The sequence below is a fragment of the Metarhizium album genome, assembly GCF_000804445.1.
Source record: "Metarhizium album ARSEF 1941 chromosome Unknown scaffold_10, whole genome shotgun sequence".
Taxonomy (NCBI): Eukaryota; Fungi; Ascomycota; class Sordariomycetes; order Hypocreales; family Clavicipitaceae; genus Metarhizium; species Metarhizium album.
Genome location: NW_024467584.1, coordinates 611,216 through 715,471, shown reverse-complemented (window position 1 = coordinate 715,471; position 104,256 = coordinate 611,216). Strand labels below are relative to the sequence as shown.

Sequence of the window (104,256 nt, the reverse complement as noted above, 5' to 3'; positions counted from 1 at the left end):
ATGAACATAAACCCTCGGTCATGAGCGTTCTCCTCGAGTCTTCAAAGCGTTGACCTTTCTCCCTACGTCGCCGCAAATGATTGGAGTGAGAGGAGGAAATGACGGATAGGATTTACTTGTACTGCAGGGTAGGCGGGACGGCGCTGGTTGTATTTCCCTGCCGAAGAAACCAAACAGGAGCTGTCATGAACTACGTGATATATAAATCTTGTCCCATTCGGCTGTGTGAGAAAATAAAAAACAAGTCAATGTCTTCATTTGCGTGTTTTGGCCATTTCAACCTCGTGTGCATTACGCTACGGCCAGACTGGCGTGGATCGTGACATTGTCAACTCGAAAGTTCAAACTCATGTGCTGACACTATTGACTGTAGAAGTACACCTTGAAGGAGGAAAACAGCACATCATTTCTCTTGACGACTGTTCACGACTCATGGGCTAAATCGTAGTGGCTGGCGAACGATCAACACCACTCACCAGCTTAAAGGGTGCTGTTAGAGCCCTCGCGGCCTTGCTCGGTCCTCATTCGACCCTCTCTGCGGCCATCGCCCAAGGTTGAATGTCAGGAGTAGTATCCGGAGTTCTGCAAGAGGCTGGTTCGAGCTGTGATCTTTCCACTTTGACTTGGAGATGGCAATCTGGATGCGCGGCCAGCTCATCAGTCGAATCTCTCTGGCACTCTAGAGCAGATGTAACAGTTTTTTTTAGCAACACCGAGTGGAAATTAGGCAACCTTGGCATCTTCGCCCACGGGCGTGCATTCCTCATCATTTTTCCCAATTCTCATCGCTTCGATCGACAACGGTGTCATTGACTTGGTCGCCCGAGAGTGTTGGCTCTTTCCTCGAGCCGGTGATATCGCCAAGGTCGATCGGGATGCAGATAACATGACTGGCGTAGCTTTTGGGGGAATTCTGAACAGTTTTAGGGGAATAGTCAGAGAGTGTTGCCTCTGTGATGTCCTCTTTGCAAAATACAACTAGTTGTAGCCATGGTCGAAATGCTTCGATTTCGTAGGCGCAGGGATTATTTTGGACTGTGATGAATGGATTCGTGGTTCAGTGTCCGTAGCTTTCGCTAATACCCACTGCCTGATAATGTTGTGTTGCAACGTTGTCTCAAGTGGACGAAAAGTTTCACGAAGCAGCAAAAACAACGGTGGAGTACATTCTTTTTCTACTTCCCGTCCTACGAGGTAGATGCTGTTCGAGCTTTGACTTGCTCATGGCTCGGCCACAGCCCTGGGCGACGAGCTGACACTTCTATCATTGTGCTAGGTGTGGAGTGCAGTCTGCAAGCTCGAATAGTCCGTCCTTACGGGTTCTCGTCTAATATGTGGTGGACGGTCACCGACCGAGGCTCAGCCCGACAGCTGACGTCGTTTTGCGGCTCTAGTGTTGTCAATGAACGGTCTGAAGCATACACATCGTACGCTATAACTACAAAACACTGGATCCAAAGAAAGTATGTCAATGGCAGACGTGCTACAGCAACCCATGCCACGGACTATCCTCCAAAATAGATTTGCAGGTCCAAAGTTGGGGGCGAATTATATATTGGTTGGCTCCTCCTGAGCCCTGGCCGTGTTTACATCGACTCTTTCCAATAAGACTGCACGCACTGGCACTCGCCCTGTACGTCTTCAGTGCTGCCAATAGAAAAACTTGCTCTCGGCTCACCGCTCTTTCTCCCTATGGTACCATCATGTTGCGGCCAGATGACATTGTACGACAGATTGTGGGAACAAGTTTCTGCGTCTCCACGTCTCTGTGGTCTGATGAGAAAAATAACAGACTTGACAAGCGCTGCCTTTACTGTATATCCCTGGAAATTGGAATGATGAACTTTGACTTACGATTCGTCAATGTGACGGAGCATCTGAATGGCTTGTGGAAGCTCCCGCTTTCGTCCCGTTTACTTTGATGCACATTCAGTCACATGCAGCCAGGTCGATATGTGATATCGGGAGACACATACTCGTCGACATCTGAGCAATATCATATGCATAGGGGGCTATTTCCCTGCATATATCGAAGCACCCGCCGCTGGAGGTCCTGCTGTCAGCAGACAGCTTCATCTGTGAGATGAACAGTCAGCCGAATGGGACAAGAGGTATAGATATATGCATAGTCGGATCATTTCTGCTCCTCCCCACAAAAGGGGGTGCTTTTCTAGATGCGTCTCTTCCGGGCTTGTGGCTAGAAAATCATTCGGATCCGAGTCTGACAATCTTCCAGAGTCAAGGACTTACTTCGTGACAGAGTATGTAATGAGAGGGTTGCGATTCCGCCCCTCGGTCTGTGGCCCGCTTTATTATGGCTTTCCTCTGGCGAGTAAGAGTCCTCAGATCGGTGGTGATGCCACGTCAGATGTCACGACTATACACAAAAAGGGAACCCGTGGCATATGCACTCCATATGGGGATTGAAGCTGTTTAATGGTCCGAAGTAAGCCTAGAAAGTGAGTGCAAAATGGAAATCAGAGCGCTGACATGGGAGGCGGCTGTGGAAGCGGCCAAAGATGACAGGCCGTGTTGGGGACACCCGAGAGGTGCGGCGAGCGCTCGAATTAAAGGTCAATTCTGCATTGGCATCGTCTGTTCGGCCAGGCCACAGGGTGGTATTTATTGCACCACACGTCTGCAAGCGGGCATTTGCGCGGGGCAGAGAGGATTCACTGCAGCAGAAAAGTAAAGCCGGAATAAATGGAAGGCGAACCAACTCTCGTTCTTGCGTCATTGTTGAAGCCAGCGAACACATGGCTGGCCAAGGGTTTATCATCTTCAGCTCATCAGCGCAACGTCAAAGGCCCGGGGGTGCAGCTGCAGGTGCGGTACAGAGGAGTTGGAATGCCTGGGGGGACGGGGGGGGGGGGCAGGCACTTGAACCACGTGGCTAGGAAGGATATATTATATAAAGTCTCACCTTCTGGGTAGGACGAATTACGTTGCCGTTCAGGACACTCCGTATTGTCAGGGTTGAACGATTATAAGACTTTGGACAATGGCTGAACGGCGCAGCCAACTGAAGGATAGAACAGTTCCACAACTCAGTTGCGCCTTGTGCCGAGATCGCAAGCTCAAGTGCGACAAACTCGACCCTTGCACCAATTGCACATCATCTGGGGTTGTCTGCGTCCCAGTCTATCGTCCACGATTGCCTCGCGGTCGACACGCTCGTCGGGCGGGAAACAATACGTCCTCAGTTGCTGCAACACGTCCGCCTACCGCATCTCGACGTCGCCATACACCGACAAGCGAGCCCGAATCGAAAGAATTGTTTGGTTCGACTGTTCCCTGCAGAGGCACTGATCGCGGCGACGGTGGCGTCCTTGGTTTCCGAGTAGACGGACGGGAAAGCTTGGCTCGACGCGGAGATTGTTGCTACGCCAACATCGACTTGAAGAATGATGGACTAAGAGATCTCGTAAGTTTAGGCCACCGTGCATCGCCATTGCATCAGATCATACATGCCAATCCTCGTTCCCGCCTCGTGTTGGGGTCCAACTCCAACTCTTCATTGCGGGTCGAATGACACCCTGCTCGTCTTGCCATGGGGGAACCTGTCTCAAAATTGCAGGCTCACACACTCCAACGCAAGCAAATGGACTGAACAAAGCAGGCCGGCCATGGACCGTTGGCGGGAGTAAGCATTAAGTCTAGGTAGTTACTAACATTCGTGACGATCCAGGAACTTTCCGATCGCATTCGGAGGCTCGAGAGTCTTGTTAAAAAAATCAGCTCAGCCTCTGGCAACCAGGCAGGAGCGATCCAGGACTGCCGAGACTTCCACGAGCGCGCATGTGGCAGGCACAGGGCTTGGACGGAGTCATCCACGGCAAGTTCGCACCCTCGACCACACATTTGATGGATTCTCATGAGAAATGCGATAAGCTAACAGCTGCTGTGACACACAGCCTTTTCGATCGATCGAGGGCTCCGACGATGCCCAGCTTGCCACTGCAAGTCTCCCAAGTCCCAGTTCATGGAAACCGGAGCCTTCCGTCGGTAGTGATCATGACGACGGATTTTGTGCACAAGGAACCAGTGACGTCTGGGCCAATTTGATCCACGGGGTATGTCTTGGGATAAAGCGACATGATATTCGGCTCAAGATCAGAAGGGCTAATATACCCCTTCATTACTCAATATAGGAACGAGGGACAGAACATGCCGATCAAGATATCGAAACGGACGGGTCAGGACAGGACGAGCCCGTCAATGGGGCTGCCTTTTGCTTGAACTTGTTGGGACTAAATGAAACGTGCATCTCCAGCTCAATGCCCTTCTCCCGCGATAAAGAAGCAATCGGAAAGTTGTGTCGTGTCTATCTCCAAAACGTGGACCCCATCATTAAGGTGCTTCACAGACCATCTCTGAGTCGATGGTTGTTGGAAGGAGATAGGTACCTTGGCTACCCGGAAGAACATATTTCTGTCATGGCATTGGAAGCTGCTGTGTGCTATGCAGCCGCCATCTCTTCGACAGATATTCAATGCAAGGCCCTCTTCGGCATGAGCAAAGCTAGCATGGTATTGACACATCGCAAGATTTGTGAGAATGCAATTGAGCGGGCCGGCTTATTAACGACGCGAGACAGAATTGTTCTTCAGGCATTTGTCCTATATCTTGTAAGTTTTGTGAGAAGGCCAAGCTCGTAACGTTTTCAAATTTTACTGGGCCGCTGACGAAACGCCGGCTTTTACAGATAGGCCGAAGATCAGAAGAGAAGGGCACAGCTGTGTGGACTCTGGTGGCACTAGCCGTAAGGCTCACGATGGCAATGGGCCTAAATCGAGAACCCGACGGATTGGCCCAATCTGCTGAAACTTTTTTCGATCAGCAAATGAGGCTTCGGTTGTGGCTGACCATCTGCCTCCTCGACCTACAGGCTTCTTTTGCGCAATCCACGAAACCCTTGATCAGTTACATGGATGCTGAAGCTGCCGTGTGCAAAGTTCGACACATAAATGATGACGACTTTGAGTCTTCTACCATTAACGAAGTGCCTGACCGAGAAGAACTTACCGACACAACCTTTGCTCTTGTAACATACCGGGCACAGGTCGCGGGGCGCTTGCTGAATTTCGCGGGATCAGAGCCTGGTGTTGGCAGCACCGCAAGTCGCTCCCCTCCCTCCTCTGACGCTTTCCCAAGTCGGGAACAACGAAGGCACTGTGTCAGTCAGTTTCAGCAACAGTCTCTGGCGCTTGTTCATTTTTGTGATCCAGAAAGCTCCCCGTACGCTTGGTTCACCTGGCATAGCACACAGTGTCTTGTGTCTGCGATGAGACTTTCAGAGCTGCTGCCCTTCCAGTATACCTCAAGCTCCCGGAGCCTACCATCTCAGCTATCGCCACGGCCACGAGGTGACGCAGATTTGCTTCGAAGGGCTCTCCAAAACCTTGAAAAAACGCAGCTCATTTACACGGACCCCCGCGGTGAGGGCTTCCGCTGGTATATCACAATTCCATGGCTGACACTTTCCACCGCTATAAGTGAATGCGCATCATGTACGGACACGACGTTGGTGCGTCGGGCCTGGCCTGTGATAGAGGCATCGTACATGCAATACGAATCGCACTTTGTAGAGAGCAGCATTGAAGCATCCCGTCCGTCGCTAGCTTTTTTGTTCAACCAGATTCGAGAGAAGCTGTCACCGATATCGCAACAAGGAAATCTTTCTCGCTGCAGTCCATGCGAGAGTACGGTCAGAGATGCAGCTTTAACGTCACTTGACCAACTCGTGGCTGGAAAAATCAACCAAGGCTCTTCAGCAACTCCAGTCGGCTCAGCATTGAGTGCGGAAGAGGCGTTACAGAACGGCTCTTCTTTCGGCTCTGACGCCTCATATACCATATCAGCACAACTCTTCCCGCAGCATGATTGGCACCCTGACTCGGTCTCCTTGGAATACGCGTCTGCAGCGGATGACTGCACAGCGACCCCCAACCTGTACCACACAATTTCTTCAGAGATTTTCGAGGCTTCTTGGCTAACTGGCGATGTGATGGGCGTGTGCTCGAACATGAACGAGGAGGATAATGCCTTGATTACTAACAATGAAGCGAAAAATAAAGAACCCCTCCAAATATAGAATAATGGGAGACTCAAGGGGTCGGGTGTGCTGTAAAGGCGGAGATTGATTGGTTGTGAAAAGGGCCATGCCAGTAATCCGCGGGTTACTCTGTCTTGTTAGCGAAGCCAGGCCGTCTGTGCTGGGCACATGCAGAGCACGCATTTGGGACTTATACGTCGGCTACGAGGGACAACAACACCATGAACAAGAAATAATTTCACTTTGATGTATGAGAAGTCAGTTTTGTGATGCTTCTGCCATTCCTTATTGGCGTCACTTCAAGCCGCACACCCGATCGTCTGCAACCGGCACTGCGCTCTCATTGGAAGTAGATTGCAGTCTGTTGCACGACAAAACGGAGACGTTGCTTTACACGAATCCCGGACATTTCGGAGACGTTATTGCTGTTGTGGTAGCTTCTGATCTCAGCCAACGGGAAAGTGGCTTTTGACGGGCCCGAAGCGCGGCTTCGACCGGAAACTCACGTCCGGACCGGGCTCGAAAAGACGTCCGGGCTCGAAAAAACGTCAGGGCTTACTGGACCGTCAGCCACCGCAGGAGGCTTGCAGAAAAGGGATTGACGTGGCAGTCAGTACATGGGAAGCGAGACAATGCCGTGGCCAGAAACTGAGAAAAGGGGGAAGTATCTGGTGATTTTGCATAGGTACTTACACGACTTTGCAGATTGCTCGACGTGTTCGGGACATGAGCAGTCTCGTTACGAATAACTGACATGAATCATTACGGCATGCGAAACATACAATATGCTTGACTTTGACATTTCCCACCAACAATGGGGTCACGTAAAAGCTATGCTCACATGCGAAGTTCATCGTTGCCGCTACTGTTACAAAAACCACGCGAAAATGCCCCAGTCCTTCATGTCATAGAGTATAGACAAGAGGGTTCAAGCCGATGCTTCTGAAACGAGGACCTGCCGAGTACAAAAAAAAAACGGTGTCCGCCGGCACACCAAGGCGAACCGCTTCTGTCCCTGCGTTTTGGACGCCCCAAGACCTACAACAGCAGTCCGTGTGTCTGAATTAGCTGCGCGGCTTTTGACTCAACTTCCATACTCCGACAGCCGGCCAAGGTCTTGATTTGCCCGTCGGCGAATGTCGGACGAGCGGTCCAAGTATTCGATCCCGTGTGCTAGATTTGGCAACTTGACAGATTATCTTGGCGATGAGACTAGCATGGTCCAGGTCATGTCATCTCCGATCTATCCATATTCCCGGCAAATAGTGCAGCAAAGCTCCACCGGGGAACATGGTGGTGTCATCCCAGATGGAACATGTAGTGAGAAGGTGAGAAGGTGTTGTGCCACCTTTTCTCACCATGGTCTTGCAGATCAAAGTCAGCAATGCATTTCGAGGTGAGATGACGCCAATCTTTGATGCGTATGCGGAGACCTGTTGGCAGAAGAAGGCAGTGAAACCGATTTTATGCCAAGCTGACAGCTTGCTTGAGCGGATCGTGGTCACATCGCGGCCGACAGCAACCCCAAGGATTCCTGCAGGCCCAAGGATGTATATATCCCGAGAGAGATGGCGATCTGCAGCCGCAACGTTGTGATTCTCTCACAACCTCTGCATCAATTTTGGTACCAGGATTGTGGATTGACTGCAGCTGAAAGCTGAAGAACGGAAACTGCTGGGCCAAGTCTTGCTTCATTTCCCGCCGATCACCTGAAGGCTCGAAAGTTCCTCGGCTCCTCAGGGATGCGCAGCTCAGCTAGTCGTAGCTCGGCATGGAAGAGTGGCATATTTTGGAGTGTGAACGTTGCGAGATTGAGCTCAATTATGTAGCTTCTAATGAGTCCAAGCTGTAGCGTCTCCTCCAAGAACCAAAGGCCGGAGTGCCCACGCTGACGGCATCTGATACATTCGCTCCAAATACATTCAGCCCAGGTCAATGTGAAACTACCTACACGTCTATTGGGAGAGGGAAAATCACGCTTCATCTTCAGACTATGCACACACTACCCACCCGTCTCCATGCTCACTCGGCATTGTCAGACTTGGGCTTCGCAGCGCGAAACAGGAACACGGCCCCAACGACCCGGACCTCGACCTGGTGAAAGTTTCGTCTCAGGGCATGCTCAAAGTCGTACGGATTGTCGTCCGCGTTCTGGAAAATACCCGCCTCGACAACCTTTCGCCGCATGTGAGCCGCAAACCGGCCGTCCTTCCGCACCCCCCTTGCCACCACGGTGGCTCCGTGGATGACGCCGTCGGAAGTCATGTTGTTCCTGATGTGCGAAAAGATGCCGCACTTGTCCTCCACCGTGGCAGGGATGCAGTGCAGAAGATAGTACATGGAGACGGAGTCGAACTTGTCATCCACGGGGAGGGGCTTCAAAATATCAGCCACGATGCCACGCGCGTCCGACCGCCCGCATCGCTTCAGGCCAAACTCCAGAGCCGTCTTTTCGATATCCACAAGGGTGACCCTTGTTGTCGCCGGGAGGCGGCCCTTGCGGAGGTAGTAGCCCGTTCCGATGCCAATGTCAAGATGGTTCTTGCCGACGTTGGCGCGGAACTGAGGCAGCGGGTATTGCGAAGTAGGACATCCCCAGGCGTAGGTGCTGACGATGCCGAGGACCCAGTAGTCGTAGACGAGGAGCCGTCTCGTCTTGTACAGCTCTGCCGTCTTCTCGTTTGCCGAGGAGGCCGACAACGAGGCTGGCATTTCCTCGTCCTTTGAGGCACAAGTGCGAAATACGGTGTTTGCTACACCAAAGGGCTGTGAAGCTTCGAAGCGCCGAGAGGTGGGGTGGGAAAGTAGTTGAAACGACGAGATAAAGTATGAGGTTTTGGCTCGTCGCCGCCGTGCGCGCTGCTGCTTGTTCGACGTCCGGGGCCTTATGACGGCGACCAACTGGACTGCATTGGAGTCTCGGAGTTTGCGCGCAACGGGAAAAAGGGAGTGCTCGGCGTCTATCTGTACGCCTCCGTTCCTTGCTCTACAATGGCGATTTCGTGAACTCTTTGCCGCAAAACCCGGGGACAAACCCCGAGCCCGCACAGCCGACCAAGCACTCCCACGGGACTTGAACGGCACCGGTGGAGGGAGCTCATCGTGCGAGTTTGTTAGAGACCAGCACCTCGGACTTCTGTCGAGCGGCCAAGAACATCGCAGGGTCTTCAGCCCGACCGAGTTGATTTGATACCGGCGGGAGCAGCCAACACCCTCCGGCGTGGTTGTCCCGTGCAATTTTGGCACCGCAACAGGAACAGCACAAGAGCAGCCTCCAGCATGGCGACACGAATTCCATTCGACGAGTCCGTTTGGCAGGAATATCTTGCGGGACAGGAATCTCAGCTGCCGCCGCTCCGTGACGTCCAACATGTGACGGATCGGGTGGTGCGTATCATGGGCGGAAATCCGGGCATGATGCAACTACAGGGGACAAACACGTACCTCGTAGGGACCGGGAGGTCGCGAATTCTCATTGACACCGGCGAGGTATGTCGGACTCGGAATGACTCCAAAACTCGCGCCTGATGGCGACTGACCTGTCGGGAGGGACTGCCGTGCTGGATCGAACGCGTCGTCCGGGTCCTTCAAGACGCGCGGCTGGACCTCGCCTTCATCCTCCTCACTCACTGGCACGGAGACCACACTGGCGGTGTCCCAGACCTCGTGGCCTACGACGCCAACTTGGCCGACAGAATCTACAAGCATCAGCCCGATCGCGGCCAGCATCCCATCGCGGACGGGCAGATGTTCTCGGTCGACGGCGCCACCATCCGCGCCGTCTTCACGCCCGGCCATGCCATCGACCACATGTGTTTTGTGCTGGAGGAGGAAAACGCCCTCTTCACGGGGGACAATGTCCTCGGGCACGGATTCTCCGTGGTGATGGATCTGGCCGTCTACATGAGAAGCCTGGACCGCATGGCCGCGCAGAACTGCGCATCTGGCTATCCTGCTCATGGCGCCGACATCGTCGACTTGCCGGCGAGGATACACCAGTACGTCCACCACAACGAGTTCCGCATTCAGCAGGTCGTCTCGGCTCTGTCTTGGCATTGCGCAAAAGGTGCCAAGGGGGGGATGACGCTGCAGGAAATCGTACAGTCAATCTATGGCAATGTGCCGAAGGAGATTGTGGACAATGCCCTGGTCCCCTTCTTGTCGCAGGTTCTGTGGAAGTTGGCCGAAGACCGGAAAGTTGGTTTCTGTCCTGGTGAGCCCAAGAAGAGGAGGTGGTTTGGGCTGGCGGCGGCTCATTGAGTGGCCCTTCTTACGGCATTGCATTTTGGTGCTTTTGACTGAATCGCTCCCTGATAAAAGTCTGGTGTTGTAATGAGATCATCTTGAAAGGCGGTCGACTTCTGACTGAGAGCGTGAAACGAGTCAGCGTCGCTCTGGCTTTGGGTGGACGACGGAAACAAGAATGCTCTGTACTTGAAATGAACGAAGAGGACGAAGACTGTAGAGGCTATATTTTTCTTGTCCGACATCTACAGTGTATATTGCCCCAAGGGGACCGTTAAGCCGCTACGTCCGCAGCTTTGGCTGCTTGTGCCGTCTTCTTTCTCCGCTTCTCCGCAATATCTTGCCATTCAGCCATAGGCCTGTGCAACACGTAAAACCGAGTTCTAGATCTCTTGACTGCCTCTTGGACGCGTTTGCAAGCCCCATCGTAGTAAGCAGACACGGCCTGTTCCAGGCATGGATTATTCACGATAGCGGAGGCAAGCTCGACACTATCCAAGAGGGCGTGGTTGCCCCCTTCGCCACCGAAAATCGGCATCGCATGCCACGAGTCCCCAGCAAAGACAATGCCCTGCTTGGCGCCTTTCCTGGCATCTTCGGTAGACATGTAGACGCATCGGCTAACCCAGTGAAATACTGAATGTTGCTTCATAGTCTCCGGGTTGACGTACCTGGCCCACGGTTCCGCAAGTTTGAGCGACGAGAGTTCTTCCACCAGCGACTGAGGGATATCGGTGGACATGTCGTGGGACTTGGCATCCTTGTCAAATAGAACATCCTTGGGGCCACGAGCTGGCCTCGAGTACGACCAGTCTAGATAGACCTTGGACTTTGTCATGTTGCAAATCGTGATGGGGGTATTGAAGCCGTCACCAACACCTGCTAAAATGTTTGAACCATTGGCCAAAGGATTGATGTACTGATCAAACTCCTGGCGCGGCATATGGAATTCGCCGTGGTAGACGACAACAGGAATGACTTCGGGAGCAATATGAGGAAGAATCTGACATCTAGCTGCGCCGGCGTATAAGAAACGTTGCCAACTTGTCCAGGGGCGAAGAAACCACTCTAGATTACTTACCTGCAGAATGCACTCCGTCAGCAGCAATGATCAAGGAACCGGTATACTGGGCTCCATTTTCAAACACAGCCGTCATGTTTCCGGGTGTGCCGCATACGTTCTTGAGCTTGTGCCCGTATCGCACATCCAGCTCATCGTCGCCGCAGTCGGCAATCCATGCCCGCAAGGCATTGCGATTCGCTCGCATTACCACTGGCCTGTTTTTCTCAGGTGGTGCGACAAGCACCTGGCCAGTTGAGTTATCACGCATACACAAATCGACCCATCCGGTACCGCCGACGTGTCGATCCGGGGCGACGGCTTTGGCCATGCTCTTGAGGGATACTCCGCCGAGACCTTCGAGAAGGGCCATGTAACCCCAGTCGTGCAAGCTAATGGCGAAGCCTTGACTGCGCTCTGGAGGTGAAGACTCAAAGATGATATTCGGAACGCCGTGGTTTGTCAAAATTCGTCCGGTAGCAAGGCCCGATAGACCTGCTCCTATTATCAGGATGGGAGTGACCGGTTTGTTTGCCGCCATTTTGCGCCGATGAATTGACAGTCCGTAGCTCGACAGCCTCAATGGGAACCAGATACGCTAAGTGTTTCTCCAGATCGATGCCGACAGCGCCTTGGATATTTCACATATTTAGGCCATGTGATGAACCACCACATTGAGCACGCAGTTGGCATCACACAAAATAGCTGACCAGGCCTCCACCAATACTAGCTGTCATGGTGTCCATATTCACATCGACGGTTTTTATGGCTTGTCGATCCGATTGGTCCGTCGCATACTACCAAGGAATCTCATCGTTCTTCGCAAGGCTGCAGGATTGCTCAGTGCTGGTTCTTAAAAGCCGAGTGGTGGTGGTTCGACGAAAGTAACATTCGTTGCGCAATGGTCCAATTTTCCCCAACACTGGCGTCAGCGCCAGCGCTGAGAACCATCAATTGCATTCAAACATAGAAATAGTATAATGAGAAGCGAATATGCCTGACAGCAATGACAATATTTTGCTGCCAATATCGTCACAGCCCGCTCTGTAGTTTGCGCGAAATGACTTGGTGTTTTCAGACGGGAAATAATGGAAAGTCGGTCGACGACGCGTGGGCTCATGCAACGTTCTGTTGGTCAAGGAAGGAGCACAGTGCACACCGGGTGGCAGGTACTCACTGCTGACTCATCCTTCCTCAGATCGGTGGTGCAGAAATAATCTTGGGCGCGCACGAATCTCTTGCTTTGCAAGTACTCCGTAAGCCAGTGACAATTCCATCTCGCGTCTAGCCTGGCATCGGCATCATGTCTTTTGAAAGACAGTCGGCCTTGAATCGCAGGGTCCATACTGTGGTCGAAGACCCGAGCTTGTCGCCTTTGTCGTAAGAGGAACGCTCTTCGACAATGCCACAACCACTTGCCATAGCCCCTGCTCCGGGAAAGTCTCCGTCTATGGAAGTCGGCATCGCCTCAACTCCGGATTCTGAGGCAATGCATTTCAACTGCCAGTCGTGTGTTCGCAAAAAGGTCAAATGCAACAGGGCCTTGCCCGTTTGCTCTAGGTGTCACAAGGGCAAACTCGAGTGTACATATCTTGCTCCACCGCCAAGGAAAAGAAGAAGAAAGCACGATGAGGATCCGAGTCAACGCCTGGCTAGATATGAGAGCATTTTGCGAGCTCATGGCCTCCTACAGGCAGCGTCGGTGTCATCTTCTCCCAGCGAAGATGTGCCAGCTCAGCGTAGCAACCATGGAGTAACTGAAGTTTTGTCCAACAAACAAGGTCCAGCCGAGGTCGGCAAGCTGGTTTCGGCGGATGGTAGGTCTCGCTACATTGATAGTGTTCTTCTTCTTCCGGCTGGAGATGGAGATTTGTGTGAACTATCAGATTCGGACTCGGAGGCTGATCAGGATCACGCCAAAACTCCGACAAGAGACCAAAGTGCATCCGGTAGTCTAGGCTTCTTAGCAGGGGAAGCTATTCCGTTGGCTATGTTTGGACATCATCAAAGTCTAGCAGCTATCCATCCAACTCGCGATGAGGCCTTGACCCTCTGGAACGTCTATGTTCAAAATGTCGAGTCTCTGTGCAAAATTCTTCACACTCCTACTGTTGGACAGATGGTCGATGCGATCTCTCGGAAGCCTGATTCAGTCTCAAAAGGGGATGAATGCCTAATTTTCGGCATTTACTACCTTGCCGTGTTCTCCTTGCCGGATGCCGACTGTTTGCAGACATTCCATGCGCCGAAACACGATCTTATCACAAAGTACCGCGGTGCTGTGCTTCAAGCACTAGTCAATGCGTCATGGTTGAAGACCACTTCGTTGCGTGTGCTACAGGCCTATGTCATGTTCCTTGTGGCGGCACGCAGTCAGGTCGACCCGCACACATTCTGGAGCCTGACAGGAATCGCTATCCGACTCGCGCAGCGTATGGGACTACATCGTGACGGGGAAAATCTTGGTCTTCCGCCTTTTGAGGTCCAAATACGCCGTCGACTATTTTGGCAGCTACTCCCTCTTGACACCTATGCTGGCCAGGTTTCGGGGACGGGCATTTCGATAGCTCCAGACAGCTGGGATACCAAGCAGCCATTAAACATCAACGATGACCAAATTTACCCTGGAATGTCTGAGAGACCAGAAGAAAAGAATGGGGCCACAGAAATGATTTTCAGCCTCGCAAGGATAGAACTGTCCAGCTTTTACGCCAAAACGGGTGTCAAGTTGAAGGGCGCGGCGGTATCTTTCAGAAACTCGGAGGATTTCGAAAAGTTGATCAATGACGTCGAGGGCTCAATAGAGATAAAGTACCTTCGGTACTGTGATATCTTGAACCCTCTACACCTTTTAACGCTCGGGGTCGTACGGTCAGCTGCGAATATTGTCCGTTTGCGCAACCGAATGACACCAGTAATGGATAAGACCGTGACGGACCTTGAGAGAACCGAGCTTTGCGCTCTTTCGGAAAGAATTCTTGAGACGGATAGTACTATTTACCGAAACCCGTCCTTGAAGAAGTTCCAGTGGCAAGTGAAGAATTTTTTCCTCTGGGATGCACTTCTCTGTATTCTACTCAGCATCACGAAATCTGGCTTTTACAAAGGAGCGGAGTTGGACAAAATGTGGAATTTGGTCGGGGAGGTCTTCGCAAACCATGGGGATCTGCTGGAGAGAAAGAGAGTCTTGCATTCCATGATCTGTGAGGTCACATTAAAGGCTTGGCAAGCGAACCCTCCCAGGCAGCATGGACCTGAACCTTCCTTCATATCGTCTCTCCAAAGCCAGCCTAAACGCAAGCTCAGGACGCAGCAAGACGCGGCCGGTGAAACCGCCAGTGAAGTAGATAGTAGTCATGATGCGATAGAGGATGCTTCTACGCTCGATGGGCTCTTCGGCAACATTGACGGTACGAATCTGATGATGGAAAGCAGTTTGAAGTCGAACTCGTCAGATTGGTTGTTCTGGGATCAATTCTATCGCGATACAAATCTTTGTTGAGTGACCAAGGCTTCGGCGTCGTGTCGCCGGTGCTAGGCGCCGTCACCTGAGGCTCGACGGTATATGCGGAACGTGTTTACTAGTCGGGTGCCTTGAGTCATAGGAAAATTGCAAAAAGTCGACTCCTACATACTGGAGTATGAGGCGGAAAGCTAGTAAATCAACGCATGCGGCCATTTCACTGATATCAGGATGAGAATCACAATCACAATACGAGACATTTTGTCAGCTCCATATTGTCGGGCTTAGGGCGGCAGTACCACGTCGGGTTTTGCACTCGAGAGTTGTTGCTAAGCCGGAAACTGTTTCAGTCACGATTCAACATCGGATTTAGAGGTGAAGGTTGTGGCGAAATGGAAAAGCCGGACATGCTATGTCTGAGCCGTGGAACTGGCCTATCTCATGTCGTTGTCCTCGGAGTTTTACGACATTCCTGATTGCAAGCCTTTGTATTTTGTCCGTCAAAACATGAGCCAATTTGTTTAGTTTTGGGACAGAAAAGACTCCAAACTGATCCTTTCACAAAAGGGCCCCTGGTTGATTGAACCGTTGCCACCAGACAGAAAGGCGCTGACCAAGCATCATGGAGAAGTACGAACCAAGGACTGGACCTCTTCCGGGATTCGATGCAATTCGCATCAAAGTGAACCGTTTCATCGGGAAATTCCAAGCGTACATCCAGTTTTGTGTGGCAAGTTTCCCAAAAGAAAAGAAGCTAGTATATTCTACAGCATCCACCGAGGATGAAGTCAGAAGCGTCTCCAGCGAACAAGAAGATGAGCTTCTCTGGTGCCCTCCGTCACCAAGGACTAGTCAGATGTGGGACTTCCTGACGAGAATAAACACCAAATATGGGCAACGCTTCACCACGTACAAGGAACTACATGCCTGGAGCACAGAACAGACCTCCGACTTCTGGCGCGAAGCGTGGGACTACTGCGGTATTCGACACTCGCGACCCTACAAGCAAGTGGTAGATGATGCGTCACGAATGTGGCCAAGGCCAACATGGTTCAAAGATGCGCGTCTGAACTTTGCTGAGAACCTACTATTCCCCCCGCAGCCTGTCTCGGAAGATGACATTGCTGTAATCAGCGTCACGGAAACGCAACGAGATAGCCTTACGTGGAAGGAGCTACGAAAGCGAGTGCACCAGTGCCACGCAGCCATGAAGGCAATGAACATAAAGCCAGGAGACAGAGTCGCTGGCTACGTTGCGAACCACAGCAGCGCATTAGTAGCCATGTTGGCTACGACGTCTCTTGGAGCGATTTGGACGGCTGTCAGCCCGGACACCGGAGTCACGGCAACGTTGGATCGGCTTCTTCAGATAGAGCCTTGCTTACTATTTGCCGACAACGCAGTGGCTTACAATGGAAAGGCATACCCGGTTCTGCCCAAGTTGCGCGACATCGTTCGCTCCCTGCCGACCTTGGCGGCTGCCGTCATCCTGCAAACCTGGCACCAACAGGAGGAGCCTGGTTGCGCTGAGCTCGACGCCAGAGTTCTCAGCTTTGATGCATTCATATCTAATGGAGATGTGTCTCGCAGCATGGAGTTTGCCCAAATGCCGGCAGAACATGCCGTCTTTGTCCTCTACAGCTCCGGCACCACGGGGGCGCCAAAGTGCATCGTCCACGGCGCCATCGGCACCCTTCTTCAACACAAGAAGGAGCACGTTATCCAGAGCGACATCAGGCCGGGGGACCGTCTCTTGTACATCACAACATGCATGTGGATGATGTGGCATTGGTGCGTGTCGGGCCTCGCATCCGGTGCCACAGTCGTCCTATACAACGGGTCTCCCTTTTATTACGTGAACGGAGATGATGCAGTCAGAGACGAGCTGGCCATGCCCAAGATGATTGATGAATTGCACATCAACCAATTTGGTGCGAGTGCCAGGTTCTTCTCCATGTTGCAGCAGAACCGGCTCATGCCCAAAGACCAGGGCATGAAGCTCAGTACGTTGAAGGCGATTTACTCGACCGGGTCGCCGCTCGCGCCGTCCACGTTCAGATACATTTACGAAGCGTTTGGACGTGTGAATCTGGCGTCAATATCCGGCGGCACAGATATCATATCTGATTTCGGCACGCCGTCACCGCTCTCTCCCGTGTACGCAGGAGAGATCCAGGCCATTGCTCTCGGGATGGCAGTTCAATCATGGGGTCCAGGGGGCCACAATCTAACTGGTTCCGGGGAGCCGGGCGAACTCGTCTGCGTGAAGCCATTTCCGTCCCAGCCGGTAAGCCAACCACCATACCACACACTCTGATCCGAAGCTGACGTGGCTCAAGGTCCAATTCTGGGGACCAGACGGAGAGTCGAAATACAAGGCTTCGTATTTTGACCGATTCCCAGGAGTATGGGCTCACGGCGACTACGTTCGCATAAACCCTCGAACGGGCGGGCTCGTCATGCTCGGCCGATCTGACGGAGTGCTCAACCCCAGCGGTGTACGATTCGGAAGCGCGGAGATATACAACTTGATCCTGAAGAAATTCCCAGAGACTGTGGAGGATTCGCTGTGCATTGGACGCCGCAGGGAAGGAGACATGGACGAGACAGTCATTCTCTTCTTGAAGATGCGACGGCGTGACTCGTTTGGTCCAGAACTTGAGGCAGCAGTGAAGGGGGCCATTCGGGGGGAACTTTCGCCCCGGCATGTCCCGGCCATTGTGGCCGAGTGCCCAGACATTCCCGTCACGGCGAACGGGAAAAAGGTCGAAGTCCTGGTCAAGAGGATCATGAGCGGACCAGGGGCGGCGCTCGGTCGACGCTCCGGGACCGTGAATGAGGATTGTCTACTCTGGTACAAGGAGTGGGCAGAGAAACATTGATGTCAGCATTCGAAGCCCATATACTATTAAGAGAGCAAATGACCAACACGTCACGTAGTCGTGAACGCAGGCAAGAGGCCCTTTTGAGTCCCAATAACGCGGTCCAATGTGTACAAACTATAGCCGGCCCAGGTTTGGCCACGCGAGCGACGTGCCAAGTTGCAGTCTGAGCACGTTGCGGAAGGATACCCGGTAGCCCGAATCTTTGCAAGGCTTTAGATACATGGCTTGCGTCCAAAGCAGAGCTTGTTAAAACATGTAGAAGCATGGCTTCAATAGTTGTTCATTCGTTAACCCGAGCCCTCAAGTCGGGGGATACTCCCAGTATAAGTTACTACTCACTGCCCATAACCCAAATTCGAGATGGGCCTCCAACAAGCCCCAAAATCGCCCTCAATTTTCGCCAGGTTTCAAGTCTGGGTCCGGGACAATGGGAGGCCAAAAGCACGCACCAAGAGCGAGTTCAGCCAAGGGCATCGCGTGCAGGCGCAGATGCTGCGGTACATCCATGCATGCTTTGTGTTCAGAGGGCAAAAATGCGCCCCGGAATGCGTACAGAATGACGGCAGCCGTGGGATACGCTCTTTGGAACCAGAGCTCTCGAGGCAAGTCAGTGTGCTCGCGTCCCCGGGATGGAATCTCTCCGAGCCCGCTGAAGCGCCGATTACACATGTCACGCACAAGCAGTCGATCATCTCCTGGCCAGTCGTGCCACTGGAACAATCTATACACAATCCGTCACTCTATACACGTTGGCGAGCACCAGCGACTTGCAGTCTCTACTTGACATCGCCCCGGGCGCCGTTTCGCTTCAGCCACGCATCAACACGTTGGAAGCCGCACCGGCAAACCTCAGCAGTTTTGATCAATCCATTCCCTGACCTCGCCGATGGTGGGACATTCCAGAAACAGGGAGCTCTTGACGTCGATCCCGAGTTCATTACGAAACTTCTCCGAGAGGACCAGGGACATGAGGGAGTCGACGCCGAGCTGGGCAAAGGTAGCGTCCGGCGTCAGCTCGCTCATGTCGAGGTTGGTCTCGCGAGCAATGATTTGAATGCACTGGCCCACCACACCTGCGTCCAAATCTGCCGCGTCTGGGGGCGTGAGAATCTCGGGGCTGGCGTCGCTGGTGCTGGACGAGGACGGAATCGACTCCTCGGCCCGCGCAGCTGCCTCGGGAGCCGCGGGAGCTGGCTTGCGCGCAGGTCCAGCAGCTTTAGGGGGTGCAATTGCCGCATCTTTCTTGGGACGGGGGGCGGCGGGAGGCGTCTTCTCGGCAGCGTCGCCGCTCCCGGCCTTGTTCGAAGCAGGGGGGGAGAAGAAGCGGTCCATCAGGAGCCGGGGCACACGGCGGAAGCGGATCTGGCTCAGGACGCCGACGATGATGTCGTCCTGCAAGATGTACACGTCGCCGGCGTGCATGTTTCCGGCCTTGGCCGGGAGCGGGAACATGCGGACGTAGCTCTTGTATCTCCCACCTGCCTGCAGGGGCTTGAGGAGGCGCAGACTGTCACTGCCGGGCGTGACGTAGAAGTAGTCTTCGGTGTCTGACGCATCGCTGCCGTTCATGATGAGGCCGGCGAGGTGGCAGACGCTGTCGATCCAGTGAGGAGGTGTGTGCCAGGTGCCGTGACGATCGTTGACGAGGGTCACGTCGGCCACGGCCTCGTATTCGTGGAGGATCATGCTGTCGATGCCGCGGTACTGCTCCGAGTAGTCTACCACGTTCTTGAACAGGGTGTACGCCATACGCTTGGAGATGCGGTTGGCCTTGTTGTCGTTGGCGAGTTGCTGGAGAGCCTCGATCCGCCCGAGAACCAGGTGTGTGGAACGATTCCACTCGGCCGTCCAGCTTGCCGCGTCCTCGAACCGCACTCCGGCGGTTGCGAAGTGCTCGGCCTCGCGCTCTGCCGTGTCCGGGTTGACGTTGAACCAGGCAAGCGACATGTACTGCTTGTCCAGGTCCAGATCGGCTTCGAGGGCGAGGGGCTGCCAGGCGCCTTTGACTTTGCTGGCGACCTGGGCGTGGAGGACCTCGAGATTGCAGACGTTCATGTGTACGTCCTTGACTTGTGGCTGCAGCTTCTTGTACAGATATTCGCCGACAGCCAAGGCCATGTCTGTCCAGATGGATGACGTCGCAACTCCGCACCTGTTCATGGTGTGACCGTACACGGCTTCGCGGAATTCCGGATGCTGCATGTCCGAAAGTGTGTGTAGACGTGCTCCGGCATCCCCGATGACCTCATTCGTGATCTGGTGAATGGTCGAGGTCCGAAGCCCGGACGAAGCAGATGCCGGGCCGACACGACTGTTTCCCGGCCGGGCTCCATGCTTGAGATGGGCCTTGTCTAGAGTCCATGTGCCGTAGTACGGGATCCAGTAGTTTGTCTCATTCCAAGAGTACTTGGGAAGGTTGAGCAAAGCGTAGGCCTTCTCGTTGGCTCTATAGTACTCGCTCCAGTGAGGCGTGATGCCGGCGAGATGAAGGGTAACCAAAGTCTTGGCGACGGTGGCCATGCTGCCCTCGTTGCGTCGGCAAGACGATCCGGTCCTTGCCTGTGGGATGAGCTTCTTGACGAAGCCGACACAGACAGGGTGAGGACCGACGTCGATCCAGATCGTGTTCTCGTCGACGACGCCAAGGTCCCGAGCCGCCTCGGTTGCTGCCGCAAACTTGACGCAATTACGAGTCTGACGTCTCAGGTAACCGGCGGCGATTGTCTTCCCGTCAAAGACAACAGCCCCGAGCATGGTGGAGAGAACGGGAATGCTGGGGGCCTTGAAGGGAACCGTCCGGGCCAGAGCTTCCAGCTCGTCGACTACAGCGTCCATCTGAGACGTGTGGTAAGCAAAGGGGATCTCCAGAGACACGCACTTGAATGCATTTGCCTCGAGAGCCTTGCGGATGGCGTCGATGTCAGCCCTCAAAGCCCCGAGCACCGTGTCCGTGTGTGTGTTCTGGCACGAAACCTCGTACCGGATAGCTTCAGTCTCGGCATCGCTCTTCAACACCCTGTCAATCTCGTCAGGGGCTCCCAGGACCGAGAGCATGGCGTGGCTGTGGGCGCTGCAGCGCTTCTCGGTAATCTGTGCGCGGCGGCCGACGAGATAGAGGGCATCGGCGGCAGACAGAACGCCGGCGACGGCGAGAGCAGCATATTCACCAAGGCTGTGGCCGATCACGGCACTTGGCTTCACTCCCATGTATGCCCAGAACCGGGCGAGAGAAATCTCCAGGACAACAATGCTGAGCTGGCTGATGACGGGGGACAAGACCTCATCGTCGTCGCTACCGGCAATGGCAGGGGTAACGGACGGGAAACCAAGCCGCTGGACGAGCTGGTCGAGCTGCCGGACCTGGTCGCGGAAATACGGCATCTCGTCAAGCAGGTCTTGCCGGATGCCCTTGTAGGAAGCACCTTGGCCGGTGAATGTGAGCACGACCGAGGGGGGACTTGGCGGGATGGGCTTGGCTTCGGATGCGGCCTTGTTTTCCACGGCAGCACCAAGGAATTTCCGAAGCCCAGAGATGCTCGAAACCGTGGTGGCAACGCGCAAGCTGTGGTGCATGCGTCTCGCGCAAGTGGTGTAGGACAAATCAGCCACATCGACGCCCGGGTTCTTCTCCAGAAAGGCCAGGAGAGCCTGGACGTTGGCCTGCAGCGACTTCTTGCTTCTGGCCGAGACGACAATTGGGTGCAGAGCACGCCCGTCTGCGCTCTCGGGGCTGGCGCGAGGTCTGTGTCTCTCCGGGGCATCTTCGAGGAGCAGCGTGGTGTTGCCGCCGTGGGCGCCAAACGAGTTTACCATGGCAATACGCTTCTTTCCTTGCGGCCGAGGCCAGGCCGTCATTTTCATGGCCAGACCGGCGTTTCTTCGATCAAGGTCCTTTGGTATCGTGGGATTGATGTGTGTTTTGATGCCAACGTGGGGAGGAACGGCACTCTTCTGGAAGCTCAGGAGAACCTTGATGAGTGAGGAAATGCCGGCAGCTGCTTCTCCGTGGCCGATATTACTCTTGACTGCTCCGAGGAGGAGCTTCTGATCTGCACGCCGGCGAGGCTTGGTCGGGGCAAAGACGTCCAGAACGGACTCCGACTCAATCGCGTCGCCGGCCTGAGTTCCGGTGCCGTGCATCTCAACAAAGCTGACGTCGAGCGGATTCACCCCAGCTCTCTGAAGAGCGCGACGATAGTTGTCCTTTTGGTGTCCGGCATGTGGGTGTGTTATCGAGATGGCATCTGCGCAGTGATTAGTCGCGGCAGACAGCACGACGGCGAGGATGTTGTCATTGTCAGCCTCGGCATCCTCCAAACGTTTGATGACGATGGATCCGATGCCCTCGGCTCTGCAGTATCCGTCGGCGTCCTTGTCCCAAACTTTGCACTGTCCCGTCTTGGACAAGAAGTGGGCGTTGCCCAGACCTGCATAGTTGTCCGGGTCGGTGATGATGTTTACGCCCCCAGCAATAGCGGTGTCCGTCTCGCCGGCCCAGAGAGACATGCAGGCCTGGTGAACTGCAGCCATGGAGCTGGAGCAAGCTGTGTCGACGCAGAAGGATGGCCCGGCAAACTTGAAGAAGTAGTTTATACGTCCCGTCGTGAAGCCTCGGACACCTCCCGGGACGGCATACGTGCCAATGTTCTGCGAAGCATTGAGCTCTCGCCAGTCATCGCTCGCTTGGCCGTAGAAGGTTCCGACACGCTCGCGACGAGTCGAGGCGGTACGGCCAGGAACTAGGCCAGCCATCTCCATGGCTTCGTATGCCGTTGTGAGGGCAAGGCGCTGCATGGGATCTGTCTGTTCAGCCTTGATGCCGCTTGTTAGTACCGCAGCCGGGCTGGAACATGGTCAACGCAACGCATGAATAACACACCTCTCTTGGAGACATGGTGAAAAACCCCGCATCGAAGAAGCCAGGGCGGTCGATAAAGTTGCCGAAGGGTGTGGTCGCGGCGTTCTCAGTGTTGCCAGAAGGATCGTAATGGGTCTCAAGATCAAACCGATCCGCAGGAACCGTGGTGTGGACGTCACGGCCTTGCTCGAGCAATTCCCAAAACAGTTCCGGGTCATTACCTCCGCCGGGCATACGGCACGCCATGCCGACGACGGCAAGTTTGGCGTTTCCGACACTGCTTGCCCGTCGAGTTCCAAAGTCTTGATGAACCCAGTTGACCATGTCGCTCTTCGAGATTCGAATGCCGGGGAGCGTCTTTTCGAGAGTCTCCAGGATGCCCTTGAAGACAATGGAGGTGCGGAACGTGTCGATTCGCAACGCTCGAGGACCAGAACCGGAGTCGACATGGTGGACTATACCCCCAGTCACCTCGTCGAGATGGATGGTTCCAGTAATCAACTCGGCGGCAATCTCTGGCAGCAGCTGACCAGCCGTGGTGGCCAGAAACGGTTTACCAGTCTTGGAGGAAATAAGGGGAAGCTGTAGCTTCCGTGACAAGGCAACAAGAGAGTTCTCGCTGTCGACGACGGCGTCGATGTCATCCTTCCCGTACAGGTGCTCGGCGTGGCAAAGGCCATCGTAGACGGGCAGAGGCAGAGACTTGGAGTATCGGAAGCTGCTTGAATGCTGGAAAGCAGCCTTGATGCGAGACGGCGGCCCGCTCAGACTGACCGACACCTTGTCGGCGGCGCTGATGAAGACTTTTGAGATTTCGGGATTGCCGAGCTCTCCGTTGATCCTTGACAGCTCTTCGTTTGCGGATTCTTCAGACATGCCCGTGATGACGTGGGCCCAACTCTCGAGGATCCCGTCTGGCTGCGGTGCTTCCAGCTTGCTGCTGAACTCGCCAACGTAGACGCCTAGCCGAAAGGAAACTCGCAAGCACTCTGCGGCGTTCTTGACCACCTCTGCGAGAGACGCAGAGAGGGCCACGGCCGCGCCGGAGAAGAGACCGACGCTGAGGCCGGCCAGGGAAGTCCGGTCCTTGTGCAGATCCAGCTCTGCGTCCGTCGCTTCGTAGTGCCTGCTTTGCGTCAGTTTCGGGCTTGGAGTTCGCCGAGAGGGGAAGGGGACGGTACCCAATGAACAAGCCGATCTGGAGCACAATCAGCAGAGCACTCTCCATCGCGGCTCCAAGTCCGAGTTCTCGAAGGTATCCATTTTCCGCAAGGGTAACGATGTTGTCAAAGTGAGGGACTTGGCTTCTTGTGTTGTGGGGGAGTTTTGCAACTTCCTCCTGGAGGACAAGAGTGGCCTCGTCAAGAAATGCAGAGAGCGAGCGGAATCTACGGTCTTTACTGTGCTGGAGTAGTTTGCGGAACAAGTCGTTCAGGTCATCGCTGGGGAACTCGTTCCCAAAGTAAACAAGCCTTGCTTGGGAGACGTCCGCCATGCTGCTATCGATAGGACCAAAGCTGTCGACGGTGATGATGGTTCGGCATGTGTCGTCCAGCAGAACTTGCCTTTGGTTGACTCGCACTCCGGTTCCTCTGCAACGCAACGCAAGGGGAGGCTATCAAGGGTGGTGTGCCGGTGTAGAGTTTGTGGAAAAGGGGCGACGAACGGGCTGCGCATGCCTGTCCAGATGATGGACAGGATTGGTTCAAATAATATATATACCATCGAGTTCTGAGTTCCGCCGTTGCTCCGAAGTCACACGTGGCGATTATGGCGACACGGTTTTTGGGATAGCATCAGAAGCGGACGTGCCCTTCGCCCGCAAACAAATCTCCCCTGCCGGACGGATTCAGGAGGTTGGCCAATGGGAAAACTACCACAGGTTACACGGCGATAGGGTATAGCATGGGCGACATCGTGTAAGTCGTATTTCTGCATGGCTGGAGTTGCAAAACCCGACACAAGACTTTCCATCCCCAGACAAAAGCCGACGAGACTGGAGTTGGGCGGCACACGAGCTGGTGCCCCTGGCAAGCAAGCATTCCATGTGGCACAAACTCCGCGGCAATCTTTCACAGCAAGGCCGCAGGTCAACAAGCGTTCCCATGCAAGTCCCGCCTCCGGACAAGAGGAATGCATTGTGCTGCCGGGGCTAAAGCCGACGACCAAAGTACACGGAGCTGATCAACTTCATCGTGCCACTTTGAGATGAAATCAAAAGTCGCCAACATGATATAAAAGCCGGATTGGATCATTCGGCGAGCTGTTCAATGCCCAAAGCAGGTGGTAAACCGGAGGCTCCCTGTCGAGGGGTATAAATGAATGACGATCCTTCACCAGCGTTCCCTTGGCAATTGACCGGCTTCGTCTCATCCGCCGTTTCTGACTCCTGTTTCAAATACCATAGACTTGGCTTCCCTGAAATGGACGCATCGACCGAGCCAATGCCATCCCTCGAGGCACGTCTCAGTGTCATCGACTGGAGCCGACTCCAGGGCAACGACGCCGGCGAGAGGAACAAACTCGTCGCGGCATGCGAGGATCAAGGCTTCTTCTACCTCGATCTGAGCTGCGACGAGGCCTTTTTGAAAGATTGGCAAGGTGTCCTCGACTTCATGGCAGAGTACTTTCATCAGGACGTAGGCGACAAGATGAAGGACGATCGTAAGAGCGACACGCACGGGTAAGTTGCCAAACTGCAAGACGCGGTCAACAAGAAGACACAGCTAAACCTTGTGGGAATAGATACGAGCCGGTCGCAACCTCAACCGGCGCAGACGGAAATCAGCTCGACTACTACGAGTCCCTCAAGGTATGACCCGGCAAGTCTCAAGCTCAACCGGATAACCTTGCCAACTAGCCGGCATCCAGGCCTCCAGGGATGAGTTGCTGCGACGAGATGGCCGTCTCGCGCCGTCCATCAAAGAAAACCACGAGCTCTTGCTGCGCTTCACCAGCGCCGCGCAGCATGTGTGCATGAGCATCCTCGGCCACCTCGACATTGGTCTCGACGGCGACACGTCCTCCAAGCTGGTCGACTTCCACCGACAGGGACGGGAATCTCTCACGACGCTCTCCATGTTTCGCTACCCCAAGCAGGACACCTTCGCCCTCGGCGTCGGCCACAACAAGCACACCGACATTGGCACCTTGACTTTCCTCCTCTGCCGGCAGTGGGGACTCCAAGTGCTGTCCAAGGAGCCCGCCGGATGGCGGTTCGTCGCTCCCATGCCGCGCCATGCCATCATCAACGTCGGTGATACTCTGCGCTTCCTCTCCGGCAACCGGCTGCGCTCGGCCGTCCACAAAGTCACTCCCACCCGGGGGCTTCAGCACGAAGACCGTTACAGCATTGCCTACTTCTTGAGAGCGGAGAACGACATCCACTTTACCGACAGTGTCGGGCGCCGAATCTCGGCAAAGCAATGGCATGATGAGAAGTTTGACGTGTTCAGGGAGACGCACGAGAAGCAGGCGCAGATGCCCATCTTGACAGGCGGCATGGAGCGGATGGAAAGCATTGTAGTTTAGGTAACGGTCGTGTAAAGGGGGACTTGCTTGCAGGCTCATTGTTTTTTCATCTCTTGTTTCCCCTTCCGAATTCGAGAGTTTCGGCTGTAGTTTTTGGCTCCGTCACCCGTCAAATACACTGACCAGATTACACGCCAACGACGTAGAATCACATTTGTTGAGGAAATCTCGCATGTACAGCAGGGGGGTCGAGCAAAGCCATAGAAATGGTCACATGTCTGTTTCGCTTCACCATCTATCTATCTACACGCAAAGTCCAGGCTTGGCGAATACACACACGACCACAGACAAGACAATGCCGTCCCCCAATGTCTCATCGACTACTCGGTCCAGACAAGACAGCTCCTAAAAAGGTCCTCCAGCCGGCGGATCGCCTCCTCTCCAATTTGGTAGTGGACGACCAGGCGCCGCCCCATGAGCTTGAGCCCGAAGGCCTCGCCCTTGTCGACAAATTCCTGCTCGCTCATCCCTGCAGCGTCGACGTCCAGCCAGACCATGTTCGTCTCGACCGGGTAAAGCAGCCTGCCGCCATGTCCCTCCCACACGCGGGCAATCTGTCTCGCGCGCGCGTGCGCCCCTTCCAGCTTGCGCCCCAGAAAGGTATCCTCGACGGCGACTCGGGCTGCGGAACACACAACTCCCGCCTGGCGCATGCCTCCGCCGATGGACTTGCGCAGCCACCGGGCCCTCTCGCGGAACGCCTGGCTCCCGACGACGATGGACCCGATGGGAGCTCCGAGGCCCTTGGAGAAGCAGAGGCTGATGCTGTCGAAACACGCGCAGTACTCCTCCAAGGACCCTGCTCCGGCTGCCACGGCCTCCCACAGGCGAGCGCCGTCGAGATGCATCAGGACGCCGTGCTCGCGGGCCCAGCTGCTGATTCTCCGACACTCCGAAAGGGGCATGACGACGCCGCCCAGGGGACACTCGAGCGATATCAGCCTCGTCGGGCAGTCCGTCACCAGCGCTCCCCTGTTGAGCTTCCTTGCCAGGTCCTCGAGCGTCAGGTAGCGCCCGTTGGCCGGCTCGACCGTCTGCACCATGGCGCCGCAGAGGCTGGCGACGCCGCCGGCCTCGTGCGTGACCATGTGGCTCCTGTGGTCGCACATGACGCTGTGCGGCGGGCCCTGGAGATGCGTCCTGACGCTGAGGAGGTTGCCCATGGTTCCGCTGACGACAAAGAGACCTGCCTCCTTGCCCGTCAGTTCCGCGACCCAGGACTCGAGCCCCAGCGTCGTGGGATCTTGTCGAAAGTCGTCGTCCAGGAGGGTAGCGGCGGCAATGGCATCGAGCATCCGCGCCGTCGGCGTGGTCATGATGTCGCCTGCGAAATCGTTAACCTTCAACCGCGTACGAGTCGTCTCGTCATGGACCGCGCCATGGTGGGCTTCACAACACACTGCGAAAGTCGAATGCAGCAGGCCCTGGCTGCTCCCAGTTATTCTCCCTTTTCCGGCTGTCCGTCGACGCTGCGTCGCACAGAGTCCCGCAGGTTCTGCCTTTGCCACCCTCTTCGGCCGATGCAGTCGTTGCCGCCATGTTCGTCTGGTCCTGCCCTTCTTCTCGTCTGGTTCAAGATTTGGCGGTGGAAAGTGGTCTGCTGCGGACAAACACACTGCAGATAGTTATATCTGTCAGGTGGCTGGCAAGCTTTTGCTGTTGCTGTCTTCTCCGTCTCTCCGCTCGTCAAACCCCGAAGGCGGTCTTTTGTCTGGTCGGCCCATTTACTCGGACGTCGGGTTTTGATGCTTGATCCAAAAGCCACATGGGAGTGAGACGGGGCGACTTTTGCGAAAGATACTGTTTCAAAAAAGTCTGGGGATCTTCAACAGCCCCAGTTTTCATCTTGGCAACTGTCGCGATCAGCATCGGAACACAAGGCTTTTCGGTCCACGCCCCGGACTCTGGAGTATCACCAACACTGCAAGTCCTCCAGCGGCCCTCAGCGCAAGTATTCGGAAGCAACCGAAGCGGCTTGGCGGCTGGAGCGACAACCTACGTGCCCAGCATCGTGAAACTTGCTGCTGATCGGTGAGGGCACATGGTGGTTGGGTGTTTGCGTATGCACCTTGGGGGCGGCTGAGCTGGGCAGAGGAAGGGAGATGTAAAGTTCACGGTCACGTCGGCAACTCTTGTGAGAGTACTTGGCGCAGCAAGCATTTACGCCACGTACCAAAAGGGCTTCCATTTATCGGCACCAAGTGCAGAAGTAATAGTCGGGCTGTAGAGGATAGGCTGTCGAGACCTTGTGGAATGTTACGCGCCACGGAGTCGAAAGACTTGGAACCAAGACGCCAGTCGGGCGATAGCCAGCATCTTGTACGCCTTAGGCGCCCGCAGCCGCTCGAACTAGTTTGCCCAAGGCCCATGCCGTGCACAGCTTTCGCAGGTGGCGAAGGCGTCGAGTTGGCGCCGAATGCCGGATGCACATCTGCATCTGCCCTTCTCGCCCCCGAGCCTCGCAAAGGCTTCAACGGAACATTCTACCGTCTATAGTCCCTCTGTAAAACTACGTAGACAGTGGCACCTCATGAGTGGCGCCCGGTTCGTGGCAGCGCGGTGCGTACACTACAATCACGCATCGCACGTCTCAGTCCGCCTCCCTTGAAGCCATACACCACGACATCGTCGTGGCACATTTCCACGTATCGGCACCAAAGACCTCTTCTACGAGCTGACAGCACGTCGAGTGACTGTGCGAGTCCGCTTGGCCGTCGTGCAACGGCTCTCTCATGACACCATGTCCGCCCAGGTCGCGGACAACAACTGTCCCGGAGGTTGTTCGTGCAGCAGACTCCGGGTAGAGATCGAAATCAAGCGGCACTACACGTACAAAGTGTACACGCCGGGAAGTCTCATCTGTGGCCATGTGGCGATTCACACACCGTCCGACCTTGTCTTGCACGACATCGACATTGCCTTCATCGGCAGCGCCGCAACCCGAAACTTCGTCCAGCCCGATCCCGTGTGCGCAACCAAGCCGTTTATGAAGCTGAGCATGCCGATAGACAGCGCCTCCTTTCCAGCAGGCCATGTCTTCAAAGCCGGCAGCGTCTACACGGTCCCGTTCCATTTCGTCGTCCCGGCTCAGCTGCTCGCGAGTTCCTGTCGACACCGTTGCAGCAACGCCGCCGTCCGGGAACGCCATTTGCGACTCCCTCCCTCGATGGGATTCTCCCCAGGCAACGACCAGAGCCCCGACGAGGCGAGTATCGTCTACAGCATCATAGCCACCGGCACGAGGTATCTCTCGGAGCCGCCTGTTCCCGTGCGACTGTTCGAAGCGTACAGGACAATCAGGATTCTCCCCACAAGCCCCGAGGACGCACCACTCGACATCGCGGCCGACAACGGTCGGTACGTCCTCTCCAAGACTCAATGTCTCTGGAGGACATTCTTCGCCGGGCGCGAAGGCACGTTGACGGCGTCGGCCTCACAACCCAAGGCCGTGATGCTGTCCGCGGACGAAACAGCGGCGTCACGGTCCCTGGTGCGGCTCACGTTGACCTTCACCCCGGCCTCGTCGGACAATGCTACGCCTCCACGTGTGAAGGCGGTGTCGGCAAAGATGATAACCACTACGTTTTTCGACGTCTCGCCCCTCGGCCGGCTTCCCAGTATCGAAACTTGGGCGAGGAGCGAAGACGCGCCATTCCAGCATTCGACGAGCTACAAGCTGTTTGACGAGCAGGTCGAGGGGCTGCTCGTCTGGACCGAAGATGCCGACGAGACGGCCGAGACGCCCGAGCCCGAGCTGCAGCGACGACGTGCTTCATATCCCGTCGACTCTGGCCGCGCGCCCAACAGACGCGAGACGCTGACTCGCCGCCGCACCAGCGAGCACCAAGGCTCCAGGCCCGCGGCGTGCTTCACATCAGCCATAGACATCCGCTTCAGCATCCCGGGCGATAGGAGCATCTCCTTCCTGCCGTCCTTTGACTCGTGCCTCATCTCACGCGCGTACTGCTTGCGGCTGGCAGTCTCGCTTGGAGCTGCGCACTCGAGCCTCGTCCTGAAACTGCCTCTCCAGATTGGTGTTCAAGGCGCCGTCCCCGAGACATTGCGCGCCGGGGCGGCTGATGACGAGTCGGAAAGGAATAGGACCCGGCACATGGCTGCCGCGCGTTACAACGTATTGCCCGAGTATAGCGTGGTCTTGTAACCTGATGCTACTTGCCACGTCACCATGATGCGGGATCCAGCGTCTCGATCCTTGTCAGGCATGTAGATCACAGCAAACTCCAACCGGAGCATTCGCGAAACCATGGGTGACCAGGCCTAGCATTTGGTCTGTGCAACTCGAAATACCTCCGAATGGCACCTTTCGCTCGACGCCAACTGCAGCAGTCCACACCAACAACCAGTGTCCGGCTGGTTCTCGGTAAGAAGCCGCCTTCGGCACTCGCTCATCTTCGCGCAGAGAGGTCCAGGCTCGGGGCTTTCTCGCCATCTTGATCGCCCTCGAGTGGCGCGGCAGGCGCCACGTTGCCAACATTGGCCACCGGCAGCCGGCGGTGGCATCCGCTCAACAGGCCCGCGCGTCGAGTTTAGTGTATGCCCAGGATTCCAGTGTCACGGCATACCAGATCCCCTGTGCCAGCAGACAGTGCTCACATCGACTACTTGACTGAGAGCTTGCGTCGGGCCGCAACGTTGGCAGACGGCACATAAAGCGCCGACTTCCCCCTCGACGTAAAGAGAAGCGGAGGATCGTCCGACCAGCAACATGCGGCACTTGCTCTGCGCGTCCGCCGCCGCGGGCCGCCGACCGACGGTGGGTTTCGGGACTCAAAATGCGGCGATGTGGAGACGCGCCCCGGTCATCCGGCCGGCCTCCTCCGCGGCTCCTGCCTCCGCACGCGGCCGCAATGCCCGCGCCGGCATGCCCGTCGCCCTGGCACTCGCGTGTGCTGGTGGCTTGGCATACTCGACTCTCCGTCGAGACAACAGCCTGGGCCTTTCTGGCGCAAGCAACGCACCTGCGGGACGACTCGTACGTGACTCCGGTTGGGGAAGAGGCAAAGAGGGCACCGAGCCTGTCTCTCTGCCGTAATCACACGTTACATATTGACATGGAAAAGCAGTCCATTCCAGGCGAAAACGCTTTCCCGACCGTAGGATACTTCAAGTCCCTCGACGAGGAGCCCACAAACGTCGACCATCTCCCAGTCGAGCTGGCCCGACTGGCCACGGCGCCCAACGTCCCGCCCCCCATCACGCGGAAGCATCCCGTGCTTCTTCAGGTGCCCTTGCGGAGCGTGACGCGCCTGTCCCAAGTGACGAGTCAGTACAAGTACGAGGAATGGACCTTCAACGGCACCACGCCGGGACCCTTTATCCGCGCCCGAGTCGGCGACGTGGTGGAACTGTCCCTCACCAACCGCGACGTGACGGGCAACCCGCACAACGTCGACAGCCACGCCTTTGCCGGCCCGGGCGGCGGATCCGCGCTCACCACGGCCGAGGAGAACGAAACGAAAACCGGTAGGTTCAAGCTCCTCTGCCCGGGACTGTACGTGTACCACTGCGCCGCGGCTCCCGTCCCCGTCCACGTGGCCAACGGCATGTACGGCCTCATGTACGTCCAGCCAGAGGAGCAGGACCTGCCCCCCGTCGACAGGGAGTACTACGTCATGCAAAGCGAGATCTACCACGAGGCCCCGGAGCTCGACGACGACGGACGGCCCCTGGGCGTCGTGCAGTTCTCGTACCCCCGAGGCCTGCGCGAGGAGCCCAACGCAGTCGTCTTCAACGGCAAGGAGTCGGCTCTCACCAGAGACGCGCCACTCAAGGCCAAGGTCGGCGAGACGGTGCGCATCTTCTTCGGCAACGCTGGGCCGAACCTCACGAGTGCCTTCCACGTCATCGGCAGCCACTTCCTGAACTGCTACCGTGACGGCGACGTGGTGAGCCCGCCCGCGCGTTTCGTCGGCACGACCAGTGTGCCGCCTGGCGGCACGACCATCGTGGACATGAAGATGGTCGTTCCCGGCAGCTACACCATTGTTGACCATGCCATTTTCCGCGTAGACAAGGGTGCCGTTGGCTTCATCAATGTTTCGGGGCCGCAGAGGCCAGATGTCTATGTGGGAAACCTGCCTCCCCAGCCTTGTGTAGGCTGCAAGCTGCATGCTTGATGGGGGGGGAGACTGTTCTGCCATAGACCTCAGGTCAGACTTGCCGTAGCCAACTCTCCAATTCTGTCACGCGCCACCCGGAGTCAACAATCCAAATACGGCTGAATAGCACAAGAACGAACAAGGTATATAAAAGTATGGTTGTGGTTGATATTGATGCCATACAAACATCGCTACTTACTTGGCAGCTGGCAAGAGACAAACCGGACTTTGAACAGCCCTTCCTGGAATGACTTATGCAAGCTTCAATGGCAAATCTGTCTATTCTTTAAACACTAGTCACTTTGACTCGCGCGTAATAATTCGAGCGCAGCCTTGGCCGACATGCGTTCTGAGGGCAAGAATTTCATCAGACCAGCGATGATCCTTCGCAAGACTGCCAGTCTGCGGTCTGACACATTCCTCAGAAACAGCACATCTAATTTCGAAGTTGCTGCCATGCGCCTGGTAACATAATCTCCCTCCCTTGTGAAACCGTAGCTGGACAGCATCTGGGCCCATGCCGCGTGCTACGCTTCGGGCAGGTCCTCCATAAAGCCTATCATCTGCCGAATGAGCAAGATAGGGGAGAATACGTCCTTGAATGGAACATCACGGAACAACATCATGTATATCTTCATAGCCTTTCATTAGAAGAGATACAAAACAACATCACTAGGGCGACAGGAACTTACAACAATGCCCGCAGACCAGAGATCAATTCGATGGTCACAAATACTTGGGAAGTAAAACTCGGGGGGGAAGTTTTCGGGCGGCAGGGGAAATGTGCTAGGTCTCCCTGAAGCCACCGCTACCGAGCTGTTGACCAAGCGGATGCACTCAATCTCTTCTAGGTGCCAGCCGAAGCTTGGTGATTGCACTATTTGATACGGCAGATCCTGATTCAAATTCTCATCATTTGGTCCGCAAAGGTTGAAGAAGACCATGGGACCTATGACAGGTCTGAGATGGCGCATTTCTCGACGACACTGGGCTGGCAAGGTGAAGACAATGTTGGTGCAGTGAATGTCTAGGATTCGAAGATGTTAGTTGGGAAGCTCCAATTCAACTTCAGAAAAAGCAAGAAAAATACCTCCATAGCCGTAACCCGCCTCATGGATTCTTGAAATTGCGTTCAGTAGCTCGTCGGTCACCATTAATATAACGTCTGTGTTCATTCGGGAGTCTAGGGCGCCACTGTGCTCGAAAATAATAGACTCGAGGGTGGGACCGTACATCTCCATGACAAAACACAAATGTACACCTCGGTGACTCGGTTCCTCAAACACATCGATCATGCGGAGAACATGATAAGTAGTGTTGTGGAGAGAACTGTAGAGGTCTCGCATTGCTTGAACATGGCCCAGATTCCTCGATCTCGCAGCAGTCCAGACTTTCAGAGAGACAAATATATGGTCGTGTATGCTATGTCAAGGTTCAGCCAGCCGGTTCCACAGAGCTTGCCTTGGGGGGTCCATGACAATGCTTACTCGTCGGGGAAGAAATCTTGGGCAATCCATGTGGTGGACCACGAGTCCCAGCCAAGTTTGTTGATGACCTGGTATCGCCCATTTTTCATTGTCTGGTGCAAACGCATGGGATAGTAACCATCGCGACAATAAAATTGAAAGCCTTCGTGAGGCCGCCGTTGGCGATGAAAGCCCTCAGTCTCCCGTGGGCAAGCCATTTGCCAACGACAGGCCTGGAATGACCTGTCCCCATGCACCTGATGTTGAAGTGACCAAGAATGATCTTCCACGGCAGAACGGGAGGTTTGAATGCCAAGTCAGCAGGTAGGTTAAAATTGCCCTCCAAAAATATCGACGAGAGGCCCAGGACGCGCGTATGTACCAAGGGGCCGTGGTTAAGAGATGTATAGAAACTACCAGTAGTCAGTCGACTCATGCCGGAAGAGAGAGGTTCAGTGTCGCCGTCGATGCAACGGATCCAAGCAGCAGGGAGTCGTGACTTGTCCAGTCCAGGTGGGCGAGGCGTCTGCCAGAGGTGGCCTTGCCAAGTCTGAAGACCAGATTCGGGGCCAGTCAACCGGAAAGGAAGTCGCACTTGATCCCGTAATGTCCCTTCTGTCCTTCCTGCCTTCCTCTTGTCTTCAATTCTATTCATACGGCACTTGGCAGCAGCTGGCACGGACTGTCAATGAGTAGTTGGGCCAATAAGCGACGAAAGACGCGCTTGGAAGTTGAAGTTGCCTTCTCGCGTCAAGTAGGAGGGACTGCCCTTCGTCTTCTTCTCAAACTTCTCGACTCCACGGGTGCTGTCTAGACTCTATCGCCACCAGCGCCGAGACATTTTAGCAAAACGTACAACACACGCCAACCGTCGATTCCATCGTTGGACTTTGCGCGCAATCGGGTCTTCGACTGCGCTACGCATAAAAAGCAGTTCCGGGACCTGCTCGTGTTCGAACCAGACCGAAACGGCGAAACGGCGAAACGGCACGCATCAGAACACGACAGGCGCGCGTGAAATGGTTAGAAATTCAACGATTCCCCTGCCGGGTTGGATCTGGAGACGGCATCTGGAGGCGCTACTACTCGGATTCTACTCCGTACCCGCAGCATGCCGCATCATCCGAAGCTTGGCGTCGGGATGCGGCGCCAACCAGAGCAAAGGCGGCCGCAATTTTCGGCAATGCTCTTAGCCAGCAGGTATTTGTTGCGACGAGGCGTTGGGCAAACGAGAGATTCTGTGGGCTGGGCGGCAATCGGCCCTGAAAAGGCTGCTCCCGAGTCCCAATGCAAGCCAAGATGTGGGAATCCAGTCTCGCGCGCCACACTTGTCAGCTCATGAGATTTGACAATTTAACCGATATGCAGTCAGCACCTGGGCTGCATAAGAGGAGGCTTGCATCAACTGGGCACTCCCGCACGAGCAACAATGTCCTTGAGTGCGGCATGCACGGCTGAAAAACCATTGATCCAGGAGAGGAAATTCTCTTCCTCCTCCTCCTCCTCCTCCTCCTCCTCCTCCTCCTCCTCTTCCCGCTTCTTCAAGAATCCTTCATGTCTAGTACTACTCGGTAAGTCACCAACCGCCTCACCAAAGACTCTTGACCTGTCTGTACATGGCTTCCGCTTATCCGTGCACCGTCCTCTCAGCCTAAAAATGTTTCGGAAAGCTCAAACTTCTGTACCCAAGACGGACGAACAGTCGCACGAATACGCCTTGGACTGGCCCCCATCACAGCGCTGGAACCCAGACTATAACGTCCCACGCAACTCTCTTGAAGATGCCCACAGCCTTTCGCAGTCTCCGGCGTGGCCGTCAACTCAGCCCGAGGGCTCGGGGGTTCTTGGCAATCAATCGGTGGATAAGGAAGCTGCACCAAAGAGAGAGGGTGTGCCGCAAGCCAAGGGCAGTCATGATGCCACGGACTCAAAATCCCAGCTGCCTGACTTGTCGCACTGGCTTGAGACACTTTCCGAAATTTATATGAATAACCTAGAGAACCGCGCCCGATGGGATCCGCGCTGGTTGAGCATAACCCGACGTGAACGGCACCGAGGCCTTGCATCCAGCTCAGTTACCATCTTGGACTACCTGAACAACGAACCAAGACCCCTAAAAACGACTGCCGCAGACATAGCTCAATTGTGTGTCGCTTTGCAGGAAAGGCCGAAAGGTTGTTACTTGCGAGTATTAATGGTGAGCGACTTGAGTCGGTTTCTCATGGGTGCCTTGGGACAGCTGTATACTGTTGACCCGGAATTTTGGTTTGACCACCTCACGAACTCTGGCTACGCAGCAAGCGATAGTCAGCTCAAGGTTTCGAGCGCAGTGTGGATGAATTGGGCGGAACGAGAAACTCGCTTTCGCCATCGTTCGCTTCCGGGCATTGGCCAACAAACTCAGTGGAATACCCCAGGTAGGACTAAAAGTCGGAACTGGGGACATATTAGATGGGCGAGATTAGGCTTAATGCATTATTTGGGAAAGAAGGGTTTCAATGAGGACGAGATCGAGTGCCGGCTTGGCGATGGCAGATGGCTTGTCGAACGGGATGTGTTCTTGGACAAGTACGGATTTCTCATGACGCCACACAGACTACTCAGGCACGCTCAGATATCTAAAAGATCACCTCAGACAAAATTACGCGACTTGTACTCAAGGTCCAAAGGCTCCAACATCTATCGCGCGTACAGTACGTTCGACGGCCTGCCCAAGAATGTAACGGCATGGAAAAACCGGGATTTGAGAGTCGTGGCCCCGGAAGGTGCCAGCTACTGGACTGGAACAGACGATCTGGCCCGGCGGATAGGTAAAAGCCACGAGTCTCAGAACTGACGGGGATGTGTTAATAATCTCGTGCAGATATCATTGTCTTGGACCCCCCACGGCGAATGCAGGACGGCATAACGAACGAGGCAATTCCTTCTCTCACCTTTATGCCGAGAGCTATGGAGTTGGAATCGTATACCGACGATGATCTTTGGCGCATGGCCGACGTAGAGGAGACTTTTCTTGATCCTCCACCGCCCCTTGCCTCTAGACAAGAAATGAAAAGGAAACGGAAGGAGGCATCAATCCAGAAAACAAAGAGGGCCAAGGAGTCACGACACAATGAAGGCGCTGATGAAGAATTAGGCATCAGCGCAGCGTCTGGTTCCGAATCTGGTTCCGAATCTGGTTCCGAATCTGGGCTCACCAGTGACGACGAGTATGACCAAGATTACATGAATGAGTTGCGAGCTGAGTACCAGAACCCGAAGCCTCATTCCAGAGATCGCGACTTTGCCAGAAAATACGCACTGTCAACGTCCAAACTAGTGGATCGTCTTCTCACGGCGACGCCGACACAAGCGCTGTTGCGTGATCCGTCGTCCATTCCGGCTCTACTCTACCGACTTGTTCTCGATGACTTTTGGCAGCTTCTAGCGGAGATGCGTTTGCAGCTGGATCATTTGGATAATGATCTAACAGCAACTCTATACGAGCAACTCGTTGAATCAATTGGCAACTCGACGCGGCAAAATCTTACATGGATGCGGTCGACACTGCAAGAATTACGTGACTGGGCTAACCACTTGCAAAAGTCCAGGCTCGCTGTCAAACTCCCCGTCGACATTCAGCAAGAAGTCTCGGAATTGAATGTGGATGTTCAAGATTTGCAGCGTCGAAGCGAGCAGACAATGAACTTACTGGTGTCGTCAATGACACTTGCCCAATCGTCTACTGTCATCGAGCAGACATCTGGCATCAACAAACTCACAGAGCTGGCTTTCTTCTTCATTCCGGTATCTTTCATTACGTCCGTCTTTTCTATGCAAGTCTCGGAGCTCACATCGGCGCCGCCGCGGATCTGGATTTGGGGCCTCTCACTATCAGTCGTCGCCTTGACTACTTACTTGGTCCGAATATCACTGCGATCACCGTCCATCCGCATCGTGCTGTTGCATTTCCGGGCAACAATAATTAATCGTTTTTCCGCACCCGGTGCGGGCACGGCTTCCAGGCGTCTGAACACGGTCGGGAACCGTGCAATTGCCAAGTTCATATTCTTCTTCACGGCTGCCATGACCATGTATTCGATGGTGGTCATTCCCGTCTTGTTCCTTCTCTTCCTTTTATTGGGGGGCCTCTGGCTGGGCATCATGGGCGTCGCCTTGTACTTTGTAGTCACCCGGTGGCCCGAAGCTACGGTTCTAATCCCTTGTTTCATCTCGATTCTGATCTCTCTTGCCGGAATGGCTGCCTGCTGGCACTGGCGCCAAAAGATTTCGGACGGATGTCTGACGGCAATAAATTGGAGTGCTGGGTGGATTAAATCGATGTTCCCAGCACAGTGGACATTGGATGCCGTGGATGATGAGGACTTGGCAAAGGAAGGTATCAACGTATACGCGCGGCAGGCACTCGTGTTAGCAACCTAGGACCAACTGCAAAGGCTTGTCGGATCGTGATTTCAACACGGCAAGGCAGATTTGAGACCAATAAGGAGGGAGGACGGGACACGGCAGCCAAGTCGTGTTGTCGTCTTTGAGATTATTATTTGGGCCTGAATACCAAGCAGTGCTTGGCCACATCTACTCCCTTTTATTCTTGTTCTTGAATCGAAAATTAAACCACCAGATATCTAGAAGGCCTTTCTCGGCCTTTTGATGCCTGTACTTGTCTATGCAGAGTCGTGCCCCATGTCAATCTAGGGATTACGACGAGCGCTTGAAGGAAACAAATGACTTGGCAGTCAGCCCCGGTCCGTTGGATGACTACTACTGCCTGAAAAGACGAGCCAAACGCAGCCGGCTCTCAAAGCACACCAGACCCCCAGGCGTCGTAGAAGGATGCCAAACTCAGCCCGCAGCAAACTTGGACATGGCCCTCAGCTTGGGCCCCCAAACCCAAAACACCACGGGGGCGACCCAGCCGATGCCGATGCTGACAAAGGCTAGAAGACTGGTGCCCCAGCCGTAGCCCAGCTCCTCGTACATGTAGGAGGCGAAGAGGGGGAACGCAAAGCCGGCAAGGCTCCTCAGGACGGCGCAGGCGGCCATGGCGCTCGCCGCGTAGACCTGGTAGCAGTCGACGATGTACATCTGCATGCCCTGCAGGCAGCAGATGACGCCGGCGCCGCACAGCAGGGCGCCGAGGTCGGGCACGATCCAGTGCGCGCGCCCGATGCTCCACGCGTACCAGAACAGGCCGACGGTGAGGAGGACGGACCCGACGGCGAGGCTGGGCAGGCGGAACTCGGGGCGGCCGACGCCGCCGTTGCGGCGCTTGAGCCGGCCGTAGACGCGGTCGACCATGCCGAGCTGCAGCAGGACGCCGGCGATGCACCCGACCGCGATGGAGAGGTAGTTGAGCCCGGCGACGCCGCGGGGCTGGCCGTAGACGCCGGTCCAGACGTCGGGGAACGTGGCGAACATGAGGTACAGCGTGCCGAAGAGGTAGGCCATGTAGACGGCGATGCAGGCGACGATGGGCTGCGTGGCGAACATGCGCACGGGGGTCCCGCCGCCGGCGCAGGAGCGTCGCCGGGTGCGACTCCCGCAGCCACACGAGCCCGACGGCCTGGACCACCGCCGCCGCCGCGCTCGTCGAGTAGAAGACCCATCGCCACGTCGAGTACTGCGCGATGAAGGCGCCGGCGATGGGCCCGACCACCGGCCCCAGCATCGGGGCCATGGTGTACGTGCTCATGGCCTTGCCGCGCTCCTCGGGACTCCACATGTCGCTGCGGCGCGTTCGCCTCCTTGTCAGCCGGGGCCTCGGCGGACGGCTCGGGGGTTGCTTACCTCACGGCGCCGCCGCCCACGGCTAGCGGCGCGCTGCCGCCTATGCCGGCCAGGAAGCGGAAGACGAAGAGCTCGGCCTTGGTGTTCGCGAAGCCGCAGGCCAGGTTCCACACCAGGTACCACAGGTTCGTCGCGTGCAGGATGGCCACTCGCCCGTAGAGCTCGCTCGCGGGGCCGAAGACGATGGGCCCCACGGCGTAGGCGAGGATGAAGATGGACATGGAGAGGTAGACCTCGACGCTGCCCTTCATGTCCAGGCTGCGGCCGAGGTCTTCCAGCGCCGGCGCAATCATGGCGCTCGAGATGGGCGAGACGAAGACGAAGAGGGACACGGTCAGCGTCGTCTTCCACTTGGTAGGCCGGGGCCAGTTGCGCGGGTGCTCGGGGTCTGAGGGCGCCCACGCCACGAGGTTTGCGTCGCCGTCCTTGGGAGAGTCGGTGTCTGTGGTTGCCGCCGACGGCTGCGCGGATTCGATGTCATTGTTTTCGGCCCGCTGCTTGTCCTCCATGGTGGTGCTTGGTCGTGTTGACGGCGCGGGAGAGCTGGCACGGATGTATGGCTGGGCTTCCAGGACATCTTTTGCTCCCAAGGTTGGCCTTGAGCGTGTAAATATATATATATATACTGCTCTTGGGATCAAGTCGGACACGGCTGGGCCATGGGCAACTGCGCGGCGTGGCCAATCAGGGAGCTCTGTGCTTGTTCGGGCCCGAAACACGCGGCGACGGCCGGCGGCTTGGCCAATGGCGTGTAAGATTTGTTCGGCCCCGCGTGTCCGGCGCCCGTCCCGATGGTGGTGCGAGTCAGAAGAGCCGCGGAACCTAATTCCAGAGCGGATCGTGATCGTGTCGGGCGGTTCATGGAAGCCACTGTTCCTCGGCTCCTAGCGAGCCTGTGTCTCCGGTTTCCTCGAGCGACCGAGGCCTCGGCCGCGCTTTTGGATCAACAAGCCCGATTGACTAACCCTAACCCTATCACACATCACCAGGCAGACACATCCATAGCCGCTGCAAGGTTGCACCAAGTCAAGAGCAGGACGTCGTTATATGCACGGGTCTGGGTCTATGTCAAAATCATCAGCTACTACTGGTCTATTTCTCCGTTTTCTTGTTGGCGGCCCTCGCCGCCGCCTTCTCCGCCTCACTCACAATCTCGCCCGCCCGCTTCGCCTTGTCCTCCAAGACCTTGTTCAAATCCTCAACCGTGTCCTTCAGCAGCTGCTCGCCCTCCTCCCTGTGCTTCTCTGCCACTTCCCATACCTTCCTCAACTTGCTCACCACGTCGCCGCCCCGCGGAACCACGTCGAACAGGCCCTCCAGCCCGGCGCTCGACGCCGCCTTCTTCGCCTTGCTCCCGGCCTTGCCAACAACCTCGTCCACATACTCGCGCAGCTCGTCCACACGGCCCGACTTCTCGGCCGAACGCAGCCTCTCAAGCAACTTGGACAGTCCGCCCTTCTTCAACGCCTCCGCATTCTCCTCCAGCAGCGTCCTCACGTTGGGGTTCTTGTCCAGATACGGCGCGACCGTCTCCAAGCCCTTCTTCCACGCCTCGTCCCCCAGACCCTTGACCTGCTGCGTCTTCTGCTGCAGCAACTCCCTCACCTTGGCAAGGCTCTCCTCCGATACGCCGCCGGCCAGAATGCCGCCGGCCTGCCTCCACGCCCGGTCGACCTGCTTCTTGGCCTCGGGGCCGTAGCTCTCCGCCATACCCTTGAGCTCGTCTATGCTCCCGCCGAACCTGTCCCTGAGTCGGGGATGGTTGTCGAGCACATCCTCCAGCGCATCCCTCGACAGCGCCGCGATGCGCTGCGACATCTCGGCCAGGACGTTGGCGGCCTGCGACGCCGTGTCCAGGCTGAGGCCCGCCCTCGACACCTCCCCCAGCTTCTTGTAGGTGTCTCGCACGATGGCGTCGACCTCGTCCCCGTGGGCGTCGCGCACCGCCTCCCAGTCCTTGAAGGCCGCGTCGACGTAGCCCCTGCCGCCGGGCACCCACGCCGCGTACGAGTAGGCAAACTGCCTGATGGAGTCGGCTGCCCGATCGGCGCTGGGCGAGCTGTCCTGGAGTGCCTTGGCCGCCGCTTCGTACTTTTTCCTCGCCTCAATCGCGGCCTTGTTGATCTTGGCGGCGGTTCGGCCCGCCGGCGTCAGGGTGTAGGCGCCGTATGCGAGCGACGCGCCGACCACGCCGCCCAGAACGCCCGTCGCAAAGCCGGACCTCGAGGACCATGATAGGAAGCTGCCGCTGTCGCTGCTGGAAGCGGTCGATTGGTGACGAAGCTGGCGGGCCGTGTGGGGGATGCGTGCCCGTCTTGTGGCGAGACGGGGAAGTTGTCTTGACAGCATGTTGGGCTGGGGGCTGGAAATCCTGACGTGGCTTCTATGTTCGATTTTTGTTTTTTTTTTTCGGTCGGTACGATAAAGGGCTATTTTTGTGTATGAATACGAGAATCGGGGACTCGGTTGTGTTGCAAGATGTCAACTGGTAGCTGGACTTTTGGCACACGCGGATGTAAAGCAAGCTTGGAGCTGGCTGGATGTGGAGCAGCTTGGCGTAATCGATGACGTCAGCGGCTCGACGGTCGTTGGCATGCCAACGGCCGGCAGGGGTATTTACTGTTGAACTTCATGTCGCCGTCAACGATCGACGTCGACCGCTTTACATAGCCATGGCCGCAAGCCTTTCGCGTCCCCCTGCTTCCGTCTCTGAATCAGATCCTAGCGTGCGCCAGAGTATGCATTTCCGCTACGTCGGCCTCGCTCGTGCCTTTTCAAATTGTTTCGTTCGCGCAGGTCCGTGTTCAAGGAAAAAGTCCAGCTTCCAGCAGAAAATGCAGTTTCTAAAACGAGCATCGCAATCCCCGTCTACATTTCCAAACTCTCCAACATTAGCCAGCACTCGCAGTCTCGTGATCAATCATGGCTGTGTTTCAAATACCCGCTTTATAGCTAATGTTTTTGAAAACCTGCAGAGCGCCTTGTACGTGAAAGCCAATCTGTCCACATAGTACCAAGTCGTCGTCGCCGATATCGAGCCTGTTGCATCACGTCACACCTGGATTGCGGAGTCTGGTGAGCATGGACAATTAAGTGATCCGGCCAATGGATGCCAGTTTGTACGCGCATTTGCCGGCATCGCGGGGCGACGGCTCTGGTGTTTGAGTCGGCCCTCAGAGGGCACTAGATCGCTCCGGTCCAAGACTGCGACACAGAGTCGTCCATATCCTCGTTGAAAACCGAACCGCCCATTTCCATGATTCCGTACATGTCCCAGGACAAAAAGCTTTGCAAGTCGTCCAGGTCAAGCGCATCGCACATGGGCTGCGTTGGGCCAAGTTTGCGGAGTGGATGAAGCGGAACAGGCCTTTCATGCTGCAAACTGGATCGAACCGACTGTTCCTGGCTGAGCCCCACGAGTTGATGAGCCGCAGCACTAGTTCCGTCCCAGGACGCCGCTCCCCCGGCATGAGGATTCTGCGTGCTCCAGCCGGCGGTTCGCGTAGCCGCATCCCCCTCCATGCCACCGAGGTCGCTGGTCCCGGAGCGGGCGAGCGAGTGAAGGGACAGGGGAGGCAGTTCGTAGGTCCCCGTCTTGTCCGGCTTTCCGCCTGCGTTATCTGGTCTATGCCACCCAGCCTATCAGTCCTTCTTCTGTGAATACTAACACTTGATGACTTACAAAGCTGGGTGATGCGTTTCAAGGTGGTCACCCGCTTCGAGGCTACTCAGGAGGTCGTCACTAGCGACTGTTTGCTGCATCTTGGATAGCCAACGTTCAATTGTTGCAGACTACAAATCAGGTTATTGGAGAGTCCAGCATAGACGGGATGGGCGCCTCGACAGCTTACCAATGACAGGGCGATTGGAAACAATGTAGACATCATGCCCAAAATCCTATTGTTGCTCTCCACCGCCTTCACTGCGTCTCTCAGCTTGACCTCCGCGTCGGGTCTGGTAGGGTCCAGCAGGCGAGCAACATAGTACAGCATGACACGGCTGCTGTCGTAGACAAAGAATGGCAGCAAACTATCCGAGAGAAGCCGTGAACCGTGCTCCGCAGCTTCAGCTAGTATGTCCGCGATTTGCTGGGCATGATAGTAAGCGTTGGCTTGGGCTGTCTGGAGGAACTCTTGATGTTCCGGGGGAAACGAAAAGGGCTTCGGAAGCTTGAAGAGGTCGGGCATGGTGAGCTTGTAGAGTTCCAGATAATTATGGTGATAGGTGCAGTGAATAAGCACAAGTGAACCAAGTTGGTTTGAGTCCAATCGTGCGTAAATTGTCTCGGTGGTGTACTCGACAAAATCTGGCAACTCTCTTCGCCATAGACCCAAGTCTGCATCCAATGCTGCAAAAAGGGAGTCTGGCTGCCAGGGAGGCGGTCCCGCATGCAGGTGATTGACATATCGGACAATCCTTTTCCACAATGCCACAACCCGGATATAGTAAGCCATGATGCCCATGTTGGCGGCGGGCCGTCGCGGAACAATTGCGGGTGGGAGAAATTGCAAGACGTGGCCGACGCCGAGCGTTTCTGTGACAGACGGTATCCTCAGTCCAAAGTTTCGCTCGTTGCTTGGAAGCTGGATCTTGATGTCATTCTCTCGTAGCAAGGTAAGTTGGTCGACACCGCTGCCCGCCCAGGCATCGAGAACATAACAAGCCCACATGAGTCGTCGCCTACTCTCTCTTGACGCCACCGAGGGCGCACTACTATCCTCGTCGGTGCACAGAATGTCAGAATTGTACTCGGTGTTTATCTTCAAGGCGTGGGCCATTCGCACAGCGAGGCCGCTAATCATGAGCGCCTGGCCATATTCACCAAGTCGAAAATGAAAGTCGTGAAGGAGAATTGCCGTCTACCCGCCGGTTAGCATCCTCGTATGGAAAAGAGATTGCCATTCCTCACCATCAGTCTTTGGACCGATATCTTTCCGAAGTTGGCCAGCAATAAAAATTCCGCCTTTTTTGCCCATTGATTTCCTGCATGTCTCAACAATGGGGGTGGGGAGCTGGCCTCGCCTTGGTCAGCGCTCAGGACGAGAAACCTGAATCAGTTTTGTTAGTATATACACTGCTGGTTTTTTTTTTCTTTTTTTTGTCTTTCCAAGAGATATTCCTGGCAAAGCCGACTTACTTTGCGCCCTGTGCGCAGATAATGTGCAAGAGCGCTGACTCGTCATCAGAGGTGAGGCCCTTGTCTAGCTGGCGCATAAAGGACGGCTTATGTACAAATGCGAAGCACCGGAGAGGATGGACATTGGAGAAGTACTGTTCAACGACTCGGCGAAGGTTCCGAGCTGCCGGCAAGGCAGGAGATAGTAACCTGGGAGAGGCCGTCGTCAGCGACGTGTGGAACCCGACATGCTCTAGGGTCCCCGTCATAGCCTACCACGCCAATGGGTTCGAGCTCAACTATCCATTCGATCCATTCTGCGAGGTTCCGCCGGTGATGGACGTCGAGGCAGCTTCGGACGCGGCAGAGCCCTTTTCGGCGGCTTCGTCGGATACCTTGCTGACGCTTCCCGAAACCGATGCGCGCTCGTCCGTCTTACTCGTGGCAATGCCCCCCGACATGCCACACCGCTCCGTCGGACTACCGTCATGATCATCGACGGAAGTCGCCTGTGATCGGTCCAAATTGCGAGTCCATCTCGGCGCGGCGCCGCCATCGTACACGCACTGGATCAGCTTAGCAGCACACCTGGTGCATTTCGGCCTGTCACCATTACACTTGGTCTTTGACAAGCGACAGCTTTGGCAAGACCGATACGTTCGGATCTTCCTCAGCGATGATATAGGCGACAGCGAAACTCGGTTCCGGCTTGGGGTCGATCCATCGTCAGCGACACATTGTAGCTGAAGTCGCTCGCAATTGCGACAGCCATTCGGACGGCCATCACATTTGACCTGCGTGTGGTTAACGTTGGGGGTTTCTTTCTTCTCAACCTTTTTTCCTTTTGTCCCTTTATTGCCGGTTAGGAGCTTCCTACCTTGCGCGCACGACACACTCGACAACCCATCTTCAGCAACGCCGCAGCCGAGAACAACGCGTCAAGAATGTAGATTCACACTATAGACATGGTCGAAGCCCCCAGGACGAAACTCAGCCGCTCCTCGACAAGATGAACGAATGCCAGAGGCGCCAACAGAATCGCACCCTCTACGCAGAGAGGTCACGTCAGCGAGCAACACAGAGCAGGAGCGACCGACCGAGGCCTTTCTCAAGCCGTGATTGGCCCAGACGGCTGCGTAGCTCTATCGAGGGCCCGAATTCCGCGACTGACGTGATCGGAAGCTGGCCACTCAAAGGACGAAGGCGTTTTGTCGCACCACGGTTGCGTCATGCGGTGATGCGCACCTTGTGCCGTCTTCGGGTGTCTCGTCAAGGTGAAATAATTCTATCCCGCCAACTGGAAGGCTTGTCGCCTTGGTACGGAGCATGTTCCGTGGTTTAAATCAATTGAAGGGCAGCGGCATCTTGATTGGCCGACGGCCCACGCGCCCAAGGTACCGAGGTACTTGGTGGCTGTCGGGCCGATACCGATGCTCCGAATTGCTGGTTTTGTACTTAAGTACCTAGGTACCTATTAGGTACTTATATAGTACTCCGTAGCCTGTATTGTACATACAAGTCACTCGAACGGCTTTGGCCCTCAGTGATGGCCTTCCCCGCAAGGCAATGTAGACATCCTCGACAAGATGGATCGAGGTGAATGTCGACATTTCCTGCAAAGTCGTTTCCAATTTGTGTTTCGGTATTTGTGCCGAATCAACACCCAACGCCCGTGAATCCACACAATATTTCATCTTTCAGATTCCGTGGCTGTATTCCTCGAGCAGTGTTTTCGCCTCACAATCATCACCAGATGAAATCCCATGCTGGAGTCAAGTTTTGAACGCAGCCATTCGGCTGGCGCAGTCCGGTACCACTATGTACGCGCAGTCACAATAAACGCGCTTTTTATCCCCCGCAACGGAAACCTATTCTGCCATCTCCTCATCCTCCTGCTCCGCGGCCTCTGCTTCCTTTTTCGCCTTATATAGCGCCGCCCAGTCCTGAGCCTTGGCCATGATCTTGTCTTTGCCCTTAACATCCAGCTTCTCCTCCCAGGAAGCCCATCTGCGGAACCACTTTTCTGCCTGCTTGGGCTTAAGACCCTTCACACGTGTACGCCGCTCGAACACGTCACGGACCGCAGTCGGATCGGCACCAGCAACTCCCATTTCAAGATCCAACAACTGATTCCACAGGTCTCCCTTCTTGGGCCAGTTGGCTAGTAAGCCTTCGAACATGGTGCGACCGCGTTCTGGCTCGCCATTCGGGGAGCGAAATTCGAGGGCAGCGAATCGGCCAACGATATTTTGGCTGTCATGGGCAGGCAGCTGCTGCGTTGCTCGCGGTAGCAGAGCTCTTGCCCGGTCCGGTTGATTCATGGTGACGGAGAGGAAGTGGGCGTAGTTTGTCCAGACGCTGGGTGCTTTAGCACCAAACTTCCTCAACATGGCTTCGAACAGAGCATCGGCATCCTACCCCATGTTAGTATTTAAACTCAAGTATCACGCAACGGGACGTTACAAACCTTGAGCTTCTCGGACTGGATGTAGATACTGGCCAGTCGCTCATAGACTTCCTGCTCGTCATTGTACTGACAAGCGCGTTTGAATACATATTCAACTGTCTGTTTGCTGCCATATGCAACTTCTAGGTTGAGATAGGCAACCCAGACATTGAGCTTCTCTGTCTCTTCGCGAATATTGATACTCTTAATTGCCCGTTCGGCCACTTCTCTTGCCTTGGGAAGTTCGCTGACTTGCATCTGGAACGCCATATATGCAATCCAGAGCTCTGATGAGTCCGGTTGACCTAGCAGCAGTCGCTCGTAGTCGCTAGAGGTTTGTGGGCCGTGGGCATCAAGTTCAGCTGTGCGGTCGACTTCGACTTCACCCTTTCTTCGCTTCTTCTTCGTCTTGTTGTTGCTATCCCCCTTGTCTTGCGTTTTATCCTCTGAATCAGAACCAGACTCGTCAAATGGATCAGTGGACCAGGCGGACTTCTTGCCAAGGACAAGACCACCAAATTTTTTTGTCGGCGCGTCTTCCATTTCGTCATCCTCGTCCTCATGACCATCTATTCCTTCGCCATCCTCAATTGCTTCTTCCTCGTCGTCTTCGTTGTCCTCATCCTCGCTGTCGTTGCCCAAAAGCTTGTCTAATAAAGCCTTTTGCTCCTCAGACCCATTCTCACCATCATCATCGTCACCCTCCTCTTCCTCCAAGCCAACACCTCCAGCATCCGAGTCTTCCGAGTCCATATCGATAACCTCGTCGAAAAAGGAAGGCTTGAGGCCAAAGCTGATTCGTCGCTTTGCGGCGTCAACCTCCAAAACCACAGCCTTGACGGCATCACCTTCTTTGTACAGCTTGGTGGCATCCTTGACTGCTTTGTCGGCCATCTGGCTACGATGGCAGAGACCGCTGACATTGGTCGAGTTATCAACCAGGATGAAGGCTCCAAACTCTTCGACTTTCCGTACCTTGCCAGTGACGACAGAGCCCGCCTTGATGTCGTTGTAGGTAACTGGCGGAGTGTGGTTTTGATTGACCACGGAATCTCTCAGACTCAACTCGACCTGCTTCAAGGCCATATCAACGGAGAGAACGCGGCCCTTGACGAGCTGATCAATCTGAAACGAATCTTTCCAATCCTTCAAAAACCTATCCGAGAGATTGGCAATCTTGACCAAGGCTGTGATGGAGCCGCCGAGCACGACGAAAAGGCCCTTATCAGACACATTTTTTACGAAGCCGCGAATCACATTGCCAGCTGCTAATTGTGACAGATCGGTGATTTCTCTATCGGCCACGGGCAGAGTAGAGCTCATAATTCGAGAGGGACGCATGGAAAGTCTCAAGCGCTTGTTGCTGGCATGCACGTCCACGATAGCCACTCGTACGATTTGATTTTTCTTGTAAATGAGAGTGTTGATATCGTCATAATTGTCTACCATGTCAGGCAAATGGACAGGGCCAGAAACAACCTCGCTGAGCTTAACCATAATCTGACGTTCATTAATCTTTGTAATTTTTCCAGGCAAAACCATGTTTTTCTTTAAGGAGGACCAATCGACACCGTGGGAGTCGGTCGAAGAGCGAGCTGAAAGGTCAAGATGCTTGTGTTCGGTGTCAATAGACTTGACTCTGACCTTCATGGCTGAGCCAACAGGGAAGTTTGCTTCCAAGTCGTTGAGAAGGGAGAGGTCATCTGATGCTTCCATGGCAGAAACTCTACCTCGAACATTGGGGGAGAGATTGACCCAGAGGAATTGAGGTGTAACGTTGTTGACGTATGCGATGTGCGACTCTCCGACCTTTAAGGAGTCGAGTGAGATAGGAACACTGCCTTCACCCTTGACATCGCTGCGCTTGGCGGACAACTCAAGAACCGAGTGAGCTGATCTGTGGGAGAAGGGCAAGAACCGGTGATCCTTGGCATCGTGGACGCCGATGACCCTGACCTTGATCTGTTGTTTTCTGTGGAACTTGCCAAGTGGCTCTTTGGGGTCGGTAATATCCTCCCACTTGTCAAAGACTTGAGACACGTCCACCCGACCTTGAACTTGGGTATGGATTAGCTGCACGTTGAGTTGAGTTTCCTTGATCGAGGTGATAGTGGCCAGAACGACGCTTCCGAATTCAAGACCGTCCCTAGGAGCAGAACCTTTATCCTTCGGGGTCTTGGTGACTTCCTCCTCTGGAGCCGAGGTCGCAGGTGCAACCATGATGCGGCGCAAATCATCAATAACAGAAACAATTTTTACCTCAATGGACTCGTACTTATGCATACCAAAATTCGGCTGAGACCGGACATCTTCCGGCAGCCGTGACTTGGGTAGCAGAGCATGTACCGTACCGGCAAATTGAACGAAAACGGCCGTCTGGGTAACATTTCTCACGAAAGCCGGAACAATGGCACCTTGCTTCGCATCCTCAAATTCAAAAAGCAACTTTCCTTCCTTGGAGGCTTTGATGAAACTGGGTTTCTGGGTCAGGATTATAGCTCTTCGCTGCTCGTTCTTGTCGAGCACCATGAGGTCGGAAAGGGTTTGGCCGGCCGATATGCGCTTGAGAACAAATTGGTTTTTGGAGGCAGACTTGTCGGTAAGATGGCCAACAGGAAGAATAGCCTTCAGTTGGCTGCCTACCAGCTCGACGAATATTTGATCCTCGGTCTTCTGTGTTACCTTTGCGGCGACCAGCTCTCCTAGTTTCAAATTCTTCAGGGCCGTTTGCTTGTCCAGGCCAAAGGCTCCAGGGTCCTTGCAGGAGACAACAAGTCGGCGCTGTGCTGGATCGACATCGACTACGTGCAAGCTCACAACTTGGCCGATGCGGAAGTGCTCATTGGGATCACGGATGTAGGCCTCGCTCATTTCGGATACAGGCAAAAAGCCCTTTAGGCTACCGTAGAACTGGATGTGAGCACCATTAGGCTGAAGTTTGATGATGGTTCCAGGGACTTGCATGCCGACAATTGCATCTTCGTAGGACTTGATGACTGGGGCATCAGAATTGACCAAGGTCTTCTTGAGAGTCAATCGAATCCGTCTCTTGGATGGATTGGTTGACAGTACTCGGGCCTTCACCTTCATACCCACGCGGAACTTCTTCTCAGGGCGCTGCAACTTGATATCTGACAAGTGTCGCTCGGCGACGTACCCAGTGATACCATCAGCAATCTTCAAGATTAAACCACGGACGCCTTCTTCCTTGATGACTAGCTTTTCAATCTCACATGTGATGACGGCGCCTATAGGCACATCTTCGATGCGAATGTACTGCTGATCGAGGATACTCTTCTCAAAGGACAAATGAAACTGGCCGTCCATTTCGCTATAGCCAACAACTCGTCCCTTGTGGACCGAACCAACTTGATAAGGCCCGCTGGATTCGTACAGAGCGTCGACCTTGCCGTCCTTGATTCTGGAAATATGGACGAAGCCGCCCAAGCCAGCGATTCCGGTATCTACGAAGAGACCAATATCGCTCTCAATTTGTCGAACAGTACACTTCTCCACCAAGGACGAAATCGGTAAGGCTTCTGTAGGGAGGGTTTCATTGTCCTTGGCCGGGTGTTTGCGTGTGAGTGAAGTGATGTGGGGAAGCAGGGAGATCCCAAGCTTCGGTTCCTTAGCTGTAGGGAAATTGCATATTACTCTGGCATTGACTTTGGATCCGATCTTGTAGGCAGCCTCCGGATTGGTGCCGTCAGTCCCAGCTCCCGAATGGACAAGATCCGCAGTCACGTCCAAGTGTCCAATGACTTTACCGGCAAGACCTCGTCGGTTAGTGTTGGTAATCAAGACGCTCACCATGGTGCCTGGAAGAAAAGCATTGATGGTGGTGGCCTCTGCTGGGACGTCCTTGTGATTGCCGAGTTTCTTCTGCTGCAGAGAGAGTTGAGCAACATTGCCGTTTGAGCCCTTGCCTGTGACTTGGCACAAGAACACAGATCCTTCTTGAAGTCGGCTTTGCTCAATGGCGGGGTCGATTTCGGCATTTGGTAGGAAAGCTCGAAGATGGGGAATGCCGACATCCATGACGCAACCACGGTCCTCAACACTGACGACGGACGCCATGAGGGTGCTCTTGGCGACAACATCATCCTTGGTCAAGCCAGAATTGGTCTCTGCGGGTCGCAAAGAGAGCTCAATTTTTCTCTTGCTCTTACCAACCACTGACTCCTCCATCGTGGACACAACGTATGCTCGCAGATACTGGCCCACAACAAAGATGGATTTGAGGTCAAGATCTGTTTCTTCGGCGGATTCGTCCTCATGATCGTCTTGCTCGGCCGCAATCTCTTGTGCTCGACTAGTTAACTGCTCCGAAACAGCGACAATTGATACACGGCCAGTGAGGTTGTTGGGAAGAGACAATTCAAGATCTAGGTTGTTAATTCGGGTAATTTGGGCAAGCACGAGAGATCCTTTGACAAGTTTCTGCCGCAATTAGCATCACGCGCGATCTTAGTATTGTGAATGAGGGTACGCAAGGCTAGTAAATTTCGGTCATTACCTTGAAATTGAGGCTCTCCACCTTGACAGAGTCGTTGCTGTCCTTCTTTTTTGATTCCTTCTTGTTGCCTTTTGAGGATATCGTTCTCTTCTTTTGTTTCCTTTGGGCCTTGCCGCCACTAGTATCGAACTCTTCTTCGCGACGGGCGTCGGCCTTGGCCTCCAGCTGAATCTGCTTCTGTTCCAAAGGCGTAAGGACGCTGCCGCCGCCTCTAGGAAATATTGGTTCCTCATTTCTCAGGAGGGACACTACAGGTGCTTTGGCAGGGGCTGCGTCGTTGTTCGACGTCTTTGGCTTGGCGTTGGACGCTTTTGATTTTGCGATTTCGGGACCATCTGTTTTTGAAGGTCGGCCATGTTTGGTATTTTTCGCCGATTTAGCCGGAGGCTGCCCTCCAGGGGCATCCTTTCGCTTGAGATTGCTCATGACGACGAAATGCAGCGAGGAGGCTTTCGCGCCTTGAACGTCAAGCTCGATTATAGAAAGTCATGTCCTAAGTTTTCACTGGCTGGGCTAGGCGTTTTTTTTTTTTCCTTCGCGGCACGGCGATAAGCCGATAAGAAAAGGGAAGGGGGCCTTTCAGGCTTGTGGCGGTGGTGGCGAGAAATATGGCGCATGCCATGGACCATGGTCAGCAAGGCGTGGGCGAGTTGTCAGGGGTCGGCTTGAAACCACCGGACCAGACATGAATTGGTCAAGATCAGATCTGGATCAATGCCATGCCCATGTAATGTCGCCAGAGATCATCTGACTGGATTGTGGACTACGCACATGCAGGCATTGTTGAGCAGCACTGAACTGGAATGAATCTTAGGCTCGACAGTGCGAACTAAGGCCCCCCGTGAATGCCCGTGTCGCGCCGCTCCAAAACAATAAGTTTGATCTCTCCATCCCATCCATCGTCATCCGTACCTCTCCCCATGGCCATACCAAAACGAAGCTGTCTGTCGTGATGCTTCCTCGAAAGCGACAGCGTCCAGACCCGGCCAACGCCAGCAGCACCAGTCGGCCAACAACTGCGCTGAGCCGGGAAACAGCAACGTCACTCTCTCAATCACGGTCAAGACTTGCTGCCGTGGCCCCCCGACTCCGAGAAACCACAGAATCCGCTGCCTCGACATTAGAGGCTGCCAATAACACATGGCGCAATGTGCACGTCGGTCCTCGACAGCCTCTGCCTCTACCACCGCCAATCCCGCCGATCCCGCCGTCTCTATCCACCCATCCTCGCGGTGCGAATTCGAGTGATTCGGTAGCCCAGAGGCAGGTACGCGTCACGCCGGGAAGAAATTCCGTCAACAACAAAAAAATGGAAAGGTCACGGCTCAAATTCAGACAAGACTAACGCCGTGTCGTCCCAGATCCGCAAGGCAAAGAGCTGGTACGGCTCATGGCCCAAAACACCACGGAAGGCCGCCGCCTTGACTTCGGTTGCACGTGAAAACATATCAGGCGGAACCGTCCGCTCCACCGCGGCCCCGGACCTTGGTCGATTCGACACCTTCAAAAAGAGGGTTGCCGAAACCGACAGCATTCGACGCGCTTCACCGTCCGATTTCTTGTCCAAAGTTTTCCAAGAAGACATGCCAGCCGTCGCCGCTGCCGCCGACCGGACCACACCCCATGAAAACGCCCAGCACGCGAAAACCAGCGCACCGAAATCCCCGCGCGACCCAGGAGAGCTTCGAGCTGCACAAGACACAGAGCAGAACGACAGTATAGAACCGCGACCCGAGGTCTTAAACTCGACGACTGCTCTGCCAGCCACGGAGGCTTCCTCTCCCCCTCCATCAGGTTGGCTGTTTTGGTGGTCTAAAGCTCCAGCCGCGGAACAACAAACCTTTGCAGCAACGCCTGCCGCTCTTCACAATACAGGTAGAACGACACCAGACGATAGACCCTTCACTCCTCCGGCACAAACGGCGCCATCGGATTCCATCGCCAGAGAACCTCCGCCAAGTGCACCAGCAGCATCGTCCACCTGGCGATTTGGCTTCTGGTCTTCCACCGACAACAATATGAACAAGACGGATCCAGAAAAGGAGGGCGAGCCAGCCGAGGATCAATCCAAACAGCAACAAGACGTCTTCATGGAGAATGCCCCAGCTCCGGCCGCAGCTGACGTCGAAGGCCAGCCCACACCAAAAGCTGGGTCAACGTGGGCATTCTGGTCCAGGGCCTCGCCGAGCAAATCAAGCAACAACGAAACCGCGGCCTCGGAGTCTGGCGAAATGGCGGTTATTGGTGAAGGATCAGAAGCCCATCCAAAACGCATGAGTGAAGGGGAGGTCTCCAGCCCGCAAGGCCAAGCCTCCAAACAAGACACACGAGCTTTAAAATCAACTTGGCGTAGGAAAAAGAGGGCGCGTGCAGCTCTTCCCGAAGCTGCAACAGATTCAGATGCATCCACTGCAACGCGCTCCACCATTCCAGCTAATGAGGCGCCGCAGGGCCTCCCGCCCCCTCCAAAGGAGCAGAAGACGTCGGCATCATCGTTGAAGGCCGACTCGGCCAGCACCGCAGCAGCTGAGTCCGAGACAGTGGCAAAGCAGCCACCGAATTTGCTGCTGCCGTCGTTCACCAGTACATATCAAATGAAAGAGAACCCCTCAATAATACAGCAAATTGCACAGCTTTTGCTACGGACCTCGCAGCCGCCGGCTAACCACGTCTTCCGCACCAAAGATCCGCCCAAGATCCGCAAAGCCATCGCCATCGGTATACATGGTTTATTCCCGGCAACCTATCTCCGACCCATGATTGGCCAACCTACAGGGACGTCCCTCAGGTTCGCCAATCTCTGCGCAGAAGCCATCCGTCGATGGACGGACGCTCACGGCTCCCCTGAATGTGAAATTGAAAAAGTCGCGCTCGAGGGCGACGGCAGAATCAGTGACCGGGTAGACAACCTGTGGAAACTCATGCTCAATTGGATAGACCACATCCGCAAGGCCGATTTCATCATCCTGGCGTGTCATTCTCAGGGCGTCCCGGTAAGCATTATGCTGCTGGATAAGCTCATCGACATGGGCGTCATCACCAATGCCAAGATAGGAGTCTGTGCAATGGCAGGAGTGGCGCTGGGTCCGTTTCCAGATTACAAGTCAAGCATTCTCATGGGCTCGGCGGCCGAGCTGTGGGACTTTGGCAATCCCCAGAGCAGTAATTCGCAGCGGTTGGAGGCGTCTCTGAGGCGAGTGTTGCATCACGGCGCAAGAGTGACGTTTATCGGAAGCATCGATGACCAATTGGTGCCGATGGCGGTGAGAAGGGCCTTTTTTGTTGTTTTCGTTGTTGTTGTTGTCGTCGTCGTCGTCCCGGCCTCGACTTGACGTGTCTCAGCTGACTCTTCCGCAACTAGTCCGCCGTCTACTCCCCTGCCAGCCACCCATACATCTACCGTGCCGTCTTCATCGACGGCCGAATCCACGCACCAGACTTCATCGCACACCTGGTCGGATTCGCCCTCAAGCTGCGAAACCTGGGGGTCAGCGACCACGGCCTCGTTCGCGAGCTGTCCGTCGCGCTGGCCGGGTCCTTGTATTCAGGCGAAGGACACTCGCGGCTGTACTTTGACCCGGCAGTATACGACCTTGCCATATCCCACGCTCTCGAAACCACGTCCGTCTCATGCCCCGTCACGTGGGAGTTTGGTCCCCGCGAAGGCGTGGCGTCTGCCAATCCGTACGTGCTCCCGTGGATCATGCGCGGCATGCTGGAGGAGGATTTCGTAAAGACAGAACTGAGCAGCGAGACGGAGGACCTGCTGCGGCAATTCGACGACTGGAAGCCGTCGAACAAGGCGTTGAAAGATGTCAAGTACAGGTTGGAGGCGATTCGGTCGAGGCTATAGGCCTTGCCCTTTACTGATTTACCCTTGTCATTTGTGGGACTTTTTTGTAACGTCATAGCGAGGAGTTTTGGAACTGTTTTTCTTCCCCTGCGACATGGCGGATCTTGCATGATAGGACAGTCTTGTAGATGACTGGTCTGGCTAGAGCATGGTGAAAGAGGCGCAGCGGCGGCGGATCGGAATTGTTTACAAGATGGATGAATTCACGACTTGACTAGCTATCTGGCTACTTTGGTGGCGAGTTCCCTGTTCCCATGGACGGGTGCAGTCGTGTTCCCTGGTGACTGGCGCATCAACTACCTGCCTCCTTCGTACTTGAGTAGTCTTACGACCCAGTCGTGCCGTCGTGCTCCGTCTCGCGGCTGCTCTGGCCCCCGACTCATGTGCTTCGACGAGACGCATCCCCCCTTGTCAAGGTCGCTCCCCGGATTCAAAATTTACAAAGTCAACAACTTGACGGCGCATTGGGGCATCCACGCGTCTGCCTAAAACCAGGGGATTGGGCACGTCGAAGAAAAGAGGGCTCTCAAGAGCAAAAGGGACGCAGAGCTCTGCAATGCAGATATAGCTGGTGCCGTATCGGACATCGACATGTCACTGTCCAAGTAGTATACACGGAAGGGGGACGTGTGCTCCCAGGAAAGAAAACCCCTAATCATACACGGCGGCCAAGACACCACAGGCGCTAGCTCCTGCCCAGCTTCCAAGCGTCGACGCGATCCTGGATCTGGTCCCAGGTCATGGAGTGGCTCGAGAGTCCGTACGCCTGCGCCTCCTGGAGGACGACGGTGGGCGCGCCGCTCCCGCGGCCGGGATTCCCGACGGCCCCGTTGACAACCATGCTCGCGACCCTCCGGAGGTCGCGGACGGAGAGGGCCTCGATGCGCGCGCACATGTCCCTGACGGGGACCTTGTGGCCGTGGACCTGGACGGAGCGCCCTAGGTCCTCGAGCTCGACCATGCGCGACTCGAGGTTCATGAGCAGGCTGGAGCGCAGCTGGTTCTTGGCGCGCGACACCTCGCCTTCCTGCAGGCGCGAGAAGCCCGTGTCGAGCGTGAGCGCCCGCAGTTCCTGGCACATGACGTCCAGTATGGCGGACGTGTGGCCGGGCAGGCACGAGGCCGAGATGCCAAAGAGCCCCGAGTCCGTGTACGCGTGGTTGAAGGAGACGCACGACTCGACCCAGCCGTGCTGGTTGAGCACGTTTGTGTACAGCCGCGAGTACATGCCCTTGCCGGGCCCGCCGGCCGAGAAGGACCCCCCGCCGCCGAGGAGCGTCTGCAGCGTCGCCAGTGCGTAGATGTCGTCCGAGCCCACGGGCAGGCCCTCGAACGCCAGGTGGATGTGCGTGAAGTTGGTCTGGTTGAGGGACGGCGGCCGAGGCGGCAGCGACAGAAACCCGCCTGTGTAGTGAGCTGGGACGGCGGCCGTGTCAGAGGGCAGATTGTTCAGCACCGAGGCGCTACGGGGCGCCGACGTGGACAGGTTCTTGATGAATGGGAACTTGGACATGAAATGCGGCCGAGGGGCTGTGGAGGAGGCGGACGATGCCGACGGCGTGTACGAGGAAGAAGAAGCTGCCGAGTCGGTGTCGCTGGCCTCGCTCGTCTCGCTGCCCGTCAACTCCCTCACGCCCGGCAGACTCGTGCTCTTCATATCGCCAAAGAAGCGCTCCGCCAACCGCACGGCAACCCCGTGCTCGACCCCCGCAAAGGCCAGCACCATTCTTTCCGGCCGGTAAAATGCGTCTCTGTACTTGAGCGCCGTGTCTCTGCCGATCTCGCCCAGCCGTTCCTCCGGGCACAGCAGCGGATTGCCGAGGGTGTTGTCCTTGTAGGCAGCCGTGTGCACCAACTCGGGCAGGATAAGCTCCGGCTTGCCCCAAATCTCGGCGATTTCGTACCGTGCCGTCTCGATCTGCTCGGCGACCTCGTCCTCGGTGATTCTGGGGTCGCGAATCGTCTCGGCGAGCAGCGAGACGGTTTCAGGGACCGCGCTGTTGAACGTGGCTGCTTGATACATCATGGACTCTCGCGACGACGCGCACTGGATGTTGCCGCCGAGTTTCTCGACGCGCTCGAGCATCGCGTCCGCCGTGTGCGAAGAGGTGCTCTTGAAGGCCAGCCGGTCCATGATGTGCGACACGCCCCGTAGCGAAGGGGTTTCGAAACGAGAGCCGGCTTCGACGTAGACGCCGACACCGGCGAAGGAGCCGGGTAACGCTTCGGATGCCACGCGCAGCCCGTTGGCGAGAGTAGTGATTTGGTCTAGCTCCGTGGGTTCCTGTTCCTCGGCGTCAGCAAACGCATCGTCCTCGTCATGCCTCGTCCAACGTCTTCTCTCCGGCCGTCAAGCACGTATGGTTTCCGGCACGGGAGAAAACAGACCGGATACAAACTTTCTGCAATCCCTGAACTCTCACCGTCGCCATCCCCCTGCTCCACGCATTTCCCCTCGCCAGAAGCTTAGTAGTCGGCGGCGAGAGCCGCGCCGAAAGCTGCCGCAGCATGATGATGGGTGGAGGTGTCTCGCCTCGTTTCTTCCTTCGTTGCTGTTTGCTGATGCTGATTTGGGAGAGATGAAGCGGGAAATGCAAGTGTCTAGCAGTCGTTGCATCCGCCCGTCAAAGTCAATCCGGGCGATATTCGGTGAGGATGAAGATGGATGTTCGTTTGAACCGCGGATAAGAAAGACCCAGAAAAAAAAAAGGTCGGGTCACTGGCGGCATTGGAGGGTGCGACTGGTGTACCCAGGTACCTACTGCTGAGGTACGTTGATTTACTAGATTCAAGTACATGAACGCCAAGTACCCGGTACTTAGTACTGGTGTACTCCGTACTCGGTGATAAATCGCCACAGCCGACGGAGGCTCCGACTCGACAAAGACGTCAGCCACTACTTTACTGGGCATGATCGTGAGTATACGGTATATCGTCATGAGGTCGCAGCACCTTTATTTTGCACTCCACGTGCAAGACGAACGACCCGCAGACCAAGGCTCGATCCAACATCAAGGTCGAATTCCAAGTCAAAGCGCAGTCAAGTTGCTATATTGATACTGGAGCTTCACATAGATTCTGCGTCCCAAGGCACCTTAACAATGCACACATCCGTGTAGTGATATACCCAATTTAAGCAATCCAGTGCCATACAAGGGGAAAATCAAGGTCGTCGCGCACAGTGGATGTGCTCCAGCTCCAGGCCACTTGTCTGCAACTCAGCCAAACTCCCGAACAACAAAAGCAAGAACGCCGTCTATGACAAGAGCACTGGGAGAATCATGAGGCCCAAAAACAAACTGCCATGTGTCGCTCGCTATGCTCTCCGAACAGATAAGAATGGTTTCGTCAGGCTTGCCATGTGTCGAACTGCTCCCCTGTTGCAGGTCTGCATCTCCATGCCAAGGCGCCTAGGCATCATCCCCATCAAAGACCCATCGTCTCCCCGTGTACACAGTCCGTCCTTGGCGGGCAGAATCATCGGCTAGGGTTGGCACCGCCGCCTACATCCATTTCGGCTGCAGCATCTAGGCTTCGCATCGCGGGGCTGCCAGCAGCAGCAGCACGCTGTCCGGCACTGCCATCAAATACCCACGGTCCGGCATTGTTTCTCGGCGTGATGGGGCCTTCTGCGCCGCTAGATGACGGTGACGGGGACCGATGGTTGCGTAGATGGCCTACACGTCCTGTGCCTGAGGCTGGGTTTGTAATGGGCAAGGGCTCTGAGGCTGCGTGCGACAAGTTGCCCGTTGACGCTGCACCGGGGCTGTCCGACACGTTGACGCTCATTGTGAAATCCATGGCATCCGTGTCCGGCGCCGCAGCCTCCGTGGACTCGGCTGCACAGGGTTCGGCTGCAGAAGATTCCTCCTGTTTCGGATTTTCGGGTTCCTCCTGCTTGTTGGAGTCCGTCTCCTCGTTGAGATGCTGCCATTCTGCAGAAGTCTCGTCAACATCGGCTTCAAGATCGGCTCCTGCGCGACAGTTGGGGCAGACGAAGATTGGATATTGTGGGGACGTCAACAGCGATCGCACGCATTTGAAGTGCCACGTGTGTGAGCACGGCGCAACAAATAGAGATTGGCAGGGCTGCAAATCATGTTAGCACACCTGAGCCCAAGTCCCGAGGTTTTTCTCAGTCACCGAAAGCACCCACCGCAACAGAATTCAAGCAGATGGAACAATCCTGCGAGCTTTGCGAGCTCGATCCAGATGCTGCCCCGGGGGGGGCACCCGTTGCCATGGTCCGGAGACGCTTGTGGGCGGCGACACTAGACAGCGTCAGTCTCCATGTTGCTCAAAAGCGCAGCGCTCTCTACTTACTTGAAGCTGTTGAGCTTGTTCTGCCAGCCGCGGTTCAGCTCCAACCTCATCTTGACACAGCGGAAAATCATCTCCTCGCCGCCCTTGAAGTCAATACCGAGCTGAACAATATCGCCATCGTTGACTGGATATGCTTTGCTCTCCTGCGATGGGGCGCTCAGCCTGATGTGGTTCAAAAAGGTGCCTGATGAGCTCTTGACATCCTTGATGAACCACTTGCCATCCTCGCACCAGAACTCGCAATGTCGGCGACTCACAACTTTGCTCTTGAAGCCCACCGGGGCCGCGGACGGCTGGTTGCTGTGCATGGCGGCGGCCTGGCCGTCTCGTTCTGAATATCGCCCCACGCGGATGACCTCGGTGCCGTTGGGCAGGGTTCTCGAGATTGGGGAAAATGAGAGCGAGGGCCGAGTCGATCGGACGTCGTAGTGCGCGGAGAAGCGTATTGACGGGACTTTTTCGGGGGCGGCGTTGGCCGTGGCACCGGCACCAGCATCATTTGCGGCAGGCGAGGGTGCAGGTGCGTTAGCATCGCTCACAGCACGAGCTCGAGTCGCACTCATGTTGGACGAGGCGCCGCTGGACGTCGAGTCTGGCAAAGCGTTTTGACTCGGCTCCGACGCCTGCGGGAGGATGGAAGCAGTCGTCTCCGGAATCGTGGGCGGGGGGCCGTTCAGCGAGGCTCCGTTGTTCTCTCGCACGCTGACCTGCGGCGACAGAGCAAGCGCAGGGTCGGGGGATGTGCTGACAAGAGTGAGCCGGTTGGGGTTCTGCGAAGCGGGCGAAAAGGTCGACGACGGGGTGTAGCTGACGGACCGGGTCAAGTTGCCGCTGTGTGCCCGGCTGCTGCGGAGGGGCGAGTTGGAGCTGGAGCTGGAGCTGGAGCTGGAGTTGGAGTTGGAGTTGGGGGGGGCGTGGGCGTGGGCGTGGGCGTGGGCGTGGGCGTGGGCGTGGGCGTGGGCGTTGGCGTTGGCGGATGACGAGGATGAATGGTGCGAGTCTCGCGACAGCAGATGGTTGTGAGTGTAGTTGCGCAAGTAGCTCAGTCCTCGCAGCCGGCTTGGGCGAGACGGCGAGACGGGGTTGGCAGCCTGCGGCCCCGGCGGAGGAGACGATACTGGCTGCGTGAACATTTTAACCGCAACAGAGGAGCGAGAGGGCTCTCGGTTTGTGCGATGCAGATGCGAATAAAGCGGAAACACGGCTGGGGGGGGAGGAAAGAAGTCGAGAAGTCGGCGTCAACTGGTCGACGACTGCTCCCTCTCTCTCGCGCTCAGTCTCTCTCTGGACGGACCAGTTGACTGACTGACTGGTTGTCGGCGGAGGTGGCCCAGGCCTGGCCCTGCACCGGTGCAGACAGCACTGGAACGCTCGACGAACGGGGGGGGGGTCAACCGCCGGTGGTTCGAGGCCGAGAAGTCGACAGGTCTACGGAGTAGGTCTACTCCACTGGTTGGCGTTTCGAGGCGCCTGGCCGGCTCAGCGTGGCAGCACTGGAGCTCTGCTGCGGTTCAGGTGCCTAGCAGCTGCCGGGCGAATGAATCAGGTGCTCGTGCAGGCAGGGTCGATGGGCGGGCAGCTGACCACACGGTCCGGTCGATTCTGGACCCGACTGCAGACTGTCTGTCGACTGCCGGTATCGCGTCTCGAGTCTCGTTTCTGGACTGCGCGGCAGGATGCAGGATGCTTCTCCTCGCTCGTCTTCCGTCGAGATTCAGATTCATCAATCTGCGCGAGACCCAGTCACGACCCGAGGCTGTGGGCTGTGGGCTGTGGGCTGTGGCTGACTGACAGGAGATGCGCCGTCCACAGATTCGACGAAACCGCGTTGCAGCGCTGCACGACAAGCCGTCAACGAGTGGCCGGGGATGCAAAGGCCGGCCAGCACCTTCTCGAGGGAATGACGCTTTTTATTTCTCCCTCGACGAGTTGCCCGTCTTTACACACCGACACACTAGACCGCACCAGACCACACCCAGACCAGGCCCCGGTCGACCCCGGCTGGCGCTGGCGTTGGCGTTGGCGCCGGCGCTGGCGTTAAAGCTTCCAGGTCTACTCCGTACCCCGTGCCAATTACAATTCACACAGAAGTGCTCCGTACGTAGTCTTCCAACTTCTGGCAAACCCGGACACTGTTGGGGCAGATGCTGACGCTGATGCTGGTGCTGACGAGGTGGCGATTTAGATTTGATGTGCCATCGTGAGTGGTTCCATGGGTCAATTTCGAAACACAGACAGACGCACGTCAATCCCTGGCTGCTGCTGCTGCATGCTGCAGCAAACCACTCTCAACTCTCTCGTACCTCCATGTCACAGCATCCGGTCAATTGTCATTGGCCAAGAGGTACCTCGACCCAAAGCCCTCCCGGATGAATGACCTGATCACCCTTGCGCCCCCAACCGCTTCCTGAATCCTCACACTAGAACTTGATTCTGACGCCTGTCTGGCGTGCCGTACCGTGCGCCCTCCCATGTATTCTCTCAGGGCTTTACGCAGTGGCAGACTGTTTGGACTGCCTGTGGGCCTCGTCAAAACAAGACGTGACGTGCGTAGTTACTCCGTGCGGAGGAGGGATAATGCAGGTCGACCCAAGGCCTCGCAGCCTGCGACATGCAGTCTGCTGCTGACCGTACTTGTCTATACATATATCATTGCGGAGCGCGGAGAGCGCCTACTTGTTGGTCTCGGGACATCCGCTCGTGGTACGTCGGCGCAGGCCCAACTAGACTTGTCATCATGAGCTAATAGACCGCGCACAGGCAGGACAACAACCTCGAATCTCCCGTAAGTAGAACTCTGTTTCGTCGAGACAACAACCTGGGCATGCATACATGCCTACATACATACTACATACATACACACACAACGCTCATACCTGTGGCGTGTCGTATCTTGGAGATAGTTCCAGATTGCACCCTCACTTTATCGATATATCATGTCCAGCCTGCTCCACGTCTCCCGATCTAGCCACTGGCCTGAAAGTATCTCTGGGAGTCTGGGGCACGGCCAACGGCTGGGTGAGACCATGCAGGGATGGCAGGTCAGCATTGAAAAGCGATCTGCATCGAGGCTGATGGCCCGCGACCGTCCCCAACCGGGGCCCGGCGGTTTCTTTCATCGCGTCATGTCAATGTGCCGGATTGTGAAGGGGCAAAACGCCCCTCGTATCTATATACCTGTCGCGCAGTATGTTGCCCAAGGCGCTTTGACCAAAGGCAGGGCCGTTTTTCCAACACCATTCTTCAGATAAACAGGACAGCGCTACAAAGCTTTGACACTGTGGATATCGGATAATTCTTCTCCATTGTTGCGTCCAAGAGGCCTGCACCCGAAGCGCTTGCAAGGTTCACGGCAAACTTTAAAAGTTGGCATTGTCGACCTCTATTCGGAGCACATGGACTCGTACAATCTCCGGACTCGACCGCCATCCTATGACATCCTGCAAAGCCGGGAGGAGCCCAAGCTCTAACTGAGTCAATCATTTCTGGTTTTCGGGCACACACCATCGGCCGTGGAAATGCTCAGACAGGCTACCTTCCGGAGCGAAAAGCACCCTTGGGCTCGATTCATGTGAGTAAATCAAGGGCGGCTTGTGGCCGGCCGTGCACAAGGCCAAAGCAAACACTCCTGTCCCGGCTAGGGTGAAAACATGAGGAGAGAATAAAGACAAAGAGCCGTGAGCCTGGCGCCGAGAATGGGAGAGTGTCTCATGCATGGTGATACTTGTACATCAAGTCGGATCTTGCCGTTCACACCCTTTAGTCGACATTCAATCCTGACCTGCTCAGCGGACCTGGCTTTCCTAGCCGTGCGCACATCTACTCGACTAGCTTTTGCAAGCCAACAAGCCCGAGCAGCCGACATGCCACGCATTTGCCGTAGCTGCGATGCCAATCGCCATCAGTGGCGTCACAGTTGTATTCCCAGTGGATTCTCCCATCGGCGGCGTTGGCACGCACCGGTTCTCGACCTCCCACTGCTGAACTCCATATCGAACCGCATTCGGCGGGCCATGAAACGGCCCTCGTCCCGAAGAGAATCTTGATTTCCAGGTCTTGACCACGAGTCGTGTTGGCGTGACGAAGGTCCCCTCTCCTCCCCGCACACCGTACAGGCTGACTCTCAAATCCAGCGAGCTCCCTCCATCGTAAATCAATGTCTGCGTCTCAACTCCCAGGCCAGCCGAGCGCTAGTAGCATGGATATTAATAGCAGCTGAGCCGGCGTCCGAAGCCAACGGACTGGACTGACTGGCAGCTCCAACTTCGGCTCCCGGCGGCCGGAATGCTAGGCGCCCATGTAACGACCCTACTTGGCGGGCGACTGCCGTCTTGGTTCGCCGTACGGCCAACTGGCCTTGAGGTCACTCGCCATGGCACGATGAATGAATAATATTCCCACGTCAGTAGAATATTGATTTGTCTACGCGGTCCTCGCACTCTGTCCTACCTCTTCCAGTCCCATGACGGCTCGAATAGCAAGGAACAACGCTTTGCCTGGCCCCCCGCCCGTAATCACTTCTTAAACGCTGCATTCCCAAGTCGTTCAATCTCCCGACCCTCCTGCGAGCCTTTCCCCGCCGCCTCGAGCAGTCGCTCCCAGGCCTCTAGGTTCCTGAGTCGAATTGCCTCTTCGGCCGCCTTGATCCTCATTCCACACTTCTCGTACATGGTGATGGACTGGCCCGGTTCCAGAGCCGTACATTTCGACACAAACACAGCCGCCAGTCGAGGGTTCCCCGCTTGAAGGGTGAGGTTGAAGAATGGCTGCATTGCAAAGTTCAACGTTAGCTCCCGTCGTCGCACAACACAGATTTGGGCCCGGCCTAAACACACCTCCCAGCCAATAGGGCTCTTCTTCGATTTCGAAATCTCTTCGACCTCGCTCCAGTCTCTTTTCGTGACCAATGCACGCAGGCTGCGAAGCAAAGAAACAAAACGTCATTAGTCAAGTGTTGCATCATCGCCGGCACAGGCAAAACGAAATCATCAGTATTCAGCATCCGTCAGTGATCAACGTACCGGATCCACCAGAAGACCTTCTCCGGAACTTTGAACTCGCTCTGGACCTTCTTCGCACGGCCGTTGTAGCCCAGTCGAATAAGCTTGAACATTGTCTCGTTGACGCTCAGTCCCGTAAAGGAATCAGTCAGGTCACGATCCAGAGATTCTTGCATCCGCAGCAAGGTCGTCGTCTCCTTCAACGCATACAGCTCCATCAGGTTCTCTTTGGAATCAGAAAGCAGCTTAGCCGCCAGCGCCAGCTTATCCGAAGCAGTGCGGGCGTCTGGCTGCTGCAGCGATTCGCGGATAAAGACATTGGCCCCGTCCGCTCGGCGGTCGTCTTGGTAGTACAAATCCTTGAGCACGCTGTTGTCGCCCTCGGCAATCGCCGATGCCTCTACCAATGCCGAGGCCGTTGGTCGAGAGTTGATCACGCGGAAGAAGGACGCAAGCGGCAGCTTCTTCTTCAAGTTAAGCAGCACAGACAGGATCAAGTCGCTGTCGCCACTTTCAATCGCTTTGTCCAGTGCAAGCTCATCCTCTTCCATGTCCAATAAGAGAGGTACTTGTCTTCCCCCTCGCGGTTCGTGATTCAGAAGTTCCGTTGCTAAGCGGCCACGGCCTTCATGATATGCTGCCCTCGCGATCTCCTCGAACGAGATTCCTGGTTTGCCGGACAGTCTCTCGACCACCAATCTGCAGATTGTATCGTCATCTTCGGCTCCGTTTCGCACCTTGGCAGATGCCCAATGTACATATATGCGATCCGTGGGCAATTTCAGGTAGGCGGCAATCTTCAACGCAAGAAGATAGTCGTGTCTTTGAAGAAGGCGTCGAATAATTTTCTCCGGCGTAAGACGATGATATTGTTCAAAAGACAGAGGCATCCCAACGTTGAAGTCACGTATTGCGTTCAAGACTCGTAGTGTCTCGCACATGTCAACAAAGTCATCGCTGTTGTAGATATCCAAGACTGACTTGCCGAACGAAGCTGCCTTCAAAAGCCGTTTTTGCCATTTGATGTTGAATTCCCGGCCGGCCGCGTTGACGCACGTGTCGACTGCTTCAGTAAGATTCGCACGGATGAGTTGAATGTAGTCGTCTGCTTTGGGCGATTGAAGTTCCAGTTGGCCAACAGCATCTAGGAGAATAGAGGCAGGGGACGATTCAGATGCAGGGCCAAAGACTTCCAGAGTATCCGCGGGTACTCTCTCCAGAAATTCGCAAAAGTCGTTTGTGATAAGTCGCGCACCATCATACTCTGTTGCCACGTCAGCGCCTTCTGACCAAATTATAAAGCGTGTTCGATTAGACGCGGAGCATACCGGAAATGACATGTATTCTGGTGCTATCGTAGATGTAAGACAATGATTGATCACCGGGACCAATTACATGTACCTCATCTTCCCACGCAATCAATGCATCTGTTCCACACCATTCGACGTATTTTGGTGGTGTTTGGGAGTCGGAATTATGTTCAAGGATCGGTTCTTGAAAGTCGCTGGTGATGACGCGGGAGGTCCCCGTCTTTGAATATAGGTTGACGTATCGACCATCGGGAGAGACGCTGATGTGGCTAAAGGGGCCACCATCAACGAGACGATCTTCACAATCTGTCGCATCCACCACATATACTGTGGAACCAATGCTCAGTAGAACCTCAACAGACCGGGACAAGGTGTGATCGGGGGATATGATTGCCCATGAATGGATCTCAGCCTCAGGTATGGCTGCCAAAAGCCTTGGACGTGGTTCGGCATACGAAGACACCGTTATCAATGTGTTGTTGGCCAGCAAGGCTACCAAGCCGCTGTCGTAAAACCTGTCAAGTCTGTGTCAGGCACTGGGAAGAAGGGAGTCCCCAAGGCAGCCCCTTACCGGCACGATTCGACACCATAGTTGTCTGCGCCATGGCCCAGAGAAAAATTACTGAAATCCCCTTGCAAATCATAGCATCGTACATCGCCGTCGGCGGTGACCACCAATAAAGACTCATCTTCTGACCAGCCCAGCCCTTTGATGCGGCTCTTATCCCAAGGAATGGAGCGGAGTTTCTTTCCCGCCAGGCTGTAGATGTCAATAGCAGGCTTCGTAGCTTTTCCGGGCTGATATAATTGCAACTTTGAGTCGTCACGCCATAAAGCTGAGTCATTGTTAGCAGGATATCAATAATAGGTGACGCCGCTGAGCTATAGGGCAGTCCTATCCCAAGCTTCGAGAATAATCCGGTGTTCCCCGAGCTCGGCAATCGCTTTCGTACCTAATGCGCCTGCATATGGGGCCCCAGCAACGAGGTGGTTGTCAAGATCTACATCCTCATCGAAGATCTCGGTGTACTGCTGGGTCTTGCGAAACCACTTATCCCCTACGCACTCCCAGTCTGCTCTTGCGTCAAGGGTGCCCATCATAAGTTGCGGTTCATTCTGGATCGCCTCACTTCATGCACATTCGCGGGCAAGACGGAGGGCGGGGATTCGGTGCCGAAGCTGCTGCGCTATGAAAACCGGGAGCCGTTGAACCCGACGTCAGAACGGCCTCATACGCGAGAGGCAGCTAGCCGAGTGCTCTGTGGTCGCGTCACCGGGGTTATTCCTCGGCTAAATGAGGACAGAACGCTTCTTGCCCCAAGCCGGCAGGCGTGGACTCCGGAAGGAGCTGCCCCGCCGTACTCCGTAGCTACGCATGATGAAAGCAGCCATCGAGCTTCCTGCACCTGACACCATACTAGTTCCTGGACCCTTCTTCCAATATGTCTAACTGGAAGAACGAGTATCTCTTATCGCTCAAGGATGTCGAGCTTCAGACCCCTGTGAATATGGATTTAGTCCAGACATGTCGGTTCACATCCAACCTAGCGCCCCTCACTCTCACTGGGCACCAGGCGATGGGCCGGCCTGCTAATCGCCTCAGCAGGCTCGCAAATGGCCGATCGAATATCCGCATTGGAAGCAGAGAAAGCTGCCTTGGAATTGCATGCCTCAAACGTAAATGTTGGGAGGCCGGCATTGGGATCGAAAGCTGGAGACGCTCCAGCTACAGACGATCCTGGCGTGGCTCAACTTCGAGTTGACCTTGCCGAATCTCTCCGGTCCAAGGGAGTGGCGGAGACTCGGCTACGGACGGCAGAGGAGGAGCTGGCCAAACTGCGAAACAAGTTGAAGGATGATGCACGATCCATCAGAGACCTTACTGCTGAGAGGCTCGTGCTCACGACAAGGCTGAAGGATCGCGAGCATGAGATACGAGAGAAACGAAAGCTACTCGAGGTATGGCGATGCAGACCCAGCAGTCTGTCAGGCTGACTTGCCGAGTTCCACAGTATTGACTCTTTGTCCAGCAGGTACAGGATGAAATGATTACGTTGAATCTTCAAATGTCAGTGGCCGAAAAAGAAAGAGACAAGGTGAAGAAGGAAAATAAAGAACTTGTTGACCGGTGGATGAAGCGCATGGCGCAAGAGGCTGAGGCAATGAACCTTGCCAACGAACCGATATTTGACAAATAGGCCACGTCCCGGCTGTACTACAACCATTCGAGCCAGCCTTTAAGCCGTCGAGGGAGAAATACTACCGCCCATATCGCGCTGTATCGTTGGTATGTATTCTATGCAAGCTCTTCGTCACTCCAACGAACCCAAAGCAGCGTGCAGCAGCTATTGTATATGCGTATGCCTATGCAGAAATCCTCCTTGTCCAAATCTCGCTCGGCTTTCACCGCTGACCATATGAATGCTTTCTAGTGCTACTACTTGCGTGTGGAGATGAAATATGGTCCACCAGCATTCGTCCAACTAACAAAGCCCTCGGGATATATACACTCCTCCACATCAAGAATGGTGCTACCGACGTCATTGATGTTGTGGCTACTCTTGAAGTCGGCCACGAAGGACCTGAGCGAAATGATCTTGCAGCCCGATTTCAAGTCCAAGAACATGCGCACCAAGTCGTCGTTCAACTGAGACGTAAAGGCCTTGTTGTTGACGAGTACAACATCGGCTCGCTTCAGGGCTTCGTGTATGGCGGCATTTTTACGAAAATCACCTCTCTCTAGGTGAACCTTACCAGGCTTGATCCCCCACAGCATACATCGGGCCTCGAACTCTTTGATCTGAGCATCGGCTAGGTTGCAGGCATTTTCCATCATTTCGCAACCCCAGCTTTCACATCCGATTTCCAGTGCAGCCTGTAGGCAGACGTTTCCGACTCCGGACCCCAAGTCGACAAAAACTTGGTCCGACGTCATTTTGGTCTGTTCAACTAGAAGCTTTGATATGAACGGGTGCAGGAGTTCTCCGTAGACATAGTCGGTGCCATTTTCATATTTCGACAGCAGTTCGACTTTGGGAGCGACGGTCCGATCATAGACTTGGTCTAGAATAAAAGCCACAAATTGTCGTGGGAGTTCGTGCATCTGATCAAGGTTTTTGGCAATGATGCCGTCCTCGACCATTGCTAGCAGAGTCTTGTTGTACTCGTGAAGCGCAGCTTTGAAGCCGGACAAATCTTGGATATTCCGATTTGACGCCTTTTCCAGACGTCGAATAAGACCGGTATTGTGATTGGTGAATGGTTCGGCTTCCTCTTCGGTGAGATAGGTTTCGGCGACATGGCGAACGATTCTTACGCTAGCCTCAACGGCGTCTATCTTGTCCTTCCCCCAGACCAGCTCAAACCTAGAAGAACCGATCAGTCGTATGACTCTTACGGGGAACGGGAGTGGCTGAGGAGACAAGCGAGATGGGAGGGTGTACTTTTCTCTGGGCTGCAGGCTGGGGTACTGCAACTCTATGGCAACATCCTCCTTCTGCGCACCCATGACAGGGACGCATTTCTCTTCCAGCGAGGCAACCTCGACAGCGTGGACGAATTTCAGATTGTCGTTGCGTCCCTCGAAAGCGCGAAAGTTTCTCAGGTTGCGGTTGGAATCTAGATACTTATCCTCGGAGGTGGCTCTGCGATGCCTCTTGCGGGTATCCAAGTCCATCCAGCCATCGTCCTCGGCGTCGCTGTCCTTGTCGAACCTTATACGCTCACTGGCGGGGGAAAGCCCCGTTGAGGAGACAGTGCCAGACTTGCGTTTCCGATCAAGGCGCTTTTCGTCAGACGATGAAGGATAGGGCGAGTGACTGGTGTGGCGGACCGACGGGGGTTTCGGCGAGGGACGATGAGCGGGTGACGAGCACGACGAGGAGGCTCCAGCAGAGGCCGGGCCGGGGCGAGGTTTCGGCCTGGGTTTGCTCGGAGCCGGGGCACGTTCGACAACAACCTTTTCGATCCTGATCTTGGGCGGATCAACCTTGAACTTGTTGCCCTTGCCGCCGAGGAGAGGCATAGCGACGGGGCGGGAAGTAGATTAAACAAGCAGAAGTCGGGGGCGGAAGTACTGTGGGAGAAATTTGCGAGCCGACGGGACGAGTCAGACAAGCTCTTTGGCGGTGGTGGCGGTTCGCGACAGGTTCTGGTGTGTCTTGTGCCTTGTGCCTCGTGTCTCTCATGCACTGAGCCAGGTCAAGCCTCGTCGCAGACGACCAGCGACGACGGCGGGCAGCCGTGGGGTGGTTGGGGGCGTAAGAAGCGTAAAAAAAAAAAAAAATTATAAGAGAAAAAAGCGGAGACGAGTAGATGATGGAAATAGAACAGAACAGAAACAAAGACAATATTCCGTCCAGACTGCTATGCAAAAGACAATGCGCGATAGTGGAAAAGTGTCGAAGTTGTGCGGCGACGAAGAAGTAACTTAGGTGGTTCGGCGTTTGAGGGCGATTGTCTTGCGTGTCTCTGATTGTGCGGGCGTCTGTGCGCCTGGGTACCTGGGTACGTACCTGGGTACCTAGGTACTTGTATAGGGGCGCTGTGCGCGGGGATTGGCTGGGACGAGGAAAGGAGGGGGGCCGCATGCACTTAAGTAAGAAGTTGAATACACAACCAACAGCAAATACATACACCAAGTCGGCAATGGAGTACTTTCACGCAGATTTTACTCGGTACTTGAGTACAAGCGTACGCAATCCTCGGTACATGCGCCATGCACGCGCGCGGCACCAGACGTTGCACGCATCTCATATCTCATGCACTCCATCTATCCATCCTGGCCGTTTTGCTGCTTGCACCGTGTCAAGGTCAGCACAGCACTCCGTTGGCTCGTCGGCTGCGAAGACTGATTAAATCACTGATCCTTGTGTCTCCACGGACCGAGGCCATGTCAGTCAAGCAAGTGGTCATCTGAGACAAAAAGGTTCAGCAGCGGAAAGGAGGCTGAATCCAGCCATTAAACATGGCGGCCTGTGCCGACGTCGGTTTGGATGTGCGACAGGGCGTGACTCAGTTGGCGAGCAAGAAAAGGGGAAATGGCACGGGAAAGAGAGAAGGGAGAAAAGGGACACCGTATCCTCAATATCGTCTCAGATTTCAACCATACAAGATGACGCCCTAAAGCGCGGGAGGACAAAAAATCTCCCCCGGAAAGGCTCGAACTTTCAACCTCCTGATTAACAGTCAGACGCGCTAGCCAATTGCGCCACGGAGGATAGATACTTGATGTCAAGGATTGACTTTAATTGTACTTATATGGGTAGACTGAAAGCGATCTAATGGTCGTGGTCAAAATCTTCGTCCCTGGGTACTGCCTTTTCAACAATAGTTTTTCTTTTGGTGCACCTTTGAGAAAACGGTATTGCAATTCCAACCTTCCAAGAAGACGCCGGAGATGGCTGCCAACGTCTGCTTGGGCAACACACCAGCCGGTGCTGCCCTCAATGACGGGTCAACTCTCGCGTATTGGTCCAGAACGAGGCGTCTTGTTGTGTGACACGACGTTTGGGTTAGTTGACTACATGATATGAATAGCAAGCATGGATGCGTGATCAGAATGGCATTTGCCAAGATGAAAAGGACAACCGACGGCTGGCGAAATAAGTGCCAGAGGAATCGATCAGCGGCCTACCCTGTAGGCATGCAACTTGTTGAGTTGACAAAAGAGAAAGAAAAAGAAAACACGGGAGGAACTGCCTGGACCAAAAACTTTGGTTGCGTAGAGACAGACCTCTTCCAGGATTGGGAATGCTACGAACTTTTGCTGAAAAAACTTTACATGATGCACATTTTGTACTGCGAAGTTGCAAAGCATGATTTTGGGCACCCCAGTTCTTGCCAAATGCAAGAAGATCTTTCTGCAATGAGCTCAGTCGTGACTCGTCATGATGAATCTTTGAGCGGCCAAAATTTGGTCGCGGACTTAGAGTGCGATAAGGGCCGAAGAAGCAGCAATTCCTCCGTGGCGCAATTGGCTAGCGCGTCTGACTGTTAATCAGGAGGTTGAAAGTTCGAGCCTTTCCGGGGGAGACGTTTTTTTTTACGTCTTCGGTTGCTCCTTTGAGCATCACCAGTGTGTGTTGTATCGTTTGCTCACTATTCAAGGTGTTTCTAAGCAGCGCTTCATGGCAACCTGTTTTTCGTCGTCCCGCAAGGCGGATATGCTTGGCTGCTGAAAATCTCCGTCGTCGCATATGTTTCTCGTTTGCGAGCCAACGCGTCTAGACACGGATCCAACATGAGATCACACGAACACGAAGTGAGCCAAAGATAGCTGGAGTTATAACCGTCTCGCCACTCTCCAGGTGGACAAGAATGAAAAAACAACAGCCAGGCATTATAATGCCCGCTGGACAGCCGCAAGACAACGAGGATGAGGTCCCTGTCCAAGACCGCGTCATATCTGATCTGGCGGGTTACTCTCCCCGCCATCGATCCTTGCAATTAACTCTGATGCCGAGCCGGTTCTCAATACCCGGGGTCCATGGTTGTCTTTTAAAGAATAATGAAAATCCTGCAAGAACAAAGACACGCTTTCGTCTGTCCACTTGCCTCTCTCGGCCGTAGAGACGACACGCAGCGCTATGTGGAATAATCTACTTTTTTCTTTCCCCGACACAGCCGGTGGCACTCAGAGGGTAATTTCACTGTCGTCCACGCTATCAAGCGGGTCGACCCGAATGTTGAGGTCCATGGCGGCAGCAGTACCGCCTGCGCGCAACTCACGAGCCAGAGCGTCGCGGCTGGGAAGAGGCGCTCGGGTTAAAGGGCGCAGTGGTATTTCCACATCGCTGAGACCGGTGACGGCATCAATGTTTCAAAAGAGGTCCCCCTAGCCAAAGAAGATATAATATCATTAATCCATTGGAGAGCCTTGTGCTGCCACATGCTTTGAAGCTATGGCGAACTGGGCACTATGGAACAAGACAGCCCCAAGACGCCCAGTGGATTCGAATCTGTTTTCTGTTTCACTGTCGGCGGAAGGAGAACAAAAGGGCTGCGGAGTTCCATGACGAATATGACTAGCTGTGTATGTATGTCCTATACGTGACTGTGAAGGGGGCAAAATGCCGGTGGCAGTACCGAACGTTGCTCCGGTCTTGAATTCTTTGAGCCGCGCCAGATTATTTATCTGACCGAGACAGACGTGAGAATGTATGGTGGCAAGGGCGACGGCCGTGAAAAAGATGTATGAGTATCCGGTGCCGATGGTTATCTGCACACCGAGAAACATGGAATGATGAAAGGACAAGGGGGAAAATCTGCTCGCGCGACAGGCACATCTGTCTGGTACGACATGACCTCCCGGTTTCAAGATCAGGACGGACGACGACTTGGGCACGACTTGAGCCTTTTCGTTGCTCCTGAGCTTATATCGTGTGTGTGCTGCGTCGGCGGCTTTACGCATACAAGGACGGAAATGTGTAGAGGGCGTGTCCAACTACCGCTTTGCTCGTCGTACAAGAAAAAAACCGGGTGTCCCCTTGTTTGATGATATATTTTGGTGTCTTGTTACTGTCACCGTGGCACTGACCTTTCTATTGGGGGCCTCGTACAAGTCCTTGCCGTTTGGGATGCTTGTCCATGTCTTTATTTTATACTCACTGCTAGAAACTTGTAAGCATCTGATGGTGTTGACACGAAGCAACTTGATGATGCGCTTTCCGGACTCATGTTGACGTGGCATTGACTACTATTCGCCGCGTGGAGCTCGTCCAAACTGGTGCGCAACTTATTCGGCCATACAGACCTTGACAGGTTTATTTCTAGGCCGTGAGAAATGCTTGGCTGACACGGGCGCATTCGCAAGCTACCCAGGTACTACTCTGCCGATACTTGCAGATCACTCCAGACTCTGGGCATGGAACTACCAGTTGGAGGGGGATTGCCACGATCGGGACGGTTTTGCGTGCTTGGCAAAGAAGGCAGGATAGATGCACAAAACCAGTCCAGCCAGCCAATTGTCTACCAGTCAACCAGTCCTGACCGTCCGTCGTCGCGTGAGTGAGGGGATCCTGTTTTCAATATTGGCGTCTCCATCCATCGGGCGCCACCCGCCGTTTAATCCTCTGGTTATCGCTTCCTCGGATCAATTGACGGGACGCGAGGATCCTGAGCCGGCTCCAGCGTGGCCTGTAGCCCGTCTTTCATCAGCTCCTTGAGCCGCGTTGCGTCTTGAGCCGGCGGAGACGGGGGCTTTCGGCCAACTCGCCGTGATGGGATGGAGATGCGGGGCCCCGATACGATCGCTTGGGCACTGCAAGTACTACTCTGCATTAGTATTGAAATGAGAAGAAATTTCAAGAATAAAAATAAGAATGAGAAAAAAAAACGTCTAGGCGAGATCAGGCAGAACCAGCCGCTTCGTTGGACAAAGGGCGGGTTTTCCCCCCATTTTTGCCATCAAATTGTCCCCCCCCCTCCGCTCCAAGCTCGATTTTGTTGAGTCTCGCCATGGCCTGCCAGATAAAGGCGTCACCTGCAGTGCCTGCCTGTCTGTCTGAGCCACGGAGCTTGACGATAGGTAACTGGGTACGGCGCGTTATACCATACTGATGCACTAAGTAGTATATGCCTCGATCGGCACGCCTCCAAGCCATGGCGTCTCTGACGTAGATTAGCGATCCGGCTGCCAAGCGAGAAGGTCCCAGATATACGGACCGAATAAGGGTATGTACTTGTCGCTGTGGTGGATGTTCCTTCCATGGAGGCGTGGTATTACTCTGCGGCTTCGAGCTGTGATGGACGCAGCAGCCGGGACTCCGTCGGTTCATTACCCACGCAGCGCGGTTCGCAATGAATAATCACGATACTAATAATAACTCAGTGCGTCGATGTCGGAACCATGGGAGTATTGTATTGTTTCGCATCGCATCGTATCGTAGGGCCAGGGCTGGCTGGCCGAGCGGACATCTTGGCAAAGCAGACATGGTTGCTTTGAGGCCAGCGGCGGCCAACTTGTCGCCTTGCGGGCCGTTTGTAATATCCCATCGGGCAATTTCGAGTGCAGTTGGTTGTTTGCAATCATGCACGAGCCGAGACGTGGGGCTCCGTCAAGTTCGTTGGTTTCCAACGTACGGAGTAGGGACTACCAAATTTCATACTTACGTAATCGAGTTGACGGTTTCCTCCCCCACACAACTAGCCCACGTATTTAGACCCAAGACCCTTGGAGGAATAACACCCTGGGGACGTGAAATGGCATGATTTTCGACACCCATGGCGCCGGCACATGCTCTGCACGCACCAGACCGACGGTAAATTGACAAAGTACAGCTGGTCGTTGGATATAACCAGAGCCAGGCTCGCCCTCGCTCTTTGTCCTGCGACTCTTGTTGTTTTTCCAACCGCATCCAACAAGCGTCTCCGCTGTTGCCATGATTTGTTTTCGTCGCCGCCCGACGTGAATTCCTCCAACAACCCTCGAACCAGACACACTCGTCGGAGGACCTCCATCCAACCTCAGCTGCTGTCCCCGACCAAACGCAGTCACATCAACGCCTTGAGGAAAGCCCTCATCCCCCAACTTACTCCCTCTGCTCTGCCCTCTTCCCAAGAAAGGGTTCGTTACCGTCCAACCAAGACACAACCAATATGCCGTTCAGAGAATGGGCCACGTCCCTCAAATCCTCCCGCAGATGCTCGCTCGACACTTCCACGCGCCGCATCTCTGAAACCTCCCTTTCCAACATGGACGTCAACGACAGCGAGCACACCCTCGTCGATACCCTCGAGGTACAAGACCTGTATCTTTATGGCGATGGCGACCACCACCAGGAGCGCCGCTCGCTCTCTGCCCACTCGTCCACCGCCTCACATGGCCCACGGCCTCAGTCCAACAGCCAGACCAAGGATACGGGCTGCATCGAAAGGCGCGTAGATTATTTCGTCGTCGAAGATGATCGATACGCCGTCCGTTTCGGCAACTACACGGGCATATGGGCCGGCAACGCTGGCGGTTCCGTGCCGCAGACGAGAAGTCGCTACTTTGGAGACCATATCCACCAGCACGCTTATCATACAAATAAGGGCTGAAATCTTGCCTCTTTACAATTTACCTGCACGCAAAAACTTGCCCTCCCTCCCCCTCTTTTTTTTTTTTCTTTTTTCAGAGGTCAGATTTTACACGCCGTCGGGACAAGCACAGAGTTCAACTGTTCTTGAAAGGCTGGTCATTATGATAATCCTTGGCGTTCTTTTTTATCCTTCTGTTTTCTTGGTCTTGGTCGGCCATGCCTTGCTGCATAAGCCCCTACTAGACCTGGATGTTATGACCGTGTTTCTGGATTCCTTGTTTCTTTTCTTTTCATTTACAGAGGTCAATGTTTCTTTTTACGAAGCATCTATATCAGCGTGGCGTCTGCTTGGTTTGTAGAATGATGATGATACAAAAAAATTCTCTTTCCCTGATCCGAGACCCCCTTGTTCAAACTGTCCACACGCTCGGATCTCCATGCCGGGTACGTGTCTTGGCGAATCGAAAGGGGGCTGTGTGCCTGAAAGTATGATGGTTGCTCGATCGGTCTGACTGTGATATCAAGAGCCGATTTGTACATTCATTACACGTGTTGCGCGCGCCTTTGGCAGCGTCCTTCGGGAGCCGAGGTATGACCAAACGAGAGAGGACCCAGTTACGAGCATAATGCCCGACAGGAATGTCAGAAATTGCAAGCCACCCCATCATTACCAGAAGAGAGGAAACAGCAGATCGTTGCATCGCTGGGGCCCTGCTCGCTCGCGAATCCTGTCGCAGCGCGCAGGTCACGGTCCTATGTACTCCGTACTCAGGCCGAATCTATGTATAACCCACGCCTGATACCGGTATGCAGGTATGCAGCGATTTGATTGCTTGTAGTCTTGTCAATCGCGTGCATGTAGTTGCCGCTTCTAGTCTGTTGTGTGCAAGCTGACGGTCTTGCCAATCTTCAATCTTGATGGTGATGGTATGCGTGTCCCTCCAGCCGTGGCGAAACGGACGTAAAGGGCTGACGGCTAGGTCTTTGGCATTAGCCACGGTAAAGGTGTCAAGTGGCCCTCGTTCAAACATCAGACGGGAACGTCTCTTCCATTGACGGGACATGGCGTCGTAGGAGTCCTCTGGCCTTTCGTGTATGTGGGTGGGTGAGAGAAAAGTGGGAGAGAAAGAGTCGCACGCTCGACCCGACCCAGACCAGTCGTCTTGAATTCTATTATTTTTTATTAAATTTTTTTCTTTTACTTGGCATTATAGAGAAAAAAAAGACGCATCAATTCGTCCAACGGCCTTCGTTCTTGCTACCGCTTCATTGTCCTCTGCTTCTCCGCGTCCGTGGCCACATTCCTGCCCTCCACCAAGAGGCCCTTCTTGCGCCTCACGCGGTCCATGTGCCTCTTGGCGACGTTCTCCCTGTCAGCCAGCTCGCCCAGGTCCTCGAGGTCGTCTTCGGTAAAGGGCACCCAGAAGGGGTCCTGGTCGAGGACCTCGAAGCCCGCAAAGACGAGCTGTGGCTGGGCGGCGCCGCTGGTCCGCTTGCGCATCTCGTCGGCGAACCCGAAGCTCTCGGCGACGGGGAGGACCGCCTGCACCGTGAAGAAGGGCGTGCCCTCCTTCATCGTCTCGGCCACCACCCTCCCGCGCCGCCGCGTGAGCACGTCGTACACGCGGCCGAGCACCTCGGTCGACGCCTGGATTTCCACGCTGTACATGGCGAGCATGAGCCGCGGCGACCAGTCGAGGAAGCCTGCCTGCACGGAAGCCCGGAGCGTCTTGATGATTTCGCTCGTGAGCCGGCTGAGCTTGTCGCGGGCTGGGATGTCGTCCTCTGCGATGTCGAGCAATACGTCTTCGATAAAGACGGCTACCCCCTGCATCGGCTCGTTGCAGAGGGGGCCCTGGGCCGTGGCCAGCTGGAAGGCGTACGTGATCTTGTCGGATAGGTCGCTGGCGTGGAGGCGGGCCTCGCCGGCGCGAGGAGCACTTGGCCGCGGCTGCTGCTGCTTGGCTTCGTTGCCTCCAAACGCTCTTGTGAGGATGCCCTTGTTGGTGGCGTCGATGAGCAGGTTGGGGCCTGTTCTTCTGGGACCAAATGCCGCGATAGTCTCGACTCGGTTCTTCCAGACCTCGCGGCCCTTGCCTGTCTCGAGCTGCTTTCGGAGCTGCTTCTTGAGCTCTTCGACGGATAGCGAGTTGGCGGCCGTGACGGCCGTGTCGGCGACAATCTTGTCCTCCTGGCCGTCTGTCGTGGTATGCGCCTCCTGATCCTCGCCGCTGTCGCCGGGTTTGCTTTCCGTGTACAGGCGCTTGATGGCATTCGCGTTTCTGAGCAAGAAATCACTGACATCTGAGGGGAGCGGTCGTACTCGCAGTGATATCGTCACTTGTTTCGAAGTCGTGGTGGCCACCACGGCGCCTCGGCCGAGGTCTTTGTTCACCGGCGGTCTCATCTCTTCCGCTCGCACAATCGTCTCCCTGTAAGGAACAATGGCTTCTCCAGCCTGAATATCGCATCGCGCAAATCTCTCCTTGAGATCGCCAAGACAACGTTCCAGGTGCAGCTCGCCAGCGGTCAGCAACACGTGCTCGCCGTTTCCAAACTGCTCGTACTCGGCACACGGGTCGCTTTGCACCAGAAGCTCCAGGCCGTGTATCATCTTGTCCAGGTCGGCTGGGTTCACCGGCTCCAGTGCCACCCTCACAATGGGCTTTCCGGTCGCGCCGACTCCCGCCAAGTTGACTGCTCCGTCAAGCTTGCTGCACAGAGTCCCCGACTTGAGAATCTTGCCCTCCAGACCACCGATGCCGAAGACGACGCCCGCAGGTACCGAGTCCAATGCCTCCAAGTTCCTTCCCATGAGCAAGTACAGCGCCGTGACTGTCACCTCTTGTGGCTGCGGCTCTGCTTTTGGATCTGCTGGTGACCATTTTGGGGGAATGACGTACAACCTGTCGCCGACTGATAGAGTCCCAGAGTAAATTCGTGCAAATCCAATTAAATGTTCGGGGTCTGCCTTTTGTTCTTCCACCCCAGCGTCACTGATATCGGCCTTGTCCAAAGCCCCCGCCAGATCCCTCAGGACATCTCCGTTTGCTTCTTGCGCTACTCTGGCAGCCTCGGCTCGCTTTCTGCGTGCCAACTCTCTAGCCTCCTCGCCGCTCATCTGTCCGGGCTTTCGCTTGTTCTCTGGCAGCTCGCTTTCCGGGATCGAAACCATTTTGCTGACATAGACAACTACGGGGTCCGACTTTTCGTGTTTAAGCGACAGCATGGCTTCCTTTATAGACTTTTCGACAAATTCTGAGCCAGGCGACTGCTCAATGAGATCCAAGACTCGCTCTGCCTGGGCAGCAGGTGGCGACGGTAAGGTCTCGACAACAGAGACGAGTAATGCTGTGGACAGCGGTAGCCACGAAGCAAACACGGCTGTCAATAGTAGTCTCGGATCACGTGCTCGAACGACGTGTGGCGAAATAGTCAAGTTCAACGATTTGGTGACCTTTTCCAGCAGAGCTGGGTCGCCCTTGCCATTGTCGCCGCCGCATGTTGCCTGGTAGACTGTCCATACGGGCTCCAACACTAGCTGCACAAACATGGGCTTGAGGTTTCGACCCTTCAAGTGTTTCGGGCCCAGGATTTTCTTCGTCTTTGGATCGAGGTAGAAGTTGCCCCATAAAAGTTTTTCCATCAGCCCGCGTTTGATGCCGAGTTTCTTTTCGTATAAGCTGGCAAATTGCCGACAAGTAAATGCCCATCCGTCAGTGGCACTGCTGAAGATGACATTGTTCTTTTCCGGAGCAAAGTATATATCTTGGTCGTCGCGCTCCTCAAACTGCAGTTCGCCGGAGTCTGAAGAGAAATCATCACCTGCTGCTGCTTTGACTGCAGCTGCCGCACTCACTCTTTCCTCCATCCTATCTCTCCAATTGAGATCTTCCTCCATACGCTCGCCCTGAAAGAAGCTTCCCAGAACAGCATTGACTTGCTCCAGCAGCTTGCTCAGATGCACGTAGGCCTCGACAGGGGTCATCTTTAGCTCTGTCACCAACCTGTCCATCTTGTTGATGACCAACAGCGGCTTCAGCTTTTCGGTCCAGGTCTGCCGCAGGACTGTGACCGTTTGACTGCAAACGCCCTCGACCGCGTCCACTAATACCACGGCACCGTCGCAAAGTCGCGAGGCGGTAGACACTTCGCTGCTGAAGTCAATGTGCCCAGGAGAATCGATCAGATTGATAAGATACTCCTTGGCCTCGGGAGCGACTTCGGATGAAGATCGTCTCAGCATGGAAAAGTATAATGAGATGGCCGACGACTCCATGGTAATGCCTCGGAGCTGTTCGTCTGGCCGTGAATCGAGGTATCGAATCTTGCCGGCAAGTTTGGGCGAGATGATGCCGTTTGTGGCGAGCAGCGCATCTGTGAGCGAGGTTTTGCCATGATCAACATGGGCCAAGATACAAATCTACCTCCCTGTTAGTGAAGACTCGCGGGATGTTTTGAATTTCCCCTACATTTCTAATGTCTTTGGACTTCCTTTGCAGGCTTGCCAACTTTTCTGGTGTGACAACGGGCATGATGAGATGAATTTGACTGTCTCCGCCGCGGCTGCCTCCGAGAATGATTGGTTTCCAGTCCAGCCACTCCCAAAAGGCTTGGGATTGCGGCCTCAAGACTCAATCACGATCAGAGACGGTAGCTTGGGTCTCACGAGCGTTTTGAAGCGTTCGAAAGTTGGTCAGCAGAGATCTGCGTAGTGATTTTCAGCGGTTTGATTGGGTCATTGGTGTGACTCTTTGGATGCAAGTTGCTCCACTACCGACCACCCATCATCCGTCACCGGTTCTTGGATAATGTCAAAAGAATGACGGCATATGATGTCTTATGAGTCATTTGAGTCTTTGCTATCTGCCGCAGACACGGCCAAGATTCTGCGCAATTGAGTGCAGAGCTGTGACAGCCTGCCCATCATCATCTACCTTCCTCCATGGGCATGGGTTCATTTGATGACTTCAGCCTTCCCCCCGCCATTGCGATATCTCTTTAATGCCCCGCTTCAGACCTGGTCGGCCCCATCATTATGTTCTCGTTATGTGCAAGGAATATGCATATAGCCCTCGCATTCCTCTACTTAGACGCATGTCGACACCACAAGCCCTAACAACACGAAAATTCAGGAAGCGCTAGGCCCCTCAACCAAGCGCAAAATTTCGGTGCGCTGCCTACTCCTGCAACACCCCGTTCGACTGTCGACAAGACGACGACGAGTGACCGGACAAGAATGACGACGTACCAGAACGGCGTGGCTCCGGCCCGCGCGATCGACGATGATAGCGATGTCGAGGAGGAAGTCTTGGTGGCCGAGTACAAGGAGCACGTCCAGTACGAGGACGGTGACGAGCTCAGCCAAACCACTTCCCTGACCATGGCGCAACAGGCCGACGACATCCAGGCGCGACTTGTTCAGGCAGCTCAGCCTCTCGACTTCTCAGCTCCCTTGGACGTCAAATTCCAGAGCTACGACTCTTACTGTAGCCTGTTCCACTTCATCTTGAACTCCGAGGGCCCTGTCGACCTTGAGCCCCCTTCAGTTAGTCTTCCCACGAGATAGGCATAATAGCAGCTATTGTGTCCCGGAAAGGAGAATCTGGGCTAACGACTTCCCTCCATAGTACTACTGGGCTTGGGATGTCATTGATGAGTTCATATACCAGTTCAACTCTTTCTCCTCATACAGATCTCGAATTGCTCGCCAAGCCTCCAACGAGGAGGAGATCCAGATTCTCCGAGAGAACCCCAACACCTGGGGCTCATATAGCGTTCTCAACGTGCTGTACTCCCTGATCCAGCGCTCTCAAATCACTGAGCAGCTCGCTGCCATGAAGCGAAACGAGGACCCGGCGGCTGTCGCTGGCGATTACGGCTCCAAGAACCTGTACAAGATGCTGGGATACTTCTCCATCATCGGTCTGCTACGAGTCCACTGCTTGCTTGGAGACTTTGCCCTCGCCCTCAAAACGCTCGACGACATTGAGCTCAACAAGAAGGCCATGTTCGCTCGGGTCATGGCCGCCCACTTCACCACGTACTACTACGTTGGTTTCTCCTACATGATGATGCATCGCTACGCTGATGCCATCCGCATGTTCAGCCACATCCTCATCTACGTCTCGAGGACCAAGAACTTCCAGAAAAACGCGCAGTACGACTCCATCACCAAGAAGAATGAGCAGATGTACGCCCTCATCGCCATTTGCGTGGCCTTTCAGCCTACGCGGCTGGATGACACCATCCACAGCGCCCTTCGAGAGAAGTACGGCGACCAGCTGCTCAAGCTGCAGCACGGCGGCCCCGAGTCGCTGCCCATCTTTGAGGAGCTCTTCCGAGCCGCCTGCCCCAAGTTCATCTCCCCCGTACCTCCCGACTTTGACAACCCAGAGTCCAACATTGATCCTGTCGAGCACCATCTGGCAGTGTTCATGGACGAGGTGAAGACGAACATGTGGAGCCCTACCATCAAGTCGTATCTGAGACTGTACACCACTATGGATCTGAACAAGCTCGCTGGGTTCCTTGAGGTGAAGCCGGAAGAGCTGAGATCCTGGCTCCTGGTGACCAAGCAGCGCACCAAGCAGCTGCGGTGGAACGACCAAGGTCTTCTCGATGGCGAGCTGGTCAACGTCAGTGACCTTGACTACGCTTTGCAGGGAGTGAGTACACCCTCGTGTTGATTAATGCTTTTCTCGCTGGAAAACTGTCCAGACTAACATCTTTCCGTAGGACCTGATTCACATTTCCGAGGCCAAGGTCGGACGCAAGCTAGTAGACTGGTACCTCCGCAACCTGTCCCGTACCTACAACTAGGCTTTTCATACATGATACAAGGGGCAAGATTACAAAAGGGGACCTGGCCAGGCAAGAAGCAAAAGGGAAAAAAAAATCACATGTATAAAGAGCCGCCTATGCTTTACTCGACGTTCAGTGCAGACCCAAGCGCACATGCGAAGGCTGCGGCGAGACGCGCTAGAGCAGGCAACGGCCGGGCATGTATGCAGACCCAAGTAGTCGGTCGCATGGCATTGGCGTCACGGAGTTGAGGGACACGCCACAAATCATGAAGGATTGCCGAGGAGGGAAGAGAGGACTGACCTGGCTGTGCAGCCGCAGCGTGAAAAAGAGAGGGTGGTGTTGGGGAGACGTAACCCGCGTCGATGGACAACGATGTAATGTTCATGTTAGCTACAAGATGAGAGAGTCCAGCACCTCGACGCATTGAAAAAGAAATAAAGAAGGAGTAAACGGGTTTGAAATTCAACTCGGGCATCACGTGGCTGGCCTGCGTGCAGAGCAGCACCGAGACGATGCTGTGACGTGGCAGCCAAAACGTCTGGAATAGCATCCACGTCGGACACGCCTGCGCAGGACATTACACATGACGGACGCCCAGCCCTCGGAGCGCAAGCGCCCGCTCCGATCACGATGACGATGCTGCTGACGGCCACGACGCGAGTCGAGCTCGGCAGCATTTCCGCACGGAATGCCACGAGACACGTTCCAGCCGCAGATGGCGATCTCCTTGGCGGCAGGGATAACTTGCATCTCTGCATCCACGGGCTCCCCCTCACGAGGTCGCGCGTCGTTGATCAGATGGATACTGCGTGCTCGCGCGCAGGCGGCATTTGCGTACGGAGTACGGAGTATTTGCAGGAAAGAGACGGGCGTCAATCTACATCCGGGGCACGCCGGGTAGCTGTCGTGCGCGTCCTGGCCCTCGGTATCCCCAACTTCAACCCCATCTCCATCTCCATCTCCATCTGGACGATGGTTCGTTTCTACGCGCCCCCTGTTTTTTTCTTGTCAAAGAATACCTTTGTCCCCCTTTTCTGTTTGATTTCTAGTCAAATTGTCATATTCCAGAACGTGATGGCGCTCTCGGCGGCGGTCTCGTCCCGCGGGACCAAGCACATACGACGTCTCGGAAACTTGGTCACAACCGTTCATCCATGGGGGCTGCTTAAGCCGCAACAAGTCTCGCCCGGCGGCGACCTGGCATGGCAGCACTCACCGGATGCATGATGCATGATGCATGTTTCCAACCAAAGGCACACGGGGGCGGTTCTGCTGTGCAGCGCAGGTCAGGTTTGCTGAAATGTGTCACTTCCTACTTTGGCAGCGTCTTGATTCAAATGTGCCGACTGGGGGTAGGAAAGGAGAAGGGGGTGGGGTGGTCAGTCGACATGTATTGTGTATTATGTAATATGTAGCTGAGTACGGAGTACGGAGTACATGGAGGCGCTGACTGGCGATCTGTGATCTGGGTACGGAGTACTCCGTACGGAGCACGGAGGTACCGTGGACTATGGACTACCGTGCGCATGCATGTCCGTATCACGTACCCGTAAAGGGCGCTCGCGGGCCCTGCCTGTTAAATACCCAACGTGGAGAGAAGCATAGTCTAGAGCAGAGTATGCTATGGCCTTGCCTTTTTTCTTTTTTGCTCCCTTTCCCTTGTAAGTTGTGGCAGGCCGGAACGCGCCGGGCCCAGCTCCCAGTCTGCGGGGCCTGCGTTCAACGTCAGTGCCAGCCAGGACCGCGTTGGCTGGCTGTGCACGTGTTGTGCGATGGCGGTCTGGATCTTTTCAGTTTCCATGCCTCTGCAGTCACGGCAGCGCCTTTCTCAGCATAGATAAGCCCGGGGAAAAGGGGGGGAGAAACTACTGCAGAGCACGGACACGCTCACCCTAGAGGCGGAGGAAGAGGAGCAAGAGGACGCCGCCTTGACAGGCTCGGCGGGAAGACGGCTGCTGCATCCACACCAGACCGGTTCCGGCGGGCACAGGCTGTTCAAGCTTAAGTGATAAACTTGTTCGCAGCTGGCAACTTGACGGGACGCGGCGCCGTTTTTTGGCGCGCGCTAGCTCGTCAGGACCACCTCGAAACACGGGGCCGCGGACGGGTGCGGGGAAAAGGACGTGGTGTTTCGAGTAATGAATTGACCGACTCATTAAACCATTCATTGAACGAGCTTCTTCTGTACTTGTGAGCGCCGTGTAGCCCCCACCCTCCTCCGTCCGTCGGTCTCGACTCTGGGTGGTGGTGGTGGTGGTGGTGGTGGTGGTGGTGCCGGGAATAGCTGCCAGGGCCTTGGCGGGAGCAAGACGAGCAAGACGAGCAAAAGCCGGGGAGAGGACGACGAACAGGTTGGTTGACGTTGACGTTGACGTTGACGTTGTTGTTGACGGAGGACCTGACAACACAGCCCTCCGTGGTGGTAGCCGCGTGTGCGACTGATGATAATTCGCGAGGCTGTACGATGCCGGATGACGACGGCGTTGCAGCCCGTTGCAGCGGCATTGTTCAGCGAGCCGACGCATGCGGGGGGTTTCGCTGGATGGTATCATGTATGTGAGCAATAACCGTGGTGGTACGGAGTACTCCGTGATGAAAAGGAATGGTACTCGGTAATTCAAGAGTAACAAGTGACGAGCTTCCAGTTGCCCTGCCGCCTCTGTTCCCTGCAGGGAAACAAGCTGATTTGTGGAGAGATGATGGACGGACGGACGGACGGACGGACGGGCGCCCAGGCAGGCACGGAACCAGAACATCAGGTACCTGAGTGATGGATCTAGGTGCCCGGGTACCTAAGAGAGTGTGCGCCAACGCACACAGCTGGGTACCTACCTACCCACCGGGTACGTGCACACATTGTACTCGCGCGCAGCAATACTACAACGACGCCGCCCTGGCGTTGACTGACAGGTCTCTTGCTGGGTTCCCGCGCCCCCACGAGATTGTGGAGAGGCACCGCCTTGGCATAAGGCCATTTTTGATGCCGCCCAGGTTGCATCGGCAACGCATTCGCATCAATACCTTAAGTACGGACTGGGCATGTACACACCTGGGACCTGGGACCGCTGCTCGTTGATGCGACAGAGACGTTGCGGGCGATGAAGTTTGTCTCTTGTAGGATCTCTCAGTCGCTCCCATTCCGTCTGGTACGTTATAGTGCGGCGTCAGCGCGTGAAGCGGCCGCCGCCGGTGCCATCGAGTCGGATACACCTACGGAGTACCGTCTTGAAGTCTTGACTCTGACATGCGGGCTTGCCTCGGTTCCCAAGACACATGGACAAGGACAAGGACAAGGCGGACAAGGGGGGACAAAGCCGACTGCTGCACAATGTTGCCATCAGCGCCAAACCTTGTTTCTTTTTGGGTGTGGCGGAAGGGCTGATGTTGGCGGCGGCCGCGGCCAACCACGGCGTCAGGCGGCGTCTGGTGCAAAAGCAGCTGCGTAAACCAAAGTCGTGGTTGTGGCGTGTGTGCGCTGTGACTTGTGAGGACGCAAGAGGTTCCAGATTTGATCATGTCGTTTCGATTTCTTCGCAGCGCCAAGGGCCCACCACCTCCATCCGTGCTTGGCTGGGAGATGCGACGCCTGATCGGTCTTGGCGGGTTCCGAGCACGCAGCTGAGTGATCGAATGGACGCCACGGCAGGCGGCAAGTACTGACTCCTTAAGTACTTAGGTACTTGGGTGCTGAAGCCACGAGCGGACGGATGTCAGCCCAGCCACGGCCCATTACGTAGATGGTACGGAGCAGATGCGGCCAGCAGCGAGCACACACATCATCAGCACACATGCGGCAGGCATTTTGGGTCAATCCCACTCCCACCCTGCAGCCGCACATGGCCGTGGTATTTGGCAATTTATGCTTCTTCATGGTGCCACGACCTGCCGGGTGCTGTTGTATTTAAGCATTTCGTGTACCCAGTAACTTACTCCGTACGTACGGGAGTGACTGCCCAACGCCCGTTTGCCGTCGGCCAAGACGAAACTGGAACGACATTGTGCCAACACGAGAAAGACATCACGCACCCGCAACGCAACTCGACATACGTGCTATACGGAGTCCTGTGTACTAGAAAAAATTAAAAAAAAAAAAAAGAGAAACCCTCCGCAACTGTCCCATTTGGCGTCGAATCCGGCGGCCGGCCAGCCAGTCTTTTGGATCAGCCACAGAAACATGCGAGCATCATCGTCGTTTCCCACGCTCAAGGCTTGACAGTCCTACCATCTGCCGCTCTCCGGCAAACCAGAACAGCCAGGAAGAGAGAGAAAGAAAGAAAGAAAGAAAGAAAGAAAGAAAGAAAAACCACAACGACATCACGTCACACAGTCGCGTCGCATTTCGCACGCGCAAAACGGGCCGTTGTACGGAGTTCCGTCATACCGAGTACCATCACACCACGCCCGGCCGAATTGCCATGCACTGCCCTCCGCCATCCGCCATCTTGTTGAGATCTGATCGGTCTGTGTGCGGAGCTGTGAAACTCGCAGCCTCTTGTCTGGTCCAAGCTTCTTCGTGACCGATCAACTCTGGGCCCGGGGTTCGTGGGACCTTGATGTCCTTTTGTTTGCCTTTTTTTTTTTTTTCCCTTTTGAAACTGCCACCCTTCAAAGTTCCCAGCTTTGCGCCGCGTCCAGACCCCAGAATTGCCTCGTCTGCGAGATATTAACTTCGAAAGCGCCAGAGCCTCTTTTTTTTCCCTCGCCGCGGTAGCATCGGGTGATGACTCCGTGTGGTCGAGGACCGCCATCGACTCGACCGAGAGTTGCAGCCAGGCGAGACATCGGAGCCCTCGAATCAACCAGTCAGGATATTTTGTCACACCTCCCACAAACTCTCCCGGCATCTCACCTCACAGCCTCCTTTTCGTCGGAGACTTGATCTTTTTTTCTTTCAATTTATTTTTCCGTCTGTCCCTAGCTGCAATCTCCTCTCCAGGACAGAAGCCAGGGCCCGGGAGCAAAGTCGTGCTTGCTTATTTACCGCATCCCTGTCTTGTTGCCCAAGCACGGTTTGACGTCTGTCTGCCCTGCCGCACTCAGCCGGCCGGGAGCTTCTCGACCGGGAACACACAGTTGCGCCAAGACACGCCGCCCCTCGAGGAAGCGAAGAGAAAAAGGAGACGGCGTCTGCAAGGACAAAAAAAGCAGGGTGCCAGATCATTGGGATCTAGGACCAAGGATTCGGGCTGCCAAACGTCGTCCTTTTTCCCACGTGCGCTGGCTGCACCATCCCCCCCCCCTTGAAAAAGAACAGAACTAGCTTCGCGTCTACACTCACCCCGAGCTCGACTTTTATTTTTGTTTTTTATTTTCTTTTCATCTTCATCATTTTTAAAGGGGGTGGGCGTTTGCTATCAATTGGATTGGATTGGCCTGGCCTCCTGGCCTGGCCTGGCCCGAGCGGAGAGGTCACGGCAACGACATCCAGCAATCATTATTTCCCAATCAGGGCCATCACCATCACTGGTCAAAACGGATCACGGGGACAAGAAGCAGACAGACAGACAGGCACATGCTTGGTGCGGACCAACTGTTGGATCGGCGCTCATTGACTTGCGACTCGGACGCTGGTGCTCGTCATTCGTCTGGTCGTTGCGCGGCCCAAGCTCAAGGAGCCCTGGCACCAAAACTTGCAGCTGTTGGACCTTGGACAGGCAGGGCAGCATTTCTCAATCATAGAGCCAGACCAGCTTGCCTTTTTCTCCCCTTCTCGTCCGAAATCTTCTTTTGCCACAAGTTCCTCGTCGCTCTGCTCATGATCAACTTTGTTCCCCGTGCTTGTGCTTGCATTGCAGATCCGGGGCTCACTTCTCTCTTTCTCTCTCTCTTTCTCTCTCTCTCTCTCTCTCTCTTTCTCTCTCTTGTCTGCGGACAAACAAACAACAAACCAGTGGCCACCTGTCAAATTATCCCGGCGCATCCCTTCCGACTACAGATTGAAAATCTCACCATCGCATCATCCTGGTGTCTCTGTTGCTGATACATGGTCCCTCGTCCTGGCATAGCGCCGAAACTACTCTCCGGGAAGTACTTTGTACTTTTGCGACACGACAACTGCCCGCCTGCACCTTCCCGCGTGTGTCTCTCGAGCCCAGACTTCTCGGCACTTCTGTGCCGAAGGCTGCCTACGGCTGCCCAGACTTGGTCTCGCTGCAGATTGTTGTCTTGGATTTTTACGGACCACAACATTCAAGCCCAGCGCCCGTGAGCCCTCGAGGGACCGTTTCGTCCTGGACAGGGGAAATATAATAATCTTCATCGAGCCAGGACGGAGCGTCGAGTTTGATCTTTGACATTGACATTACATTGACATTGATATTCCAGATTCGACCGACAAGTGCGAGGTGGTCTGTTCCGTTGGACCGTCTTTCTTGGATCCCGTCTTTTATTCATCCTCCCCCTGCCCTTCCCCATCGCCCATCTGCCTCGACATCTTTACGTCTCGACTTCTTCGTCTCGCCACCAATGCTCACCTTTGCCGGCCGTCCCAAATCATCAGTCTTTGGCAGCCATCGTACCGAGACCAGTCCCCTTATGGAGGGCGAAGGCGGAGGAAGAGGAGCGCCGTCGCGATTCAAGCGGCTCTCGTTCATGATGCATCCGCCACGTCCAGCCCATCGTCCCGACTCGGATGTGTCGCCCATGTCTTGTGTGCCGCCAAAGCCTGTCCAAGTCGATGGCAAGCTGGTTACCAGGACCGTTGCCAAGATGGATACCGAGATGGATACGCCCAGACCCGTCGATACGAAAATCAATACCACGCTTGATACTGCGGCCTGCCCCTACCTCCCGCCGTCCGAGCCTGAACTGAAGCAAGAGTCGGCCCAAGACGCTTCGCCGGCTGAAGCGAGGAAAGCATCGATATCGTTTCCGGAGGAGTTGCCCAAGCCCGATCATTCGCCTTCAGACCGGACGCCCACCGATGCGCTTTCAGAGAGCTCCTTTGGGCGGAAATCGTCCATTTCATCCGTCTCATTTCGACGCTCGAGGAACCCGTCCGTCGCACCTAGCGCTTCCAAGCAAACTGTTCATGGCTTGCGCATTCGAAATGCGTCTCCGCCGCCCCAACGGTAAGTCTCTTCATGTTTCTCATTGTCCAAAACTCATGACTTCCATCTGCCATTTCATTCAACCACCGCTGCCCACATGCACAAAGACGCACCTGAGACCAGAGCCCGAGACTGTGTCTGTCCAGTGTGCGGTTGCAATGCGACCCAAACCATCGTTCTCGCCAGTTTCCTGTCGCGCCAAACGAGGCCGTCGGTTTTTATACCCAAGATTCACCCCTGCCCCGCGCCGTGCTCGTCGCTCAGCTCCCATGCTGTGCACACAAACTCGGCATCTCCATCCGACCTCAACATGATGGGGGATGCGCTGGCCGCAGTGCCGTCTTTGCCGCCAGTACCACCCAACGAAGACTCGAATCCGGGGCTTTCATGCGAAGCTCTCTCGACGTCAATCATGGCCCACGTGTCGACGAACGGTGGAGTGGAACCGCTCCCAAGGCGCTGGGTTGGCATTGAAGCATAGCGGCGGATCCCGCAAGCCAAACCAATACTTTAGATCTCGTCATGGAGATCTCGCTGGCAGAAGTCGGCATCATGCCGACCACCTGGCTGGCTGGACCTTGTTCCGTACACTGCATGAGCTGGCGACAATGGTGTTGAGTCTGTGGCAGCCGCAACGCCGTTGCCCAGCATGGGTCGCCCATGTGCTCGGGGGCGGTCAGGTTGGCAGTTCGTTCAGTGTACTTGGCTTATATTTTCAAATGCCTTGGCGGCATCCGCAAATCAAAGCGACCGGCTTCTTGGGTCAGCGCACCGCACGATGCAGACTCTCGGCTGCGCCCGGACTGGCCGCGAGCGTCGTTTGAGGGCACCACACAGATCCACCCGGCCCAGGCCTCTTTTTGAACCAGCCCCCCCTCGCCCCACAGCTCTGGCCATTGCCCTGTCACGGCTGAGTCTGACGAATGACGACTTCTCCTCATTTCGACGGAGCAAACATTTCAGCCTGTCTTGTCTTGACTCAACTGGTGCGTCAGGCTACATCCGCATCGGCCCCTCCAACCAGGCTGGGCTGGACCGGGCCCTCTCCCTCTCTGGGCAAGGCAGCCCCTGGACCTGGATCAGACGACGGACGGGCACAAGAGGGTCTGGCAGCCTACGGTGGTTGGTAGCTAGCTACCCATCGGACAGTCACGGGTGGCGGCAACTGGCGCCGTCTCGGACCAAAGGTCGAGGCTAGCTCGAGGCGACCGTGGCCGCCACGACGGTGTGTGGGTGGTGGAGTCATACTTTTGAATGTCGTCTGTTCTTGTCCACCCACATGCTCACTACCCGAGTCTGAGCCTCATTCTGTCGTTACGACTCCTCCTTCACATCCTCCCGTCCTGTCGCGGCTCTAATCTTTTTTCTCTCCTTCAACCGCTTCCGATTTGGCACTATGGCGACGCTAACCGAGACGACAAACGATAGGTTTCAGCACCACGTCGGTTTCGACAATGTCCCCAGTGGCGAGGCTACCAAGAACAACACCCTCTCGTTGACCCTCAACGTTCGACACAAGGGCTACCAGGCCCGTCGCAGATCGCGCAGCTTCATGGTTGGCGTCGATGAGCACTCGTACTCTGATTATGCCATTCAGTGGCTGCTGGACGAGTTGGTCGACGACGGCGATGAAATTGTTTGTGTCCGAGTCATCGAAAAGGAAATCCGCTACAATGACAAACAGTATCAAGAGGACGCCGCGAACGTCATGCAGAACATTTTGGCCAAGAATGGTGCCAACCGCGCCATTAGTTTTGTGCTCGAGTATGCCGTCGGCAAGTTGCATGCGACCTTCCAGAAGCTGGTGTGTGCCGTCCCTCCCTCGCTCGTGCTGAGGGACGCTCCATTTTTCCGTGTGCCTGACGTGAGACACTGACACCGCCGTCCCCTTGCAGATCCAGATGTACCAGCCAGCGATGCTCATTGTTGGCACCAAAGGCCGCTCATTAGGTGGTATTCAAGGCCTGGTCAATTCTCGCAATTCCTTCTCCAAGTACTGCCTGCAGTACTCACCCGTCCCAGTTGTCGTCGTTCGACCGACGGAGAAGCGGATTAAAAAGAAGGTCAAGCGTGCCAATGATGCAACCCGTCAGACATACGCGGGAATGCTCGCCGCCAGCAACGGCCTCCACGAAGCCGACAGCGAGACAAGCAGCACCTACGAACTCGAGCCGCAAGCTTCCCCTGACGAGGAGGCGCACCAGGTCGCCAAGGCTTTGGGGCTGCCTGCCGCCTTTGACCCTACAATTAAGCCGCTGCGAGACAGTCTACTGCCGAGATCTCGACCCTCCAGCCCCCACCCCGCCGTAAATGGCACCTCTGAGCGACCGCCACTTCAAAGGTCGCCAGGCAGCGCCGGCGGTGACACGGAAGAAGATGAGGAAGAGGAGGAGGAGTTCGATGTTGTTGACGGCATGCACGTTCTCAACCAGCAACAGAAGTTGGAACAGCTGCACAAGATGGAAGTCGGAGAAGCTGCAGCCCTTAGAAAGGGCGTAGACAATGAAGAAGAAGAGGAATCGGATGAAGGCCAGGAACCCAAGGAGGCGTCATAGAAAGCGCATCTTGGTGACGAGTTTGAGTCTGGCGAAATTGGCTGCACGGGCGTCGGTTTTGACGGAGCCTGTGATGACTCGCCGCGCACACGTCATTGTCCACTAGATTGGCAATCTGTAAAACTTGCACACCGACAATCATGCCACGACGTTGCCGCAAACGTCCCCGCAGCATCGAACCAAGGTGCGCCAGCATCACACAGCTCACGATCGTTGGGGCAGACAGGCGGGCAGTCGGCTACCCAATTTTCCTCTGTCTCTGGACACTCGAGTGAGCGAGACGTGGCCGTGGCCTTGGCCGTGGCTGTGAGTGGCGACTTTGACATGCCGGCGACTTTCTCACCCGACCTGGAAATCAACATTGCCATGATTGATGAACCAAACTTGGACTCCAGTTTTCCGCCGCGCAGCTTGGAAGAATCGTCAATTCCAACGCCAGTATGGACGACTTTGCACAGCTGTCGCGGGCTCACTCGGCGCCCAGTCTTGTGCGAACAGATGAGCCGCCTCCTTGTAAGGGCGAAGAGGACCCTGTTGAAGCCAGGTTACGGCGAAACCGAATGTTTTTGGCGTGGCTAGGCCGGCACCTTCGAGAAGACGCACAGGCCGCAGACGTCGGACAACGGGCACAAGCTCTTTTGGACGAAAACATCATTGCTACGGAATTTGCAACACAGGCCCGCTGTGAGGGGGCCGGGAGTGGTACGACGGGAATGGAATTCTCTACAACAGAGGTCGAGCAGCAAGCAGAAGACGTGTCGCCTGTGGATGGGACTGAGATGGCTGCGTTGCCCAGGCCAGAGGTTCAGGGTGCGGCATATGAGGAGAAACACTCCACCGGGTAGAAGCGACGGTTTGAGAAGCTCTCTCATTTTTGGAAGTGGACTTGGTGTTGGAGGGAATAGGATGGCATAGCGGTGCATGTTATATTGCTGCAGAGCAGATGCTGCAACAAAGCGAGTCAACTGGCTAGGCGGCTTGGCGTTGGGTATATGTATATATACCATTTATATGCATACACTGTTTGTTTGTTTGTCATGTCCGGTAATCAAAGCTAGCAGGGGCGGCACGATGATGGTCAGGCAGTCTCGTGGGCCGACACGGTTTCAAACACCAAAAGCGACACGGCGAGATGGCATGCCAGCCGTGCGTAGCGGCGGCAAGGTGGACTTTCTCCTTCATTCGTTCAGTAGCGCCGGTCCATGTTCGAATTCATTGATCTTGCCGGACGCCGCATCCCCCGTTTTGGCGGGGGCGACGCAAATCACGGAGATGGCTGCCAGCTCCTGCAGATGCATGCGCGTCGTGACTCGTCACCGAGAATCGTGGATGCCCGGGTCCTGACCATTTCGGCCACAGCAACAACGCACCGCGCATGTAACGCTCCCGTTTCGGATGGGGGCGATTCAGCTTTCGACGTCGACACCCCTCCCAAACGCTGACGACGACAGTGTCAGCCAGTCCCCGGGACCTGAGGTGAGGAGTCAGGACTTGGGACTCGGCACTCGGTACTCGGCACGGCGCGGCGGCAGCCAAAGAGATGTGTCGGTTCTATTTCAGCATGATCCATCATGATGCCCTGGGCGCTGGGAGACTGACCTGCACGTCGCTCAATCTGGCCGGTGTGCCCGCGCGTCGGGTGTCCTTTGCCTTTCGCTATTCTCGCGGGCATCTCGTGTGCTTTCCCACGGAGCGACTGGTACGACTTTGTCAGACTTTTCCCTACTGCTCGGCCCCGGGCGGTGGACCTGGCTGACTACTTGGGAAGTTGAGTAGATGCAAAGTCACGCCCGGCCCCGGACGGTGGACCTGGCTGATTACTTGAGAAGTTGAGTAGATGCAAAGTCACGCCCGGCCATCCAGCCGCACGCCCGCAGACGGCGGTAAGCACATGCAGAGGCTGGGCCCACGAGGACGCTGCCTTGCCAGTGGCTACATGCAGCTTGCAAACCTCCCTGTTGTCTGATTTCCCTGCTCGTGGCCCCTCCGGGCGACGGCTGGAGGTTGTGTTTCCCGCCCACGCTTACGTGCCGCGGCCGCGCAAGTCCTTTCCGTGCGGTGGCATACTTAAGAAGGCCTGGCTCGGCACCTGTTTGAGGCGCGAGGGTAGCGGCCGGCGCTGAGACGTGCAACAGCAAGTCCCTCGAGCCTCGTGCACTTTCCCAAGGACGCAACAGACCCCAGCGCTTTGACGCAAAACATGGCGCGGTTCGCGGCGGCCGTCTTGTCGGCGCTGCTAGGCCTGACTGCCGCGCGGGCAGGAGGGCCGCAAGTCATCACGGGGCTGTACGGGTCCCCGTCGACGGAGGCCCGGATCGTCATCCACGACAGCGCGGCGGCGGCGCGGCCGGCGGCATCGTGGACGTGGACCTGCGCGGGGCCTGCGGGGCCGGCGGCTGCCCCGTGCCCGAGGCCAAGTGGGCCGACGGCGGGCGCAGCGTCGTCGCCGTCTTCGGCTTCGCCGTCGTCGTCATCAACCACCACCCCGGCCGGCCGTCGGACAAGCTGCTCTCTTTCGGCGTCTGCACCGACAGGGACGACATGGCCAACACGCACTCGGCCGAGGCGCTGCCCGGCGGGAGGCTGGCCGTCGCGACGACCGCCGCCGCCGCCGGCTCCGCCAACGTCCTCGTCTTCGACCGCGCCCCGGGCCGTCTGGATGCCCTGGCCGCCCCGGTCCAGCGCCTGGGCGCGGGCGGCATCGCGGCCGTCCACGCCGTGCTCTGGGACCCGAGGCGCGCCGTGCTCTGGGCCGCCGGCAACGACGTGTCCCCCCTGACCGGCGGCTCCAGGAGCATTCTGAACGCGTACGCCTGGGCGGGCGGGCGGCTCGCGTCGGCGCCCCGGACGAGCCTTGTTGCCCGGGCGGCGCACCTCACGGCCGAGTGGGGGCCCCGGACGCCCTGGTGGGACGGGGCGCACGCCATGGTCCCCGTCCCGGGGGAGGACAAGCTCCTCGTCACGACCGACTTGGACGTCCACGTTTACGACGTCCGCGCCGGGACCGTGGAGCACGGGCAGCCCGTCGCGGAGAGGTACCTGGCTGGGTTTCGGCCCGCGGGCGCGCGCGTCGGCCTGGACGGGGTCCCGCTGCCGCGGTCCGACATCAAGAGCCTGAGCATGCTGGCGAACCGGGACACGCTCTACGTCCAGGCCGTCTGGAACCAGACGTACGGCGAGACCGTGGGCGTCCTGGAGAACGGCCGCCTGGCGGGCACTCTGTGGAGCCAGATGCTGTACCGGTCGCGGTGGTTTGCCGAGACGGCGTGGTGAGCGCGGCGCCATGGAAGGGAGGCACGCGACGGCGTGAGATGGCGATGCTGATGGTGGGAGCTTGGACATTCGTGTGCGGACGTCGGACAGCGATGGAGGAGAGCGGCCGGCCTTGCCGCACCGAGGTAGCCGCGCCGCGGGCCGTTTCCGGCGCCCGGACACTCGGGAACCCGGAACAAAAGAGCCCGGCTCATTGTGGGATTTTTTTCATCATTAATTTTTTTTACACAATGCTCAGCGCATTCGTACGTCCCTTGCCGTCTGTGCATTCCGTAGACCTCGTGGAGGCCGACGACCTGCCACGCCGACGCACGTTGCAACGGTTGAATCGAGTCGTGATCCCGAGCCCTGCTATCACAGCCCCCGTCGTATAATACCCCATCAGGTAGATTGGCACCCATCAACAGGGGTCCGACGAGTCATGAATGCAGGGTACACGATGTAATATCGGATAGTACTCCAGATGCAGGTGACGAGTTTTGGCCAGCACGAATCCCCGACAAAACAAGTGGCTGCGTGGTCTCCGGCCACTCCCTCTCCCGCCGGGACGGACGCGACACGCATACTTGCTGATTTACGGGTCGGCCTGCTCCCTGCCGTGGAAACAAGGGCGTCATAACGGCGAGACGGGACGGCATGCGTCTCGCAGGGTTCCGTGCCAAGACATTCGCCTGCAACCAACGTGGTGTGACGGGTCGTGCCAGATGTCACAATTCAGCCAATGAACGGTGAACCCGCTTGCGGCTGTTCACACCTGTCGAGCTGTTGACCGCGTCAACTTTGGCAGCAAGGCAAGAGCTTTGCGCTCCGCTCCTTCCATTCATCTGGCGCAGCGCACAACTTGTGTGCTAGGAACCTAGCTCATGGACCCTCCGAATGCATCCCCGCCCCGCCTCACCTGCCCTACCTCGCCTCACCTCATCCCACCTCGCCTCACCTTGCCTCGCTTGACCCAACCTCACGTCGTGTCTCCCGTACAGCGCCTCGCTTGCTTGCTTGTACACATGCCGCTTTCCTTGTCCCAGATGTCCCTGTACCGCCACCAACCTTGAATGCCATCTGGCGGTCCTCTCCATTTTTTTCGTCATCGCCCCATCACCTGCGACGCCACCCCCCCCCCCCGGCTGGCCAAGAGACGAACCGACACATCGTCGCCATCTAAATCCTACGTCCTACGCGAGACTACTACATCCAACACCTGTCTGCCCGGCGTCGTCCTCTCTGGTCCGTCTCCGTCTTCCCCTCCTCACGCGGCATACGGGACACAGGCAAGAGAATGTGGCCGTTCACGCATTGCGGCCAAGACGGCTGCACTGCCCGCGACCCGAATACCACCGACTCCAGGGCGCTGCTCGCCTTGCTTTGCTTGGCAGCAGCCTTCGTCGTCGTCCACATTCTCGTCGTGCGCCACATATTCCCCAAACTGAGCCGTGCACACGATGAATTGCGCGACGGCGAAAACCACCATCTCCCGGCGCATGCCCCTTCCGCCTTGCGACAAGCCCACGCCGAACACGGCGCAAAGAGCTCGAGACGGAAATTTGCAGCCTGGACTTTCGGCGCCACCGTCGCCCTGGCATTCACGCTGGGCCTCATCATACTCGCCGAAATACTCGAGGTTGTTGACCCTGCGGCGAGGAATCTGGCCTTGCGCCTTACCGTCCCGGCTCTGCTTTTCCTGCTCATCGTCCTGGTCCCGTGGTTGCAATGCCGAGTCCTCATCACCAGCGCGGGATGGTCCTTCCAGCGCACGGCCAAGGGGTCCATCCCCAAGATGGCCTGGGCCTTGCGGTTCCTTCTCTTCGGCGCGTGGCTACTCACCTTCTGGTCTGTGGGCAATACCGTGCCGGAATCGGCCACCAAGGAGCTGTACGAGCGCGGCATCAGCCGCCCGTACTCTGAGGCGTTGACAAAGGACTGTCTCGAGAGGGTCGGCGTCGTCGGAATCTGCCTCATGGCTCTGTTGGCCGGGTTCGCGTCCGTCTCCACGCCCTGGCACACCTTCGTGGACGCGGCGACCCGGAGGAGGCGACCCGTCACAGAGGCCGACGTGCACCGCAAACGCACCGGCCTAGAGGCCACCAGAGAGATGCTCGCCTCGAAGCGCCACCAACTTCGGCAGCTGGAAAGAAGAGCCCAGAATCCGGCCGCCGCCGCCGCCTCGCAAGGCCCGACGCGCCTCGTCGCCAAGGTGGTCGGAACGTTCCGCGGCATCTCAAGCGACGAGGCCGAAATGCGCGCACTGAGGGTCGACATCTCCGGTCTGGAAACCATGGAGGCGAACCTCGCGTCGAACCTGGCCATGATGCAAAACCACCGCGCCGCCACGGTCCGAGCCTCAACGGTCTGCGGCCGGATCATGCTGGTGCCCTCGCACGTCTTCGCGGGCTACTGCGTGTACCGAATCCTCGCCACCGCCCTCACCACCTTTCGACGGATCCATTCTCCGTCGGCCACCTTCTCCAACAGCGACCCCATCAACAGGTTCCTCGGGCTCATGGCGCGGCACTGGGACCCGAAGCTGGACCAGCTCGCGTGGGCGAGGACCATCAGCTTCGCCCTGAGCGGCGTCATCCTGCTGGCCAGCGCAAACAGCGTCGTCCAGACGTTCCACCTCTTTGCCAAGTGGACGCCTGGCCTGCTGCGACAGGCGCAGGCGAACCTGGCTCTGGTAGTTGGACAAGTCACGGCCACATATGTCATCTCGGCGTCGCTGTTGCTGAGAAGCCAATTACCAGCCACGGCGGGAGCGGCCCTCACCGGCATACTTCAAGGCGCCCTGAGTCCGTCCTTTGTGGACCACTGGTTTGAGATGTGGTTCCTGCTGGGGAGCGTCTTGACCCTGCTCGGGGTCTGGATGGGACGGAGGTTGTCCCGGGGCTTCGGCGACGATGAGTGGGACGACTACGGAGCGGAAGAGATGGGAGCGAAGCGGTCGTAGCCGGCCCGGACTTGGACACGCGAGCACGTCTGTAGACGGGACCTGTCTCTCCTGGCGTTGGGGTCGGCGAGTATCAATATTTTGTAGTTATCTAGGCCAGGGGTCCTCTATAGGTGTATCGGAACCGGGCTTCACGCCTCGCTGCTCGTTCAGCACTCTCTCTCTGTGCGTCGTGCTCCATCCCATGCTCTCTTCCACGGCCGCCTCGGGGCCGGGCCGAGCCGAGCCTCACCACCATTCAGCCGTCTCGCCATCAAGGCCCCTTGTTCGCCTTGCCCCCAAACTTGGCCATTAGCCTCGGGGCGTCTGTCTCCTCCTCCTCCTCCTCCTCCTCCTCTTTCCCCTCCGTCTCCCCCGTCTCCCCCGTCTCCTCCCCCTCCCTCTCCTCGTACACCCTGAACCCTTCCAGGATACTCCTCCGGCCGCCCTCGCTCACGAACCCAATCTCCTCGCCGTCCGCCCACCGGCCAGCCTCGACCTCGGCCCGCGTCGCCCACGCCCAGCGGTCATGCTCCCTCTCGTCCAGCCTCACCACGCCCCCGCCGTCCAAGTCCTCGTGCACGTCCACCACAACCGTCACCTTGCCCCACCTCAGCCTGCCCTCGCCCCGGCCCCCGTCCGGCTCCCAGAACGTCACCGTCCTCGCGTCGTCGCCTGCCTCCTCCCTCGCGGCCTCGCGGGCCCCCCCCGGGGACCCCGTGGCCCCCGTGGCCCCCGGGCCCGGCGGCGCCATCCCCACGACGCACAGCATCCCGCGGGCCCGCAGCCCCGTCTCCTCCCACAGCTCGCGCCGCACGCCGTCCAGCACGCTCCCGTCCTTGCGGTCCGACGTCGTGCCCCCCGGGACCTCCCACCGCAGGGGGTAGGTGTCGCTCGGGGCCCGGCGCAGGAGGAGCATCTGCGCCGGCGCCGGTGCCCGGAACACCATGGCCGCGGCCATGAGGCGCTGCACGTGCGGCCGCGCCGAGAGGAACTGCGACGGCGGGCACTGCAGACTCGGGGGGATGGCGGCCGACACGGTGTATGACCCGGCCATTTGGGGGTGTTGGCGGTTGCGTCGAGGTGTGTCTGTGTGTTGCGTGTGTGTGTGTGTGTGTTTACGCCTTGTGCGGCCTGAGGCGGGTGTGTGTATGTGTGAAGAGAGGGGTCCGTACGAACCAGTGCTCGATAAGCAGGTAGGTACTTGGGTACTTACCTAGGTACTTGCCTACCAGTACTCTGTTACGACCCTTACTCAAGTCCTCAAGTCCTTAGGTACTTGGTAAGCAACGCCTACCAACTCAAGCACTCATGTACTTATCTGGGCAGGTTCCAAGCACACATCCCTGCTCACAGCTGCCGCCCCACATCGAACGAGCCAAAACACACAGAAACCGCCAGACTGGCAAGCAAAGAGATATATATTACCAAATCAAAGGCACTCTGCACCGCAAGATTCCCAGTCCCAGTCCCAGTCCCAGTCCCAACCACCCACCCATCCGTTCATCCATCCACCTCTCTACTTTCTACTCTCGCACGCTCGCACGCACGCTCGCTTCGCCCCCTGCTCGCCCCCTTCTGCCTGCCAGAAACAGACCACGGATCGCACATCGCCATGCCGGTATGTCGTCAAGCTCGTCAGTCATGTGTTTCATAGCATGCACCCCTTCGTCGGCGCGGTGCAAAGATGGGAACCTGAAGAGAGAGAAGAAAGAAGAATTCTCCAGGCGTCCATGGACGCACGCCAACAAGGCCCTCTGCGTCGGGGGCGTTGAATCAGGGCGGCAGCGTTGAAGGGGCGAAGAAAAGGGGGAAAAGAGGGCAGTGGGCTCATGTATCCCAGAAACAAAAAGGACCATGTGAATTTTTTGATTTTTTTTTTTCGCGTTTCGCATTTTCCCTCATCAGACAGATGTAAATATCAGTGTCCTTGTCCCTCTCTCTCTCTTCCTCACCCCAGGACGAGGACAAAACACACGAGCTTCAAGGCGTTGGAGAAGAAGGGAAAAAAAATTCATGAGAGGTCTGGAATCCATGGGCGCTATCTTGCGACGGCATCTATAGTCGTTAAAATGAGATACGGGGGATAAAGGGAGGAAAATAAAAGAAAATCGAGGGATTACAGGCAAGAAAAATAACGCGGGAGAGAAGGGCGTGACTAGGATGTACAATCTCTTCTGTTCTTTTCTTCTCGTCTCTTCCCTATTACGCCAGCGGGCGTCCCTGACGCCCCTTTTTCGGCACAGTTGTCCATCCATCCTCGTCCACGGGGGTGGCCTCGCCCTCGCCTGACCCCTGGGTAGCGGAAGCTTGCTGGTCTCGTGCTCCGTTGGCACGCGGTCCTCCTCGACCTTCGTTACGGTGTCCTCGGCCTGCGCCGCCACGGCCCCGACCACCGCCGGGGGCCCCGCGGGCGGTGCGTTGCTCGTTGGAGGCCATTCTCCAATTTCCAGACTCTGTAGCCCTTGACTTGAAGGGCTCCTTGGGTTCCCGGGACTCCCGGCTTCGGTGCGCCGGGTGCGCCCCTTTCTGCTCTGCCGACGCTCCGTTCTGCTCCTCGCCAGCCTCGCTCTCGGCGGGCTTGGCCTCTGTCTTCTTGGCTTCGTTGGCCTGTGCAGCAGCGGCGGCGGCGGCGGCGGCGGCTTCGGCTTCCTCCTTCTCCGCGGCAGCCTGCTTGGCAAGTCGTCGCTCCTCCTTTGCTTTTTCCTCGGCTTCTCGCCTCTCGCGGATGGCAATCTGGCGCCGCTCCTCAATTTCTTGCTCCCGGGCCGCTGTGTCGATGGGTCGGGCAGCTCCGAATGGGCTGGCCTTGGAATCGCTGTTTGACGGTGTGGCAGAAGTATCAGTATTCTCGGTGACACTTCGCTTCTGCAGGTTCAGGCGAGGGCGCACGGCTTGGGCAGCGAGTGCAGGTGCGGGAGGGGTGGTAGTCTCGGTCTCTTCTTGTAACTTGGCAGCATCAGGGCGCATGCTAGAGCGCCACTGGAGATCCTTCTCCGCAGCGGTAGGAGCACGCTCATTGTGCTCTCGTCGAGGAGGCCGCGAACCGTCCTGTCGTCCCTCACCCCAAGAGGCAGAGCCTTGACGGGATCCACGGTGAGATCCGCCCCGCTCGCCCATGCCTTCGGGAGCAGGTCGGGATCGACTACCATCACGAGGCCCAGGGCCGCCCTCCTGAGGCGACAAAGGGGCAAGAGGTCCGCGTCGTTCCCAGGTCATCTCGCGGGGGGCGCGAGGTTCAGCGGCGGGTTCACGGGGAGGGCGACGCTCACGGTCACCAAAGTCAGAACCGGCACGACCGCCACGTCCAGGCAGGTCGGGGAGAGGCCCCTTGCGAGTCCAGTCACTGAGATCGCGAGAGGATTCGGCGCCGCGGCTGTCACCACCGCGAGCTGCATGTCGTCAGCTTACCCATAAAAACATTACCGGACGTAGGTGACGGCATCAACTTACGAGGATCGGCAATCTTAATCTTGATCATTCGTCCATTGAAGGATTCTCCATCAAGGGTCAAGGCCTTCTTGAGGCCCTCGATATCAGCAAACTCGACATACCCGAAGCCCTTGGGACGCTGCATCTCACGGTCCTCAATGAGGCGAACGCTGACAACCTCGCAGCCATCAAAGAATTCGGTGACGCTCTCACTGGTAGCGTCATAGGCAAGGTTACCAAGGTGTGCAGTGAATGGGGGCTTATCGGGAAGTCTCTGCGGAAGGTTCTCCCGGATGGAGGAGTATCCTGGGTTGGGGTTAGCGATCCGAGTTGACGATCTGACACATCCCGAGTACTGACCCCTTTCCTGCCAATTCGACGTGCCACTGTTGCCACCTCCAAAGCGAGGCCGGTCGCTCGGGGGAAGAGGCTGAGTGCCTATTCACATGTAGTAATTAACATCACTGCTACGCGTCGCGGCATATCGGGGATGTAATCGTACCGGTTACTGCGAGCGAGGCGTGCACGTCAGTGATGTTGGCTCCAGCATGCCGAGGCGTACGTGTCCGAACTCACCGTAGGTTTCTTCAACTTCATCGGCCCAAGACCCTCCTCCGAAACCTAAGAAGTGTATCAGCAAACTGCCACGAAACAACATTCTCTGGGAGGGTTGGCGGCAGGGTTCAGGATGGCCCCGCGACTAGCAACGCACCACTGTCAGTCAGAAAGTCCCCCAGGGACATTTTCTGCTGTTCCTTCTTCTTGGGAGCTGCAGCACAATTCAACCGTCAGCCATACTCCGAGTCCACTCTCTTGCGTTTCGGGGTCGAGCATACCCATGATTGCGGCGAGGGCGGCTACGCGCAACCGAGTCAAGGACCGATGCGCGCAGAAATTCTTCGATGGACGAAGAGCCGAACCGAGCAGCTCTTGCCTCGTCAAAGGGGCTACAGGGACGACGGATTACGTCGCGGTTTCCGATTAAGGTGAGTTCGTCTGCTTCTTGGATCCAAGCCGAGGATTGGCGCGGGATCGGATTGATCGCTATAGTTGACAAGACCCCGACGAGCGTTGCCGGGCCTGGGGTTGTTTCGAGTCGAAATTTGCTCGAGCGTGGAAAAATTGCTGGAATGTGAGGGTTGCCTCAATTTTCGCCAGCCAGGGAGTGGGAGGCGCTAGCCCTCTTTAGATCTAGTCCGGGCGTGCCGATGTGCGGCTTGACCGGGGCTGCTTGGGGGAACGCTTGCACCACGTCGAAGGCTTTGGGTGCTTGGTCCTGCTCCTATTGGCCCATTCTGCCGACACCAGGGCTGAGTGAGCGGCTGCAGACTACAGTGAGTGATGGCGCTGTATTTTGAGAGAACGTTACTCCGTACGCCGCACTCCGTCAATTAGTAATTTGATGTCTGGGAGCTTGCTCGTGGTTAATCAGATCAGTTGAACGCATGTTGTGCGTCCGCGGCTGTGAGTCTGTGACCCACTTGTCACCTCGAGACCACAGAGATAAAGGCCACGGCCCACTTCGAGAAGTTTGCAGGATCCTCACTGCTTCGCATGACAGTACCCTTTCACAACTTGCAGCTCCAGCCCGACCCAGGAACCAGCGAGTAGCTGGTGCAAGGACGCGGCCTTCGCGATGGCATCAAGCGGCGATGGCGGAGCAGCAGACACGCAACCGAGGCCGCAAAGGCCAGGCCTCTGGCCTCAGGAATTTGTGGAGCTCGTTCTACCGCCGTTAAAAGTAGGGCTTTACTCGGGTGTGTCAGCACTTCACTCGTCTTTGTCGCGGCATCACTGAGCAAAATTGATCGAGTACGCAAACAGGTACGGCGGGTGTTTTGGCCGGGGTCGGCGGAGCAATTGCCAGAGACACCAGACCCGTAGCCAGCGGTGTATTCTCTGGGGTGCAATGGTTCGTGATGGGCAGCAGCTACTGGTGTAAGTCAAGTCCTACATGGCCATGATCCAGTCACGCCAAACAAAGTCGTAGGTCTTGACTGACACCCATGGCAGTCACCAGATCTGCGGCAATCAAAGTGTTGGGGGGCGAAGGAAGAGTGACATCAACGGAGAAGGTGGCTGTCAGCGGCTTGGCTGGTTCAACAGCGGGAGCCGTGGCCGGATTAGCTCGTGAGTATTATTCCTGTTGACGATTGCTGCCATTGTAT

General features: G+C 56.0%; 32 protein-coding genes across 32 annotated transcripts; 15 read left to right on the top strand and 17 right to left on the bottom strand.

Annotated features, from left to right (window-relative positions):
* Positions 1 to 4,436: 4,436 nt before the first annotated feature.
* Positions 4,437 to 5,370, top strand: MAM_04646 (uncharacterized protein; the record flags this gene model as incomplete). The annotated part of the gene is made up of 3 exons (XM_040823444.1): positions 4,437 to 4,628; positions 4,706 to 5,238; positions 5,298 to 5,370. 3 exons carry the CDS (start codon positions 4,437 to 4,439, stop codon positions 5,368 to 5,370), a joined length of 798 nt encoding a protein of 265 aa, XP_040678697.1.
* Positions 5,371 to 8,077: 2,707 nt separating this feature from the next.
* Positions 8,078 to 8,767, bottom strand: MAM_04645 (uncharacterized protein; the record flags this gene model as incomplete). The annotated part of the gene is made up of 1 exon (XM_040823443.1): positions 8,078 to 8,767. The coding sequence occupies one exon, from the start codon at positions 8,765 to 8,767 to the stop codon at positions 8,078 to 8,080; it is 690 nt and encodes a 229-aa protein (XP_040678696.1).
* Positions 8,768 to 9,334: 567 nt separating this feature from the next.
* MAM_04644 (metallo-beta-lactamase superfamily protein) lies at positions 9,335 to 10,315 on the top strand (the record flags this gene model as incomplete). Its single annotated transcript, XM_040823442.1, has 2 exons — positions 9,335 to 9,544; positions 9,605 to 10,315. 2 exons carry the CDS (start codon positions 9,335 to 9,337, stop codon positions 10,313 to 10,315), a joined length of 921 nt encoding a protein of 306 aa, XP_040678695.1.
* A 259-nt stretch (positions 10,316 to 10,574) lies between these two features.
* MAM_04643 (FAD binding domain-containing protein) lies at positions 10,575 to 11,901 on the bottom strand (the record flags this gene model as incomplete). Its single annotated transcript, XM_040823441.1, has 2 exons — positions 10,575 to 11,314; positions 11,382 to 11,901. 2 exons carry the CDS (start codon positions 11,899 to 11,901, stop codon positions 10,575 to 10,577), a joined length of 1,260 nt encoding a protein of 419 aa, XP_040678694.1.
* An 861-nt stretch (positions 11,902 to 12,762) lies between these two features.
* On the top strand, positions 12,763 to 14,862 carry MAM_04642 (uncharacterized protein; the record flags this gene model as incomplete). The annotated part of the gene is made up of 1 exon (XM_040823440.1): positions 12,763 to 14,862. The coding sequence occupies one exon, from the start codon at positions 12,763 to 12,765 to the stop codon at positions 14,860 to 14,862; it is 2,100 nt and encodes a 699-aa protein (XP_040678693.1).
* Positions 14,863 to 15,445: 583 nt separating this feature from the next.
* On the top strand, positions 15,446 to 17,705 carry MAM_04641 (acetoacetyl-CoA synthase; the record flags this gene model as incomplete). Its single annotated transcript, XM_040823439.1, has 2 exons — positions 15,446 to 17,110; positions 17,163 to 17,705. 2 exons carry the CDS (start codon positions 15,446 to 15,448, stop codon positions 17,703 to 17,705), a joined length of 2,208 nt encoding a protein of 735 aa, XP_040678692.1.
* Positions 17,706 to 18,557: 852 nt separating this feature from the next.
* On the bottom strand, positions 18,558 to 24,061 carry MAM_04640 (Beta-ketoacyl synthase; the record flags this gene model as incomplete). The annotated part of the gene is made up of 3 exons (XM_040823438.1): positions 18,558 to 22,520; positions 22,588 to 23,692; positions 23,748 to 24,061. The coding sequence occupies 3 exons, from the start codon at positions 24,059 to 24,061 to the stop codon at positions 18,558 to 18,560; spliced, it is 5,382 nt and encodes a 1,793-aa protein (XP_040678691.1).
* A 928-nt stretch (positions 24,062 to 24,989) lies between these two features.
* Positions 24,990 to 26,097, top strand: MAM_04639 (Oxoglutarate/iron-dependent oxygenase; the record flags this gene model as incomplete). Its single annotated transcript, XM_040823437.1, has 3 exons — positions 24,990 to 25,249; positions 25,312 to 25,378; positions 25,438 to 26,097. 3 exons carry the CDS (start codon positions 24,990 to 24,992, stop codon positions 26,095 to 26,097), a joined length of 987 nt encoding a protein of 328 aa, XP_040678690.1.
* A 320-nt stretch (positions 26,098 to 26,417) lies between these two features.
* MAM_04638 (alanine racemase) lies at positions 26,418 to 27,636 on the bottom strand (the record flags this gene model as incomplete). Its single annotated transcript, XM_040823436.1, has 2 exons — positions 26,418 to 27,421; positions 27,498 to 27,636. The coding sequence occupies 2 exons, from the start codon at positions 27,634 to 27,636 to the stop codon at positions 26,418 to 26,420; spliced, it is 1,143 nt and encodes a 380-aa protein (XP_040678689.1).
* A 1,201-nt stretch (positions 27,637 to 28,837) lies between these two features.
* Positions 28,838 to 30,259, top strand: MAM_04637 (arrestin (or S-antigen); the record flags this gene model as incomplete). The annotated part of the gene is made up of 1 exon (XM_040823435.1): positions 28,838 to 30,259. The coding sequence occupies one exon, from the start codon at positions 28,838 to 28,840 to the stop codon at positions 30,257 to 30,259; it is 1,422 nt and encodes a 473-aa protein (XP_040678688.1).
* A 631-nt stretch (positions 30,260 to 30,890) lies between these two features.
* Positions 30,891 to 32,234, top strand: MAM_04636 (copper-containing nitrite reductase; the record flags this gene model as incomplete). Its single annotated transcript, XM_040823434.1, has 1 exon — positions 30,891 to 32,234. The coding sequence occupies one exon, from the start codon at positions 30,891 to 30,893 to the stop codon at positions 32,232 to 32,234; it is 1,344 nt and encodes a 447-aa protein (XP_040678687.1).
* A 509-nt stretch (positions 32,235 to 32,743) lies between these two features.
* MAM_04635 (Protein kinase-like domain protein) lies at positions 32,744 to 33,792 on the bottom strand (the record flags this gene model as incomplete). The annotated part of the gene is made up of 4 exons (XM_040823433.1): positions 32,744 to 32,848; positions 32,909 to 33,243; positions 33,307 to 33,638; positions 33,704 to 33,792. 4 exons carry the CDS (start codon positions 33,790 to 33,792, stop codon positions 32,744 to 32,746), a joined length of 861 nt encoding a protein of 286 aa, XP_040678686.1.
* Positions 33,793 to 35,339: 1,547 nt separating this feature from the next.
* Positions 35,340 to 38,104, top strand: MAM_04634 (Mg2+ transporter protein, CorA-like/Zinc transport protein ZntB; the record flags this gene model as incomplete). Its single annotated transcript, XM_040823432.1, has 3 exons — positions 35,340 to 36,099; positions 36,148 to 36,492; positions 36,546 to 38,104. The coding sequence occupies 3 exons, from the start codon at positions 35,340 to 35,342 to the stop codon at positions 38,102 to 38,104; spliced, it is 2,664 nt and encodes an 887-aa protein (XP_040678685.1).
* A 420-nt stretch (positions 38,105 to 38,524) lies between these two features.
* MAM_04633 (Major facilitator superfamily domain, general substrate transporter) lies at positions 38,525 to 39,978 on the bottom strand (the record flags this gene model as incomplete). Its single annotated transcript, XM_040823431.1, has 3 exons — positions 38,525 to 39,157; positions 39,234 to 39,408; positions 39,470 to 39,978. 3 exons carry the CDS (start codon positions 39,976 to 39,978, stop codon positions 38,525 to 38,527), a joined length of 1,317 nt encoding a protein of 438 aa, XP_040678684.1.
* A 583-nt stretch (positions 39,979 to 40,561) lies between these two features.
* Positions 40,562 to 41,818, bottom strand: MAM_04632 (uncharacterized protein; the record flags this gene model as incomplete). The annotated part of the gene is made up of 1 exon (XM_040823430.1): positions 40,562 to 41,818. One exon carries the CDS (start codon positions 41,816 to 41,818, stop codon positions 40,562 to 40,564), a length of 1,257 nt encoding a protein of 418 aa, XP_040678683.1.
* An 834-nt stretch (positions 41,819 to 42,652) lies between these two features.
* MAM_04631 (uncharacterized protein) lies at positions 42,653 to 44,854 on the bottom strand (the record flags this gene model as incomplete). The annotated part of the gene is made up of 5 exons (XM_040823429.1): positions 42,653 to 43,094; positions 43,152 to 43,261; positions 43,321 to 44,328; positions 44,379 to 44,517; positions 44,607 to 44,854. 5 exons carry the CDS (start codon positions 44,852 to 44,854, stop codon positions 42,653 to 42,655), a joined length of 1,947 nt encoding a protein of 648 aa, XP_040678682.1.
* Positions 44,855 to 44,884: 30 nt separating this feature from the next.
* MAM_04630 (uncharacterized protein) lies at positions 44,885 to 45,357 on the bottom strand (the record flags this gene model as incomplete). Its single annotated transcript, XM_040823428.1, has 3 exons — positions 44,885 to 45,151; positions 45,243 to 45,293; positions 45,352 to 45,357. 3 exons carry the CDS (start codon positions 45,355 to 45,357, stop codon positions 44,885 to 44,887), a joined length of 324 nt encoding a protein of 107 aa, XP_040678681.1.
* Positions 45,358 to 46,453: 1,096 nt separating this feature from the next.
* MAM_04629 (RNA-binding domain, S1) lies at positions 46,454 to 51,973 on the bottom strand (the record flags this gene model as incomplete). The annotated part of the gene is made up of 3 exons (XM_040823427.1): positions 46,454 to 46,999; positions 47,053 to 51,471; positions 51,548 to 51,973. The coding sequence occupies 3 exons, from the start codon at positions 51,971 to 51,973 to the stop codon at positions 46,454 to 46,456; spliced, it is 5,391 nt and encodes a 1,796-aa protein (XP_040678680.1).
* A 526-nt stretch (positions 51,974 to 52,499) lies between these two features.
* On the top strand, positions 52,500 to 55,400 carry MAM_04628 (uncharacterized protein; the record flags this gene model as incomplete). Its single annotated transcript, XM_040823426.1, has 3 exons — positions 52,500 to 52,814; positions 52,909 to 54,810; positions 54,909 to 55,400. The coding sequence occupies 3 exons, from the start codon at positions 52,500 to 52,502 to the stop codon at positions 55,398 to 55,400; spliced, it is 2,709 nt and encodes a 902-aa protein (XP_040678679.1).
* A 685-nt stretch (positions 55,401 to 56,085) lies between these two features.
* Positions 56,086 to 57,910, bottom strand: MAM_04627 (Peptidase M16, core; the record flags this gene model as incomplete). The annotated part of the gene is made up of 2 exons (XM_040823425.1): positions 56,086 to 57,684; positions 57,824 to 57,910. The coding sequence occupies 2 exons, from the start codon at positions 57,908 to 57,910 to the stop codon at positions 56,086 to 56,088; spliced, it is 1,686 nt and encodes a 561-aa protein (XP_040678678.1).
* Positions 57,911 to 58,877: 967 nt separating this feature from the next.
* MAM_04626 (FHA domain containing protein) lies at positions 58,878 to 60,856 on the bottom strand (the record flags this gene model as incomplete). Its single annotated transcript, XM_040823424.1, has 3 exons — positions 58,878 to 59,489; positions 59,557 to 59,671; positions 59,724 to 60,856. The coding sequence occupies 3 exons, from the start codon at positions 60,854 to 60,856 to the stop codon at positions 58,878 to 58,880; spliced, it is 1,860 nt and encodes a 619-aa protein (XP_040678677.1).
* A 3,381-nt stretch (positions 60,857 to 64,237) lies between these two features.
* Positions 64,238 to 67,131, bottom strand: MAM_04625 (Vacuolar protein sorting-associated protein 16; the record flags this gene model as incomplete). Its single annotated transcript, XM_040823423.1, has 6 exons — positions 64,238 to 64,489; positions 64,559 to 64,640; positions 64,745 to 65,987; positions 66,052 to 66,548; positions 66,605 to 66,869; positions 66,987 to 67,131. The coding sequence occupies 6 exons, from the start codon at positions 67,129 to 67,131 to the stop codon at positions 64,238 to 64,240; spliced, it is 2,484 nt and encodes an 827-aa protein (XP_040678676.1).
* Positions 67,132 to 67,475: 344 nt separating this feature from the next.
* On the top strand, positions 67,476 to 68,231 carry MAM_04624 (Autophagy-related protein 16; the record flags this gene model as incomplete). Its single annotated transcript, XM_040823422.1, has 3 exons — positions 67,476 to 67,560; positions 67,640 to 67,992; positions 68,064 to 68,231. The coding sequence occupies 3 exons, from the start codon at positions 67,476 to 67,478 to the stop codon at positions 68,229 to 68,231; spliced, it is 606 nt and encodes a 201-aa protein (XP_040678675.1).
* Positions 68,232 to 68,470: 239 nt separating this feature from the next.
* On the bottom strand, positions 68,471 to 70,057 carry MAM_04623 (Histone methylation DOT1; the record flags this gene model as incomplete). Its single annotated transcript, XM_040823421.1, has 1 exon — positions 68,471 to 70,057. The coding sequence occupies one exon, from the start codon at positions 70,055 to 70,057 to the stop codon at positions 68,471 to 68,473; it is 1,587 nt and encodes a 528-aa protein (XP_040678674.1).
* Positions 70,058 to 75,630: 5,573 nt separating this feature from the next.
* MAM_04622 (uncharacterized protein) lies at positions 75,631 to 76,071 on the top strand (the record flags this gene model as incomplete). The annotated part of the gene is made up of 1 exon (XM_040823420.1): positions 75,631 to 76,071. One exon carries the CDS (start codon positions 75,631 to 75,633, stop codon positions 76,069 to 76,071), a length of 441 nt encoding a protein of 146 aa, XP_040678673.1.
* A 1,239-nt stretch (positions 76,072 to 77,310) lies between these two features.
* Positions 77,311 to 80,587, bottom strand: MAM_04621 (Protein synthesis factor, GTP-binding protein; the record flags this gene model as incomplete). The annotated part of the gene is made up of 2 exons (XM_040823419.1): positions 77,311 to 80,475; positions 80,525 to 80,587. 2 exons carry the CDS (start codon positions 80,585 to 80,587, stop codon positions 77,311 to 77,313), a joined length of 3,228 nt encoding a protein of 1,075 aa, XP_040678672.1.
* Positions 80,588 to 81,291: 704 nt separating this feature from the next.
* MAM_04620 (Eukaryotic translation initiation factor 3 subunit L) lies at positions 81,292 to 82,874 on the top strand (the record flags this gene model as incomplete). The annotated part of the gene is made up of 3 exons (XM_040823418.1): positions 81,292 to 81,600; positions 81,683 to 82,720; positions 82,791 to 82,874. 3 exons carry the CDS (start codon positions 81,292 to 81,294, stop codon positions 82,872 to 82,874), a joined length of 1,431 nt encoding a protein of 476 aa, XP_040678671.1.
* An 8,430-nt stretch (positions 82,875 to 91,304) lies between these two features.
* On the top strand, positions 91,305 to 92,463 carry MAM_04619 (universal stress protein; the record flags this gene model as incomplete). Its single annotated transcript, XM_040823417.1, has 2 exons — positions 91,305 to 91,712; positions 91,804 to 92,463. The coding sequence occupies 2 exons, from the start codon at positions 91,305 to 91,307 to the stop codon at positions 92,461 to 92,463; spliced, it is 1,068 nt and encodes a 355-aa protein (XP_040678670.1).
* Positions 92,464 to 94,663: 2,200 nt separating this feature from the next.
* Positions 94,664 to 95,736, top strand: MAM_04618 (uncharacterized protein; the record flags this gene model as incomplete). The annotated part of the gene is made up of 2 exons (XM_040823416.1): positions 94,664 to 94,735; positions 94,795 to 95,736. The coding sequence occupies 2 exons, from the start codon at positions 94,664 to 94,666 to the stop codon at positions 95,734 to 95,736; spliced, it is 1,014 nt and encodes a 337-aa protein (XP_040678669.1).
* A 1,276-nt stretch (positions 95,737 to 97,012) lies between these two features.
* On the top strand, positions 97,013 to 98,677 carry MAM_04617 (GPCR 89-related protein; the record flags this gene model as incomplete). Its single annotated transcript, XM_040823415.1, has 1 exon — positions 97,013 to 98,677. One exon carries the CDS (start codon positions 97,013 to 97,015, stop codon positions 98,675 to 98,677), a length of 1,665 nt encoding a protein of 554 aa, XP_040678668.1.
* A 253-nt stretch (positions 98,678 to 98,930) lies between these two features.
* Positions 98,931 to 99,713, bottom strand: MAM_04616 (NUDIX domain protein; the record flags this gene model as incomplete). The annotated part of the gene is made up of 1 exon (XM_040823414.1): positions 98,931 to 99,713. One exon carries the CDS (start codon positions 99,711 to 99,713, stop codon positions 98,931 to 98,933), a length of 783 nt encoding a protein of 260 aa, XP_040678667.1.
* A 1,148-nt stretch (positions 99,714 to 100,861) lies between these two features.
* MAM_04615 (RNA recognition motif containing protein) lies at positions 100,862 to 102,831 on the bottom strand (the record flags this gene model as incomplete). The annotated part of the gene is made up of 5 exons (XM_040823413.1): positions 100,862 to 102,048; positions 102,110 to 102,394; positions 102,449 to 102,526; positions 102,665 to 102,709; positions 102,801 to 102,831. 5 exons carry the CDS (start codon positions 102,829 to 102,831, stop codon positions 100,862 to 100,864), a joined length of 1,626 nt encoding a protein of 541 aa, XP_040678666.1.
* Between the last annotated feature and the right edge of the window lie 1,425 nt (positions 102,832 to 104,256).